This window comes from Cololabis saira, chromosome 1 (assembly GCF_033807715.1).
Source record: "Cololabis saira isolate AMF1-May2022 chromosome 1, fColSai1.1, whole genome shotgun sequence".
NCBI classification, from domain to species: Eukaryota; Metazoa; Chordata; class Actinopteri; order Beloniformes; family Belonidae; genus Cololabis; species Cololabis saira.
The window spans coordinates 19,372,503-19,510,016 of NC_084587.1; the positions used below are offsets into that span (position 1 = coordinate 19,372,503).

General features: G+C 40.1%; 2 protein-coding genes across 4 annotated transcripts; one reads left to right on the top strand and one right to left on the bottom strand.

The window, feature by feature from the left end:
• The first annotated feature begins 17,312 nt into the window (after nucleotides 1-17,312).
• smox (spermine oxidase) lies at nucleotides 17,313-40,760 on the top strand. Of its 2 annotated transcripts, none has more exons than XM_061717137.1 (7): nucleotides 17,313-17,446; nucleotides 26,534-26,768; nucleotides 29,113-29,339; nucleotides 31,697-31,870; nucleotides 33,840-34,584; nucleotides 37,716-37,876; nucleotides 39,936-40,760. In XM_061717137.1, exons 2-7 carry the CDS (start codon nucleotides 26,561-26,563, stop codon nucleotides 40,086-40,088), a joined length of 1,668 nt encoding a protein of 555 aa, XP_061573121.1. In that variant the 5' UTR covers nucleotides 17,313-17,446; nucleotides 26,534-26,560; the 3' UTR covers nucleotides 40,089-40,760. The 2 variants fall into 2 exon arrangements, with proteins under 2 accessions (XP_061573121.1, XP_061573130.1); XM_061717146.1 differs by having other exon boundaries at nucleotides 39,945-40,760.
• A 7,267-nt stretch (nucleotides 40,761-48,027) lies between these two features.
• fbxo41 (F-box protein 41) lies at nucleotides 48,028-120,804 on the bottom strand. Of its 2 annotated transcripts, XM_061717158.1 has the most exons (15): nucleotides 120,729-120,804; nucleotides 107,284-107,423; nucleotides 98,037-98,812; nucleotides 94,924-95,153; nucleotides 78,067-78,274; nucleotides 70,368-70,441; nucleotides 62,540-62,919; nucleotides 59,565-59,803; nucleotides 59,357-59,472; nucleotides 57,105-57,257; nucleotides 55,097-55,192; nucleotides 54,695-54,813; nucleotides 54,261-54,419; nucleotides 53,891-54,006; nucleotides 48,028-51,801 (listed from the first exon to the last, which is right to left on the bottom strand). In XM_061717158.1, the coding sequence occupies exons 3-15, from the start codon at nucleotides 98,583-98,585 to the stop codon at nucleotides 51,739-51,741; spliced, it is 2,502 nt and encodes an 833-aa protein (XP_061573142.1). In that variant the 5' UTR covers nucleotides 98,586-98,812; nucleotides 107,284-107,423; nucleotides 120,729-120,804; the 3' UTR covers nucleotides 48,028-51,738. The 2 variants fall into 2 exon arrangements, with proteins under 2 accessions (XP_061573142.1, XP_061573151.1); XM_061717167.1 differs by lacking the exon at nucleotides 107,284-107,423 and having other exon boundaries at nucleotides 120,729-120,781.
• Nucleotides 120,805-137,514: the final 16,710 nt, after the last annotated feature.

A 137,514-nucleotide genomic window follows, 5' to 3' on the forward strand; every position in this document is an offset into this window, starting at 1 on the left:
AGTTGAAGCTTTTTGTTTTGTTTTGAATCCCGCTCAGCAGCGCCTTTCGTTTAAATAAATCATGTTTTTGGAAATCCTGCTGCCTGCGTCTCCTGCATCTGGGTTCTTCACACCCAAACCGTGACAGTAATAGGACATAGTATTAATAAAGGCATTCATATTGGTGAGAAAATTAATGAATGCAACCTGTTGAGCCAATGAAATAATTTTATAGGTTCATTCATTCCCGAGAAAGATAACCAACTATGATATCTAATTTATCCCACTGAGAGTGGCACATCGATAAGAGGGTGGACAAATGATAAAAAGGAATAGATACCTGCCTTTCTTATTATTTTACTTGTCTTTTTTCTTTAATGGTCATCTACCTAATTTCCTAGAGGAGGCTGATGTTATCAAGTGTTTTTCATGAATACTTCCCACTGTTATTCTTCAGGTGGTGTCCTCCATGTACATATTGACCTCGGTGGCGTAATACGTTTTTGGATTTCCTACTTGAAAGGTTCAAGCACATTAAGAAATTAGCATTAAGTGCCATCCATCCCTCTTCCACAGCTTATCAGGGGTCCGGTTGCAGAGGCAGCAGCCTAAGCAGGGAAGCCCAGACTTCCCTTTCCCTGGCCACTTCGTCCAGCTCATCTGGGGGGATCCCAAGGTGTTCCCAAGCCAGTTTAGAAACATGGTCCCTCCAGCATGTCTGGGGTGTCCTCCCAGTGGGACATGCTCCTTTCCGGACTGTTTTAGGTGTTCCTGCATCATAAAAAACTGGCCAACTTGTCTGGAATTTGGATTTTTTTCCCAATCTATTTGGAAAATGTGCCTTATAATTCATGCCTTTGCTTGTTTCTAACCCACATGTCATATTGACCTGTTGACAGTGAATGAAGGTAATGAAATACAAATACAGATCGTACCGGCACATTACCTCTAGGTAGGTACACAGCTTTTTACTTTACACTTGCATGTTTTACCACTTTCACTACCCTGCAATAAGCAGCTTTGTTCTCTTGAGCCTTTGAGAAGGCAGTTAATGGGTTAAATCTTTCTTGTAGAGGGACTCGGGTGTGGAAGGAGTTAAAGAAAGGGAAAGCAGGACTGGTTTCACCGAGGGAGGATGGATTTAGCCAAAACACTTTGTGACAGGGCTCCTTGTTACACTACAACAACAAGAGAAAACTCAGACTTCAGGCCAGGACTTGTTGCGCAACTGATGGTGTGATAGTGTACACAAAAGGGAGTGAAATAGAGTAAAGGGTAACAAAGACGAAAGGATAAGGAGGGAAAGTGTAACCTGGAACAGAGCATGACATCTCTTTAGCTTTGGTAAATAGACTTTATTTATACAGAGCTTGTTTAGTATTGAACATTTAAAGCACACTTATATTACAAACTACATACACACATACACATACAAATGCAGTACTTTGTACAATTTTTCTTATTTCATCAAAGCAGTATTTACTTTTCTCCTTCATGCACATACGGACAAATTTAGGGGAGGAACGTTGGGTTGAGTTTCATGCAAAATTGCAACTTTGTGACTGAGACGACTACTTTACTTCTTAAGCTGCAATCACACCAACAGTGCACATTGTAGCTGACTTTGCAGTGTGCTCTACTTGCTCTTATTAATATTTAAATCTATAGATTTCTTTGAAAACATTGCTTTAAAGAAATGCCTTTCCGCCTCTGCTCAGACGAGTCATCTGGCAACGTCGGCGTGGCAATGAAAAATGTATGAGTCTTATTTACATGCAGAATTTCAAAGGCTTTGACAGCTTTGTGATTAACTGGGAGATGTGCTCAAGTTAGAGGGATTTCTATGAGGCAGACTTCAATCTGTCAGACAATCCAGATACATTGAAGACTTGAAGATTTCTTATAATTTGAAATGACCTAATTACCTGTTAATGGCTGCAGAGCAAAGATTACAACTCATGATGCAGAGGTAATGTCTTTATACCTCTATTTACAAAAAAAGAGTTTTTTTTATAAAATATTTGACAGTTGCTTCATAGTTCACTCACTTCTGTGGATATTGATATCCGCTGTGGGGCTCAGAGTGCTTTCACTGGGGTTTAGATCAATGGGAGTGAAGAAACATTATGGCAATTACACTGCGCTGGTGATTTGCCTGCACACAAACTTTGGGGGAATTTCATTGATCTTCCCATCTCCCAGAGACAGAAACTAATAAATACAACATTAGATATTAGGATATACCTTTTTAAGTATCTAGTCCAAATTCATTCTCATGTATATATTTACTGGGGTATTTTGAGCTCAACCGCTGAGTATTTATGGGATTAAATAACATAAGCACAATTCAATATAATAGCTGAACAAAAGTGACTAAGAAAGGGATGATAGAGGGGTTTCTGAGCTTTGAATGAAGGGAGGGGCACAGTCTCAGACTCTGAAAGAGTTTTTTTTTAAATGGCACAAGATGATATGTTGAGTTCCACAAAACAAAATAAAATAACGTGAGCGAAACTCACATAGACCAGATTCAAGCACCTTTATAACAGAAATCTGCATGATCACAGTTCAGAATAAAATTAGCCTTCAGATTTACTGTCAACTTGCAAAATTATGAATTATAATCAGGGGCTTTGAATCACAGGTGAGTACCTGGACTGCTTTCCAATGAAGTATTGAATTTGTAGGTGACAGTCTCAAATCAAATATGCCAGATCCCAAGCACAATATCAAAACATCACCACAATATGAAGTGAATAGTGAACAAACTTCCATGATCTCTTTGACAAGAGCAATCATTTTAACTGAAATGAGTGGAGACAGTGCCTTCAATCAAAACCATTGACCTGTCAGTAGCTTATTTAAAGGGATAAATCAAATCAAAACAAAAGCAGATAAACTGGACAAACCTTGTTAGAAAACAAAAAATCTGGTTTGGACTTGGAAACTTTACACTTCTGCAATTTGTAAGCCAGTCTAATTTGTGAAATATTACTGCATTTATTTTCCCTGCTGTGATTAAATAAATCTGTCCTCTCTCAAATAATGAGTTCATGTCAAGTTGTTGATTTATGTGATTCCGTAGAGATTTTCCAGGAGTGGATGTATTCTCATGCAGCTTAAACCGTTACCACTGTGATTCAATAGTGAAATGGTCATTGCAAATTGGTAATTGCAAAGTGGGAATGAAGGGTAAGGTTTTGGTATTGTCTTTTTAGGCACTCATGGAAAATTGTATCTTTGCCTCAGTTTGAGCCTGAGAAACGTGGTCAAATATTTACTTCACCAAATCAAAGATAAATACAACACACAGTGGTGTGCTGAGACCCATAGAGACGGATGTAGTTGAATATCTCAGATGTAAGTCGCTTTGGATAAAAGCATCCACTAAATGACAGCAGTAGTAGTAGTAGAATCCATTAGCTATATGTTTCATTCATTTATTTTGAGCTGTATTTTGTGATGAAATGTTCTACATATAGAATAACTCTCTTGATTCAATCATTTATGCTTAACTGTGGTTTATGTATCATACTATAATATGAATCATGCAAAGGTTATTCCAAGTACATATTCTCCTTATCCATAGGGAATTATTTTGGAATAAAGTCTTGATAAAGCAAGTTAAACTATAATAAAAAAACTTCCTCCTCTTCCATGCTGCTTCATGTTGGCTCTGGAAGTAATCAGCTATTCTATGGCATTCGTGCTGGTTGCTTGTTGCTGGGAAATGGTTCAAGATCATGAAAGAAGTTGTAGCCAGCTGACTTACTCTCCTTTTCACTGAGTTCCTATGCATGCTCCAACAGACCCGTCAATGAAAAGCCACTTTCTTCCCCTTCTGTGATGCGGGGCCCTGCAGGAGAACTACGGGGAGGCGTGGAGAACGATGGACAATACAGTAACCCAGTGCTGGCCAGACACACAATGTGAGCTTTCTGTGCCCTGGTGGACTAACTAACAGAGGGGCCTTTCTCATGATACGACCCCTTCACCAATCCTACGCCAGCATCTCTGCAAACACATGTATATTCACGTGCTAACCGCATCACCTCATGTGGAACACCCTGTTAAGTAATTAAGATAGTAGAGGAATCTAAATGGTCTGGTATATAGCCTCAAAAGTAAATTAACTGTGTGATTACATAATCCCCTCCACAGGAGACTGTCTGTATAAACTTTGGTGATTCACCATCACGGCACGACTCCATCTCCCGTCAAAGCAATTACACCATAAAGACATGTATTCTATTTTTAGAGTGTGGATTTCCTTGTGCATTGTATAACTTTATGGATTCTGTTTGATAAGTTCAGGTTTGGAGCACTGTCTTGATGTACTCAACATAAGCTGTGGCATTGGACTTTGAAGTAAAAAGAGTTCCCCAAAGTCACTTCAGCACATGTATGTCAGCTTTTTTTGTTGAATGTCTATTTGATGTTCGCTACAACACAGCCAAATAAGCCCTCAGAACAATGATGAAAACCATTTCTAAATGCTCAGCATGTGAAATAAAATACCTCAGTAGCTTTGTTTAGTAGGACAAATTTGAAAGAGATCCATAGCTTCGTGCTGTGCATGCCTTTATTATGCTAAATAAAAAAGTGATTAGAATTAAGAAAGAAGGTTTTGCTTTCGTTATCTGTTGTAAGGTGGTTCGTCACACTCTTGATCTTTAATCACATGGACGTGTCAGTTTTACTGCAGGCAATGGATCAGCAGGTTATACTTTACCCTCAAAGGTTAATTATTTTGGCTGGTTAAGCTTCTGCGACAATATGATTATAGGTTTAGATTCCTAAAATACAGTTAAATATTTCTGCTTCACAAATTTCTTTGACCGGATTGGAAGGGAGGGATATGCGTATGATTGCAGGAGATGGATCAACCTTGCAGGCTAGGCCTCTTTGCTAATTGTACTGCACAGTGCACAGATTGTATTATGACAAGTCAAACCAGACAGAAATGCTTGATAAACGTCCAAAGAGCTTTAGAAAACCCCTTCCCACACACTTCTTTGCCGTTGGATTAAAGAGTCCACATCTAAACAATTATGTAAGGTGCTGAGATTGATGCAACATTTACTTCATCGTATCACATTGTTACTGGTCTGCTATGCACACATGGTAAGATAAGGTCCATTTGTGTCGCTTTCCATGTGCACAGCAAGAGCACTATGATGAATGTGTTTGTTCTGCACCAACAGACAACGTTGGAATCTGACTGAGCAGGGCAATACAGGTGAATGAAAAAATATTGTTTTATATTTTAAACCGTATGTATGTTCTCCAGCAAGCTGAGTCTCACAACCCGCTCATCACATTCTGATGCTTTGCCAAGAACATGCAGTGTTATGAAAAGCTGTGTTATGACTCATTAAGACCTGACTCGGTCTAAAGATAGCTAAAAGCATATTCACACGTTGCATCAGGTCTTATTGGCGAAGCCAGACCGTAATGTCTTCATATCTTAACTGTTTATTCTACTTAGACTTCAAGGAGAAGACACACAGATCAACTACTGCTAATGGTTCATGTTGCAACAGCTGCAGCCTGATAAGAGAAACCTAAACCTTTCTCCTCAGCAACCTCCTCCAGCTCTTCTAAACCAAGGTGAGACCTAATCTCTTAAGTGTGTCCTGGGTCTGCCTCCGGGCTTTTCCCTTGGTTGGACATGCCCGAACAAGTTTTCTTAGATGGCTATCATCATAAAGGTATACTGTTGGCCAAAGTAAAATCCTCCATTGTGGTTTGTCAGAACTTATTCATGACAACCCAATTTAAATTATAACACAATTATAAGTTCATTTTAAAGGTTGAGTATTATGCCTTTGTGAAATCCATTCAGGCAAAGCAGTGCAATTAACCAGTTTGACGTAGACAGCTACTCACGCAGTTTCCTTTCTGTATTCTTTCTTTGCCTCTTTGAAGGCCTGAAAATGAGAACAAAAGAAAATTGCTCTCATCATCCCAAAAGAGAGAGCACATGTCTCTCACTTTCTTCAGCAGGTGGGCTGTCGCTGACCAGGATATGATTTCACAGGAGCGAGACAGAACACACCGGCTCCAGATACAGGGTTTTGTTCTGTATTGAAGCCCTGAAGTTCTTGATGATGAAGCTTTTAAAAAAACTTTTAAAAGCAGCATGTTTTGTAATGCATTTATTAATTCATTTATCAGTTGTGAAGCACTTCAGATGCCACACAACATCAAAAATGCATATATGACACTATAAATAATTTTTCAAATATTTCAAGTTAAAAAAATCATGATATTGGGCCTTTGATAATTTAAAATGAATAGCTAAGTAAATGTGTCTTTGTGAAGTCATTCAAGATTGGCCTACTTTAGTAAATCCATGATGCTGTGCTTGGCCTTTAGCCTCCTTGTTGTGTAATCGCTCATGGCAAGGGCAATGATGCTATTAGCGGCTTCACTGAAGATATATAAACTGACAGCATATGACTACATCTCTTTTTTCCCTACTGTCTCTGCTTTTTACACAGTCTTGCTGAGAGAGCTGCTACAAAGTCTGTCTGCTACCTGTTCCCATTTGCAGGGCATCATATACAGCTGTCTTGCTCCGACCTGGGAGACCTCAATGTTTGCAAAAGGAGCCCTGTACTGATAATAGTTTAACACAGTGTTACATCCAGAGAGTGAATGCTCTAAATATTCTAATTTGAATATTTAGATGTGAATAAACATCGTCTCAAGACCTTAAAGGGGACCTATTATGAAAAACTAGTTTTTTCTTGCTTTAACATATATAAAGTGGTCTCTCCTCAGCCTGCCAACTCAGAGAAGGAGGAAAGCAACCAAATTCTGCAGTGTCTGTACAGCCGCCCGGATGAGCCATCCAGTGTCACGTGGCTTCTACGAGCCGTTCAGATTCTGCTCCTGTCGTGACGTCACGACAGGAGCAATGCTTAAAACCACGCCCACAACTAACTCCGCCGGCCGGAGCTTCTGCCATCTTTTCGTAGCGGTGTATCGCATCATTCGCGTCATCGCGTCAGGCAGCCAATCAGCTCAGTGCCTCATTATCATAGCCGCCCGCCCACTCAGAATCCCACATAGAGAAGGAGGTTAGAAATGGGGAAGATAAAGACATGGCTCAGAGGCTGAATTTCTAATTTATTTAGCAAAAGCAATCAAAAGCTTGTTTTTAAGACATTCAAGGCCTATTTAAAATAGGTATTAGTGCCATAATAGGTCCCCTTTAAATAATGACATCCAGTCACTTTCAGTCATGAATTTGATAAAAGTATGTGATTTACGTTACTACCCAGGCTCGCCCACGACTGCATGTCACATCATAAAAGAAGGAAAATGCCCAAATGTAAAACTTGAGGTGAGGTGTTTTATTTACAAAAAAGGTTAATAATAACATACCGGTAACCAAGTTCATGGTAAAAAGGGGGAATTGCAGCTGCCCCTGGCTGACGGCGTCTGAATCTTTTTTAAAGGATGAAGCTGATAGGAATCTTAAGCGTAGGTGCTGAAGGAACAGGACAGCATCCAGTCACTTGGCAGAAGGCAACAGCAGAGGTGGATGGAGCAAATTCTGAATCAGTGCTGAAACACCCACTTTACACGGACACCAGCAGCGAAACAAAGCATCCAATCCTTAGAGTCCCGGAGGGCAACCGCTTGGCATAAAGGAGGAGCAAATGGACATAGCTGCGGCCCAAGGTCGTAACGATTTCTTTTTTTTTTATTTCTATTTTTTCCCCCCACATTTATATTTGTGTTTCTTTTTTACTCATTACCTACTTTTGCTTTCAATTTGGTTAGAAAACCAAAACTACTTAGTTCGAGACACTATCTTGCTATCATTTTAGCCCTTCTTTTTATCACTACAACCCAATAAACAGCATCTATTCCAATAGTAGCGTATAATAATCTTCACTCTAATTCTACAGTTCCATTTTCAGCAATTTGCCTTCTCTCAACAGTTATATCATGAAGACTGGATGAAGAAAAGCCAACATATGTGGCGAGGGACAGAGTGAGATAATGTTGGATGGAAAACCCATGCTAGAACTTCTGAAAGTCATTAAAAAACGAAATAATTACTAGGCTATTATACCCATAGTCATGGATGCCAGAATCCAAAAAATAAGGATGTGATATTTGAGGATTTTAAATTTTAGACATTCAACTCTTTCTTAAAACATCCCCACATCTTGGCACAGTGACTTTACATGGTTATTAGGTAACTGTGTTTATGTTACTGCTGTGGAGTTGTTGGGCGAGGATGCAGAGAAAGCTACCAGCAGCAGCGCTGGTGGTCAAACCGGCACGTTTTCAACACAGTGATTGCTTGGTCTCCAGTGGACAAAGCACTGTGAAATACTTAAGCATCTTTATGAACTTGAGAAACACCATGAAAAGCTGGAGCTTGTTGTCTGAAGTTGATTTCATCCAGAGCATGAGTACTCCCCTCCACCCTCCACCCATCCAATCAGGAGCGGTCATACATGGTTTCTGGCCCGTATTTCTCTAGAGATAAAACCCTAATTAACATGAGTGAGTGAAAGTCTTTGGTCTTAGTGAAAACATATGAGAAACCACTTTTTCCACTAATCGCCCACCCACAACTACTAACCCCTCCACCTTTCCACATGTACACACACTGGCGGAAGCGAAGCAGCCAGCCTTCATGAAACACTGATAAAGACTTTGGAAACAGTTTTTAGACAAAATAATATGAAAACCCGTCATATGTGGCCCAGCTGTCGCCTTTATTTCCACAGGGTCCTCAGATGATAAGGTACACTGTTATGAAGTTTAAATTAATGTGTAGAATATAGAGTATAAAGCGTGACTGATTTATTTTGCAATCTTTTGTCCCTCTTTTTACCATTACTGTTTGTTTAAATGTTCCAAAGGTTTCCTTTTGATAGTTTTTTTTTACATTTGCAATTCTAGGACAAACCTCTTTTTTTAAAACAAGTGCAAAGACAAAAGACAAAATAGGAAGGGAGGCAACCTGCGAGAGGAACTTCAAGGATTATTAGCCCAATCACTTATTACACCTAAGAGGTGAAATACATGAATGAATCATCTAGACAGCATCCTCTTGATTTATGGGTGGCTGACTCAGAGAACCGACCCTCTAAGAGAAATGACTTCCTGCACAAGAACTTGACATGAACCCACCCCAGGAACCATGTGTTTAGTTATTAAGAGGATTGCTCGGCTGCTATACGTGTTGATAGATATGTTGTTGTTTTTTTGGGAGGTTTGTTAGATGGATTAGAGGTTAATATGAACTGTATGCTTTTGTTTTCTCATCGATTCCGTTGCAAATTTTAAATTAAATGTTTTTAAAAATGTGAATGTTGTGGAATCACCGTTTTTAAATCTTATCTATGGCACTGACCTGGTAGAAAATATAATAATAATTAAATCACAGGAAATTAAAACTCAAATTGCCAGGTTAACAGGTAGCAGGATGTGGCATTAATTGGAAGCAAGAAGCAGCTCTTAACATTGGCCACAGATGAGTAAGAACCAGACAGAGACTTCAACAATGCTGATTAGGTCTAATGATAACCAGTCAGGCAAATGGTGTTCTATGCCTGCACAACCACTGATTTTATGAGCTCTTGTTACGTGAGTGGTATTAACTCCTTTTTAGGTAGTACTCTCATACGTTATCGTGCATCTGTAGGAGGGCCTCTCAAGAGCAGTCAGTGTGCTGTGAGAGGAGGAACAGTGCAGGCAGGGAAGGCGATCATTGCTCCTTAGCAAAAAGCTTCCTTTCCAATATGAAGGTTGTTTGGGTTGAACCAGTGAGAGGTGAAGAGAAGCCTCAATGACTTCTGTTTGGATTTTTTAACTTCACTCAGTTAACATTCAACATACATTTTTTAAACCCTTGTTCCTTAAGTGTTTTACCCCATCCAGCTTCCCTCAGTGATACCATTCAGTCATTGCCTTAAGGGACAGGATGTTAGATTCTGATGTGTTATACAGTAGAACAATAGAAATAGGAGCTTTGTGGCCATCTACAAAGCTTTTCTGTCCAAAATCATCATCAACAAAGTCATCATTTGGTGAGGCCTTTGTGAAGGAACCTAGAGCTTGTACCAGCAAGTGCCTCCAGAGTTGATTTTGTGGCTAACTGGATTCTGGTTTGAGTACCTCAAATAATGTTCGTAGTATTATTCTGTTAAAGGTCATCTAGTACCATGATGGCCTCTTGAAGTCAAGAGGAAGTTCATAAAAGGTCTGGGGTTCAACCTAATTCCACCACGTGGATTCAAGTAAGATTCAATATTGGAAAAATTAAACAATTTCCTCTGGCGATTGGATATGGGGCAGAATAGAGTATGACAGAATCCTTGAGGACTTTTAGATGTGACATGGTTCTCAGGGAATAAGATAGATACAGACACTGCTTTCAAGGTGGACCATGGAGGGTCGCTCTCTGCAGCCATAGACAGCTGCATCGTAGTTTATATGTAAAGGTCCAATGGTAAAATAATAAACTGAGCGGCTCAAGTCCTCCTTTGTTCTGCCTAGATAGTTAAGACCTTTCACTGGCCACACAATGGAGCCTGTTTGGAGAAGACATTTGGGCCAATATGTGGTAAATGAAAGAGGCACAGATTAATCAAATTAATTAATAATGCTTAGAATCAAAGGAAAAGAGTGCCATGGGTCAGAAAAGGATAAAATAATGTTCTTCACAATTGTCCACCACAGACGGCTCGAGTCCAATTGCAAAAAAATCAGAGACAAAGCAAGTCACCTTGTCTAATGGCTCTTCCAAGTTCACAAGAGGGGGAGATGATACCATTGGTAAGAAATGTTTAATGGGAGACAACAGCTGTCGCAGAGGGATTAATCTGACAATGTTGATCCTTTTTCTAATGTCGTCTGCTGAAGAATAAGGGCGAAAGAACCTGACCTGGTCAAGGTGGATCAAAGATGCCAGAACACTGCCCAGTTGATTTGAAATGGATTTTATATAGCCTCATTCACTCAGTCAGTTTGTTCCACCTCTGTAGTTCCTTGTTCCCACCTGGTTGTGCTGTGGGAAATACATTTTTTTCTGCTTCTGTTCTACCTTGGGGGGTAGTAAAAGAAGCTTAATGTGGCAAAAATGAGTGTGAAGGGCTCTGACAGCATGGCTACAATATGGCAGAAGAGACAAGAAAACGAAATACTATGTAGAAAAATACCAGCAGGTTTGCTATATGTCTGGACTAGTCTGGCCTTATGAACTTTAGGTACTCAGCACACCCTGCTGCGATCCTTAATAACCTACAGTAGCCTCCATCTGAAGCCAAGAGAGTGTATGCCTACCACTGAAGCAGGGGGAAACTGAGGCTCCCATGAAGCAATCTATGAAGCCATCCATTCCAGGTGCTTTAGCGGACAGGAGATATTTCATAACGTCACTCATCTCCTCGATAGCAACAAGTGAAACAAAGCCTTTACTTTAAAATTATGTTTTTAAATTCTTCTTAAATTCTTAAAGTAACCATATTATTAGGTATTTTAAGGTGTTTGGGGTTAGGGAAAACATTACAAGTTGTTTTAAAATCTCTCTGCAGATGAGTCCTGCAACCTTTTCACATTTGTTTCCTGTCTGCCCTTTTCAAAACAGCGACTTCCTAGTTCTTTAGAGCAAAATCCTCTGATGAGTTCAGTTTGTTTTCATTTGACATCAATTGGACTGAAATTAGCCTATGTGCTCTGCACATGCTTCATAGTTCCCACCCATAGTTTTGAGGTGTAAGGAGTAGAAGAAGCTAAAAAAGGAAGAGAGAAAATAAAGCCTACATGATGAATATACAGGGTTGAAACATATCCACTTAGACCAAGGATGTATCTGTTACGGGTCCCAAGGGTGAGGACCGTGGTAACAAATATGTGTACCTGCAAAAAGCAGGTGGAGTGCGGAGTGATTAAAGCACGATGCGTCTCTGTTCTCCGCCAGGTCATTTCTTTATTATATACAATAATAAAACACAATAAAACACACAAAATAACTGTCACCATTACGCATGGGCTTAATTTTACAACATTGCATTGTCACATTCCCTTTTACTCTTCAGTTATTTGTAACTTAAATTCCTCAGTACATTACTGGTCAAAATCCACTATACATAGTGTTAACAGCACTTCGCGGGTCTAAATACCCCTTTAAATAACTTGTACACACAGGATTAACCAACGCATTCGTGTCAATAATATATACAATATTCAAATAAAATACAACAGAAGTCCCCTTAATTGGTACCTTAAAGGGGACATATTATGGCATTTAATGTATATTTTAAACAGGCCTTGAATGTCTTAAAAACAATATAAAGCTTGTTTTTTCTACCTAAATCAGAAATTCAGCCTCTGGGCCATGTCTATAGTTTTACAGATAATAAAGCCTTTTTCTGTGCTTCATTTTCAGGGCGGGGGGGGGTATGATAATGAGGCTCTGCGCTGATTGGCTGCTTGAATGACGTGTAGCAGGGGAGGAGACAAAGCGTCGCTCCGGGCAGAAGAGCAGCGGCTGCGTAGCAAAGCGTGTCCCCGGTTCTGCGTTAAATCGACGCGTACCCTACGCCGTAGGCTCTGCGTTGGTGTAACGCGGAACCATAAATCAGCCTTTAGTCATCTCGTCTTCAAACAGGAAGATTGAATTTAATTCTAAACAGTTACACCACAGTTATTTACTCAGATTCCTCATCATTTCACTTCTTATGTTACAAGACAAATGAATCATGTAACTGTAAAGAAATCACAACACTGAATTTTCACAAATGGCAACTTTATTGTTAAAATATATAAATAAAATGTATGCACTATTGCTGGCTCAAGGAAGGACCGTGCGTCTTCTGAATGTGAACAGCTCCAGGTGCTTTAAAGATTTGAAACCACAGAAGAAAAATGTATTACGGTACTGAGCCGCCGGCTCCGGGGGAACCGGCTCTCCCGGCTCCGGCCCCCCGGAGCTCCCGGGTTCGGAGGTCTGAACCCGGGGCTCCTCGACGGTCCGGTCCGTGAGCAGCTCCGGCAGCAGCTCCGGTGCTCCGGAGCTAAGCTAAATACTTAGCCCATGCAAAGATCATACTTGTAGACAAATATAAATGACATAAAAAAAAGGAACTTACCGCTGACTCGTGTGCAGTTACCGGGTCCGTGCTGTGGGATCTGATCCAGTTATGAGGGTAAATGTCGATGCAAAACCTCATTTCTACTCTCCCTCGCTGTGGAAACAGCCACCGCTGCTGAACAATGGCTGGAGCTCGAGCGGGCGGACAGAGCTGGTTGTGGGCGTGGTTTCAGCAGCGGAGGAGACCAAGGGCGTGGTTTGCATTTTGGTGACGTAAAGAAAATGCACAAATCCAAACGGCTCACAGAAACCACATGACACTGGGGACTGTAAGGTGGGGGGAGCAGACCTTGCAGATTTTCATGGGGTATCATCTTTTCTGTGTTGGCAGGGTGATGGGAGACCACTTTATATATGTTAAAACAAGAAAAAACATGTTTTTTATAATAGGTCCCCTTTAATGAGCATTCGACTTGACCATGCACTATACGTGCTCGTCGTGTAATGGCGGCTGCCCGCGTGTAATGGCGGCCGTTTGGGAACTTTCCCGTTTCTTACACCATTTCGTACAAAAAACAATTAAACAGTTTAACCTTTCTTCCTTAGATCTCATAACAACAAAACAACAATATAAAACCCACATTCTCCGGTCTTAAACCATATACTGACCTGTAAAAAGCAGGTGGAGTGTGGAGTGAGTGATTAAAGCACGATGCGTCTCTGTTCTCCGCCAGGTCATTTCTGAAGTGGCCGAGGCAGGTGCACCCCTTTTACCGAACCCCGGAACCCCTGGAGCGACCACAACGTTCCGCCCCACTGCTTCCCAGTATAAAACATTCCCCTTCACAACGGTTATTAGACATCAAATAAAATACATGAAAATAAAACACACTTCTTAATGAAGGTGTCCCATTTGTACACATAAAATAAAAATCACATTATTGTGACCACTCCCTCACAGGGGTGTCACATATCTGTTGTTTTGTTGTGTTGAGTAATAAGTCAACTGGGAAAGTTCAAAGCTCACAAGCAAAGAACCTCCGTCTTGTAAAAGTGTATTAAATGTATTTCTACTATAGGGTTTACACTTTTGATTAACATTTGGCTCAGACAGTGGCTGGACATAATCACCTCTTATTGGTTTTTTCATGCTATGAAGCTTAAGCGAACTAATTGTCAGTTTATACTAACCCAGCGTCGCCTGAATGCAGTCCGAACAACATCTGAAATGTGATATTCCATTGTAAACATTCACCGGCACCTCTGCAGCTCCTCCAGTGTGGATAGGCTGAAGAAGCTGGAACTCAAAGCTTTGATTGCAGGAGACTTTGATTGGCGTAAGGTGGATGTCTTCCAGTTGGCTTCTTGAGCAACATGGTGCCACGCAGTACAAGGAAAAAGAGGCCAAACCTCTCTTCAGGAAACCCATGGATGAAATGGTGGATGGGCTCTCCAGACATTTTTACAGTATATGGTTCCAACTTGGGCAGCACGGTGGCTTGGTGGTTAGCACTGTTGCCTCACAGTGAGATGGTCCCCGGTTTGACTCCCAGGCCCGGCAGGGGCCTTTCTGTGTGGAGTTTGCATGTTCTCCCCGTCCTTGCGTGGGTTTCCTCTGGGTACTCCGGCTTCCTCCCACAGTCCAAAAACATGCGTAGTAGGTTATTTGATGATTCTAAATTGCCCGTAGGTGTGAGTGTATCTGGTTGTTTGTGTATATGTGGTCCTGCGATTGACTGGCGACCTGTCCAGGGTGTAACCCCTGCCTCTCGCCTGAATACGAGCTGGGATAGGCTCCAGCAGACCCCTGTGACCCTGCAAAGGATAAAAAGTGGGTATAGATAATGGATGGATGGTTCCAACTTGCTCATTAATTTCCAACATGGCACTGTGCAATACAAGGAAAAAATACACCTCGAATCCACTCCTCATATAACCTGTGGATGACTTCCATTCTTCAGATACAGTCTATGATATCCTATGGTTTCTTTTTTTCAGACAAAGTTCCGACTTCTTACCTACCGTCTGACAGTTTCTGCGGTTCTCCCGTCTTCGTCAGAGCGTCACGTGATGGGAAGTGACAACGTCCTTATCAGCTGTTTTTACTATGAGGGCGTGACCGAAGGTAAGAAGTCGTAACTTCTTCTGAAAAAAAGAAACCACAGGATATCAATCTGAAGACATAATGAACACAATAAAACTACAGTCTATGATATCACACACACACATAACTTCACAGACATTTACACACACACACACACACACACACACACACACACACACACACACACACACACACACACACACACACACACACACACACACATAGCCACACTCCACCTGCTATATACATCGGCCCATTCACCTGCATGCTCGCTCTGTAGTTTTGGGGGTTAGTTAATCGCGGTAGCTTAGTCTAGCTGTGATTGGGTCTCAGGACCTGGGACGGTTGCTGCTCGTGTTTCTGCCGGTTCCGTGTCTGTTTCTTGCAGATTTCCAGTGCTCGATGTGTGCCTCCATATGTGTTCTCGCGTTAGCAGCGGATGTCAACCCCCCCCCCCCCCCCCCAAAAAAAAGGGTTTGTATGTGTATGTATATGTATATATATGTATGTTTATGTGTATATATTGGCAAAAACAACTGTACAATACCACTAATACCAGGGGAACAGTATCAGTTCTGTATGTACAAATACTGCAGGCATCTTATAAACGTCAAATCAAACATATTGGCAAAGTGAATTTAATTCTATTACTTCTGAAATAACATGGAAAGTAGTGTGGAATGATATCATTCAAGCTTCAAAAAATCCTAACCATCAAACTATACACCTAAATATTGTTCATAGAGCTTACTTTACTCCCAGACTTAGACATTCAATGAAGCTGGAATCATCTCCCCTCTGCCAATTATGTTCACAAGGTTGCTTAGGTACTTTTATACATATGTTTTGGGAATGCCCTCCTGGAGTACAGTTGTTTTGGTTACAAGTCACCAAATCTTTATCCAAAATCTTAAATAAGGAGGTTCCATGCTGTCCCGTACTTTGTTTGCTGAATGATAATTCTCGATTTGTAATGTCAATACATGAAAAAAGAATTTGGCTTTCCGGCTTAACTGCTGCTAAAAAAATATTGGTCGTACGGTGGAAACCACCACATAATCTATCACTGGATCACTGGTGGCATCTTCTGATGGATATTTTAACCCTTGAGCTCTCTGTTGCACGGTCTCATGGAGCAAAAGAAAAGACCATAAAATCCTGGTCAGAAGCCATCAGCCATCTTATTATTTATTTTTCTTTATTATTTATTTTTCTTCTCCTTCTTCTCCTTCTTCTTCTTCTTCTTCTTCTTCTTCTTCTTCTTCTTCTTCTTCTTCTTCTTCTTCTTCTTCTTCTTCTTCTTCTTCTTCTTCTTCTTCTTCTTCTTCTTCTTCTTCTTCTTCTTCTTCTTCTTCTTCTTCTTCTTCTTCTTCTTCTTCTTCTTCTTCTTCTTCTTCTTCTTCTTCTTCTTATTATTATTATTGTATATACCAGTTTACTGTTTATAGTGTGTTATTATTACTGTGTGATAACTATTTCTATTTATGCCTCTTGTTTTTTGCACTATCCCCTTTGCTGCTGTAATCTGCAAATTTCCCCTCTGTGGGACTATTAAAGGATTTCTTATCTTATGTTATCAGAGCTGTGAAGTCTTGAATGTGAAATGAAATGATGAAATGTTTTTGTTTTGTTCTAACTGTTGTGACTCATTTTTCCCCTTGTTTTGCGTTTGTTCTTTTCAGATGTACAGTGGACATGTTGCTACAGCAAGTGTGTAGAGCTGTGCTTGTGACTGTCTGCCCCTTTTTTCTTTTTAAAATTTGGCATAAAACTAATAAAAAATTGTTAACAAAAAAAATATATATATATAGGACCTATATCATATGTATTTTATATAAAAAAATGCAGATATATATGCCTTAGGTAGGTTCTTACCAGCATGGTATTAACCATTAATATGTGTGCAGACAAAAAAAAAAAAAGATACAGTCTATGATATCTCTCCTTTAAAATAGTCTAAATAAACATTCAAATGTGCTATTGTGGCACCAACATAGAAATAATCATATTTTTGTTTTTTCGTGTATCTGGAATGATGTGTTGTTGTGGGAAGCAGGTGTGCACGTGTTCGCGTGCCCCGGCAGTGCTGTGTGACAGCCCACTCAGCGGTGGGCGGGGCTCTGACGTCACGGGGGCTCATGAATAATTAATGAGGGGGCGGGGTCCGCGGAGAAACTGGCTGCTTCTGGTTTCCAGACATAAATACAAAAGCAGGAGCCGGTCTGTGAGAGCAGCAGCACAAAGACGAGCGGAGCGGAGCACTCTGAGGTTTTAACCCTGAAGACCAAGAGAGTCAGGTAAAAAGCAGCCCTCTCTCTCCACAGATCTGACACGGATCGTTGTCCGCCCGCGGGACGGTGATGATGGCGAGTGCGGTGAATTAAATGTCACCCAAAACAACAATCCGCGGTGGTCCACACCGGTGGAAATACTATAATAACAGCGGCTTGTTTACTGACAGTGACGCGACAGTAAACGACACAGTCAACCAAATGTCAGTCAGGTGTTTGTGTTTGTAAAAGAAGAAAGAAAAAAAAAATGAGTGCCACACAATGTGAATCTAAAGCAGATCAGTTGAACTGTTGTAACGGTGTTACAACTACTCTCTGCTTCACTAGATAACGGGCTTTTTTTTGCTTTATTTACACGTTTAGGTTGTTTTACGTTACCATCACAGGATATCTTTTGTATTTATGTCCGACTACAGCAGAGTTAGTTCTTCAAAGGCGTTTGCTTTGTTTCAAAGTGCTGCCACTTTGGCATCACAGCTTATACGTGGCAGGCTTTGACCACACAGCTGTTCCACGAGCATAAAGAAGAGATGAAATAGTTTCATTTCTAGTGACTGATCTTAGATGCTTTGTGGTTGAACTTAAAGTTCATGCTTTTTCTTTTAAATGTGGTATTTTTAAACTATTTTCCACATTTATTTTCATCATACCTTTCATTATGGCGGATATGGTTGAACTTCAAACTTTAAAAATAACGTTCAAAGCAAAAAATTGATCGTTACCAGAACAGCTACAAAATTTGTTCAGATTGGAGGATGAAGACAACAGACTTAAACATAAACATATGTCTTAAACATAAAACAAAGGTGTATTTCTGTTACAGGTGTAAAATTATGGCATGGACAAAGCAAGGAACTGAGATGTTGCACAAGTTTGTACCAGCTTAAGAAAATGTTTAAAAAAGAGAAGATAAGTGCCTACAAAAAAGAAGAAGGAGAGAGAGAAAAAAATAGATAGAAGAGTGGTATTTTTGTTTGTTTTCTTGTTTATATATGTATAGATACATTGGTGTTTAGCAAGTCAATGTAATTGTATTTACAGAGAGGGGCTGGTGTCATAAGTTTTCTTCTTCCTGCTCCTTTTCTTTCATGGTGATAATGTGTACTTCTTGGAATTTTGTACAACATTGTTAAGAAGATATACCATGAATGGAATAAATGAAATGAAATGAAATGAATACTGAATGGATTCCCATCAGAATCAGAATCATGTTTATTTGGCAAAGTCAGGTCAAACAAAACTGGGAATTTGACTCGGTTATTTTCGCTCACTGTACAGTAAATAGGCAAATGACAGCTCTTATTAACATATATACAAAGTTTTTTTAAAGTGAAAGGTGCAGCAGTATGAGGTAGACATGTTATTGAAAGTTGCATTGTTACAGCATATAATTGTGGTTATTATTATTATTATTATTGCACAGTGGTTGATTACTCTGAGACTCTATGAGTGATGAGAGTTCATCAGAGCAACAGCTTGGGGTAATATCCTATTACTGAAGGAGAAAAAATGTGTTCACTTGGCTTATAGACTGTTACACTTGCCTGTCTGGGCACTGATTGTCTCTTTTTCTTTATTTGCACCAGGGGAACATCCAGTCGGGTGCACCGCGTTGTGCAGCTGTGAGATGCTTGTGTGTGTGGTACTTCCACTCTGTCATCTCAGTTTGGGGAAAATCTAGAGCTGAGAGAGAAGTGTGGAATGTCTGGTGCTTGGCACAATTCCCCAAGACTATAGTTTGCAACTTTTTCATGTAGAGATCTTGTGCAAAGTCTGTTTTTATGCTACTGCTCACATGAGACTGATAGGGGAAAGGCAGATGTGAGAGTGTGGACAGCTGAAAAGAGCTCTGTCCCCTGTTAAAGCACAGACTAAAGAGAGGAAGATGTGAGACGGAAGTTCAGACGAAGCTCCTTTTGGTTGCAAGGCCGGTTTGGAGTCATTGCCATTTTATATGGTTCGACTAAGTGCTGGAGCCAGGCCTATAAAACTGGTCCTTTGGTAGCATCACCTCTTAGTTATTCAAGAAAAAGTAACAAGGAAGGTTGTGATAGCCAGTCAGGTCAACTAAAGTTTGTCCCAACTATATTAAGAAAGAAAAAAAGAAACAGTTCCTGTAAAACAGATAGCAAAATAAAGCTAATCTTCAGCATAGATGCAAAGTAGATGCAACAGTGTATGAACATAATCTTATTGTCCTTCGTATTTTTCTGTTGTTTAATACTTGAATTTCACCAGTCAGAAATTGATGGGGACTCAGGGTAGTTTTTTTCCTGCCATTGTTTATGCACTAATTGCTCAGAGGTCATGCTCTGGGTCACTTGAAAGCGCCTAGAGACAGTTTGTATTGTAATAGACGCTATATAAATTAAACGTAATTGAATTGATGTTTATATATCCGTAGCTGTCATTTATCAAACCCACCGTAAATCCATGTCTATAAAGCCTGTTTGCAGTAGCCGTCATAGCTACCAGTCAGCATTTGGAAATTCCAGTCAGGACTCAAAGAGCACTCAAAAATCCAGAATGATGTTTACAGCTGCTTTTATAAACTGGGCTGGTATATAAGTCATTGGTTCACGTGGAAAATGAGACAAACACTGTGATATTTGTAGATAATCTGTCCCAGTTCTGGGTCAGTGGTGACCTCCGTCCCCTCTCCTCACTCCACCTCATCCTTAGCCCCCCCATCCATAGTTTTTCGAAGGTCACACTAATCTGCTAGGTTGTGTAAAATCACGGTGCAATGAGTAAACAAATTACAAGTCAGGGAATTACAAGCAACCATGAAGGAAAGGACACAGTCCAGTGTGTGCTGTTTGTGAAGAAGATGTATCATATATTTAAACAAATAATTTATAATGTCAGGTAAAATTTTGCAGTAAAACGTATCCCTTTAAAGGCATGCTATGTAATGATACCACTCCACACCAACTGGGGGCAGCAGAGTGCAGGAAAAGGCCTTTGTCAGCCTTTGTTGTGAGACAAAATTAAGTACACGATATTAGGCCAATAGTATGTATGCTAATATTTATAGTAGCTACTGTTCTCATGAAAATATTAGCATACATCAGCACCTATAGTTCAGACAATTTACCAATCTAGAAGAAATGTTTTCCTTCATTTGCTAGATTTATTTCAATCAGGGAAAGTAGTGCCAGTGTTGACCCTTTATATTACTTTTTTTTTTTTTTTTTTTAATCTAATCGCTCCTACTCTTTCATTTGAAACAGTTTTTCGATTGGATGAGGTGCAATTAGGGCTGTTCGATTAATCGATTTTAAATCGTAATCGCGATTATGTAATTAGAACGATGTTAAAACATGAAAATCGTAAAATCGATTTTTCACTTCTTTTTTTTTTATTTATTTTTTTTTACCTTGTCTGCACACATATTAATGGTTGATACCATATTAATGATTGATGGAAATACCTCTCAATACCTGCAACAGTGCCCCATTACACACCTCTACCTCCTTCATGGGTTGCATTATTATTTAGCATGCAAAGACCCAGTTTAGTTTAATTAGAAAATATCTTGTTTTATTTAATTGGAAATCTAACTTACTGCATGTTTGCAAGTGCTGATTTGCTGATTTTTTTTTTCAGAGATAAAACTTTATATTTTATTATATTTTTTAAAACTTTTTTTCAACTTATTTTACAGAGTTTTGCACTTTATTCATTCATTTTTGGTTTAATAAGAGCAAAGTTTGCACTTAAAGCCCAATGGGGCAAATGTTCAATAAAAAAACAGCATATTTGAAATCATTTCTTTGCCTTTTGTCAATTCACAAAATAATCGTAATCGTAATCGAAAATCGGATTTAGAGAGAAAAGAATCGAGATTTTATTTTTGGGCAAAATCGAACAGCCCTAGGTGCAATACGTTTGCCCCCATTGCTTATTGCGAATCCATACTATACCATGCTGCTGTACATCTAACTGACCCTCAAACCACCTTTGTCCACAAAATGCAGCGAAATGAGCCGTAACCACGGGCAAACATGAGTTGATTTTGTGAAAAATGACCATGGTCCAAGCTGTTTGTTCTTCAGAATACAAATTAAGAAGAAACAAACGGCATGCAGGCAGTAGATTGCCAGTAAAAAAATCATTAGTAATTCATCAAATTGTGGTATGGGACATTGTATTTACAGCTGTCCTCACAGTGACATCAGCCCCATTCCTTGCTCTCTCATTGGTTGTTGTAACTTGAATGAGGATTGTCCTGAGCTTTTGGATTGTCTGATCTTTTGGCTACGGGTATTTGACATGCTGTGATATTGTTGGCAGCGTCTAGAGTTGATGAGCACCTTTGAGTTGTGAAGTCATAACAGTCGCGTGCTGAAGGGCATTAGTTTGCTGCCAGGGCCAGTGTGTGAGCTCTGCCTAAATGGTTCATCCAGGCGGATCTCAACATGATTCAGTTGCTATAATAATACTCCCTCAACTAGCCTAATTTACACTTCTTAATTTAAATGTGTGAATGTTTGGGTGAATTCTATCATAATCTATATCACCTCTAATAGGGCAAAGTGATATTACAAGATTGTGATCACTTGTCTGTACAATATTTTCAGTGGTTCTTTTATCAAAACGGTGGATTTATGGGTTTAATGTAGTATCTTTGATATCCTTTTTTTTCCATTTGATATATTTATATTTATCTATTACCCTGAATGAAATTGCACTATATAAAGCAGTGATCCCAAATACAGTGTAGATGATTCAGAAGGGAAATCCGTAGCAATTCCCACAAATAACTGGTTTCCTGTGTTACAACATAGTGACCCAATCACTTGGCTTTCTTTCAATCTAGTGAGTAGTAAGAGTTTAAATCTGCTTGACCAGGCTTTTTGGGAGTGTGTCATTTTTTTGTTTATTTTTTTTGGACACATTTTGCAACACGTCTTTGATAAAGGTGTGTACTGCCGTGTGAAGAGTTCAAAACCTTTAACAAGACTTGAGGAAACACAAATGTACAAGCACGTTACATATTTTCCCAATGACACAGTTTCTCTTAGTCAACTGTATCTGATAAGCCTCACAATTGCGTCACATTTCATACACTCATGTAGGAATACAAAAACACGTGTTGTAGAAGTATTTGGAAATCAATCTTACTCTACAATCTGGCCCTAGTGTTTACTGAAGTTGTGGCCAAACAAAGGAGCCATTTACTGTAGCAAAAGTTGAAATACAAGACTTTACAGGATTTTATAGCCTGTAAAGATGATGTCGATGATTCACGAAACGAAAGATGAATTGGTTTATGAAACCACCTGTAGACCCTTCACGATCATTACATTATAACCTAATCAGATGCTTCTTTGATGAATGTGTGTGCTGACATCTGAAGAGTTCAACAAAATCCCTTTTTTTTTTTAGAGTTATCAAACTCTGACTATGTTGCAATCTCTTCACCTGTGTCACCTCGCTTTGTCACTACCTCACCATCTCCTCTTCTGCTGTGGTTTAACGACACGCTAACTGGAGAATGAGCAGCACCATTTGTCTTTTTTTTTTCTGGACCTTAACTTACAAAATTACATTGATCCATTATTCATATGCACTTCATCTTATTCAGGGTCATGGGGGTTTTTTGGAGCCCCTCCCAGCTCTGTCAGGCCAAACCCAGGGTACACCCTGGACACGTCACCGGCAAACTCTTAACCCCTTCATGCCTGAGGTTGCATATCTGATATATACCTTTCTGAGGAATCAAAACAATAGGGAGAAAGAAAAAATATACATCCATCTATCCATATACAATTAAAGAAAAAAAATATATAATCAATAAAAAATGAAAAAATAAAATTAGGCATGCATAGAGGTGCAAAGAAATAATAATTAGAAAACTTTTAAAAACAGAACTGGGGATGTTTCCAATTTCCATAAATATTAACACTTAATAACTAATTTCATGTGTATTATTTCATATATATCAGGCATCAAGGGGCTAATAGTTGACAAGCAATAACTATTCATAAGTATTTTATTTGTTGGATGGGCTGCAAAGAAATGGCTGAAAAGGGTGTCCATAATTTAAATCTACAACAGAAAGAAACCACTGAATCCACCCCTGGGCCTGTCAACGTGATTGCACTCTAACAAGATAAGATATTGGAGATTATTGTATGAATTGGAATAATATAAATACATTGTTGTTCTATACAGTTTATGACATGTGCATAAAAGGATATGCACAGTCGACCTCAAAGTACAAACTCATACATGAAGACGCACAAAAAAATGACAGCACAGGCTTGATTTGATTTATTCATGTATTCATGTATGTATTTATGTTTTTTTCTTTCTTTTTACCACAAATCAGAACCACTGGCAATCTCACCATTAGCAGATGCAGAATAGAAGAGTAGCCATAGCACTGAAATCAGCCAGCGACAGCATGTGAAATCACACTGTTTACACAACTAAGCCGATGCGGTACCAGATTATTTTATTGATATTATCAATATAATAAAATTATGCCCAAAAGACTTACAGTGCACCATCAGTCCTTCCCATTTGCTGCTGCATGTAACATAGGAATGATTCTGTTATCGATGTTGTACCAGCATGTTTTTTTAAGAGTCTAAGAATCCTAGTCATCTTTTTCTGTGTAAATCGAAATTTCTAAACTGGTTTCATAGAAATTGACAAAACCTGAACTGAAACTGGGCTTGGCAGTATAAATAGTTTAGGAACTTTATTTCACAATATGATGATTTCTATCCAGCCTGTTGATCTTTTGAGGCTTACCTCATGTCTTCAGGTCATCACAAACCGTGATGATACACTTTTTATGAGGCAAATAATAACATAAAAGGGATGTTTTTTTTTAGTCTGATTCAGTTAAATAGATAGACAGCTTCCAAAGGGAAAAATTTGAACACATTTCTCAAACAAACATTTCTTCTGCTTCAGGTAAGCGTCAGCTGAGTACATCTAATACTCATTTGTGACAGTTTCCCCACTTTTGACAGCGCGTCCTGGGAATCTGTGACATGACCCACATTCAGGATGAGGTTTGTCACATCAGGTGGGATGGTGACGCTAACAAGATCATCAGGTTTAACCCACCTCAGTTTCAGCGGTCAGCGGTCAGTCGAGGGTGTCGGGTTCAGACGACAATGCACACAGATTTACAGTATATTCTCCATACGTCATCGTGCTCAGTTCCTCCGTTCAAGCGTTCGTCACACACACACATTCTCTAGAAGTGCTGGTTTGTGGTTTCCTTTCTGGGAGCCTGTCAGCTCTTTGCTGATCAGGTGGCTCCTCTTTACCGACTTGTCAGCATTGACAACTTGCTTGTGGTTTAGTTTTTTGGATGCCGGAACTGAGTTAAAGTTGAAAACCATGAGGAAACGGCCAGTCTGCGTCTGTGTTGATTGTAATCATATGTGCCTCTTCTTTAACGGAAAGTGTCGGCGTGAATTACCTCTTACACTTTTACACAATCACTGTGGTTCATGTTTAACGCAAACATTTATCATCTATTGAAGCCTTTCCATTAGATGACCTCAGGGCGAAAGAAAATCAATCTTATGTAGCATTGTATGCATTGCCCTCTCTCCACCGTTGCTGTGGTAACACAGCAGGGAGTCGGAGTATCTGTAAATGTGGACCAAAGCAGGGTCGCCTCAGGAAAGGTGACCCATTCCCCGTTTTAAAAAAGCTCACAAAACACAGGTGACAATTTTCTAGTGTTGATATATTCTATAGAAACACTTCTTGAATTTTGTGATCTATACATTTTTCTGCATTGGATTAGCAGTGGCGTCCTCTGCAGAGACTCCCACTGGGTTATTTTCACGCACAGCTGACCGTACATTCACAGCAAGCAGCCTTGTGTTGCAGTAACAAGGTCTCCTGTGTGCTCTTTCTTCCTGGTGTCCCTGAGGTTCAGTGTAATTCAGCAGACTGTAAGAACAAATCTTTCTTTTTTTTTTGTATTTTCCTGTTCTGACAGAAATAACAGGGTGCCAACAGGACCGTCTAATTTGGCTTCAAACTCAATAAACAGAGATAAAGACCGGGTACAAAGTACAATGTAAACATGTAATGAAAAAAAAGAAAAGAAAAAAAAAAGAGACCCAATTATGTTAATTACAGTTATAAACACAGCTGTAAATGTGGGTCATAGTAAGCATAATGCCAATAAGCAGCGCGTCTCGTCTCTAAAATAGGCCCCTGTAAACGGCACTTAATTAGCAGCGCGGCTACAAAGAGTCTGAATTGTGCCTGTTGAAAGGGCAGGTGCTTGGCCGGGAAAGCTGCGTGTTTTAAAGGATTAGTTCGGCCACTTTGAAAACCAACAAGAGGAAAAACCAAAGGAAAACAATCCTCTTTGTTTTAATCTGATCGGGTTTTGCAACATTTTTCCAACTTTGCTGGAAGTGGAATTTGTGTTTGTAGAAGTTTCTGTGAAATTCAGCTGCAATGTCTTATTAGAAAGTAGATAAAGTAAAGGTTTTTTTTCTCTGGATGATCCTCAAGATCTCACTCCCAACAGTTTTCATGCTGTGTGGAGTGAAAACTGTCCAAAGTTTACATTTTGATACTTTTATTTTTATTTTTTAATCCTGTATGCATCAAATCTCTAAATTGTACATGCAAGACAATATACTGTGTGTACAAATGCTGCTGAATGACATTCTGGTTAATATTCTTCACTATAACCCAGACTGGGTCAACACACAGAGGAAGGAGGGAAGAAAGGGTCAGACACTGAAAACTGGAAATGCAACCTTAAATTTAGTTTGAACTGATTCATAGCTGAGCTGCTTTTTTAAGCTGTGTTAGTTCAGCGATGTGCGATGTTAGATTCGTTGATGATTCAATGCTCTCACTCAAACGTCAGCCTCAGCATGATTGTGACAGGAGTAGAGCAGGTTTAGTGAAACGGATAGATGGATGCTGAGCATCCTTTATAGAAAAAATAAAAAGGTTGAAATTCCTGATTTTCTTTTTTCTTTTTCTTTTTTTTTAACTCAAAGTAGAAGTGTTATGATCGCTTATGGCCTTCTGTATGAATCTTGTTTCTTTCTTTTTTAAACTTAATTCATGTCTTGAATTTGTCCTCAGACTCCAACGAAGAGGAGCTTGGACGGCATGCAAAGTTGTGAAATTTCGTCAGACAGCACTGATGATCCTCTTAGTAGCGGCTTTCGCACTCATCGACAGCCTCGAATAGTAGTGATCGGTGCCGGCTTGGCTGGCCTCGCTGCAACTAAGGTCCTCCTGACTAACGGCTTCACGGATGTCACTGTCCTAGAGGCATCGGACCACATCGGCGGGAGAGTTCAGAGCCTTGAGCACGGTAAGAAGGATGTGTCCCTCTTCAACTGATCTTACCCTGAACCTCGTTTTGAAAATATGGTTGAATGAGGTATAAACTAATAACCACGGTGGCGTAAAATGACAAAAATCACGTCTTTGAGACCTACTCAGGTGAAATATACATTTCTTTTTTGTCTCATTTTTTTCTAATGCAACAATTACGTTTTGAAGTGAAAGCTCTCAAAGTTCCTATATTTATGAGTTCAGTAGCCTGTTGACTCACAATAACCCTCGTTTTAGATTTACAGCAATTCATGTCATATGATGAAATTAAGAGTTTGGGAACAAGGATCTTATTCTTCTTATTATTAACCCTTTTCAAATGAACATGTTTTCAGCATTAATTCTGCAAAATAATATCTGATCTTCAATTAAAGTCACTGCAGGAGGCACATTACATTTAAACTGATATAATTTCTTGTCAGTATTGAGCACATTCAATAAACATTCTCTGTGTTGGTGGAAAAAGTAAGTAAACACTAACTTATGGAGTTAAAAGTTTCTCAAACATCATTTTGAAGCAGTGACTTAGAGCAAGTGCTTTTGGTCCCTCTGGATCAGCTCTGCAGGTATTTTTGACCTGTCCTCTTTGAAGAACTGCTTCAGCTTAGCTACGTTCGTTGGATATGTGGTGTGAACGTCTGTCTTGAGGTGGTTTCGTGATGATTCTGGGAGGAATTGCAAAGTAGTCCCTGTCCTATATGGTAGGCTACTGAACAGAGAGGGTTTTTTCCACGTCCCTCAAGCCTTAAGCTGATTCTCTTGGCTTCATCTTTACTGCAATGAGGAGTTAACTTGACTGGGTGTTCTTAGAAGTCTGTTTTTTGTTAGGCAAGGTTTACATTGGTAGATCCTTCTTGTGACAGCAGATATTTAAAATGTGTGTATTTTTATCAATTGAAGTAGCTCTAAACCACACCGCTAAGCTCATTTCATGAATTAGACTAGGTGTTTAAACTATGACTCCATTTAGAATTCTTTGATGTAAATAAACTATGGGTTTACTCACTTTTCCCTCCAGCTTTGTACATTTTTTTAGTTAATTTGTCTATAATTGTGAATTTGATGAAGATCATTTTTTTGTGGCAAATTAATAGAAAAAACAGTTAATTTTAACTGGGTTGACATACTTTTTCTTGCATTGGCGCATAAGATCATAGGTTGTACCATATTAATCTGGAGCATTATGGAAGAACATTGAACCCTGGGAAAACAGGGATGTGGAAACAATGACCCTCATTCATGACACCAATATTTTACTATACCAAAGTTAATCCATTCATCCTCAACATGCAGTAAATGTTTTAAAAACCAAGAAAGATGTGCAAAAATAGCAATATAAATAGAACAGCTCAACGTTTCTGGAAAGCGTTAAACGTTTTAAGTATATCTTCTGGTTGAATGTGATTCCAGGGAGTACAGGGGAAGTACGGGGGGAAAACCGGTAGCAAGTCACAGAAAATCACTGCAAAGAAACACTGACTTCATATCTTCCTGATTTTCTATTTGTCATTTAACAAGTTCCAGCATGTCAGATAGCTTTTCCTGTGCCGGGAACGCTCTGTTAACTCCTTGCCAGATAAACACACAAGGGATGTTACTTGTCTTCCAGTAGATTTGATTGAAACATTGAACCGTTTCACAAAGTTTGTCCCGTACTACTGTGAAAATAATCACTGAAACTTAAAAATATACCTTTTCCAGGGAAGAAAATCTGATTTTGAGAAGACACATCTATGCAAATGATTATAAAAATTGCAATTCAATGAACCTACTTCGATGAAAGATAAGCATGACTTTTTCTTGTCAAGTGTTGTTTCCTATTAACTTTCCTGCCACTGGTTTCCATCATAATAACTTCTTTCAAGTGGCGGGAGCAATCAAGTACAGACAGGAATCTGTGTGCAGCCTTGTGCTCATAAAATCGGTCATGTGTCCAACAATTTTCATGGTTCACTGGGAAATAAAAAGTCACAGTACATGTCAGATGCATGGTTTACTGTCACTGTAACTGAATGCTTATATTCTCAAATGTTATGTTATCATACAATTAATATATCGATCCATTTCTGTCGTTTCAGTAGATGAAAGCAAAATCTGAGTGGATTGGTATTATAAATTTGAAGTAATTAATTCAAAGTGATAAATTAGGCATCAGTTGTTCCAAAACAGTCCAGATGTTGAACTACTTGAACACACCGATTTTTTTTTTTTATATGGTACTTTTTCATTTAAAAGTGATACGCTAAAAGGGATTTTAAAAGGAAATCTGTTTTTTCCCCCCAGATCAGACTGGTCTTTGCTTTTATTTTTCTATTTCGTAGGAAAAGCAACTTTGGAGCTTGGAGCTACCTGGATCCATGGCGCCAATGGCAACCCTGTGTACCACCTGGCAGAGGAGAACGGGCTGCTCGAGCACACCACAGACGGGGAGAGGAGTGTGGGGCGCATCAGCCTGTACACCAAGAACGGTGTGGCTCACTACCAGACCAACATTGGCAAGCGGATCCCCAAGGACCTGGTGGAGGAGTTCAGTGACCTGTACAATGAGGTGAGGGGATGTGTGCACACACGTATGCAAATTTGCATTTTCCAGGCGCAACTTATGCAAGACCACAGAGCTACTCGTGTATAGCATGCATGAGTGCAGAACATTTAAATTCAGTCATGTTGCACAAGGCTGTTCAGAGAAAACATTGTTTAAACCTGAAGTATTTATAAAATTCTACTGGGGGATTGGAAAGTTTCCAGACATTTCATTGTATGAGTTTGATTAAATGAACATTCAATGACGCACAAGACATATAGAGAATTAAAGTAATTATTAACAGGCGTATCCATGAAAACTCTATGGACATCATGCCGTCCCATTGTGAGAAATGAGTTAGATCTTCCACTCATGAACATTTTACCAGTGGTTGCTCTGAACTTCTGAAGGAGGACTTTTGAGATGACATCTGTTAAGGAAGTTGCAGTGGAAGGCTAATGCAGATGCGGAAGGAATTTTGATTTTGTTAACAGTCGTGTGTCTTTGTTTCCTACATCCAAGCTATAGTGGTGGAAGGAAAGGAAAAAAAAAAACTTTCCTTTTTCACAAACCTGAAAGTGGAAAGTATTTCTGCTACTGCAGTTTTCCTGCTCCTGGGAATGTTCTAAGATAACTTTGAATTATTTCAGGAAAGTTCACTCACTACCTGGAAAAACTTCAAAATGCATTTCCCTAGGTGTGTTTTCCCATGTGTTGTAAATTAGTAAGACCTTGAAATGAGAAAGTGGTGAGTATTTTTCACCCTTTCTGAGCCGTATGATCTCGTTCAGGTCTAACTGATAAACTGACAAACTTCTATGATCTTGTGTCATATGAAGATGAATCATTGCCTGGCGGCTTCAGCGTACACGTTAACAAGCCTAAGACGCCACAGTGTCATCATCTAATTTCTCTGTAGGACACTTAGCTATTCAGCAAAAAGAGGGTAAATTATATTTTGGTCAGGTTTTGCTATGATTAAGATAAACTGTATATCAAACATAAACACACATCTACACACAATCGGATCCAAGATGATTTGAGATTTAGTTATGAAAGGTTAAATGCATCCTAGCTATCTGTGGAGAGAATCATTTCATTCATTAAGAAGGCTTTAATCATGTTGTATTTATCCAAGCCTGAACCAGTGAAGTGAGGGCAGCGGTGCAAGAAAAACCCACCACATGCATTCAATCGCACAGAGCGGTCCCAGGCTTAACAGTTACATTGTTGTAGACAAGAGTGGAGGGTTACAGCTACAAGCGAAAGAAAGAAAATGCTTTCATTACACACATAACTCACTTATCTTTGTTTTCAGTGTCTTATAATTAACCATGTGGTTCCAACAGCCCTGACAGTAGTCAATAGGTCAGAAAACAGTGATAAATACAGGTCAGAGTATCCCAAGATCTGAATTTAGATCCCCTTATTTTGTCCGACAATAAAGACGCAAAAACAGATATATATGTAGAATCCACAGAATTTACGGAATTTATTTTCTTTTTATGAACAAATGACGTGGTGAGCGTTAATGAAATAATTAGCCAAATTCAGTTTTCCACCAACAGCATTCTGTATTACTGTCAGCTAGTTCATTATCTAGATAATAACAAGACTTATACATTTTTCTTTTTTTTCATACATTTTTTTATCCCCGATTTTTTTCCCCATTATATCACCCCTGCTCCTACCTAAGTGACAGTCCTGGGCATTGCTCCCTCTACCAACCCCGGGAGGGCCCTGCACTGAGCTCAGGTCTCCTCCTTAACCTGAGGAGTGAGCAGGCCGCATCTTTTCACCAGGCAGGGTGGGGCCTCTCTGGCCGGACGTAGCGCGTGGAAGGATCACGTTATTACGGCCAGATCCTCCCCTGTTGAAGGTTATAAAAAAGACCTTAACTTGAGTTAATGCTCCACATAACCAGCCCTTGAAGCTCTTACTTGTGATGGATGCCGTAGATCAAGGATTCAAGGACTTCTTTGAGTTGAGGTCCACCTCCATTACTTGGCTCCGCACCATGAGCTGCGTTCACTTGAAACATGCCGATGCATAACTGAAGATGTCGTGTGGATTTAGTTTCTAGGAAAAGGTGAGAAAGAACTTTAGGTGGAAATAATCCGATGGTCACGTAGCATTCTGTTGTGAAATGTTTTTCCATTCTTCCTTTTTTTGTTTTGTTTTTTTTTCTCTCTACTGAGAAGCTTCTCTGGTAACCGTTGGTGACCTTCAGTTTAATTGCGTTGGTGTTCGTTTCAGCCTGTCTGAACTTATCTGCACTGAACCGAACTGAACCCTTGGCACGAGTTCACCAGCGTCTTTCTTCATACACTTCCTCCTCCCTCTTCCTCCTTTTCACCCTTTTGCTTTGTGCTCCTCTTTAGGTGTATGAGCTGACACAGGAGTTCTTCCAGAACGGGAAGCCAGTTTGTGCTGAGAGCCAGAACAGCGTTGGCGTGTTTACGCGTGATGTAGTGCGCAAGAAGATTATGATGGACCCTGATGATTTTGAAAGCACCAAGAAGCTCAAACTGTCAATGCTTCAACAATACCTCAAGGTGTGTGTGTGTTAGTTCATGGTTGAGCAGCTTTATTTCCATCTCAAGACGGAGCATTTATGAACCAGGAAGAGGTTTTACAGACAAGATGATTTTCAATTCAATTCAATTCAATTTTAATTATATAGTGTATGTTACAACACAATTTGTCTCTAGGCGCTTTCCAGAGACCTGGGACATGACCCCAGAGCAATTATTACATAAACAATGGCAGGTAAAAACTCCCCTAGTGGGAGAAAAACATTAAGCCAAACAGTGGCAAGGAAAACTCCCCTTTAGGAGGGAAGAAACCTTGAGCAGGACCTGGATCATGAGGGGGGACCCTCCTGCCGGAGGCCAGCGGGGCAGAGCAGGAAAAGAGAAAACAGACAGAGAGAATAAAGAACAGAGAAAGGAGAGACAGACACTATGGTAAGTTAGTGTAGTACAGGGGTGACTATATAAACAGACGTAGACAGCAGACACTGAGGTGATCAGAGGGCGGGACTGCAGGTCAACATGCAGCTCTGAAGATCCGGCCTGCAAACATGCACTGAAGAGAAAAAGAGGGGGAAGACCAGCACCACAAACTGCAAGAACAATGGAGAATGATTATGTTGATGAGATACTTCTAATCAATAACTGAGGATTTAGCTAAAGAAAGGAAAGAGAGGAGAGGAAAGAAGAGGGGTGATGGGATCATGTTGGTGTCCCCCTGCAGCGTAGCCCTATAGCAGCATGAATGTTTAAGGAGAGCTGCTGTAGTCTGGTCCTGTAGCTGCAGCTATGACTACCGGCCCTAACACACTAGAGTTTACACTAACTATAGAATAGAATAGATAGAATAGAATAGAATAGAATAGAATAGAATACTTTATTGTCACCATTCATGGGTACAGTGAGATTAAAAGTAGCATCACCTTTCCAGTGCAAGACAGTGCAAACAGATAAGAAATATAAATAATATAAAAAAGTTAAGGTGCATTTTTGAATAGTCAAATCAAGACCTGAGATCCTATCTACAGCCTATTCTATAGGCTTTACTAAACACTAACTATAGTTTTACTAAACAGAAATGTTTTAAGTTTGGTTTGAAAGGTAAAGGTGGTGTCAGCCTCCTTAACCCAGATTGGAAGTTGGTTCCATAGTAATGTTTCCTGATAGCAGAAGGCCCGTCCTCCAAATCTACATTTGGATACTCTAGGAACTACGAGTAAACCTGCACTCTGAGAACGGAGAGCTCTGTTAGGAACATAAGGTACTATCAGGTCTTAAGAATATCATGGACTTGGGTGGTTTTGGGCTTTATATGCAAGTAAAAATTTGAATTGGATTCAAAATTTAAGGAGCCAATGGAGGAACGCTAACACTGGAGAGACAGGGTTTCTGTTGTTGATTCCTGTCAGCACTCGCACTGCTGCATTTTGGATCAGCTGGAAGTTATTCCGATAATTACTTGGACATCCTGCTAATAATACATTTGATTTAGTTATTTATACTGATGCATTTTCAATGCAGTTGAAGCATCAACTGCACTGAAAATGCTTCGGTAACGACCCAAACTTTCTTAAGGCATTTCACACGTCAGACAACAGATACTGAACACCCGTTGAGCAGACACTCAAACTATTATTGAAAACATGAATTTGTTAAATGTGCGACTGAGCATAGCCATATTTCCTTTTGTTTGAGTAGTATCTGTTAACAAATATTCATAATTAAGAGGAGAGTAGTAACAATAACCAAGTGACATTTGCTGAACTTACTGGAAATGTATATGAGTAGCAGTGTTATATATTCCTGGTATTTGAACTCTCCTCCATATGCTTCCACCCACATGGAGACAGGAAACAAAGCTTGTTGTAAAGCCGGGGTGGGGTGTGTGTGGAGGGGGGGGGAACACACACATTAGTAATAATGGCTCACCAGTTACAGAGCAAGAGAAAGTACCTCAACTGACTCATTGTGTTGATATGGCCTCATGTTTCAGGTGGAGAGTTGTGAGAGCAGCTCCCCCAGCATGGATGAGGTGTCTCTCAGCGAGTTTGGTGAGTGGACGGAGATTCCTGGTGCACACTATGTCATTCCTGAAGGTTTTATGAAGATTGTGCAGCTCCTGGCCCGGGACATCCCGTCCGACACCATCTGCCTCAGCAAACCGGTCCGCCGCATCCACTGGAACTACTCGGCCCAACATGGAGAGACCTTTTCCAAGCGTGGTGACAATGACCACGACAACAACCACAACAACAAAAACCACTGTGGCCAGCCTCACGAGAACTCTTTGACCCTGGGCCGCCCCATCTGCGTGGAGTGCGAGGATGAGGAGTGGATCGCAGCCGACCACGTGATTGTGACAACGTCTCTAGGTGTGCTGAAGCAGAACCACGAGGCCATGTTTTCCCCGCCCCTCCCCGAGGACAAGGTGCTGGCCATCGAGAAGCTGGGCATCAGCACCACCGACAAGATATTCCTGGAGTTCGAGGAGCCCTTCTGGAGCCCCGAGTGCAACAGCATCCAGTTCGTGTGGGAGGACGAGGCTCAACTCGAACAGCTGGCCTACCCCGAAGAACTGTGGTACAAGAAAATCTGCAGCTTCGACGTCCTCTACCCGCCCGAGCGCTACGGCCACATGCTGAGCGGCTGGATCTGCGGGCAGGAGGCGCTGTACATGGAGCGGTGCGATGACGAAACCGTGGCTGAAACCTGCACTGAGCTGCTGAGGCGCTTCACAGGTCAGAGCACACCGGCAAACACAGCTGGAGCTTCATCTCCAATATCACCTCACTTGAATATTTGATGTCTTTAAAAGAAAATACATGTGAAAGTAGGGATGGGCGGTATGGACTAAAAAATGTATCACGATCATTTCTGGCATTTATCCCGATAACGATAAAAATGACGATAAAAAAAATACCAATTAAACTCCACCTTTGTAACTATAAATCTATCTCACTCTCAGATCCGCCATGTTTGTTACACAAAAACGTCAACAGTGGGAATTTATTCTTCTTTCTTTCTTTCTTTCTTTCTTTCTTTCTTTCTTTCTTTCTTTCTTTCTTTCTTTCTTTCTTTCTTTCTTTCTTTCTTTCTTTCTTTCTTTCTTTCTTTCTTTCTTTCTTTCTTTCTATCTTTCTTCTTTCTTTTTTTCTTTCTTTTTTTTCTGGCTCATTTCTTTCTTTCTTTCTTTCTTTCTTTCTTTCTTTCTTTCTTTCTTTCTATCTTTCTTTCTTTCTTCTTTCTTTTTTTCTTTCTTTTTTTTCTGGCTCATTTCTTTCTTTCTTTCTTTCTTTCTTTCTTTCTTTCTTTCTGGCTCATTTCTTTCTTTCTTTCTTTCTTTCTTTCTTTCTTTCTTTCTTTCTTTCTTTCTTTCTTTCTTTCTTTCTTTCTTTCTTTCTTTCTTTCTTTCTTTCTTTCTTTCTTTCTTTCTTTCTTTCTTTCTTTCTTTCTTTTCTTTCAGGCTCATTTCCTTCCTTCCTTCCTTCCTTCCTTCCTTCCTTCCTTCCTTCCTTCCTTCCTTCCTTCCTTCCTTCCTTCCTTCCTTCCTTCCTTCCTTCCTTCCTTCCTTCCTTCCTTCCTCCTGCGTCGATTTAACGCAGAACCATAAATCTAGCTTTACAGAAAAACGGGAATTTATCATTTTTACCGTGAGATGACAAATTCTTACCGTGGGGAATTTTTTTGACGGTTTATCGTGAACGGTAAAATATCGCCCATTCCTATGTGAAAGACACATTCTGTAGATATTGTAACAGAAAGCAACTCCTACGCTTCCTCTTACTGTACAACCGCTGATGACTGAGCGCTGGTGTCAGCGCAGTGACTCATGAGGCGTGACTAGGTCACTGCTTTCACAGAAGGGCAATGACTTCAACCGCGGCTGTGACATCAGCAGGATTTTCAGGGAGAAGAAAAAAAGGCAATTAATATGCAACAGCTTAATGACTCAGGTGTGGGGGGAGGGTTGTATCCGGCGAGCTAACGCTGACTGTTCTGGTGCCACAAAAACAACGCTGAGTGAAAGTACTGATTATGCGTTTGATAAGGGTATGAGACTTTTACTGTAACTGATATTGATCAGATCTCCTTGTTCTTGTTCAAATGAAATGAGCGCGACACTAATTGGGTTGTTATATAAACCCAACAGAACAGGGGGAACAAAAAACAGGAAATAAACTGACTTTTACTGTTTGAAGGTGAATCCAACAACGTGAAATGAAATGTATTTTATTGGTATTTTCCACTCAGTGCTTTTGATGACAGTCACTGTTCTTAAAAATAAAAACAGTAAACATTACACCTAAAAATCTGCCAACAAAAACACAAGAAATAAATGGCTATAAACATCAACAGAGGTATCAGTGTTAAACTGCAGTAATTCCTTTGATACTCGCACAACCGATAATAATAACACTTGGAAAGACGCCGTTCAGGAGTCTGAAACCACGTCTTTCACGGAGCCTGACGGCCTTTCAGAGCGCAGCAGTGTGAGGTGGGATTGTCCTGGGTGGGAAGAGTCCTTGATGATATCCGTAGCGAGACATTGTTCGCTGTTTGGCAGCAGATTAGGAAGGAAGTGCATAGAAGTAAAGTCCGGCGGCGGCCTCAGAAGTAGGTCACAGAGAGCACAGACACGGTGACTGTCATTTCATGAGGTCAGTGGACTTCCCATGTATTGAGAATTTGAATTACACAGAGAAACACCCACACACACACACACACATGGTCTTCATTTAGGTCAGAGGAGTTTAATCCTGTCAGCTGTTACTGAATTACATATAGTCTCGCCAGTGAGGGTCACAGAAGAACTGGTTTGACTCTTTAATGTTCTAGCATTAAAGCTTTACTAATGTTGCAGTTATGAAAATATCAACATTTTCATCCAGATTAAAATACAAGGGCTAAAAATCCTCCCCAGATGATGATAAAACCTAACAATTTCAATTGCCCCCAATTGGAAAAGGGCCTCGCGTTCCAGTTTCATGTTCCGCTGTTATGTCAGGACATCTTGACATCAGGAGTTAAACTGGGCTACTAATGAATTTGCCTGGTCAACATTGTGAAACATTACATTTTAAACTAAACTGCGATCTTCACAAATCCTAACTGAGTAGTTCTGGTGCTTAAATCTAGCAGTAGGTGAAACTGAAGATGAACAGTGAGAGAAGAAGAACCCAAGGAAATGTCTGAAATAAAAATGTCCCATACTGACTTCCAACTTCCTGATCTGTTGTTGTTCTTTATCCTTGTCTGTCCTCTCAAGGATACTGGTCTTCCTGAGTCTGAGTCTGCCGGAGGTTTCCTCCTGTTGAAGGGGAGTTGTATTTTTTTCCCCCCTTTCCACAGTCGCCTTGTGCTTACTCAGAATGCGGGATTGTATGAAACAAAAGTCTTGGTGGAATCTGTTAAACTAGGCACTTATGTTTTTTAATTGGCTTTGTATTCATTGGACAAATTTGGAATGAGTTGATTTGTATTCTGGAAGTGCCTTGAGATGATGTTTGGCGGGATTTGGCGCGATATAGATAAAGATTGTGACCTCATCATTTACGTCACTCCTCCGAGTTCCTTATATACCTTATTGTTAATACTCCAGAATGACTCTTCCTGCTTCAAACCTCGTTACGAGGAGGACGCCTTTTAACACACGTGTTCCCAGTGTTATGTTGGTGAAGCTCTAGGAATCATGTCCACATATAGAAGTTAGCGTTTTGTCCGAGGGTACACAGTGACTAAAAGAGCTAATAGTGTGGCTATAGACAGTTGTCTTGGTCAGACACGTCTCCATCCGTGACTGTTTGAAGAGTTTGAACACACCTGCTCCAGCCTCTGTATTGACTTCATCTCTCCTCACGTCTGTCCTCAGGGAATCCTGACATTCCAAAGCCCCGCCGCATCCTGCGCTCGTCATGGGGCAGCAACCCATACATCCGAGGCTCCTACTCCTTCACCAGGGTCGGGTCTAGTGGTGCAGACTGTGAGAGGCTGGCCATGCCGCTGCCTTATGCCAACAGCACCAAGGCTCCAGTAAGACAACCACAACATGACATGACATGAAAGCTGCCAATATGTCATCCATATTTCAAATACTAACATTTCTATGACGCCGTCCACCACACTTGCTCATGTAAAACAATATTGTGAGTAGGCCTGTGTTGAAAAAAATCGATTTTCCGATTCTAAATCGATTCTCATATTAATTCCTAAAAATCGATTCTTATGTCTAAAGATCGATTTATTTATTTTTTTTTCCTCATCATTTTCACCAGGTGAACTTTAATCCCAGTAGTCGGACACACAGTTTGTCATGACACTTGGCAATATGTGTGCGTGTTGACAGAATAAATTAGATAAGCTAAAATGATTTGTTTACTGCATGAACTGTGCCATTTCTTTTTTGGTTTTGCACTTTAAAGGTATTGTGACATCATTTTTAACATGCTTTTAACACTATTAAAAGTCTTGGCCAACATCCCTCAAATGTGTCTAAAAGAGTGTAACAAGAAAAACTTCACTCTAGTACTCTTTTCCTGGCTTTTTATTACAGTGTTTTTTTGCGCCGTGAAAAATGCTTCCTTTCCCCCCTTTCCTGTCAATCATTGCTCCGCTCCTCCTCCAAACCTCCTCCTCCTCCAGCCATACGCTCACAGCGGCGTCGGAGAAGCCGGAGCGACAGGCGAAGCATGCACGGAAAAGCAGGAGGGCGAACCACAGCAAACAATCATAAAAATAAAGGCATGCAAGCAGCACTGTCCCCTTATCTTAAGTCCAGTCAGTGGCCGCGGGTCTTCTTAGCAGTTTTCCTCCGGTGATTAGAACAAAAGAGGCTCTTAAACAGCTCCAAGCCTCATTTATGGTTCCGCGTTAAATTGACGCAGAGCCTACGCCGTAGGGTTTAGCGTATGGTGCGCGTCGCTGCGTAACCCTACGCCGTAGGCTCTGCGTCGGTGTAACGCGGAACCATAAATCAGCCTTTATGGTGCGCTGGAGAGGAGCGGAGACAGGGAGCTGGGTGGAGGGGGCGGTGATTTAGCGGATTGTTACGTAACGATCCGCCACCAAACCACATGCGCCGTTTTTGCATAGTTATGCGGAAAATCCCAGAAAGCACATAATGCACTGAATGTTAAAAGTTCGTTGTTTTTTGGGTGTAATTGATGTCAAGACACCCAACAAAACACAAAAAATCAAGAAAAATGTGTTTTTCATGTCACAATCCCTTTAAATGGATATTGAAAGGCCTGTTTGAGTTATTTATTTCTTAGTTATTTCACAATAATTATTGTGAAATTATTATTTCACTAGTTATTTTACAGTCATATAATTCAGGCAACAGCTCAAAAAACATTTTAAATAACACTAAGCCAAATCAATATCGAATCGGATCGAATCGAATCATGATAATCGATTCTGAATATTAAAAATCGGAATCGAATCGATTCTTGACATTTGAATCGATACCCAGCCCTAATTGTGAGCTGTAGTACACATTTCTGCTTTTTTTTTTAGGTATCCCAGTCTCTGTTATCCTGATGAAAGACATCAGTTAATTAAATCAATGTGCATTACTATTTTATACGGATTCCTGAGTATTGTTACAACTGTATTAGCTATAGTTGAGCTTTTCCCCTTTCCCTGTTTGCAGTCAGTCAGGGCAGAAGTGCCATCTCTACCAAGACACATCACACTGCAGGATATGCAGAGCAAATACAGCTGGTGTCAGGGGGGCGTGCTGAGTGCTGATTGTAGGTCAGGGAACTAAACCGTGAAACCTGATGCATTCTAGGTGACGGAGCTGGAAGTTTTTCATGCATGCTTGAAACTGCTGAAGGAACAGCGTGACCCCTCTCCTCAAAGTCCTTCAGCCCCGTCAGACTGAAGAAGTCTCATTTGTGCACTCAGGACAGTTCCTGCAGCCTCTTTCATGTGGAGTGCTAACATGGGGAGCAGAAATAGAAAACAATGCTGCAGGAGAGGCCAAAAACATTTCAAGAGGATATTGACAGACCTCGTTTTTGACTCAGGTTTCTTCTCTTACATCTTTTCCCCCCCGTCTCCCCCTCCTCCTCCCTCATTCTTTGCTTAGCCTCTGCAGGTCCTGTTTGCTGGAGAGGCCACCCACAGAAAATACTATTCCACTACACATGGTGCTTTGTTGTCGGGGCAGAGAGAGGCCACTCACCTGATGGAGATGTACCAGGACTTGCACAAAGCGGAAACCGCAAAGCCTAACGTATAACACGAAACAAACCTCTTACTAGTGAATAAAACGACAACAAAAAACACAAAATGTTGAGTTCAGGCTTTCTTTCCTAATGATTAAATTATACTTAAAGCATAGCACGGGCTTTATTACATTTCTAACAATTACATATTGTTTTTATTGTACTGTAGATTTGAATCATGCTAAATTTTATTTGATATGTACTGTTAAGATGTTGCCAATGGTGCTGTCATTTCTTTTATTTGCCATTCTGTCAGTATGTTTTTTTTAAATCAACAGTTTATTGTTTATAACAAAGCACTTTTAATTTACTTTGTTTTTGTAAGTGCCTTCTGTATGTTATTCAATGTCACTTCAAGAATAATGGAAATAATGAACAAAAACGACGAAAATTTTAACAAAATAAAAGTTCTATGATTAACTAATAATTGTACAGGTTTTTAACTCACAATGCTGGTAGATTAGAATCAGCAGCTCATCTTTCTGCACCTGGGAAATCACTTGCAAAAGATTCCTTTTTTTTGTGCATACATCTGCGAAAGAAAACAAAAAATGCAAGGACAAAGGCCAACACTCTAATGTTGCGTAGTACAATGCTGTGCCAAACTCACATGTAGCTACAACAGACCTAAATTTCAGTCCTGCTGTGGATATTACTGTCAAATTAACAATAAAGACTCAATTATAGTGTCGTCATCTGTTTTCCCATGATGCAATCCAGCATTCAAAAAAGAAAAAAGGGGGGAAAAACTCATGGGGCACATCTGGAGATGTACATAATGGTCTTAATGATTCTAATAATAACCATCTACTCGGTCTTGACAAGATTGTTTTTCTTTTTTGATTCACGCTAACTGCTGCAGTGGTGTGATTGATTTTGCAGGTCAAATCTCGGCAGAGCTGCAACTCCAGATAACACAAACAAAGCTCACTTTAGAAGTAGTCGATATGCGGAAGACTTTTTCCTTCAGCAGGAAAGGCAGAGATTGAATTTAAAAGCATTAACAATGGCCATGTTTCTTTGCTCCTGCTACCGTGAAACTATTTGCAGGAAACGTTTTAATTCCTTTCACTTCTTCTGAACATCACCATGTAAGACATTTATTTACCTAATGCTTGGAGTTAGTTTAGCAGGCTTCAAACAAGAAGCTGCTGTCTGCTCCAACATTGTTAAATCAATGAGATATGCAGTCAGAGCAGACCGAGTCGTTTTAAAAAGGGGTTATTAAAGGAACAGAAGCTAGAACCAATGGACTATAACCGGCTTGTAAATCGGTTTTAAACAGTGACGTTCCCCAACTTGCAGTTCCTTCAATGACCAGTAGGGGCCGATATCCACCGACCTCCAAGTAAACACATTCAACTTTACAGATGAAATAAACAACCTATTTACCATTTGATAGCTAAAATAGTCTGATTTGATATCCATGACAAGTGTTACATCATTTAAAGCCACATTAATTCATGACAAGGGGCATGAATTAATGCCAACAGCACCAAGGCTCCAGTAAGCTAAACACATCTACCTGACAGCTACATTAGAGCCTATGGTGTCCAACCATGTCAATTTGGCTATTTAGTTACCTTTGGTGAACTTGACTTCTGAGTTTTTAATAAATATTTAATGGTTATTATTCTTGTTTTGAAGATAGGATGGCTTGTTGTGCTGTTAACTGTACCAACAGACTGCTGCGGTTGCTCTGCATTGGTTCTGGAAGGGTCCGGAACAAAGCTTAGCTCTGAAACCGGCCTCAACCACCTTCACCCACAGCCGAAGGCTGCTGGCGGAGGACAGCGGGGTACAGCGGACTCCACAACCTCTAATTTGTCGCCAGGCCGGCCTAGACCCTTCCAAAATGAGTAAACGGATGGTCATCTAGCAAAGGCAGCTGGCTTTGAACTCCTGACCTCCACAGGGGTCCCAGCTTAGGGTCCCAGTGGAGGTTCTGGACCCAGGTATCATCAATACAGGGGAAAATAATAACATTGCCAGTATATGCCATTGTAATATGGCTTTCCTAGCTAAACACATCTACCTGACACTAACTTTGCAATATCCCAAATTTGAAAAAAGAAAAAAAGGAAAGAAAAAAGGAATCCATTTATTTTGGGAAATAGTTTAACAACCTACAGACTCCTAGTTATAAGCAAAAAAAAAAAAAAAAGATAAATAAAATAAATCAATGACTGACTCTTGAACCCTCATTAAAAAAATCTGTCTGCATTTTAAAACCTATATTTGTGTCTCTGAATGAGTTGTGGACAGAGCGGGGTCCAGAGGATTGTTGTACGTGTGAGCGTGTAAGCTGAAACCTTGTTTTCTGTTGGCAGCGTTCTGACTAACCCTCCTCCATTCAGACGGAGAGGGAAACACTGGGACAAAATCCTGGCAGGCGCCCCGCTCCAGCAGGGGAACACGTGACGCTGCAGAGAACTTAACCATTCAGATACAGCTTTCAGTGTCACAAAGTTTTCTACTTGATCAAACTGAGAGACACTTCAAAGCACTGGGTTCAAAACGATAAAACTCTGCAGATCTGTATGGTTGTGTATGTATGCAGCAAATACGTAACTGATGAATTGATCACCTTCAGTGATGAAATTAAATAGGACTTTTTGTGAACTTCCCCCCTCATGTTCAATCTCTTGCTGTTCCGGTCTGATGATTTTGCACATCATAATTCATTGTCTAGATGGTTATTTAAAAAATATATGTTGCACGTTACACTTATTTTTAATATACTATTTCTTAGGTTAAAATGACTTTTTATAGAAAAAAATGACAGTCAAATTCATTAAAGAAAAATAATCAATGGTTCTGTTTCAACTGATGCCAGCAACACAAATGTTTTACGTGGATTTAGACGTAAAACTCAGTGATAAGTATCCTGGGAACTGACCTGGTGAAACTATATTTGGAGGTACATCAATTAGGAGTAATTATGTCCTTCAACACTCGGTCCGTGTGCAGGTGGTGAACAAACGAGGGTAACAAAGGTCACAAGTTCAAATGTTCTTTGTGTCGCGTGTGACGTTCAAATAGAACTTCAGTTCTCCGTTTCCTGTGCAAGATGCAGTCGAGCATCCTGAGCGCGGTTGCCAAGCAAACCACCAGGGAACATGTCAACACACTGCGTCACCTTCCTGCTCATCTGCCATTATTGTACTTTCCCGTCGGGTGAGACAGAACATTCTGGTAACACAGAATCTTTGCAAACACAAACAAAAACATGGGATTGTAATAAAATACGCTGGACCGAGAAGTAAGGAGAGAAGTGGAAGATGTGCGTGTCTTTGGCCTTCCTGCATCTGTCAAAGACAGGTGTTGTTCAAAGCTTTATTCTGGAAAAATCCACTCCCCTCACATATGTACAGTACAGACCAAAAGTTTGGAGTGTGTCCAAACCTTTGGTCTGTACTGTATATTTAAATGAGTTTGACCCTCTAATCACTAATACAGTGAAAATTATATACTTAAAAAAAAGAGATGAAATTACAATTTAAAGCAGTTTTATTGATGACAACAAATGAGTGAAAATGACTCCTAAAACATTTCCATCTATTGCAGTCATCGCAGAAGGCTGATTATTGTTTTTTTAGGGAGTGGGGGGGGGGGGGGGGGTCTTTTTCCAACAACAGAATTTTTGTTACAAGAGCAAAATGAGTAGAGTTCATGAACCAACCGGCACAGCAGATGATGGCAGTCGAAAAAGGAAAGAAAATGACACACTTAATTGCCCTGTTAAGCATTGAGGTAATGTGTAAAACACTGTTGAGATGAATGGGCAGAGTACAATCGTTCATACGAAAAAATATGTACAGAAAAGTACATGAGCACCCACATGGTTTCTCTATTGCAAAGTGTGATGAACTCATGTAACTGCAACAGAGGACATTTGATTAAAAAGACAACTATAAAATAATAATTGTGTTAATGCTTATAGTTTAAATTTAGATGCTTTGGACTTGAAAAGAATCAGGCAGACGTGAAGACGGACGCCGAAAAGTCATTCCAGTGTAGTTGGTATCTCGGATCCGCAGGTTGAGAGCCTACAGGCCTTCGCAGCAGTTCAGTCACAACAAAACAGGTATGAGCATGAAATGTACAGTGTGATGCGCATACATAAACACGAGGATGGGCATAAGGTCATATTGGCAACCTAAAAAAGCACTTTAATGTAGCTGAATCAGACAGCATTCTTAACTTCCCAACTAATGAGATAGTGTATTTGAGATGGTGTGAGAGAAGTAAGACAAAATGCCTGTTCTCTGTTAAAGAAGCTAAGTTATTCTAAGCATGTTGGAAGTAATTATATGTTGCAATACTATATGTGACCATATGGGGGCATAATACTGTGTTAATGAGTGGCGACAGTCCAGTAACACTACTTTAACCCGCTAGAGGCGCACTTCGTTACACCAGGTGCTGACGCGTGAACTTTCTTGTAATATGCTGCCCCCGTGTGGTCAGAAGGGGTATTACTACATAGTGATTTTATGTTCTTTCTGTGGAATCCAGTGTGTGATCTTGACATCAGCAGACGTGGCGAGGCGTCCTGTGGACAGAACCTTCCAACCAAACCGATGACCGATGGCCCGAGAAAAGTGTTCAAGAAAAAAAGTGCTTAATCTTTTCGCTTTTTTTGTTGTTGATTTTTCTTTAAATACTGAGAAACATTAAAAAGCAACACTCTTATAATAAACATCTGAAATATCTTTTTTCCTCTATAGTGCAACAACAGACAGGATTTTTTTTTTAAAAAAGGAGAACATTATTATTAACCTGCAGGCAATCAAAGCTCTTTAAACATCTAATAATTTTCTTGCCACAGTAGCAAAACAGTTAAGAAGGCAACTTAATGATTGATGCATGAACACAAACATGCCAACATTATACACAGCGCTCTTTTTATAGAAATAAATAGCTGAATTAACATCTTTATCCTCTTCTTAAATAATTTCCATCTCTATATGACTCTGATGCACATTTAATATAAAGTATCTAATACACAACTGCAATTTCAACACTACTGTTATACATAATATAGTTCTCTATGTTTATCTTTCATTCAGCTTTGGAGAAAAAAAAAATCTTACAGAATGAAGACCTGTAAACTTTAACTTTTTCACTCAGAAGTATGACCATAATATATTATGCAACATCACATGTTGGTCAATTTTTTTCCAAGTTTTTTCTTTTTTTTTCCTCTACAAACATTGCGTAAAGAGTAGTTGATAATGAAGGCAGGATTGTCTGAAACTTAAACCCAACAAGTGCTTTGCGTTTCCTCTATTGTGTCGGCAGAGTTGCGCTCTTTCCCAGTAAATTCGCTTTCTTCAGTTAAACTGAGCCAACAATCAATCGCAGTAGTGGATAATAAATACTGTATGTATGCAGAACTGGAAGAACATAAAGGAGCAGATACCCACAGCTGTTCTCACAGCATTTCTACAACACATCTCTTCTTAGCCGTAGTTAATTATTTCCGATTAGTTTTTCTTTTTAATCCTAAGAGACATTCTGATTGATCTGGCTTGGGGAGACAGTGTCACAAATGAGGTCTGCACGGTGAATAACCTGCAGTAAAGGAGAGGGAAGAACTCCGTTGTTCTTCCTGTAGTACGATTCATTTTTAACCTTTTACAAAACACATGTGCACAAATTCAGTCAACCAAAGTGGTTTCGATGTGCTCAAGAGATATTGCACGTCCATACAAATGGATTTTTTTGGTCCATAGTGTGGGTCAACTGGATCCTGCACCTCCACATTGTGGTTTTTTGTAAAAACCTACATGCCTTGTAAACACACACATGCTGAACACCCACCGTTTATAGCCACAAATATGATCGAAACTGAGACACCCACCAGATTAAGATCATCTCAGAGAGAGAAAAAAGCTCCAACCAGAGCAGGGGAAAGAGGTCACGGCTCTCTTTTGTCACAAATATGGGTATTGCTAATCATAGTTTGTTAAAGTTGTCTGAGCTTCACTGTAACCAAATCAAATTGATAGTTTGAGGACTATATCTGAACACCTAATTTCCTGGTTTTGAGTTCTGCACACTCAAGGGAAACATGATCCATCCTGCAAAGGGTACATGTGCTGCATCACAGCAGCTGGGTGACAGCTGTGGTACTGCATGAAAACACCAGCAGATGGAGGCAGAGGATGACAGCTGATGAATAGTAACGCAGGGCTTTGACCGCCAACAGCCCTGTGGATAGAAATGGCACTGTTCAGTATGAAAATTGAAAACGATGCACAAAGACAACAGCACCTGTACACCTGCAGACCGTCTTCTATATGAAACACGAGACCTTATGATCAACCGGAGCTTCTTCTGCTCAAATCAAACTCAGAGGCTCGTATTGACACGTCAAACATCCGTCCAGCATGGTCCCTCTTCCCGTCGTTGATGGCACATGGGAGAAAACGCTGACCGGAATAAGGACAGACACGGTTACAAATGGCACCGGTAACATCAGATACTGCATTCTGTACCTCCGACACAAAACGGCACCCGGAAAAATTACGACGATGAGCAAAAATGCTGAATCCAGATTAGTGGCGTGGTTTTTGTTCTCGCGTGAGGAAGCAGGGGGGATGGATTCAGTGTCTCCGCCGTTCTCCGGAAAACGGCTGCAGCACATGAGAGTCCTGGGTGGAAGCAGTAAGTGTTTGCAAAGTTGTCCACTTTCAGCGAACAGCAGTGCAGGACCAAATGGATACAAACGTAAAGCTCCTGGTAACCCTTGAAGACAAGTTAAGACTCCTCAAAAATAAACCAAAAAAACCTGCTGTTTTATGTACATCTGTAGTGAAGTGCATGTAAATGCAAATCTACCTGTTGGTGTTAAAGGTACTCTTCAGTCTTTACGTAGATCCAGGCAGTAAAAATGCAGCTCAGAGTGTCTCAAGAAAAGGATTTGGCTCTTGTGCAAAGACACAATCCACTTTTATGGTGAAAGCTAATGACAAGCGCGAGAGGATCAGAGAGCTGTTTGGTCTGTGAGGTTTAAACCGACTCTTCATATATAGAAGTATAATTCATTGTCTAGATGGTTATTTTAAAAAATATATGTTGCACGTTACACTTATTTTTAATATACTATTTCTTAGGTTAAAATGACTTTTTATAGAAAAAAATGACAGTCAAATTCATTAAAGAAAAATAATCAATGGTTCTGTTTCAACTGATGCCAGCAACACAAATGTTTTACCTGGATTTAGACGTAAAACTCAGTGATAAGTATCCTGGGAACTGACCTGGTGAAACTATATTTGGAGGTACATCAATTAGGAGTAATTCTGTCCTTCAACACTCGGTCCGTGTGCAGGTGGTGAACGGACGAGGGTAACAAAGGTCACAAGTTCAAATGTACTTTGTGTCGCGTGTGACGTTCAAATAGAACTTCAGTTCTCCGTTTCCTGTGCAAGATGCAGTCGAGCATCCTGAGCGCGGTTGCCAAGCAAACCACCAGGGAACATGTCAACACACTGCGTCACCTTCCTGCTCATCTGCCATTATTGTACTTTCCCGTCGGGTGAGACAGAACATTCTGGTAACACCGAATCTTTGCAAACACAAACAAAAACATGGGATTGTAATAAAATACGCTGGACCGAGAAGTAAGGAGAGAAGTGGAAGATGTGCGTGTCTTTGGCCTTCCTGCATCTGTCAAAGACAGGTGTTGTTCAAAGCTTTATTCTGGAAGAATCCACTCCCCTCACATATGTACAGTACAGACCAAAAGTTTGGAGTGTGTCCAAACCTTTGGTCTGTACTGTATATTTAAATGAGTTTGACCCTCTAATCACTAATACAGTGAAAATTATATACTTAAAAAAAGAGATGAAATTACAATTTAAAGCAGTTTTATTGATGACAACAAATGAGTGAAAATGACTCCTAAAACATTTCCATCTATTGCAGTCATCGCAGAAGGCTGATTATTGTTTTTTTAGGGAGTGGAGGGGGAGGGGGGTCTTTTTCCAACAACAGAATTTTTGTTACAAGAGCAAAATGAGTAGAGTTCATGAACCAACCGGCACAGCAGATGATGGCAGTCGAAAAAGGAAAGAAAATGACACACTTAATTGCCCTGTTAAGCATTGAGGTAATGTGTAAAACACTGTTGAGATGAATGGGCAGAGTACAATCGTTCATACGAAAAAATATGTACAGAAAAGTACATGAGCACCCACATGGTTTCTCTATTGCAAAGTGTGACGAACTCATGTAACTGCAACAGAGGACATTTGATTAAAAACACAACTATAAAATAATAATTGTGTTAATGCTAATAGTTTAAATTTAGATGCTTTGGACTTGAAAAGAATCAGGCAGACGTGAAGACGGACGCCGAAAAGTCATTCCAGTGTAGTTGGTATCTCGGATCCGCAGGTTGAGAGCCTACAGGCCTTCGCAGCAGTTCAGTCACAACAAAACAGGTATGAGCATGAAATGTACAGTGTGATGCGCATACATAAACACGAGGATGGGCATAAGGTCATATTGGCAACCTAAAAAGCACTTTAATGTAGCTGAATCAGACAGCATTCTTAACCTCCCAACTAATGAGATAGTGTATTTGAGATGGTGTGAGAGAAGTAAGACAAAATGCCTGTTCTCTGTTAAAGAAGCTAAGTTATTCTAAGCATGTTGGAAGTAATTTTATGTTGCAATACTATATGTGACCACATGGGGGCATAATACTGTGTTAATGAGTGGCGACAGTCCAGTAACACTACTTTAACCCGCTAGAGGCGCACTTCGTTACACCAGATGCTGACAAGTGAACTTTTTTGTAATATGCTGCCCCCATGTGGTCAGAAGGGGTATTACCACATAGTGATTTTATGTTCTTTCTGTGGAATCCAGTGTGTGATCTTCACATCAGCAGATGTGGCGAGGCGTCCTGTGGACAGAACCTTCCAACCAAACCGATGACCAATGGCCCGAGAAAAGTGTTCAAGAAAAAAAGTGCTTAATCTTTTCGCTTTTTTTGTTGTTGATTTTTCTTTAAATACTGAGAAACATTAAAAAGCAACACTCTTATAATAAACATCTGAAATATCTTTTTTCCTCTATAGTGCAACAACAGACAGGATTTTTTTTTTAAAAAAGGAGAACATTATTATTAACCTGCAGGCAATCAAAGCTCTTTAAACATCTAATAATTTTCTTGCCACAGTAGCAAAACAGTTAAGAAGGCAACTTAATGATTGATGCATGAACACAAACATGCCAACATTATACACAGCACTCTTTTTATAGAAATAAATAGCTGAATTAACATCTTTATCCTCTTCTTAAATAATTTCCATCTCTATATGACTCTGATGCACATTTAATATAAAGTATCTAATACACAACTGCAATTTCAACACTACTGTTATACATAATATAGTTCTCTATGTTTATCTTTCATTCAGCTTTGGAGAAAAAAAAAATCTTACAGAATGAAGACCTGTAAACTTTAACTTTTTCACTCAGAAGTATGACCATAATATATTATGCAACATCACATGTTGGTCAATTTTTTTCCAAGTTTTTTCTTTTTTTTTCCTCTACAAACATTGCGTAAAGAGTAGTTGATAATGAAGGCAGGATTGTCTGAAACTTAAACCCAACAAGTGCTTTGCGTTTCCTCTATTGTGTCGGCAGAGTTGCGCTCTTTTCCAGTAAATTCGCTTCCTTCAGTTAAACTGAGCCAACAATCAATCGCAGTAGTGGATAATAAATACTGTATGTATGCAGAACTGGAAGAACATAAAGGAGCAGATACCCACAGCTGTTCTCACAGCATTTCTACAACACATCTCTTCTTAGCTGTAGTTAATTATTTCCGATTAGTTTTTCTTTTTAATCCTAAGAGACATTCTGATTGATCTGGCTTGTGGAGACAGTGTCACAAATGAGGTCTGCACGGTGAATAACCTGCAGTAAAGGAGAGGGAAGAACTCCGTTGTTCTTCCTGTAGTACGATTCATTTTTAACCTTTTACAAAACACATGTGCACAAATTCAGTCAACCAAAGTGGTTTCGATGTGCTCAAGAGATATTGCACGTCCATACAAATGGATTTTTTTGGTCCATAGTGTGGGTCAACTGGATCCTGCACCTCCACATTGTGGTTTTTTGTAAAAACCTACATGCCTTGTAAACACACACATGCTGAACACCCACCGTTTATAGCCACAAATATGATCGAAACTGAGACACCCACCAGATTAAGATCATCTCAGAGAGAAAAAAAAGCTCCAACCAGAGCAGGGGAAAGAGGTCACGGCTCTCTTTTGTCACAAATATGGGTATTGCTAATCATAGTTTGTTAAAGTTGTCTAAGCTTCACTGTAACCAAATCAAATTGATAGTTTGAGGACTATATCTGAACACCTAATTTCCTGGTTTTGAGTTCTGCACACTCAAGGGAAACATGATCCATCCTGCAAAGGGTACATGTGCTGCATCACAGCAGCTGGGTGACAGCTGTGGTACTGCATGAAAACACCAGCAGATGGAGGCAGAGGATGACAGCTGATGAATAGTAACGCAGGGCTTTGACCGCCAACAGCCCTGTGGATAGAAATGGCACTGTTCAGTATGAAAATCGAAAACGATGCACAAAGACAACAGCACCTGTACACCTGCAGACCGTCTTCTATATGAAACACGAGACCTTATGATCAAACTGGAGCTTCTTCCGCTCAAATCAAACTCAGAGGCTCGTATTGACACGTCAAACATCCGTCCAGCATGGTCCCTCTTCCCCGTCGTTGATGGCACATGGGAGAAAACGCTGACCGGAATAAGGACAGACACGGTTACAAATGGCACCGGTAACATCAGATACTGCATTCTGTACCTCCGACACAAAACGGCACCCGGAAAATTACGACGATGAGCAAAAAATGCTGAATCCAGATTAGTGGCGTGGTTTTTGTTCTCGCGTGAGGAAGCAGGGGGGATGGATTCAGTGTCTCCGCCGTTCCCCCGGAAACGGCTGCAGCACATGAGAGTCCTGGGTGGAAGCAGTAAGTGTTTGCAAAGTTGTCCACTTTCAGCGAACAGCAGTGCAGGACCAAATGGATACAAACGTAAAGCTCCTGGTAACCCTTGAAGACAAGTTAAGACTCCTCAAAAATAAACAAAAAAAACCTGCTGTTTTATGTACATCTGTAGTGAAGTGCATGTAAATGCAATCTACCTGTTGGTGTTAAAGGTACTCTTCAGTCTTTACGTAGATCCAGGCAGTAAAAATGCAGCTCAGAGTGTCTCAAGAAAAGGATTTGGCTCTGTGCAAAGACACAATCCACTTTTATGGTGAAAGCTAATGACAAGCGCGGGAGGATCAGAGAGCTGTTTGGTCTGTGAGGTTTAAACCGACTCTTCATCTGATACACAGTGCCGCTGAAATGGTCTCGCCGACGTTAAAGGAGATATTCATCAAATTTTCTATTTCAGATTTGTACCTTTACGGATTTTGCAGGTTCAAGCCTCGGACCATGTTCATCAAGCTGATGTCGTCTTTGTTTGTGTCGGTGCTCAACATGCATTCAGCTCCAGGAAATGGGCTCTAACCGGCCGGGTCCGTCTGAGTAACTGGAGCCGAGATTGTGCCACGTAGAGACCAGAAGAAAGACCCGTGCACTAAAGACGTTAGCAGAGGCTGTCTGCTTTCACGTGGAGGATTTTGGAGAAGCCAGGTCTCTTCTTCAGAGCCTGAAAGAAGAAAATGGGAAGGATTTAAAATAAACATGTTACCAGACCAGTTTTATTTATTTCATTTTCTTCTTCTCTACCATCAGCAAAATGTGTGTACAACAGATGACAGGCTGAGATGACTGCATGACTGTGCTGCTCCCAAACCTTCACCTCTAGATAACGAGAAGCAGTGGTGTTGAACAATAACCACTTTTTAACAAGCAGCAGGGAGAAAAGTGAATCACGCTTGTTTGCAGCATTTGGAGAGGCCACCGCTGCGATACAACTTTTCATCTCTATCACATCTTACTTTAACCTGACTCATCAAAAACCCACAGTAACAAAAAAAAGCAAAAAACATATCTTATATTCCCCAGTGTGTTACATGTCTTATTGTGCGTGGTCAGCCACAAAAACAACTCTCAAAGTAAGTCTCATTGTGTGGGATAGCAGCGGTACGTCCACAACCAATCACCACGGAGACTTCAAGGGCTGAGTCATTGTTTAATGATGGTAAAGATAGACTCATCGGATCCACTTCACAACTGTTTGCTTAACTGAATAAATATCTAAGGGCCTGATTTACTAAAGGTTTGCGTGTGTAAAAACGTGTGCAAACTTGACAGCACCCGCAAACCAATGTGCCAGCTGATCTACTAACAGCGTGCAAAGAGGACTGCGCCTCTCAAATGAGCAAAATAGCACACGCTATTCATTTAGTACTTTTGCCCTGATGAATAATCAATATGGGGCGTACCCGCCAGAAATCGCTAAATACTGGGAGGGGAAAATGCAAATATCTCCATTTACCACCCGCAATGAGATTTACCAAGCCTGAAAGTTTTTGCGGGGATTGTGATTGCGTCTGTATTTAATACGTTCGAAAGGAAGGTGCTAATCTCCACATGCAAAAGGAGAAATATTTTATTTGAATGTTAAATCGAGTATTATTCAGCAAAAGGTTGCCACAGGAGGCACATTCATTTTTTTATTTGTGATAATAAATAAATCACGTGTTTTCATGGAGAAAAAAGTGTTTCTTATTGTGCGCCTGTTCTGCAGTTGTCATACCCCGGTGTTGTGCCGTATTCAGCACCCCTGCCGTGAAAAGCACCCCCTCGTCTGACAAAAATGATATTCTCATTCCGTGTCACGTTCTGTTTAGCGTCCAGTTTTGTGTTAATGATTCATGTTTAAATGCGCTCATGGATTCCACAATAGTCATACTTTCCCACAATCACAGTCACAGATAACAAAAATCGGGTAAATGGTTATTGATGTCATTAATTAATAGCCTGCTTACTGTGTTGTCTTCCATAATATTTGTAAATATATATAATATAAACTCCTAAGTATGTGTTTGTGTGAGTGTGTATATATAAATATATTGAAGTGTCAGTGTGTTGTTTTTTTTCTAGGTCTACTTATCATTGAATATACGAGGGGGTGCTTTTCACGGCAGGGGTGCTGAATACGGCACAACAATTTGCCTCTTCCACTAATATCTCTCCAACTCGTCAAATTTCATTTTGCGCTTGCAACTATCCTGCTTTCCATCCAGACTCTCCATGGCGCAAAGTTTGCGCCGCAAACCGTAAGACGCGCACCACCTCATTTAAATACTGCTGTTTGCACCTGTTATCAATTGCGCACGCAATCTTAGTTGATCACCCGCAAAACACACAACAACAGCACGCACAAACTTTTTCAGTGCACACGCAATTTAGTACTCTTTATTTAGGATCTTAGTAAATCGGGCCCTAAGATGGCTAAAAGCAGAAAATAAACTTCCAAGAGGGAGCTCGACAGAGCTGTATCGAGACACTCAACTTTCCTGTTTGCCGTTACATTCAAACAGTCAGCAATGAAATGGAGAAATGGAAATATAGTTGGTGACACAGCAACGACAAGTGGGGCCTGATAAATCGTGTTTGAAGTAAAACTCACACAGAGAACCACAGGCGTCACTTTCCTTCAGTCAGGATCTTAAATGTGCAAATTTACATATTTGTTAACGTGTTTACAACACATCAGGAGGATTTATAAAAGAGGAATCACAGGTAATGTGGCATGAGATGTATGCTGTGAGACACTCCGCTGCCGTTACCTGCAGCTTGTTAACCATCTCGTCGAACAGTTTTCTAGCTTCTGGGCTATTGGGGTCCTCAAAGTAGTCTTCTATGCCGATCTGAACCACAATGGACTTCAGGTTGCGGCAAACGCCTACAATTTTGGAAGGAGAAACAAAGAAGCATCAACACAGGGTTCTTATGGGGGTTTTTTTATAGACAGATTTAATCATGCATTCATGAAATGTAAAGGCACAACATTTACAAAGTATTCTTTAGGAATTTGAGGCAGGAAGCAGAGTGGGTGCTCTGGTTTATGGTTTCATGCTCAATACCTTCCCCCACTAATACTGGTTTCCACATTGCCACTTTACCCATATACTCGTATGAAGGGAGTTTTAAACTCACTGTTGAAGTGGAGGAGCGCTTTGGGAGTGACTGGAGTGGACGTGAGCACCAGCATCTCTAGACCCTTCAAGCCCTCTCTGCAAACCTCTGCTGCCACCTCCTGGTTGATTTCACTCACGTGGTCCAACTCCAGCACCTGCAGGCGCATGCAGTTCCGTGCTGCACAGGACATAAAAGGATAAAAGAGGAGTCAAAAATATGCAAAGCAAAGGCTTGCATTTTAGGAATGGTAATGAGAAGATATGTAATGAATCAGAGCACCAACTGCACATGATGTCAGTGAGTTTATCGGCTGCTGTGTAGACACTCAAAGCTTTGTGTGTCGCTTCACTGTTCTATTATAAGCAGTTGTCATCATTTAAGGCTGTCGCAGTGTTGGGACTACTATACACGGAAGACTGTAGCATAGAGAGGACCCTCTTTGCAAAGTTTACCCAGTGACGCCAGTCCCTGAATCCCACATCCAGCGCCACCAACTCCAAGAGCACGGAGATGCGGCCAGCATCTCCCAATAGTCTGCAGGCATCGATTACTGAAGCGAGCGGGTTGTTGGCTGCAGGATACAAAACATTTCACTAAAGGTTAGGGCCAGGTATTCAGTGTGAAATGAGAAATAGGATAGTGTTTGTGACCACTGTGTCTGAAACAGGGCTCTAAACAAATGAATACATGTTGTAAAATTGGTTGTGTGTGTTTTTGCTGGTTAGGACAATTCAGAAAGTTAGAGAATAAGCTGTTTCTGAATAGTCATTTTGCTTATTATTCACATTAAAGTTGTCTATTTGTTGGTATAGTAGGGTTTTAAGTTACAAGCAGTTTTGAAAAGATGTTGTTACCATGGGTGTAGGGGCGCCACCTGTAGAGAAATAATGTCCCTGCAACCTGCTCCAAGAGCCCAGATCACCTCCTGGCCAACTGGGTCTGTGGCACTCCTGGAAGATAAATAAAAAAGACACAACTGAACATTATCTAGATCAGGGGTCGGCAACCCAAAATGTTGAAAGAGCCGTATTGGACCAAAAACACAAAAAACAAATATGTCTGGAGCTGCAAAAAATGAAAAGTCTTGTATCAGCCTTAGAATGAAGGCAACACATGCTGCATGTTTCTATATTAGTTATGACTGGGGGAAGATTTTTTTTTCATTATGCACTTCGAGAAAAAAGTGGAAATGTCGAGAAAAAAGTCAAAATTTTGAGAAAAAGTCGAAATGTCAAGATTAATATTGAAGTACCTTCTTGAGAAAAAAGTGGAAATGTAGAGAAAAAAGTGGAAATGTAGAGAAAAAAGTCGAAATGTAAGATTAAAAGGGAAAGAAAAAGAAAAAAAGAGGAAAAAAAGGAAAAAAAGAAGAAAAAAGAAAAAAAGGAAAAAGAAGATAAAAAGAAAAAAGAAAAAAAAGAAAAAGAAAAAAAGAGAAAAAAAGAGAAAAAAAAGGAAAAAAGAAAAAGAGAAGAAAAAAAGAAAAGAAGAAAAATAGGAAAAAAAGAAAAAAAAAAAAAAAAGGTGAAACATTTTTGAAAAATCTCCAGGGAGCCACTAGGGCGGCGGTAAAGAGGCTCTAGAGCCAAAGAGGCTCTAGAGCCAAAGAGGCTCTAGAGCCAAAGAGGCTCTAGAGCCGCAGGTTGCCGACCCTTGATCTAGATTATCTAGACGTACAAGCTCGAATCAGAAAAAGCAAGAACAGTATATGAGATGTAGACAAAAAAAAATGTTGTAATTCATACATTTACTTAAATTTCATTGCAAACAGAATGAACCCAGGATATTCCATGGTTTCTCATCTTTACCTGTATGAACTTTGTTTTTTTCTTAATTTTTCAGTATATATTTGTTCTTGCATTACATTCCTGTAACATGTGAAAAAAATTAGATTAATGACATTTAGGGTTAGTAATGAGCCAGTGCAAAAAAAAAAAACAAAAACAAAAATTTTAAAAACTGCCTGAAATCATAATTTACTGTAAAGTTATATCTGCAAAAGTGGTGCAAGGATGTGCAGAGGATCATCCGTTTGTCAACAAATACATGAGAAAATTATGGAAATATAAGAGAACAACCCCACTCCCCCAAAAGAAACAATTCTCAATAATTGTAGTCAGTAACTCAAGGAATAAAAGAATATTGACCGCAAGCAAAACCTGGAAATGTGATTTCTAATCTTTTGGACAAAACTGCCCCAAAAAGCATTATTACATAATAGATTAAATAACCACTAGAACAGAAAAAAATCACAAATATCACTTGAAACTTTTCTTCTGCACAAAAGAAGCCTTTGTGGTTTTGTTGTATCCGTGTCCTTGACAAATTAAAAATCCTACAATGGAAGCGAAATTGCAGAAGATTACACTATAGAGCAATAAATGCTGCCTTTAAAGTGGGACATTTTCCTTTTTTTTCCCGTTTTTTTTTTCAAAATCAACAGGAATATTATGAAACCATATTTTTTGAACATTAGCAACGCATCACTCAAGCAGGGGAGGAAAGTACATTTACTGAATAAATCCAATCTAGTTCATTCAAATACACCTCAGATTCAAAATTCAGTATTCAATGCAGCAAATTATAAAAGCAGGTTTGCTAAGGAACCAAACAGACTGTTCTGAATCTTCACTTCAATGAACTTCAGTCCTGGTCCTGAGCAAGAACAAGGCGATAGGGGACAGATCTTGGGTTCATACCGTTTGGAAAAACACAAACAGACAAACCAAAATAGCCAAAGTAAATGTAAGAATCTGCATTTTCCATTTTGTCCCAACTTTTTCTAAATTGGAGTCGCACATCAGTTGTTCTGGTCTGGTTGGAGCTTAAAGTTTCAAGAGGTTTCTGGGTATGGTGGTGTACCTGTAGGTTACGGCCTGCAGGCCTCGGCAGAAGCAGCTGGCGAGCCAAAGCGAGCGATCAGTCAGCAGGTTGGGGCAGTGGGAAATCTTCAGGATCAATAATTTACTTCCTGTGGCCTTTAACAACGCCTCCAAACCCTCCTCAAGACAGCCACTTACAAAGAGATAAAACACAGAGAATTTGTTTTTAATATGCAGCACTTCACAAAAATGTTGTTTACTGCAGCAATAAATACAAGACAAGGAACGTTTATTTAAGCAGCCCCTGAACTGAAAGGCACTGTATGCAGTATTATTTACGCCCTTCACACAGAGAACCATACTATACCAGCCCACCTTTATTTATAAAGCACTTTAAGCTGCTACAGTGGACCAAAGTGATGCACAGCAAAGTAAATGAAAAGATACAAAATTAATAAAAACAGCTTGAAGTCAACATCTTAATTAGTGCCAAAGGCCAAGGAGAGAAGGTGGGTTTTGAGACAGCTCTTAAAAACAGAAGGGGGGGGGGGGGGGGCTGTCTAACCAGCAAGGGCACATCATTCCACATTTTTGGTGCTACAGCTGCAAAAGCACGGTTTCCTCTGAGCCCACTCTTTGTTTCTGGCACACTTAGGAGCATCTGATCAGCTGCCCCGAGAGAGCGAGAGGGATGTAAGGATGTAGCAGAGAGATAGGGGGGGGGGGGCTAGACTGCTTAGGGACTTAAAAGCAAATAAAATAATTCAAAAATGGATCCTAAAATGCAGAGGCAGCCAGTGCAATGACGCTAAAATGAGTGAAATGTGACCTTGCTCATGTGGGCCAGTTAACAGGCGTGCAACTGCCTTCTGAACCATCTACAGATGAGCAACAGAAGATCCGCTAACCCCAACATGGAGTGCATTACAGTAATCCCGCTGACTGGTGACAAATGGATGGATTACTGTTAAAAAGGGCTGCCTTGTAAAAATGGCTTTTAACTTGGCCAATAGCCTCAGCTGGGAGACTTGCGATGGTTGGTTTCATGTATTGAGACGGGTAACCCAGATCTAGAGGGCGGTTTCCAGTGGTGCCACCGAAAAATATCACTTCAGTTTTTGCCTGATTAAAATACATTATTATTCTTCTTCAGTGGCACATACATTTGGCTGTCACCTGAATAGCAGTTGAGAGAAAAATCATGTATACGAGGGTTGGAGCCAAGTGGGTGAAGAGAGAACAGAAGAGGGACCAGTATTGAGCCTTGTGGAACCCCACATGAATTGGGTTTAGGGAAGGATACAGAGTCACGGATGCCAACACAAAAACCTCAGATGGGACCTGAACCATTCAAGTGCTCTGCCCCTGATGCCCACCCACTTATCTAAATGAGAAATTAAAATGATGTGGTCCACTGTGTCAAAAGCAGCAGTTAAATCTAAAAGTACAAGAAAAAGTTCCAGAGTGGGTAGCTAAAAGTATGTCATTAAAAACATTTAAAAGGACAGATTCAGTTCTTATGCAACAGTTTAAAACCAGACTATAACGCTCTAAGATACTGTGCTCTTCCAGAAATGCTGTTAATTGACAGTAAACAGTTTTTCTTCAAGGATCTTTGATAAAAATGGTCATTTAGAAATAGGCCTGAAATTTGCAAGGACTGTGGGATCCAGACCTTGTTTTTTTTAACCAGAGGTTGAACTACTGCATGTTTAAAACCAATAGAGACACCATCTGAAAACAGACTCCTGTTTATGGCTGCAAGCACTGATGGTCCTAGAGTGGAAAAAACCTCTTTGGAGGGGCTAAAAAATCTTTAGGAGAATCAGAGGGCTTAAGATGTGCAACAACCTCTTGTAAAAAGGATGGGATCACAGGCTCAAACTGGTTAAAAACAGCAGAACCAGGGATGCAGACTGAGGGGCCATGGGCACCAGGTGTGATTAAAACTCTGGAGTAAGAGATTTTTTAAAGAAAAGATTTAGCAAAGTTTTCACAGATCATAGAGGAAGGTTCAATACAAACAGTCTGTGGGGCATTAAGAACTAAATCAATGATCCTAATTGATTTCCATCAGTTTCCATTTTCTTCCAGAAAGTAAAAACTGAGGATTCATATGCTGAATATAATCGGCTTTAACCCATCAGTAATCATCAGTCACGCTCCTCCTGCTGGCTTCCTCTCATCAATCACTGTTTCATTTGGTTCACCAGTTTTCAAAGCAGCACCTCAAAGTCACTGGGCAATCATCTGACAAAGGCGCTGCAGCAGCAGCAGCAGTCTGCACCTCACCGTGTGCTTTTAAGGTACTCCTCCTTGCTTTCCTTTTTGCCTCGCTGCCTTGGTTTGAGGTTCTGCAGGATGAGGGAGTGTGTCTGAGTGCACCACAGGGACAATGTGGTCAGTAACTAGGAGAACATAAGAAAACAACAGAAAAATTACTCTCAAGGCTCCAATGCCTCTGCAAAACGTTGCAAATCAACTCCATCCTGCCCCCCACCTTGGAAGAAACGCGGGCGTTCTCCAGGAGCACCCTGGTCCATACTGCTGGGTGACGGGCCACAAACCTCCAGTTGCGACAGACCTCGGCGGCTCTCAGCAGGGTTTTGGTATCCAGGTAGGTGAAGATGCAGAATAGGGCGGCACGGATCTTCAGGACCTCTGGACTGATGACCTCATTGGATTTGGAAGGGCTCCTGTCATGGCGGCATGGCTTGCTGTAGATGCCCTCAGACCGTCCTGCAGGACGGAACGAGTCAGTAAACCCTTCAACACATCTTCTAAGCCAGGGGTCGGCAACCCGCGGCTCTAGAGCCGCGGCTAATGCTGCCCTGGTGGCTCCTGGAGCTTTTTCAGAAATGTTTGACCTTTTTTTTTCCTTTTTTTCTTCTTTTTTAATTTTTTTTCCCTTTTTTTTCCCTTTTTTCTCTTTTTTTCTTCTTTTTTTCCTTTTTTCTTTATCTTCTTTTCTTTCTTTCTCGAAATTTTGACTTTTTTCTCGACATTTCGACTTTTTTCTCGTCATTTCGACTTTTTTCTCAACATTTTGGCTTTTTTCTCGAAATTTTGACTTTTTTCTCGTCATTTCGACTTTTTTCTCGAGATTGTACTTCAACATTAATCTCGACATTTCAACTTTTTTCTCGAAATTTCGACTATTTCCTTGATATTTCGACTTTTTTCTCGAAATTTCGACTTTTTTCTCGAAATTTCGACTTTTTTCTCGAAATTTCGACTTTTTTCTCAACATTTCGACTTTTTTCTCGACATTTCACCTTTCGCCATTTGCCTTCATTCTAAGGCTTATACAAGACTTTTCATTTTCATTCATTTGCGGCTCCAGACATTTGTTTTTTGTGTTTTTGGTCCAATATGGCTCTTTCAACATTTTGGGTTGCCGATCCCTGTTCTAAGCTGTCCAAATTATCCACAATTTTCATGTGTGTAGAAAGATGTGGTTCAATAATACTTGATTAATCCCGAAATGGATATCATATAGTCATAAAGGCTTTATAAACAGTATATTTAATCTATCTGCCTTTAGTTCAGTCTAAGAAAGAAGTTTGATCAGGTTGAATTAGGCTGAATGACTTGGTCACTGTAGAAGACTTCTCGCATTTCTCTTTATCCTTTTTTATCCTGTTCTTTGCCATCTGCTGGGAGATCCCATGTGTTTACCCCGAGCTTACTTATCCCTCCATGACTCGCTTCATCTTTCACGTCTCCTGAAAACAACTAGAGCTATGGACCAATGCTTACTTTCTCACACCATTTCGTCTTTTTATCTTTCTTCCTGTGCGTTGGATAAATACATCACCTAAGCCTCAAGACTGTCAAAAGAAACAACAAAAGCCAAGCTGTGCGTTACCCAAGACAGAAACTGAGTACGTGCAGACACACACCATCTATCAAACCCTTGCAGAGACTCTCTCATAAAAGGAGAAATACGTCCGACTGGGTATTTTACGTGATGAAAAACCTCATCGTCTAGGGAGGTCAGAGTAGTTGATGTGAATTTGTCACAAAGTTCTGGCTCAGTTTCAGTGTGTACCTGACTGCCAAGGTCCACCAGATATTTAGAAACCCAAGAGCAGGGTGAAGGGAGTTTGGGGATCTTGGGAGGGCAGGACATGAAACGTGAAACACACGACCTTTGTTGCAGCTGAGATGTGAAGTAAAAGGCCGGTGATCCAACTTGCATCAACAAAAAGCTGACAGACTGTTGTAGCACAGGGACGAACAGAAGAAGAACAGAAGGCTGGTGGTGGTACATAAATATAATTGAATATTCAGCATAGAACCAGATCCCTGGTTGTTTTATTCAGTGTTCGATGTCTAACTGCAACTGTAACCACGCGATAACAGCAGGTCCATTCTCTTACTATAGCCTTTATTTCTATTTTAAAATTTGATTCAGTTTTAGTTTATTTTCTGGATTTCCTTTTAATATTATGGTCTTAAAAATATGGTTTTAAAGAAACGTCTCTGCCAGTGAGAGGTCTGGACACACCCGCTCAGTCATTTCAAATAACTTTTAATATTAAAGGAGCTTGAGGCTCCTTTTAAGAAATGAGACTCTCTAGCGCCACCATTCGCCACGACGACCGTTGGGGGTACTGCAGCCAACAGCGAAGCCGGCACGGGAGAATGGGGAGAACGCACATGCAGCGTCATGTGACGTCACATCCGCCGCCCAGCGCGGGAAATTCGGGACCGAATTGCAGCACATTTTGCAGCACACAGCCTGTTCAAGGCAACGGACAGATATACTAGAGGGCTCATTCTTTTGGGTTTGGAACGCTTCATCTGACATTATTACTAGAAAACTTAAAACGTATACGAATTTTTTTCATAAATCCTGCCTCAATCCGGCTTCAAGCTCCTTTAAACACTTTAAAATTCCCACATTTGACGCTGGAGCATCTCCTCCCTCATCACACTCAAGTTGTGCGACTCCAAATCAGAAACTGCGGACATTATGAAAAAATGTAAACTAATAAAAAAAAAACAAAAAAAAAACAGTGATGATTTAAAGTGATTACATTTACTTTAAAGTAAATGTAATCACTTTAAATTATCACTGTATAAAATATACCTAATTTTCTTTTCTTATTCTTCATTTGATTAATTCTTTTACATATATTTTAGTGGAAGTATGACTACTTTGCTCCTTTTTCACTGCATGTCATTCAACAAAATTTGGGAATTTCAGAATTAAAAAGGGTAGGAGATGTCAGCAAAGACACAAAGGTCAAAGTAAATGTAAAAATCATAGCATTTCTTCTTTATGTGCATTTTTTTTTTTTTTTTACTTTTTCTGATCTGGGGTTGCTGAAGCAGCGTCTGTTGATGACACAATGGCAGCTCAACCTGACCTAGATCTAAATGCACAACTGTCCGGCTCTATATGTGACATGGCGAGTTTTAGGAATAAGCGTTTCTGCCGCTCCTCACAGCCTCCCTGTCAGCCGTTACCTGTGTTAGGGCGGTACGCCGCCCTGCTGTGGTGAGAATACGGCGCAGCAGACTGCTGCACCTCAGCCACAGCTCTCCTCTCCTGTTCCCACATCTCCACCTCTGACTCTGTAGTTCGAGATCCCACGTCGGATACGTCGCCTTCCTCGCCCTCGGTGCTGTTCCTGTAAGGTCTCCGCTGCCAGTTCTGGATAGCCTGTTTACGTAGACCCCAGTTTCTCGATCCGCATACGGGGGATCGCTCGTAATTCCCCTCTCCCAGCCGGCACTGCATGTGATAGTATTGCGCCTCGGGACAGTCCTCCATGGGATGCATCTCCACGCTGTCGCTGTCATAACCTCCAGAGCCCTGAGAGACTGATTTGATCCTCCCGGATGCTCTGCAGAAGAATGGAGGGTATTTGATTCTTCATTATGATAGTCAAATGCATCTGACAATCCCACACTTGGAATGGCAATCATTAAACGTAAATGGAATCAGAACCGTTTGGGAAAAGTGAATGTTGTGAAACATAAATGAATAAAAAGGTGCAGCGATGTGCAGCATGACTACCCAAGAGCAGGCGGATGCATTCAAATGGAAAGGATCCTGAATAAAAGCAGTTTGCAGAAACTAATGGATGGTTACAAACATCCCTCTATTCATACTCTTCTTCCTTATCAGTGCTCCCCTAACATTTTCATCTAATGTAAAAGGATAAAACATGATAGAGAACCAAAGGTGATTATACAGATAACCACTGACATCATTTGAAAGCATGTTGTGTGTCTGTATATGTGGATGGATGGATGGATGGATGGATGGATGGATGGATGGATGGATGGATGGATGGATGGATGGATGGATGGATGGATGGATGGATGGATGGATGGAAAGTAAGGATTCACAGACAATGGCATCTTGACACATATTGCGTCTGGTACATTCTGAAACAACTAAATCTGGGGAAGACATTCTGTTTTTCCTCCAGTCTAATAATAATTATTAATTATTATTATTATCATTATTAATTTCATCATTATTATCATAACACTCAAACTCACTGTACAGTAGAATGAGCAATAAAAACAGCAAAATACAAACACTCTACAGGACTGTCTCAGAAAATGTGAATATTGTGATAAAGTTCTTCATTTTCTGTAATGGAATTAAAAAAAACAAAAATGTCATACATTCTGGATTCATTACAAATCAACTGAAATATTGCAAGCCTTTTATTATTTTAATATTGCTGATTATGGTTTACAGTTTAAAATTAAGATTCCCAGAATATTCTAATTTTTTGAGATAGGATATTTGAGTTTTCTTAAGCTGTAAGCCATGATCAGCAATATTAAAATAATAAAAGGCTTGCAATATTTCAGTTGATTTGTAATGAATCCAGAATGTATGACATTTTTGCATTACAGAAAATAAAGGAGTTTATCACAATATTAAAATTTTCTGAGACAGTCCTGTATATATAAAAAAAAAAAAAAGCAATCATAGAAAACAAAAAGATAATGATCATAACATATTTCTGAATGTCCTTCTTATTCAGAAAGGGTGACATTGACTTCCGGTGTAGCGACTAATGGACTAGGACGTGTTTTTTTGAGCTCCTGCAACAACCTTTAAAAATATCTATTTTTGGTACAGCTTTTTCATCTTCCTTCGGTTTATTTTTCCCGACCTTCATTATTTTACTTTGGCCCCGTATTTTTGCCGACCAAAATGCCTCCAAAACTCAAAACATCCGCACCACCGCCGCGGCCCTCTCCGCACGCAGCATCCCCGCCTCGTGGTGACCCCCCGTCCAGCCTGGCCGAGGCCGCCGGGGCCGCTCCTTCACACGACTTTAAGGCCGAGCTGCTCGCATCACTCCGCGTTGAGATGGCGGCTGTTTTTAAAGCGGAGCTTCAGGCTGCTTTAACTGAAAACCTGTCGAGCATCAAGACTGAGCTGCAAGCGGTGAAGTCGGAATTATCAAAAAGCATTACAAACATCCAGTCTGATGTGCGCGCTCTGAAGAACACCGTGGTTGAAATGGAAACATCTCTTTCATCCTGCACCGATGACATCACAACCTTACAGGCTAAAGTGGAGCATCTGTCAGCTGAACTGATGAGGCTGGATGGTAAATGCGAGGATCTGGAGGCGAGATCCCGGCGCAATAACATACGGATCGTGGGAATTCCTGAAGATTTTTCCACCTCTTCTGCTGTTACGGATATTCCCTCTCTGCTCAAGGAGGCTTTCAGCCTGGAGAAGGAGCCTCTCCTGGACCGGGCGCACCGCACCCTCCAGCCGAAGCCGAAGCCCGGAGAGCGCCCTCGTCCCATCATCGCCCGTCTGCACTATCATACAGACTGTGTGGATATATTGCGCCGAGCTAGGGCTCAGCAACGGATTACGTGTGGAGAGTTGACTTTTTCTGTCTTTCCCGACCACACCCAGAAGACGGCCCGTGCCCGCGCCGCCTTTAATGACGTCCGCCGCCGGCTCCGCGAGATCCCGGGGATCCGTTACGGTCTGCTGTACCCCGCCCGCCTCCGCATCACTCACAACGGCGCAGAAAGGGAGTTCAGGTCGGCAGAGGAGGCCAGCGCTTTCATCACGTCGCTCAAAGTCTAGTTGAACTTTTTTCAGTTCATCAGTGTCGGTTTTTTTTTTTTTTTTTTTTTTTTTTTTTTCTCTCTCCCATATATACACGGTATGTGGTTTTCAGTTTAACTTGGTCGTGATTGGTTGTACCTCTCTGTTAATGTTGCTGGGCTTGCAGGAGCTCAAGACGAAGCTTGTTAGTTATTATCTTGTTAGTTATGCTTAAAGCCGTAAGTGTTCTTTTCAGGGAACTGACTCCTTCTGGAGTTTGCACTGGGTTCTCCATCGTTTGGGGATGGGGTCGTTGTAAGTGCAATTGGGGGGTGGGGGGTGGGGGGTTCAGTAGGTTAAGTTTGTTGTTGTTTTCAATTTCCCCCCCCCTTTTTTTTTTTATTTTTTTTTTTTATTTTTTATTTATTTATTTATTTTTTTATTTATTTATTTTTCTCCCCTTTTTTTTTTTTTTTTTTTTTTCTTCTTCTTCTTTCCTCTTTCTTTCTCTTTCTTTCTTTCTTTCCTCCCTCCATCCCTTTCTTTCCTTTCCTTCCTTGGGGATCCGCATTCGGTACATCTCTATCTTTAGGAATTTAACATATGGCCACTAATACTGGTACTTCTGTGAGGTTGTTGAGCTGGAATATTAAAGGCATGGGGAGTCCAATTAAGAGATCGAGAATATTTGCTCACCTGAGACGTCTTAAAGCTGACTTAGTGTTCCTTCAGGAAACCCACATGCGCACCAAAGACCAGGTCAGACTTAAATGTCCCTGGGTTTCTGAGGTGTTTCACTCTGATTTCAACTCTAAGGCCAGGGGGGTTGCTATATTAATTGGTAAGTCAATGCAGTTTTCAGCATCTAAGGTGATTTCAGACAAAAACGGCAGATACTTAATTGTGGCGGGTACGCTATTTCATATTCCCATATTATTAGTTAATATATATGCCCCCAATTTTGACAACCCACACTTTATGAACAAGCTTTTTGAATGTCTCCCCTCATTGAACGACAGTCTTCTTATAATTGGCGGGGATATGAACTGCGTAATTGACCCCAAACTAGACCGCTCCAGCCCACGAAATCTGACTCCTTCTTCAATGTCGAGGTCTCTTTCAGATTTTGTGTCCAAGAACGGTTGCACCGATCCTTGGAGATTTTATAACCCTTGTACCAAAAAATATTCCTTCTTTTCTCAGATGCATCAATCTTTCTCTCGGATTGATTATTATTTTATTGATGCTAAACTAATTCCCAAAGTACTGTCTGTTGATTATCATCCTATTGTGATCTCCGACCACGCTCCTCTTTCTTTGGATATTCAGTTCTCTTCACAGCCACGCTACTCAACATCTTGGAGGTTCAATACATTACTTCTCTCAGATGATAAGTTCACCAATTTTATTACAACTAAAATTGATGATTACATCTCTATAAATCAAAATGATATGGAACCAATTTCATCTTCACTGCTGTGGGAATCATTAAAAGCATATTTGCGGGGACAAATTATCTCCTTCTCTGCTCACTTGAATAAGTCCCGGAAAGCCAAATTACAAGAACTCTCTATTAAGATCACAAAATTGGACCAACAAATTGCTACTTGCCCCTCTCCCAGTTTTCTTAAGCAACGTGTCGATTTACAGACTGAATTTGATCTCCTTACCACTAATGACGCAGAGCGACTTCTCTTACGATCACGCTCCGTATATTATGAACATGGAGACAAGGCAAGTCGGCTCATGGCTCATCAGTTACGTCGCCAGGCAGCCTCACGTATGATCCTTCAGATAAAAGATTCATCAGGCTCATTGCATCAGGATCCCACCGCCATTAATTCTGTCTTTCACTCATTTTATTCCTCTTTATATACGTCTGAATCTCCATCTGGCTCCACTGAATTGAATTCATTCTTAGATAGCCTCAACTTTCCTGTTATAGGCTCCGATGCTGCTAAAAATCTTGACTCGCCATTAACGGTAGAAGAAATTAATCTCGCTGTGAGAAGTATGCAAAATAACAAAGCTCCTGGCCCTGATGGATTTCCAGTGGAATTTTTTAAGAAATTTCAGGATAAATTGTCCCCTTTATTGCATGCTGTCTATAAGGAATCACTGGAACATGGCACTCTCCCTCCCACTTTAAGGCAAGCCTCCATAAGTCTCCTCTTAAAAAAAGATAAGGATCCAACTCTCTGCGGCTCATACAGACCTCTTTCGTTAATAAATGTAGATGCTAAGATCCTTGCTAAAGCCTTGGCTTATCGCTTGGAGAACATTGTGCCAACTATTGTCTCAAATGAACAGACAGGATTTGTTAAGGGGCGACAGTTATTCTTTAATGTGCGGACACTTTTAAATATTATTCACTCTAAAACTGTCACCACAACACCTGAAGTCGTAATCTCAGTCGATGCTGAAAAGGCATTTGATAGGATTGAATGGGACTATTTATTTACTGTACTGAAGAAGTTTGGGCTGGGGAATGGGTTCATTTCTTTGATTCGTCTCCTTTACACGTCTCCACAAGCAAGCGTTTCCACTAATGGCATTCAGTCCAATTTTTTTACTCTAGCCCGTGGCACCAGACAGGGGTGTCCCCTCTCTCCCCTATTATTCGCACTAGCTATAGAGCCCCTGTCAATCTTTCTGAGGTCCTCCCCCACTTTTACTGGGATCTCCCGATTGGGAACAGAATATAAGCTGTCACTTTACGCTGATGACTTACTGTTATATGTCTCGGATCCTGTCCTCTCCATTCCTTCAATTTTATCTGCTTTCCAGAGATTCGGGTCTTTCTCAGGCTATAAAGTGAACGTATCTAAAAGTGAATGCTATCCCATTAATGACTCAGCAACACAGCTCGTACAGTCAGATATCCCTTTTAAGATTAGTCCTTCCGGCTTTAGGTATCTTGGGATCAACGTAACCAGAACGTTAAGCTCTCTTTTTTCTGCTAATCTCTCACCTTTAATGTCTACAATTAAATCTGACCTCCATAGATGGAAAAGCTTACCTCTTTCATTAATTGGAAGAATTAACGCAGTTAAAATGAATATTTTGCCCAAATTTCTATTTCTGTTCCATTGTCTTCCACTTTTCTTACCAAAACACTTTTTTAAAATAATTGATCAAACTATTTCTGACTTCTTATGGTGTGGGAAGGCTCCTAGAATCCGCAAATCCACACTTCAGAGATGTAAATTCAATGGCGGACTGGCACTTCCCAATTTTCAACTGTATTATTGGGCAGCACATATTCAAAAAATTTCATTTTGGTTCAAATCGGTGAATATGCCATGGTGTAAATTGGAGGCACAGTCATGCATTTCATCTTCTTTACCTGCTCTACTTACCTCATCTATTCCATCCAACCTCTCTGTCTTTACAAATAATCAAGTGGTTCACTCCACACTTAAAATTTGGTATCAATTTAGGAAACACTTCAAATTTAAGTCAGCATCTACTTTAGCTCCATTACTGAACAATCATTTATTTCGACCTCCGCTTACAGATTCAACCTTTCTCATATGGCATAATAAGGGCCTGAAAAGTTTTGGAGATCTTTACAAGGATGGTATCTTTCGCAGCTTTGCAGATCTCTCAGGTGAATTTAATCTCCCGCCTTCTCATCTCTTTCGATACTTTCAGATTAGACACTGCGCTAAAGCTTTGTTTCCAGTTTTTCCATCCTCTCCGCCGACTCTACAGTGGGAGGTGCTTTTAAGCCATGATCCACTTCAAAAATCACTGATCTCTAAGGTTTACGATGACCTTCTGTCTTTCGATCTCTCTCCAGTTATTAAAGTTAGGGCTGTCTGGGAAGATGAACTGGATCTAAATTTGGAGGATGACTGGTGGGACGCTGCTCTTAAAAAAATTTACACAAGTTCATCCTGCGCTCGTCTTACACTTATACAGTTTAAAGTACTGTTTAGAGTCCACTTTTCTAAAGCTCGACTCTCACAGATCTATCCCAGTGTCACTGACGAATGCGACAAATGTCATGCCTCGTCCTGCAATTTAACCCATATGTTTTACTCTTGCCCACTACTTTCTCGCTTTTGGTCGAATTATTTTGACACCATGTCAAAAATACTCTCGGTGAATATAAAAGTCTCCCCCCATGTTGCCATATTCGGGCTCCCAGAGGACCATGGCCGGTTTACTTCAAACCAAATAGACATTTTGGCTTTTACTTCCTTACTGGCAAGACGCCACCTTCTTCTCCACTGGAAGTCGACTAAGGCTCCTTCTAGTACCCAGTGGCTCAACGACACCATGTTTTTTCTGAAGCTGGAAAAGATTAAATATTCACTGAAGGGTAGTTGCAACAAATTTTATAATAAGTGGCTTCCCTTTCTTACATTCTTCCACTCTCTCCAGTCCCTGCCTCCTGATTGACGGATCCCCCCCCTCCCTCTCTTCTCTCATTCCTCTCTTTCTTCCTCCTTTTTATTTATCTTTTTATTTACTTTTCTTTTGTTTTTGGGTTTTTTTTTTTTTTTTTTTTTTTTCCCCCTTTTTACTCATCTATTTTTTTAATTCATACTGTTTAGCTTAAATACTTAAATATTACTTATATATAAGAATATAATAATTTTCGTGTATTTGTCATTGTTTTGTGTGGATTTTTTGTTCTGTTCTTAATCCCAAAAAAAAAAAAAAAAAAAGGAGGTAGACTGTATATCTTTTTTGTTTATTCCTGTTCAACTGTGCCTTATCCCCTAATAAAAATATCAAAACAAAAAAGAAAGGGTGACATTGATGACTCAATGGGGAAGGCCTGACAAGTTTGGGGTGACGTCGTAGCAGGAAACACGTTCACATTCCAGCTGGGTTTGACAGTTGTGTTAGTCAGAGCGCTACTGAACAGCCATCTGTCTGAAATTACCATCAGAGACCCAGAAATGCTTCAGTCACACTTCATGGAGTGAGACATTCATCCCAAATCTCAGCAAAGCTACTGGAGAAGAGTCTTTGACTGAAACTGGAATCTCAAATCAACGTCCACTCCTGAACCACAGACACTCGCAGGCCACTTTATAAGCAGTGAATGTGCATTTATGCATTCACCTGACAATATAATCACAGTACAATAATCTCAATGTAAACGGAAAGACCTGCAGGAGGTATAGACACACAAAGCCCTCGATTGTCATAGTGGTGTTCTGGATAAACAACATGTCAGACCCGAGCACGGAAAAGTAGGTCTGGCTGTGCAAATGAGGACTGAGAGCAGCAACCTACCCGGTACTGGGGGATGAACGTCTCTCTGAGACTTGGTACATTCCTCTTGTGCTCCCAGAGATGCTGGAGTTTCTCTGCAGGGAGAGAAGCCAAAATAACACATCACACATAATTTAATTCAGCTATTTTCTGTATAACTGGATGAAGCAACTGAGCAGTGACAGCTGGGGAAGCAGACACTTCACTTCACTACATCTTGACAGTGACACCAAAGAATACAAGAAAATAGGAAGAGGATTAATCCTCTAATAAAGAACGGGATAAATAAAATTGTATGACCAATATATAATAAAAAGAATCTGATCATAGTGGATCTTAGTATCAGGTCAATGCAACCTCAAGTAAACAGCTATAGCATTTTTCATGTTTCCATCATTTATTTAACATAAATGAAGACGAAAAAGATCACATGAAAAAAAACAAATCACATGAGCGATACTGAGAGCTATACAGATGAGTCTAAAAAAATAAATGAAAGTAAAAGGATCAAGGTTTTGGTTTTCTTCTTTGGTTTTGTTTAAATTTTTCATTTTTGTTAAATAAACAATAGCAAAGTGAAAAAAGTTAGATCTTGTTTGTCTGAGGCTGTATTTATTTTAGTAGTCAAAATAGTAGTTTTTTACCACATTTTTACACAAAAAGACAGGATTAACTTTTGTGCATGACTGCATGTGGAAATCAGTCTTGAAATCAAGGCTTTGCTTCAAGGGGAAGTAAAAAAAGGTATGTTGATGTGGTTTTGTCTGATGTTGCCTCCTCAGCCGGTGTCCATAAGCAACATGACAACTGTTCAACAACTATACAGGTTTGTATGTCACATTCTTTATCATGACAATGTGACCATCTGTTATCAGGACATCTTGCGCAGGACAGAGCAGTCATCAATATTTCCAGCCATAAACTGCAGCACTTGCTTGAAGCCTTCCAGTCTAAAACATCTGAGGCTCAGAGCGCAGATGAGAACTCTTACATTTATATAGACATACAGTAGGTGTACAATCCGACTCTCACTTGATGCAGCCGAGAACAAATTCCTTTTGTCACCATTCCACACGTCACACAAGGCTGCCTGTGCACCGAAGCGTGAAGTGTTTGCACAAGCGTGTACATGCCTGTGTGTGTGTGTGTGTGTGTGTGTGTGTGTGTGTGTGTGTGTGTGTGTGTGTGTGTGTGTGTGTGTGTGTGTGTGTGTGTGTGTGAAGCAGTGCCAGGTGGAGGGCCACAGAAAGAAAACCCTCCATTTGTGTCGTACTCTCTCTCCGTCTGCTTTACTCACTCAGCTTGTTTCTGGCTCACCGTCAGGGAAAGTGAACCATGGAGGAAACAAGCAAATGGCATCCGAGGCTATAAGAACAGGAACCCATCTCAGAGAATAAAAACGCATTTTCCTGAACAGTTTTGGTGAAAACTCGACCGCATCTCAGCATCTACCAACTAGGGCTGGGGATCGATTGAAATGTCAAGAATCGATTCGATTCCGATTCTAAAGATTCAGAATCGATTATCAAGATTTGATTCGATCCGATTCGATTCGATTCCGATATTGATTAAAACTGTTTTTTGAGCTGTTGCATGAATTATATGACTGTAGTTATGCAAAATATTACTACTAGTATTATATTGAGATTAAACAGCAAGTATTGGCAGCTAATGATGCTGTAAGGACCAATCAGCTCCCAGAATGCTGATAGAACTGCTTTCAGAAACATCGCGGGTCAGAATTACCAAACAGATCCAGGGCAGCAAACAGAGACGGATGAAATCGGTTTTATTTTTTCCCACATTCCGTTTTTATTTGTTCCATTTTCGGTCTATTTTGGTTTTTAATTTTTGAGCATTTGGTTTTTAGCATTTTTTGCAAATGTAACCCCAAGACAGTATATAAAGTAATGAAATATAGACAACTTATGCAATTATAACCACTTATGTATGTTTTCATACCTTTAAACATATTTAAAGGCAAAAACATGGCACCAGTTATTCTCATGTCAAACAAAACATTCCATTTTTGGGGATAAACAAAAAAATAACCAAAAGTTGTAATGTAATGATGAAAAAATAAAAAATAAAAGAAAAAAAAAACCCAACCCCCCCCCCCCCCCCCCCAAAAAAAAAAAAAAATTGATCTTTAGACAAATGAATCGATTTTTAGGAATTAATATGAGAATCGATTTAGAATTGGGAAATCGATTTTTTCAACACAGGCCTACTACCAACTGCGATCTTGCTCCGTTACGAAGCTGAAAAATATGTAAACACCAGCGCTGAACTGAAGCTGTGCTCCCCGTTGTTTCCTGTGAAGAAAGACTTCACGTTCAGTTCAGGAAACAGGTCGTCCATGCACGCCCCCCTGACTCCCCACTGCCAGTCCTAAAATACCCCTGAGGCTCTGAAAGCTGTCTCTGAGGAGAGGAGGGTGACCTCACTGATGCCTGAGGAACAAGGAGTCAGACGGTGAAGATGCGTGGTCGGGTGGGTGACATCTCTGGGTTTCCCTTGACAGCATTGCAAAGTGTCAATCAGAGTGAGAGTCACCCCACACTTGTATTTCTCGTGTTGATCATTCACTCCCACAACAGTTGCCAGAATGTGCAGCCATGAAGCTGCTTAAGTGATGCTTAGATCCAGAGGGGGGGTGTCTATATTTAGGCACCCATTCAGGCCAACAAAAGTTCAGAGAATGTAGTATAGGAAGAAAAATAGGAGCATTCATGGAAAGCTTGAGCTTTACCTTTATACATACACATATATATATATATATACATATATATATATATATATATATATATATATATATATATATATATATATATATATATATATATATATATATATATATATATATATATATATATATATATATGTATAAAAATCTAAATATGTATACTATAGCAAGACAGGAATCAATGTCAGCAACCGTTTTAGGTGATCGGTGATTTGAAGAACAGACTTTGAAGGAAATACATTTGTCTGAAGCAGCTCTATACTGCATCATAACTTATTAAAAATCATGTCAAAACCTTGAGAGAGAGAGCAGGAGTCGGTTGCCATGGCAGCACAGTTTGTACTTTCACAGTGTGAAAGAGGTCATGTCTTTTTCCGCAGGTGTCAGATAATTTGTGGCATTTTAAGAACAGCCTCTGTCTGCTTTAAAATATTATATATTTTTTTTTATTATTATTTTAATAATCATGCGATAAAGCAGAGCAAAAGGTTAAAGCAACATAGTTCAAGTACTGAGCCTGAAGACAAAGAGATGAATTTGAGTTTTCTAGACAAGAGGCTGCTTTTAATGCAAATATACTTTGTGTAGAGGATGCAGCGATGCATATCTCTGCTGCTGCCACAGATCTGTTTATGAAAGCTAAACAGGAAAAATCAAGTCTCCTGTTTCACTTTGTCAACATGTCCAGCTTCTATAATGCCCTGCTGGGAAAATATTACATGATTACAAATCTCCAAAATAATGATCACAGATATTTCCGTCTTCTCAGTTCAAGAGTTCCTGCAGGCCCTAAAGGTCAAATGTGCTTGTAATTATTATCCTCCAGTACCATTGTTATTGCAGTTGAATTAATGTGTGTTCACTGAAATCGCCTGTTGACTGAAATATCTGAACCTCAGTACGAATGACACCATTCAGCAAAGAACAATGCTATTTTACATTTACGACAAGTCAAAAGCTGGTGTTTGAATAGTAGATATGCAAACGGCTTTTTGCACAGAAACACAGCTGGCCTTGTTGATCTAGTGCAAAAAAGATTTCCAACAGGAAAGCAGCCAGCAAGTTTGCCAATGTTCTCACGTAACTGAGTCATAGTTTTAGAAGAAGTTAGAATATGCCACATGTGACAATGTTGCTCAAATCACAGTTTTAGCTGTGAACACTGTTTCTTTGCAACAGTTTTTCACACATATGTTTGTTCGTGTCAGGGTTTGACAGTTCCCCCCAGTTTTTGAGTTTCAGGCCACGTTTACACGTAGCCGGGTATTTACAAAAACGGATATTTTCCCCTCTCCGTTTTCAAAAATATCCTTGTTTACAGGGACTCACATGAAAACGCTGTTAACGTCATGCCAGCCAATCAGAATCCTGGAAAAAACATCAACAAATGACACGTGTAACTTCCAGTTAAGGCTGATTTATGGTCCCGCGTTAAATCGACGCAGAGCCTACGGCGTGGGGTACGCCGTAGGCTCTGTGTCGATTTAACGCGGGACCATAATTCAGGCTTTACTTCCAAGACGGAACGAGAGTCTGAGAGAATTTAAAACAGGTAAAATAAAAGAAAATATTGACGGTGGCCAAACAAATTGTAAACACAGGTCGCACTCATGACGCTGCTGGTGACGTTTCTGTCGCATAATGTGACGTAAATCTCAGTTTTCCTCCGTTTTCTCTGTTTAGACGCAAACGTGAAAACTGAGTTTTTGAAAATCTCCACTTTGGCCGGAGTTTTCAGAAATGATCGTTTTTGGGGGCTTTGACCTCCGTTTTCGTGTTTTTGATCCTGCCAAGCAGCCCTTTGTTTTTTGGTTTTTGAAAAATAAACCCTTTTTTGTTGAACTCCTGCCTCTCTCGCTCTCCTGCATTTGGGTCCTCAACAAACACCAACCGTGACAGTTCGTAATAATCCATCAGCGTAACTTTTTTAACTCATTTCATCTCCCATCGCATAACTTCCTACATGCTCTAGGTGGGTTTCCTTATTTATTTTTACTTAATGACTTGTGTTTCTGGGTGATTGACACGTCACCTGGTAGAGCATGTTTCTCCTGTATGGAGTCTATAGAACTCACTAGGCCGGCCCAGGTTTGAGTCCTGGCCTGAGACCCTTCAAAGCTCGTCTTCCACCCCCTCTCCAACCCATTTCCTTTCTAGGTAACATCCACAAAGACCACTAGAGCCTCAACATCTTCAAATATATTTGTGTTTCAAATACACATAAGCACATTATTTAATACATCTAAAGTGAAAGTTAATCCTCAAAAAGAGCGGCCCCAAATTTTTTTGATATTTGATGAATAGTCTTCATCCTAGCGTTTTACGCTCTGATGCATTATAGTCCAACACCAGTGACTGATGTTGATAATACTTTTCAGTTTTAATAGAAGTGAAGGAAGCTCAAAATCTTTATGATGGAAACCCGTCTCAGAGGAATGCAATCAGTCATAGTAGAATATTCATGCCCACAGCTTTGCAATGAGAGGTTTGATATTATGAATGTGTGTGATGACTGGGTGAACATATTCTTTCAGTCATGCAAAGTCATCAGACAGGGTGCACATATAGTACATGAATAAAAAACAACCTTACTGTTAAACATCTGAAAAAGATGGTCATTATAGATCCCTGGAGCAGGAGGCATGACAAATGAGTCAAGTTTTCTTTTGCATCCAAAATCATCCATCATTTTACTTTAAATGAATAACTGATATGAGTAATATAACGCTGCTGCCCTTAAGCTCTTAAAAGCACACCAGATCTGTTGTCTAAAGCATCTTAGAGGGGTGATGATCATCAGGGACAGTTTAGCACCCAATGTAATCCTCCCTTTCAGGATTAATAAGTCATTAATCTGTTCACTATAATTAAATTATCTTGAACTCATTAGCTATTAAAGCAACAGTACTCAATAAAATCACTGTTTATGAACTATTAAGCAGCAAAGTGCAGCTCTGTTTAGGACTGTCAAAAAGCCGGAGGTTCATTTTCATGCAGTTTTTAAACCACGCTGCAGTGGAGGTGTCTGTAACATCTTGAATGTTGCAAATTAATCGCCGTTTTTAGGTAATCGTACTGATAATGTGACGTAAATTGTGAGCACGTAGGATGCAAAATATAGCAATAAAATGATAAAGTTGTGTGGGTTCAGGATCCATTTAAAGTATTTAAATAATCTGTATGGTAACAGGTGTTATGTTGTACATTTTGCAGTGCTGACAGAAACAGACAATAAGCCTCATCCACGAAACATGAGCAGAAGGAATTTGTACGCAAACAGTGAGCAGAGCGATATTAACACGCTTTTTGGTATTCGTGAAAAAAAGTAGTAGTTCCGAACTTTTCATAGGTACAAACAAAATCTACTGCTGCCTCCGACCACTTGTAGACTTTTAAGGATGATCTTTAAAGTTTTCATGCATAAATGGTCTGTTATTTTCACAATATTCATATACCTCTAAAACACGCGTTTTAAACATGAAAATAAATAAGAAAAATATGAGAAGTTATATCTGAATTGATGGAGATTTTGCACAAATGGAGGCATGTCTCTGTTTCAATCAGGTATGATTGTTGATAAAGAGGTTTCTCCAGTTATAAAAGTAATGCAGTCGTTGCAGCAGGGAGTTTTGTTAATAGAGAGAAATGTGGTGTTTTTTTTCACCCAACTTTCATATGTCGAACCATTTACGCTTCACTTCTTGAATACTTTATTGAACAGAAGACACATAACTTACTGCAAACTAAATTTTCTTTCATTCTTGTGCTTTGCCAGTAGTGATGCACCGAATGTTCGGTAACCGAAATTGTTTGGCCGATAATAGCAAAAAAACACTTTCGGTGTTCGGTGGAATAAGTGGGGAAAAAACCGAACAATTAAAAACGGCGTGTGATGACGCAATCAAACAGCGAACAGCGTGGAGTGAGGGGCGTGTGGTGTTAAATGCAGCAAACATGTCAGCATGTCAGCTCATTACCTGGATGTGGGGAAAAAGCAGAGGACACGAGAAATGATCCAGGCTGAGTTGGATTTGGGAAAGTCGCTTGGTGATGGAGACGGTCACGGGACGCACCGCGCAGAGAAAAGGGCCCGTACTACAGATGCGGTGCGCAAACCCTCACTGTCTGATAGCCTATGTTTGACATGATCCTCCAAGAAAATAACCCAGATTTTTACAATTATTATACAAGGCTTCAAATTGCGGAGATCAGCCCTGCCACGACCCGATTAACTGGATTTGAACGGGAGAAAATTAAAGGATTATGAGAAAAAATACAATAAGACAGTACAGTAAGTACAGTAAGACAAATTGTGACTGGCGGGTATTTCACTGCACATTTATTTGATTTATGCAATGGTGAAAAAATTGGCAAAATAAATGAAAAACTGCGAAGCACCATTGTTCGGTATTATTCGGTATTCGGCCAAGTGTTTATTAATATTTTCAGTTTCGGTCACAAATTTTCTTTCGGTGCATCACTACTTGTCAGTCCTGTCACACTACTAAAGTCTACTAAAGAAGCAAAATGAAATATTTTCTTCTTTGCCCCACTGCAGTTAAATTCACTTATATAACAACATCATTAAAAATGTCTTCCTTTCCTCTCTCTATTTTTTAAACATGTACCATGCATAAGTAAGGCTATATCTCCTTACATGCTTTTCCCTGGGCAGGAACGTTTTCCTAATCAATGAGCATCAGGACCGCACAGCCAGTCTGTGAGTGATTCACATTCATGAGCATACATGTTTTTGCATCAAATCTAAGTTTTACAAGGTATATATGAATCTAAGGTAAGTTTTTAGTAACGAGCTGATGAATGTGCAAATCCGCTCAGATTGACAAAGACTTCATGGATGAGGCCTGCTAGTACACCATCAAAAGAAAAAGAAGCCATGAAAGAAAAATAAGTAGCTTTTTAAAATAAGTTACCATATTACAATGTACAATGTATGACTGTAAGAAGCCAAACCTGGCGTCCTGTGCCCTTGGAGGCCTGCAGGCTGCAGCGCCCCAGACTGCCATTCGGGGTGGTGCCACAGCTGCTGATGATCTGCAGCTGTTTTTCTGCACGGTCGGCTCGGTCCAAAAGCTCCTCAATAAACTGCTGCAATCGCACCTTAGCGTTGGCTTCACGTGCTGCTGTCTCCTGGAGAAACTGGTCAATCTGGGCAACCTCCCTGCAGACACAAGAGTGAAGGAAGCTTTGTTAATGGTAGTTAAGGTTATACCTGAATTTACAAATGCATTAAAAAAAAAAAAAAAAAAAAACACCACCAGGGGAAATCTGCAGTATGTTCAAGGAACATGTGAAGGTTGATGACAGAGATGAATATACAGTAAGTGAGAGCAGCAGAGAGGAACACGGGCTGAGAGTAAGATATCTGCCACAAACACAACACTGTTGAGATATAAGTTACCCAGATTGTAAAGCCAAGTAGAATGAGCATTTCTCTGCAGAATAGTCCGAAAATATAAAAATATTCTTGCTTCTCCTGCAGGGATTCTGTATCGCACATTCTGTTATAGTGTACGATTGGATTATGTATTACATAAGACGACCCCCACAGCCTGAAACTAAGTAAACTGTGCATTTATGGTAACTGGCTAAGACAAGTTGAAAGTCCAAATCAGCTTCAAAATGCAACAGAGAAACAAAACTGTAGGTCGACAATTAAACTGATCACAGTAGTGAAGAAACAAATAAATGTCAAGATATACAAATAAATTCCACCTGACTAATTTTTGCTGAAATGATTTCCCGTGGACATGAGCAAAAAGGCAATAGAAACCCTTTATTGCATCTGCAGGTCATGTTATGGGTCTGCTAATGAAACAATCCCATTTTTGATTAAATATATTGCTATTTTATGGCAGCTGTTCGCTGTCCGGTGCTGAAGTGTATTTCACCATTCCTCTGACTGCAACCATGCCTGGCACAAACCTGGAGCAATAATTGCCTTGATAAGTCATCATAAGTTCTGCGACCCAAACAGTGGCGAGAAAAACTCCCCTTTAAGTGGGAAGAAATCTTTGAACAGGACCTGGATGAAAAGGGGGGACCCTCCAACCGAGGGCCAGGTGGGAGTAGAGCAGGAAAATGGAGATCAGAAAGAGATAATGAATAAAAGAGAGAGGAGGGGCACAGATATATTGTCAAAGGTACAAAAGACAAGATATATTAGTATTAATTATTGTTTAGTTAGAGAACTAAGAGAGAAATAGATATTAAACTCTCAAACTTCAAAAATGTTGTGGATAACTTTTGCTATTATTCTTGGAAGGACTATTTGTGACAAGTTTCAATTTCTGTCATTTCACAGCTGAGTTGTAACATTAGTGAGAAATATTGCATAAGGTTTTCAGTAAAAAGCATTGGAAATGCAGCTACAGTGGCTACGTGTGTGTACATTATTCTATGCTCAATCAATGTGAGTATGCTGTATTATTTCCACATTTTCATCAATATTCATAACTTTAACTTACTTTTCTTATCACTATCTTTATTTTGTTGTTCATTTGAAAATAATTTTTTTAATTTATGTTTAACACTGCCATAAAAGTGCTTGTTTATTAATTTCAGTATTATAGTATTTATACTAATATTTCATAAATAGTTAATATACTAATGCTTACATTATAACTATTGTTTTAAACAAACTTCTTGATTTTTTTAATTGCCTGAATCTCATCTGAGTTTCCATCGAGTTTACACTGTGACATATTTAATATGACATATTTATAGGTAATAAGTTCAATCCAGCAAACATTTGACAAATGTATTCTTAAATACTGTGTTTTTACAAGACCCATTAAATTCAACTGTTTGCATCGTTAAATTCTTCATCGTTTTTCCATTGGCGTCCAGGTCGTTAAATATAAAATCTCAAGTTTTTACAGTGTAAACAAGCAGTCAGGCGCAAACAACAAGGCTATGCAGCCATCTGAAAGAGACAAGGAGCCATTAAAAGATTCAAATCATCACTGGAAACACAGAATTGGGACAGAAAATCTGTGTCCCTTCGGTTTAGGCCTGTGCTCATTTATAAGGCCAGGTCACTGCTCAGTTTAGAAACTTCACATCCAACTACTGCCAAGCAAACAATGCAACTAACCATCATACAAATCAGTCAAACCCCCTCAAGAACAGAAACAATCACAATGGAATCCTATGAAATGGGGACATCCTGAGATAAAAATAGTTGGGTGGCTGGCACAGTTAACTTTTCTTGTCTTCAGGCAAAGATTACAAAAATAGGATACTAACATTAGCCAAGGTGGCAAAGGGAGACTGGGAGGTGATATCACATCATCTGAGTAAGTAATCAATGAATAGGCAATATATATCAATATTTAATTACTTATTTTCTTCAGCTTGATCATTTGTGTTTAGAGTCTCACTGTAATTGCTCAGAATGTAAGAAAACACTAGTTTTGTTCATAATGGACAAAATGAGTCTGTTAAAACTGATTCACTGCTTCCACTACTGAAAACCGTCATCACACTATAAATGTTAAAAAGAAAACTTCAATATCCTACCAATGTATCTGGACATTGTTCAATCATCGATCTTCCAATGACAAGAAGGAGCAGAGTCCGGTTGTAACTTCATGAAATCCTCTGAGGACATATTTGGCTACCCATAAATGCAGATTAAACTGTAGAGTTATTATTTTTTTTTTTACAATGAAGCAGCCTTATTTACCGATGTATCTTTTTATTTGGCCTTAAAGCAGTTTAACCTTTTGGGACCATAAGGAAAGAAGTTTCAAAGTTTCTCTCTATTTTGAACACCCAAAAATGAAAGCGGATCCTCCTCCTTTCTCACAGTGGAGGTTATCATTATCTCATCTACCTGGTGATCAACATTAATACATTATTTTAAATTAGGAAATCGTTTCAAGTCATCCTTGGCCCAATGTAAATGCTTTTTGACCTGCTTCGGTCTATTTTTCTTGTTTTGAGAATGTAATAGCGACGTCTGTCTGGAAACTCGGCGATGCAAAGCTGCTACCTGCAGCCGTCTCCAGATGCAGAAAAACCCAGCAGTTAAGTTGAGCTGTCAGTCCAGCAACAGTTTAGCATCTGTCACAAACACCATAAACAAAGACAGATTTATCCACGTGAGGGGGGTCTGAGTGTGCACACAGAGGTGACACCTTAGTAACTGCTGTCTTGGCAGTTCTTTTCTTCCAGCTTTAACCTTCAGGGGTCACTGCAGCCAATCATCCATTTCCATATTTCTCTGTCTGCATCTTCCTGCCGCACCAACCTCCCACGTATCCTCTTTCAATCCCACAAATCTTCTCTTTGGTCTCATTATTCTGTAGTTTTATTGTACTATCTTCCAAGCTTTACCTGACTATAACTAACACTTGCCCTATTGGTTTTCTGGGAAAGTTCCTAAGTGAAGAAGGTCTCAAACCTTCTTTCTTTAAAAAGGACATGTTAAAAATGTGACACAGATGTCAGACTTTTAAAATGTCAGATTGTCTTGAAGAAGCTTTTGCAAACAGGAAAACATAATGGCAGTGCTGACTGTCCCATTTAGAGAAAGAAAAAGAAAAATGACAAACTTTTAGATCTAAGGAGCATTCTGATGTTTGGAGTCCCAGATATAGGTGTCACGTTGTATATACATTTTGTATTTACCCTTTACTTGGCATTATTTAGTAACAATAAAACTGTCAAACACAAAACTGCTGGAAAACTTGAAAACTTTTAGGATTTAATGTAATGTGCAGAAAGTGTGCTTACAATTTAAGCAATCTTTTATTTTATGGTAACTGATTTTAAGAACACTGTTTAGTGTTCCTCCACACATTATCTTGAGGTGGTGATTAATTCGCTTAAATTTGCTTCAGCATCATCGATTGCATTTGCTGCTTTTCCAAATTATTTTCTGTCTGAGCTGCACAAATAAAATCGCCTTGCATGGAGAAGGCAAAGGATGACTAATCAGAGAACTGTGTGTTTTTATTTTCTCCTCTGTGGAAAGGATCCAATTTTGTTTAGCCCTTTTAAAGAAAAAATACTATAGAAGAGGGATGATTTAACCACTTAGATAAAAAAAAGAAAGTGCAGGAAGACAGATGAACTGCCAAAACCTTAACTACAGATTATAAAACTGCATCATCCTGGAGTAAATAATGTGTCTCATTATAACAGATGACTCCAGGTATCAATTATTTTTTATTTAATATCAAATGCTGAGGCTAATGCGTTGTAATTAAACAGTATGAGGCAGATGTTTCTGTGTCATTATTCACGCTAATAACCGGAGAGAGAAATGACAGCACGCTGTTTTATTTCAGCCTGCAGCCGGAGAGCAAACAGCTGTATCAGGACTTCCAGAAACACTGATATGCGCGTATGCGCTACCTGAATTAGGCCATTTGTATCTTGAGCATATGCATATGCATGCATTTTGTCCTGCTAAATTATTCAACTGCAGTGTAGACTTTTGTTTCACTGGAAACAGAAACACCAATCACATGAGGGGGAAGAGGATACATCACAGGAAAGACTTCTCCCCCACTTCCAGTGTGCCAGAAGAAATGCCTGGCAGCCCACCTAACCCCTGACGCAGAGGGAAGCGTGGTGAAAGACCACGTAAGAGATGGCCAGCAAGCAAGAAAACGAGGCCTGTGTGCATACCCAGAATATGTATACAAGATATAACCTCATTTAAGTAGAAAGGTATCACTCAAAAGCAGCAGCAGAAGCTAAAACTATATAAATCTGTGGTCATGTGGATGCAGAAGGTGCGTGTGGTTTGACGGAGCAGAGGAGGGGAAATGGGAAGTCCCTCTTTCTCTCATCGGTCATTATTTCCAGAGGCACACACACAGCTGTACACAGACACCTCGCTCTCACAGTGCAACCCTTTCACACCTCTGGAGTAACGCCTTGAGGTGAGAAACATGTCCATGTGTTTACTCCCCATGATGAAAAGAAAGACTACCGTTTCTGGATGATGCATCAGGGTAAACAGTTTGGGGCATGTTTCTGCCGTGGCCCATCCGCCTCAAGGTTCAACGTGCTGTGCGTTCAGAGATGCTCTTCTGCATACTTCGGTTGTAACGAGTAGTTATTTGAGTTACTGTTGCCTTTCTATGAGCATCAAACAAAGCATTTGCGCACACAGAACTGCCACTCACTAGATATTTTCTCTTTTTCAGACCATTCTCTGTAAACCCTAGAGATGGTTGTGAGTGAAAATCCCAGTAGATCAGCAGTTTCTGAAATACCCGCCCGGCACCAACAACCATGCCACATTCAAAGTCACCAAAATCCCCTTTTTTCCCCATTTAGATGCTCGGTTTGAACTGCAGCAGATCGTCTTGACCATGTCTACATGCCTACATGCATTGAGTGAGCCTAAATGCTACCCTCCTGTCCTCATATTTATTTACATGTCCTTTGTTAATACAAGTATATAAAAATAACAGCATAACGGCTCGTATCATGGCAGCATACTTTGCAACCTTCCTGAGTCAAATAAAAAGCATTCATTCAATAACACCTTGACAAAAACGGCTGGGATCTGTTCAAAAACACTGTAGAAAAGATGGATTAAAATTAATTTAAAATATTTACAATTAATAAACTTAAAGAAAAAAGTTATTTTTCAAAACATGATTTCATTTGGCACTCATTCAGGTAAAAAAAAAAACAGAGAGAGAAAAAAAAGGCCACACCTTACTCCAGAAGATTCTCCCGATATCTTACAACACTACAATGCATCCGTCTTCTCACTAATTCAACTTCTACCTTTCTTGACAGCCCTAAGAAAAAAGAGAGCTAGAAAGATGTGTTCCTTGAATAAATTGCCTGCAACATTATTCCCGCTTCCTTGCCCCCCCCCCTCTCTTCACATCACTCCACCCAACATCAAGGACACTCATGTCAGCTTCTTCCATCTGCTGATTGACACAAATGTCCCTCTGTCTGTTAATCCTGATCTAAACGAAAACCAATATCAACCGAACCCTCTTTACACATGAGTCTTGCTTATCTATTACTCTATCACTCCCGTTAGAAGTCCTTTCACTGCAGGAAAGCTGAATGCAGTATGAACATGCACTAATTTGGTATTCATAAAGCACCGTCATCTCAAAGTTGGCAGTACTGCGGCTCTTATCTCCAGCCTAGATATGTTTAGTAGGAGACATACAGTGCAATCAGATGAGCTAAAAATCGTACGTACCAGTGAATGAGGACTTTCTGAATACTGTAACACACAAGCGAACATCATTCTACGATAATGTTCTTGTTAATAAACATCTCCCTGAAAGAAACTGCATGCATTTTTATTATATTTGTCAGCAGCACTCCAGATATTTCTGTCAAAGAAACAATTTGCTGACATGACATCTGTTCCTCTGGGGTTTTGGTAAATATTTCTTCACTTGGAGTTTGCATAATTCAGCAGGAGCAGGACTGTATTGTACTACCCCAACAGTCCACAATCACAGTGCAGATCACGTTCTGAATCCGATTTCTTTTCATCCGCCTCTGGAGGTCTTGCTGTGTGCTCCTCTCCCTCTCTCCTTCGCTGGTAATGAGATAAGATTTCTTTCTGCCCTGATGGATTTACTTTGCAGTTAAGGTTGCTGTTCACCGGAATAAAGGCCTGTTTTCTGACCGATGCATGGGGACAACAAAAATCTCCACGATCTGTGGTGCCTTTCGACCCTTTAGATACTTTACCACAGCTGGTTGCTACTTTGAGCCTCGGGGTGGAAGCCTGCAGCAGCCAGCAGCAGCAGCAGCAGCAGCAGCAGCTCTCTTCGTATTCTGAATATAACATGAAAACCTGATGCTACTCTGCTCTGGTGGATGCAGTAAAACGGAAGCCTGCACTTCTCATATCTGTACATTACCATACGTGCTAATTACCTTAATAAGCAATAAAATCACACCACTCTAGTTGATTTTATATAATCTTCTTGCAAGAGTGCACAAAAACAAACCAATGTAAACATAAAACAGGCATAACAATCTTCCAACAGATAATAAATATTCCCTTTAAAGGAGCATGAGGCTCCTTTTAATAAATGAGACTCATTAGCGCCACCCTTCGCCACGACGGCCGTCGGGGGTACTGCAGCCAACAGCAAAGCCGGCATGGGAGAACGGGGAGAACGGGGAGAACGCGCATGCAGCGTCATGTGACGTCACATCCGCAGGACAGCGCGGGAAATTCCGGGCACAATTGTACATTTTGCAGCACACAGCATGTTCAAGGCAACGGAGAGATACACTAGAGGGCTCATTCTTTTAGGTTTGGAACTCTTCATCTGACATTATTACTAGAAAACTTAAAACGTATACAATTTTTTTTCATAAATCCTGCCTCAATCCTGCCTCATGCTCCTTTAACTGTTTAATTTCACTCCCAGTGAGGTGTCTGACCAATACTACACAGACGCACAGCTTGTAGAGTTAAATTTACATCTTAACTAAACATTTGACTTGTAGTTTTGCAGATTTTTCCAACAACGCCCTCTTCATTTCATACAAGCTGCTCCAAGAGGATGACATGCTCCTGCAGGAGCGTCACTGCTGCCAGGTCAACTCTTTGGTTTCGTGTGAAAAAGATCTCACATCGCATTAATGTCATGTCGTGTTTTCGATGACTGTTAGGATGTGACATGTGCATGTTTTTGTGAGATAATTGTGCAACAAACTAATATGCATGCTGGGACAGTAATGGTGTCTGAGCTGAAATGAACAGCTGCAACTGGAGCTCTGTGCATGCTCTCCATAATTACTTGCAGAGATTTTTAAGCGCAGGACAAATTATCAGGTCATTGTCATATTTTTATTCATGGTGCTGTCAGCAGCTAAAGGCAGCTCGTAGGAGTTATTTCTAGTTGCATAGCAACGCACAGTTAGGTGACTTGCATTTTTAGTGGCTGAAATCTCCTTGCCGGCGCTTAGCAGAATCTTCGCCGTTCATGGTATGTTTGTGAAGTGAAAAAAACTTTGGTTTGAGTGTCAGAGATTGTTAGGTCAACGTCTTTGCTTAGTCATGAACCCTGCGGAACCGACTGTGATGCTTTTTTTTCCACCTCAGACTGAATGAGTTCCCTGTTCGACTGCCAGCTTCTTCTGAGGGACGGAGACACAAGGAGTGTGTTCGTGTGTGTGTGTGTATGTGCATCCGTGTGTGTGTGTGCGTGTGAGGGAGAGCGAGAGAGAGAGCAAGAGAGAGAGAGAGAGAGGCAGAGGATTTAAAGCGGCAGCATCACCTTCCTGCTGTGACGCTGCCAGGGTACACGACTGCAGACGCTGCAACTTTAAGAGAAAATAGAGAGAAAATAAAAAAATAGAAAAAGATTCTGCTTGATAAACTATAGTTTTAACATGTCTAGAAATGTCTACGGCTTCACAGAGCCTTTTAAGTGCCTGGCATTTTTGTGCATACGCTTTTTTTTTTAGCCAACAGGATATTCTTCTTCAGTATTTCCATGAGATTATTATTCCCTTCTCCACAGATGTGGACAATTCTGTTCCTCATTGGAACAATCTGTCATTCCCTTTTAACAATAATTAAATGAAAAGCAGTTGTCTTATGAATACCTGAGTGACCCAATTAGAGTAAGAAAAGAAAGGCTTTGTTGTTCATAATAAAAAATACGCGAACATACTCGGGACCACCGTAACTGGTCATAAACCCTTACTTGAAAGACATTCTTTAAACTAATTTTCAACGTTAATTAGTAACAATCGTCTTCAGTATTTTTAATCACCTTTTCAGGAGAAATCCTGCTACTGTGTGGTTTGGTATTATTACTGTTGTTATCATTATAAGCACCACTGCAAAAAAAAAAAACAGAACAAGCAAAGGAGGCCGATATCTGAGGTCAAAAAGCAGGAAATTAGAGATAAGCAACTTAAAGGTCAAGGCTCTATGAACATCCCCAATATCATGACAAACCAAACAGGTATCACGTTGGGGGGGCTATACAACTGTGAAAGGCACTTTTCCCAACTGACCTTTTTACAGATAAAACAAGTATGTGAAAAACCGGTGAGCAGCTAGTACCGTATTCGCTCCTTGACCCAGATAATGATGTCCCACTATTAAATGTCAATAAGCAGTCGGCTGATATGCTTTCATTTAATTCGGTTTGCTATCTACGCGCCACTCACTGATGCTGCGAACAGTGCAGTGATGTGAGCAGCTGAGTGTTTGTGATACGAGTGCAGGCCTTTCATAAAGCCTGATAAGTAGACAGAGGAAGAGTGATAAAATATTGGCTGTCCTGATGTATGTATGAGAGCAGGACATAAACTCTTAGTAATAGATGTTTGCTTTAAAGGGGATTTGTGATGGTGGAAGGAAAAAAGGCTTTTCTGTGCTTGAGGGCACAAATATGTGCGTTTAAAATATATACCAAATCAAAAACTCAGTCATAGCATCACCCCGACGCTTAGTTCTGGCCGGCCTGAGTCTGAGAATGTCATTCATGGAGCTGTTGACGTTTGCAAGATACTGTGACATCGCAGACCCATATCAGAGTAGAACTTCACCATCTTCATCTCCAACGAGTTTAACATCAGGATGCATTTTCTGCGTCATCAAAGTGGGCAGTTGCAAATTTGTAGGACAGATTGTAAGTATTCACATGTATATGTATTGAAAACAAAAACAAACTGACAGAAATGGGTGGATTGGCATCATAGCAGCTGTTGTGACCAGAGGGTAGAAACATATGGAAAAATTTGATTTTGTCATTTGTTTCTGGAATATTTTGAACAAAATACATTACAGACATTTCAAAAAACCTAAAGAAACTGCTCAAAAAGGGCATATGTCTCCATTACCAAAAGAAAAAAAAACTGCTTTTATCAGGCAGAGGGTTTAACTTTAAGCTTCTGGGTTCAAATATTTCTCGTTTAACTTCTTTTTTTAACTTGCTTGAAAATGTTATCTTTACACCTTTTTACATCTTTACTACTATTGCGCCTCCTAATTACATGTTTAAAAATGTTGTCAATAATAGTGAACGAAAAGCTCTGATATTTAATTTCATGAATCTATTTTTTTTTTTTTTTAAGAGATTGGCAAGGCAGGAAACTAGTTCACAATTGCATTTTAACCCAGTTTTTGCGTCCAGTATCTCAAACTAGAAATAACATGAGTGTTCGGAACTCAAAGTAAATCACGCTGGGCTTCATTTCAATAAAAGCTCTGAATGCCTTGGCTTACAATAAGTCACTGTTGTTCGAGCTCCAAATCATCTTCAGCTTCCCTCATAACGCTGTGATTTATATCCAAGTTTATTTACAGCAGCCGGACTCGCTCACGAAGCAGCGTGGCAGCTTTATGCACAGATTGGCAGGAGGAAGCGAGAAAAAACAAGCTTCTGCCAACCCAGCTGCTGACGCACAACCTTTCACTTAGCATTTAGCCCGAGCAGCGGACCAGCCCCGGAGGAAGGAATGAGAACAAGACAGCTGAAGACCATATCTGCTGACCGAAAGTTACACCATCCGCATGAGGCTCGAGTCGGCCTGCATGCAGTCAGATGTTTAAATGGCCTCAGGAAACAGTCTACTACCTTCTCCATCACCAGAATTGACTTAGACCAATTATGCAGATCTTAACCAATCGTGTAGATGTCTTAAACTGGCAATCTGGTTGTGCAGCCACTAAGCCCTCTGTTTTTCATTCTTCACACGACTATTTTTATTCCTTTCCTTGCAAACATCAAACTCCAATGCTGTGAACGTCTTCTAAGGGAGGCCGTCTGAAAAATATACACAAACCTGTCAGGTTTTTCAGTGATTCATGTGTTTAGAAAAGCTTGGAACACCTTTGATATCCACTTTACCCAGACAGCACGATGATATCCTTGTTTAATATAAAATCCCCTAACCTGCTTTTTTTCTTTACCTCAACACTTGAGAATCTAGTATTTGATACATATTGCTTTCTTTACTAGCATGTTATTTCACCGATGAGCAGTGCATTAACATTAGAACCTGGATGTTCAACTAGAAAGCCAACTTTTACACAACAGAGCTACAGTTCATTATATTTTCAGTTAGAAGGAAAATATCACATTTGTTATGGAGCTAGAACAGTCTCAATAGTCACAAATGCACAGGCTGATTCACACATGCGTAGGGCAAGATACACAAACGTATTATTGATGCACGCACGAATATAACTGATTTACAAACGGTTTGTGGTCTGTGAACTTCGCTGCATTTGTGTTTTTTAAACACGGAATTATCTGCAACCAATCAGATATCTTCCTCGTTTCAGCCAATCATAAGAACGCACCCCACGTGGGCGACAATTTACTCATAAGCCAATCACATTAAGCCATTCAAACCGCACTATATGCATGCGCATTTCGGTCAGGTCAACATGGCTTCCAGCAAGGACAGCGGAGCGATAAGTGAAACATCTCATTTAATATGTTTGGCTATTTAATCCCCTTGTTTGCTATGAGAAGTGTTTAGTTATTCATTTCAATTGCTTTAATTGTGCAACTACCAATACAAGCCACATATTATTGTAGTGGCAGCTGTCCATGCTGAAGCACTGTCAGGTGGGATGGTGCATGGACTCATGGGATGCCATATTCCTTTGGAAGTTTCCTTCATTGTTAATCAAATCTGACTTGCAGAATTTAAATAAAGTTTAAAATTGACAGGTGGAGCTCAAAGCAGTCAGTTGACTCGGTAAATTCTGCAAGTCAGGTTTTATTAACAATTCTAGCTACAACAACACATAGAGATATCATTAGCTGCTACACTCATCTCCCTCATGGTAAAACAGCAACCAGAGCATCACCTGTGAAAACTATTGCATCTGGGAGACCAAACAATAAAAAAAAGAAGCAAAACCACACATATAAAAACACCCAAAACCACAGTTAGTGAAGGAAACCTCCAAAGGAATATGGCATCCGTTGAGTCAGAGCACAGTATTTTCAGAAAACACCTCTCAGACATTCAAGTTCATTTGACTATGGACGCTGATACTTTTAAACATATCTAATAGAACTTCTATACGGTGAACATATTCTCAAAACGACATAGAAGAAGTTAAACTTAACTTTAATTAACTAATTAACTTCAAACAAGAAAAATATATATACCAATAAGTTTTCCTCTCAAGTTATTACAGAGTCATTATTTGCTTCACCTCAGTGTGGTGGGGGCCGACAGAAACATGTTCAAATATTTTTATTTATTTATATTATATATATATTATATATTTATATTTTTATGTCTAATAAGCTTTTAACCATCACCTCCTACTCCAGATATGGTTATTCTCAGTCAGCTCTAAAAGACGGCGATGGCCCAATGCCAAACTGGAAGCTTTACGACCTCAGTTAATAAACCACTGGATGATGTCAGTGGCTACGCTGCAAAAACAACAGAAATGAGCCTAATATTCCTTAAATCTAGTTGAAAATGTCTTATTTTGAGCAAATATTTCTTTGCCAATGAGGTTCAAAAGTGTTCTTGGACTGGACATCTTAAAGCGAGTAAAATTGTCTCAAAATTTCTTGAGACAAGGCTTGTTTAAAAACCTTTCTTAGGAATAGGCTTTTGCCGTGTAAAAAGCTCTTTTTAGTTTACGGATGCAAACTGTTCACTAAAAACTTCCATACAGCAGGCATTCAAGGTGTTGTTGTTCAATTTTAATTAAAAATTAAAGCTGCAAGCAGCGATGAACGGGCCCTCGCACTCATGGCCACCGCCCCCCATAAGCATATCAGAAATGACACCACCAACGACTTCCTATGTCAAACCATTCAAAAGTTATAGCAGAAAATCGGGACAACCAATCAGAAGAAGGGGTGGGGCTAATTAAGGCCAAAGAAGCTCAAGGACTCATTACAGAGTCCCATGACACCACCCACGACTCTCTATGTCAAAACATTGAAATGTTATAGCAGGAAATAGGGACAACCAATCAGAAGAAGGGGCGTGGCTAATTTTCACCAATTATGGTCAAGGACTCAATACCGAGTCCCATGACACCACCCACGAGTCTGTATGTCAAACCTTTCAAAAGTTATGGCAGAGAAAAGTATTCTAGGGGGCGCTGTTGAGCCATTAGGTCAAGCCCATTAATGCAAACCATGAAATATCAAATTTATCGCCAGTCCTGGCTTGCATGCCAAATTTGGTGCCTTTTGGGGAACTATCAAATATGGACCAATCAGATGAAGGGGGGGCGCGCTTTTTGGCGTCTAGCGTCGACACAGTAACACTTTTGAAAGAGAAAAGTAATGCGTGTAGTCGCAGGATGGAGACGCACATTTTGATGTATAGCACACCTGAGTGCACATTAGGGTTCGGGCCGTATTAATTGCCGAAGGAATGGCATAAATTGCGCCAAAATTACACAATTAATTCAAAATGGCCGACTTCCTGTTCGGTTTCGGCCATGGCGCCAAGAGACTTTTCTTTAAGTTGCGACATGATACAGGTGTGTACCGATTTCCGTGCATGTACGTTAAACCGTATTGTGGGGCTTGAGGCACAAAGTTTTCTAGGGGGCGCTGTTGAGCCATTTTGCCACGCCCATTAATACAAACCATGAAATATCAAATTTATCGCCAGGCCTGGCTTGCATGCAAAATTTGGTGACTTTTGGGGAACTATCAAATATGGACCAATCAGATGAAGGGGGGCACGCCTTATGGCGTCTAGCGTCGCCAGGGTAACACTTTTGAAAGAGAAAAGTAATGTGCGTAGTCGCAGGATGGAGACGCACATTTTGATGTATAACACATCTGGGTTCACGATACGGTTCGGGCCGTATTAATTCTCGAAGGAATGGCATATATTGCTCCAAAATTACGGGATTAATTCAGAATGTTCAAAATGGCCGACTTCCTGTTCGGTTTCGGCCATGGCGCCAAGAGACTTTTCTTTAAGTTGTGACATGATACAGACGTGTACCGATTTTCGTTCATGTACGTCAAACCGTATTATGGGGCTTGAGGCGCAAGGTTTTTTCTGTCTGAACCAATCAGATGAAGGCTGGGCGCGCATTTTGGCGTCTAGCGTCGCCAAGGTAACGCTTTTGAAAGAGAAAAGTAATGCGTGGTGTCGGAGGATGGAGACGCACATTTTGATGTATAACACACTTGGAGGCACGTTACGGTTGGGGCCGTATTAACTGCCGAAGGAATGGCATAAATTGCGCCAAAATTACACAATTAATTCAAAATGGCCGACTTCCTGTTCGGTTTCGGGCATGGCGCCAAGAGACTTTTATTAAGGTTGCGCCATGATACAGGGGTGTACCGATTTTCGTGCATGTACGTCAAACCGTATCGTGGGGCTTGAGGCACAAAGTTTTCAAGGGGGCGCTGTTGAGCCATTTTGCCACGCCCATGAATGCAAACCATTAAATATCAAATTTTTCGCCAGGTCTGGCTTGCGTGCAAAATTTGGTGACTTTTTGGGCACGTTTAGGGGGGCAAAAAGGCCCTCCTTTCGTCAGAAAAATAATACAAAGAATTCCTACAGATACAATAGGGCCTTCGCACTGAAGGTGCTCGGGCCCTAAAAAGAATTACACACTAAATCAAGGCATGTTATAAACAGTACTTGAATATACATCGATCAGGATTTGTCGTTAAAACAGCATATTAATCAGGTTTGTAAGACAGCGTTTTTCCATCCCCGTAATAGCCCAAAGATTAGAAACATCTTCTCCCGCAGTGATGCTGAAAAACTAATTTATGCCCTTGTATCTTCTAGACTAGATTACTGTAATGTATTATTAGGAGGAAGGCGAAGTAATTCACTGAATAACTTCCAGCTGATCCAAAATGCAGCAGTGCGAGTGCTGACAGAATTCAACAAGAGAAACCACGTCTCTCCAGTGTTAGCCTTCCTCCATTGGCTCCCCGTAAAAATAAACAATAAAGTGAACATTTTAAATTTTACTTGCATATAAAGCCCAAAACCGCCTAGCTGCATGATATTCTTAAAACTTGATAGTACCTAATGTTCCTAATAGAGCTCTCCGTTCTCAGAGGGCAGGTTTACTCGTAGTTCCTAGAGTATCCAAATGTAGATCTGGAGGACGGGCCTTCTGCTATTAGGAAACATTACTATGGAACCAACTTCCAATCTGGGTTAAGGAGGCTGACACCACCTCCACCTTTAAAACTAAACTTAAATCTTTCTGTTTAGTAAAACTATAGTTAGTGTAAACTCTAGTGTGTTAGGGGCAGTAGTTATAGCTGCAGCTAAAGGACAACACTAGAGCAGCTTTTTTAAAAGATAACTTCTTTGTAGATATATTGCTGTAGACCTACGCTACAGGGGGACACCAATATGATCCACACCCCTTCTTCTCTCCTCTTCCGCTCTTTCCGTTCTCCAGCTCAATCCACAGTTATCGATTAGAAGTATCTCATAAGAATAATTGTTGTAGTTTCTTGTACTGGTCTGCCTCCTCCTTTTCTCGTCTGTATGTTTGCAGGCCAGAGCTTCCAGAGCTGCATGTTGACCTGCAGTCCCGCCCTCTGTCCACCTCAGTGTCTCCTGTCTACACCTGTTTATATAGTCGTCTCTGTAGAACACCAACTAACCATGTATCAGTAATATGTAGATATAACTCTTAGTTCTGCAGCTAATGAATCATTAATACTAATGTATCTTGTCTTTTGTACCTTTGGCAATATATGTGTCTCTCCTTTCTCTGTTCTTCATTCTCGCTTTCTGATCTCTTTCTGAAACCTTGAGTGCAGGTCCTGCTCAAGGTTTCTTCCCTCTTAAGGGGAATTTTTCTTGGCAAAAAGCAGCCGTGTAGTAGTTTTTCGGCCTAGAGGGGCTACCTGGTGGGTGGTCTTTGCTGATTGGGTATTCTAAAAGCAGGACGTGAACTTAAATCATGTGACCACAAATCATTTTGACCAGAGACATTTTGCTACAAGCACATTTGATGCAGTAGAGTACATGAATAAAACGATGGATGGACCGACGACTCTGTTTAGACCTTGTTGCTATATTACACCAATATACTGTAGAGGTTCGGCGGGGGTTTCTTTTAATATCAATCGGTAAGATTGTTGCATCCGTTATTTATGTGTGTTCCTTTTCTTTGTGCTGCTTATTTCAGAAATTCAGTGGAGATTAAAAAAATTGAGATATTGATTAATTCTCTTTAATCTGAAATATTTGAATGACATACGTAAATGTTCAGCAATCCTCCATCAAAATATTTTTGAAGAGTTTTTATATCGGATATGCATGTATACCCTCTCAATCAAACATTCCTTTCTTTTTTTCCCCTCATTATGTATCCTCTTTAAAGCTACTGACTAAGGCTGTGACCATGGAAACATTTGAAATACAGTGGCTGATTAACGGCATCTGCGTACAAAATCTGCGGCTGGATTCAGAGTTTGTGTGCGTATCTACAGTTTTCAGGAAACAAAGCAAACATATACTGAGGCGATTGCCTTTCTTGTACCTGAAGATGAACTGGTTACTTAATTGGTGCAAAGGTTTTCTTTAGTCCTAAATTAAGCTAAACTGCACTAGATGTGATTGATATTCATGGTAAAATATTAGGTGTGTGTTCAAGATATTCAAAAACGGAGGTATCACAGAACCTGACATTTGACCAACCAATTCACTTGCTGTTCTTGTGGTTATCATACACATCACACCTAAATTTGTGTTTAACCAACTCTGCAACCGAGGCAATTTAGATTTCTCTAAGTAAAATTACAGCCTCATGAAAACAGCGTAATAAAAACCAGTTCATTTTCACTATACGAGAGGGAACAGCCACAGCCTGTCAGACGAGTACATGTGACTTACTGCTGTTTGTGGTTCAGTTCCGTCTCCTTGTTCACCAGGTCTTGCTTGAGGTTAGCGAGCATTTCCACAGAGACGTCCACCTGCCGGGAAAGCTCCGAGGCCTTGTCCTCCAGTTCTTGTTTCTCCTGGCTCAGCCGCTCACTCTCCTGCTTGGCCCGCTCCAGTTCAGAGCTCTTCCTCTCCAGCTCCGCCTGAAGACGGCCTACACGCGCCGCTATTTTCTGCTCCACCTACAAGACGAGAAGAACTTAAGGTGCCTGACGTTCTGAGACAACCATCATGCAGCAAGAAACATTTCTTTATATGCTAATGTGTTTGTTAACAAGAAACAGCCCAACGGCAATTTAAAGGAAGACTGGTTGATATTATTCCTGAGAAAATAAACATAATCCTCTTTTCTATGACCCCATGCACCCAAACAAGGTTCCAAGTGCCTGATGCTGCAAAACCCTCACATAGCATTATACTCCCACCACCATGTTTCACTGTGGGAAATGTGTTTCTTGGTTTAAAGGCCTTTCCCATCCTTCACCAAACAAAAATAACTTCCATGTGCACAAACAGCTCAAATTTGATATCAATAGACGCAAAGACAGATTCTCCAAACGTATCCTCATTTATCAGAAATGTACAGTTCAACAGTTTACACTCTAAATACTTAAAATTTACATATTTGGAATTATTCTACAAAATATGAGAATCAGTTCTTCCTTTTTGCAAAAGTCATATATTAAGGACTATATTTGCAATACAAGGAGAAAGAGAGGTATCACCAAACCTCCACAGAGAGGAGTCAGTTAAAACCCACTCTGTGACCAAATTGGAGACGCATATCACAAGAAAATGACATGTGTTATCACCTGGCATAAGAAATAAAGTGAACTTCATGTGGTTTTACAAGAAATGCTGGACAAGTGGCGTTTTTGTCAACACAGCAGAACTAAAAGCCACCGTGTGGTCAGAAGTGGTATTGCTGCATAGAGTGGCTTTAAAATATGCTCTGAAGCCAGTTGTTAATAACTGCTAGATATATACAGATCTACTTTAAAATTGAATATTTTCTATAAAACTGCAAAAACTGTAGAAACAATAAACATGTATATTATTCAGCCTTTTATGTAAAGTCAAAAACTAGTCTATCTGAGCAGAATAAACCAAGTGTGTCTTTTATAACGTTTTATTTGAACTTGAATTAACATTCCAATATCAAATCAGTGCTTTCCGTCAGAATCGACCCTTGACACCGATACTGGATGGGATCAGTCTCAACCTTATTAACTTCTAACAGCCAAGTCATGTTTGAATGAGAGTTCGCACAAACCAAAGCTGACTGATTATTTCTATCGCTTCATTTCAACTGCTAGGAGGCCGTGTCTGTGACGAGATGGATCACTTAATGTGTTGGACCCAGGTCTGTTTATCTGTGTGCTCCATTAATGCCCTACACATCTGCTTTTGTGAAGCAATACTGACTGAAGCTGCAGAAGGAGCCGGAGTTAGTAAGAGGGTTAATAATAGGGGTGTAATGATACACTAATCTCACGATACGGTACGATACACGATATTGAGGTCACGATAACGATACAATACGATATTATAGCAGTATTTTTTTAACAACCTTGAATGAGGAACATATGACTGGAAAAAATTGTCTTTTATTTGAAAGACACAAAATACAAAACAATACTGTGTGTTTGCCCTATTGTTCCAGTTTGTAATGCTTTATAACTGTTTAAGTTTTAAAGAGAAAGCCAGGCCAACCATTTTCCACAAACTGAACTAAAAGTAAATGTCAGGTTTGCATTATGATCTTCAGTTTCATACAAGTACAAATATTTTGCCACAAACTGAATAGTTTCTCTCATGTATGATTTTACTTTTTTCTTTTTACAGAAATGTAACAACTAAAATTAAGTAAATAATTAAAAGTAAAATAAATACATACAATTTTACATCATAAAAAAGATTTATTCTTGCTCACCTTATAAGTGTAAGAGGAGATTTATTTTTGTTAAGAAGGTTATTTTGGTAATCCAGCGTTCATTATTTTATAAATGTATTCTTGATATTCTGATGTAAATCAGGGACTATAATTTCACTAGTCAGTTTATCTGTAGCGCTTAGTCTGTTTTAGATTGGGCGGAGTGATACGCCACAGTACGGCACTAGGTGCTGTGTTGATGTTCTAAAATCCTACGCTGTTGAGGGACATTAAAGTACACTGGAACTCAGCAGAAGTTTTCCCCGTGTTTATCCTACTCACGACCCAAAAAAGGTCTAATTTAATAAGGTAAGGCTTAACTCTACACCAGACTTACATAAGTAAAAGTTCAGAGCTCAAAACCCCCAAGAGTCCCGTGATCGGAACCGCAAAACAGGACTAGTTTCTTCTGAGCGGAGTAAGATTTTGGTCCGCGGGTCGAGGCGCGGTCGGCACGCGTGGTCGGATGCGCGTTACTAGTCAACACAATAGATTAATATTAATAACCCAATATCGTGATACAGTTTGTCACCTCCACGACACGTTTCGTGACGTTTTTGTGTCGCGAAATTTCGTGGTACGATATATTGTTACACCCCTAGTTAATAATCATGATTATTCAAAAAATATTTGCCTATGACTTTTGAAGAATGTTGCATTTATCAAACCCATGAAGAACAAAAAACTTTACTTTTCTATCGAAATAAAATAATTATACTGTCATACAGATTTTTTTCTGCTAATTTTTGTGCTATACTGATTTTGGCCAAGAAACAAAATGATAATCAGAACTACAGAGATGCCAAGCTTCTGTTTTAGACTTCTTACATGTAGAACTGGACCGAGTGTAATTGATGCTTTTTTAGTTCTAATGAGTTCATTAATTTTCAATCTGCTGCTGAACTTGGCTGAACTTGGCGTTCTCAAAGCAGACGAAGAGTGTCAAGAAGAGTGCTGTTGATAGTTGAATGTCCATCCTAAAGACAAAGGGGGGTAAGTGTTTCCCTTGATTGCCCCTGGACAGCATAATTACCCCCCCCCTGTGTGCAAGTGTAATAAAAGATCTTGACAACCAGAGTCATGCCATTAATCACCTCTCATTGGTAAAGTTACCAGAAGGGATCCTACTCACCTCCTCTGACAGCTTCTCCAGCCTCTCATCCAGCTCCAGCCGCTCAAACGCCCGCGCCTTCAGCCTGGCCAAGCCCTCCTCGTAGGCCGCTTCCACGGCGCTCGCTGCCACGTTAGCTGCCACCGCGACAGCCGTGCTGGGGTTTCCGTGCGGACCTGGGTCTGCGGATGTCATCGCTTTCTTGGCAAAAATCTCCCCCAAGGGGAACTCCACATTAGGGATGTACCTGGCTGCAGAGTTGGAGTTCGCCGGGGTCAAACTCAAGTCGTCCGCGCAAGGAAGCTCGCGGCAAGGAAAGTGCCGCTCCTTCAAAGCCGAGGGCCGAAGGGGCTCGAAAGGGTCGTTGTTGTTGGCGGGTGCGAGGAGGGCTCCCTCGGCGACGAGGGGCAGCAGGGCGGCGGCGTCACACACGCTGTTGGATTTGGAGAGGACGTAGAGAGTCTCGTACGTGTGGTTGTACTCCAGGTGGGCTCGTAAGGACGACAGGCTTCGGAAGCGCTTGTGCTCCCCGCAGCGAGGACAGCGGTATGGCAGGTCCAGAGAGGCCATTCCGTGCAGTGACTGCGGGAGAAGAAGCGGCGCTCACGCAGCACAACGTCGGCGCCGGTATGAGGCCATGGGGGTCGAGCGGCTGGCAGATCCTGTCATGGTGAGAACAGGGCGACTGGCAGAGGTCAGCAGGAGGAAGAGAGCCAGGTCAGTTACATGACTGCGCAGAGCTGCACCAGCCGACGGGTCTCTCTACTTCATCCGCCATGGTTCCTCAGCCTGAAGACCTGAACAGAGGAGGGAAAACAAAAAACCAGTCAGAGCTGATGGTTCCCTACTGGATTCATTTTGATGCAAGCTACAGGAAATCGTAGTACTGGGCCATAATATCCAATATATCATTGGTCCAGTTTTCAGTCTTGCGATCTGGATATTCAACGTCTTTTGGTTCATTTGTTTGTTTTTTTCTCTTGCAAAAAGCAAACTACATTTTCAGCATATTATTGTTGTCAATGCAACCAACAGGACTTAAAGGCCTTTCAGAGAAGGCTGTACCGGTGAAAATCGTGACCACGACACCAGGAGAAAAGCTGTCCAGGAAGTGATCCATTGATAATAAGTAGTTTTTTAAGGTGCCGAAGCATGCGGTATCTTTCTGTTTTATCAATGAAAATAGATGTGGATTCAGATGTTTTGATCAGGAGCAGGAGGTGAGCTGCGGCAAAGAAGACGAGTGTCTGTAGGTTGATATCCTCAAACATTAACTGAAGTTGAGAGTTCAGGCTCATCCAGGCGCTGGAGATGTTCACTGATCATATCAGGAATACGTAGCTGCTGGAGAGAGAAGCTCAAGATAACAGCTGAACATTTCCAAGGAACATTGTACTGTAAAAAAAAAAAGGACAAAATGTCTCTACCAGTTGTTAAATACACCTTTTAAGCCCAACTGTTCATATCACAGCATGTCTTTATACTTGCATCGTGCAGCCCAGCCAGGAAAGTTTTACATCACCAAAACTAGCCTGTGTGTGTTTGTGCTGTCAGATTATCTGTCCTTGTCCCACAACACACAGACATCAGTGGATTTCAGAGTACAGCGAAGCACCCACTGCTTCCTTTCCCAAAGTCCCACAAGGCTCAGACTATCCGTAGTAATCCACCAAAACTCTGGAGTCCAGAAAATGATGTTCAGATCAGCTGGTAGTAAGCTCAGCTGGCAATCAGATTTCACTACATAGCCCTGTAAAATGTCTAAAAGTAACTTTTTAATCAATTAAAAAAATGCTGGAGCATCAAATTCCGATTATAGTCATACATCAGTTTTCTTTACATCACTTTAGGAGCCCATCCTGCTGTATTTACTACCTCAGATCTGGTAGAGACCACAGTCTCTTCTATCATTTAGCAATAATGGTTCACGAAACTTGAGACCTTCCAAAAGGGTTAAAAAGCAAATGTCCGCCCTTGAAGTCCGACATACTCATAGGAAGAGTCTGAGAGACTCTGGAAATGGAAGTGGATCCATTAGTGAGAGTGCTTGTTAGTGCCTGCGTCATTTTCCAGTCTTAAGCCTACGAGGTCAGACTAGATAACATTAAGTCTTTTACAAAAAGATCCGATCACCCACACAGCCTCTTCAAGCGGCTCTCGTTTTTGAAGTTCTTTGTAAATCTTAAATGCTGTCTTATGTTTCAAACAATACCACTGTACCGAAGAATAGGAAGAAATCAACATGCGTTCTTTTCCAATAAACTAATCAAAAACACACAACTGCAATCAACCAACAGACCTGAATGGTATTCTTAACATTTGTTATTTCTGTCTGCTACTCAGATTGTCAGGAATGTGTGACCTGCCTGAACACTGCATTTCTTTTTGTTTGTTTTATCCAATTACCCAGAACTTCAACATCCTGGTGAAATGAGGATTCGGCAGGCCTCTATTGATTCTCCTACATCCGATTCTCCAGTTTTAATGCTTTTTTTTTTTCTAAATGCCATCAGTCTCACCATCGCACAGGCAAATAAAGTGAGCTCTTCGCTCTGACGAGATGAGTCTTTTAATATAAAGAGCTACGAAGACAAAATCTGTAACACGGTAGAAGATCATCAGGGCATTTTTGAGGTTAAGTTTCCCAACTACTTACAGTAACTATACAACACTGAATATCTGAAGTATGTTGATAAGGTAGCAGCAAGGGCGGGTAGAAAATCATACTTGATGAAAAAGACATACATTAAATTGAGGTGTACATGCACAAAACACCAGTTGATTATCTGGGAATGGTCAAAGAGAGGAAACGGTACGAGCTGTTTGATATGATTTATTCAGGAGACAAACGACAAAAGAAAAGAAAATGAGCATGTCTGAAGAAATGGATTTGTACACATGGATAGCAGAGATTGTCTACGAAACAGACAGAGCTGAACGTACCGGTAAGTAAACAATCTTTTGAAACCTGAGCTGTCTGCTGTGTTGTGGAATGATGCATTGTGTCTCCCGCTTGTATAGCGGATTTTCTCCCTCAGTTACCTCACCCGATTTTTTAACTCTCTCATTGGCTGCAGCTCAAATAGGGATTCCCCTGACAGTTTGATGCCAAGTATTTGACGAGTCTTTGAGTCATTCACACATAATGATCGAGTGTCTAATTGAAACTGCCTACCAATTTGCCACTGAACTACCGGTGAGCTCTGCAACTAGCAAATCCAGCCTGGACGTGACCTAAGTTGTTTCATTGCCAATATAGCACTTGTTGCCATGGGATTTTCATTCTTTAAAAAACATTGCATGCTGTTGTACACAAATTATACTTCAAACCAAATATTACATTCTGCAGTATTTGTTTATATATCTCAAGTAATGCTGTCATTGCAATTTTCAATAGTGATCTTACACGTTTTCCTGAGATTGTGCAGTTTTCCTTGATGTCTAATTTTTTGAAGCTTTGCATATGATGCATGCACTTAAAATGTAATATTAAAATAAAACAAACAACCTATCAATCTGGTCTGTATTCTGATTACCAGCTGAACAATTGGTGGATCTCTAAAAAAAACCTTCCTTAGCTTTTTCCCACGGCGGACCGCTGCCTTCCACGTATGGATATGGCATATAGGTTTCTGCACCAGACCAACCAGCTGAAGGGCAGTCAGCTTCACCCAGAACCATGGCCACCATTGCAGAATCTCTAAAATAAAACCATAATAAAAAACTAAAACCCAAGCTTTGAATTTTTCTTCTTTTTTTTTTGTCTGCAAAATTCTTAACCCAAGTTGGCCCCTCTTCCCTGACATGAATAACGTTTTTGTTTGATTGTAATCTAACAAGTTCTCCCATGATTCCCATCATGCCTGATGATGTTCAACACCTGCTCAGCTCACGCTGTAGCCTACAATACTGCAGCAGCTATAATCATCATACAAAGCAAATATTAAATATCTCCTCCAGCAGGCAGCTTGGCTAATAAAAGGAAAATAAAAAAAGCACCATTTCCCAGAACTTGGACTGTTTAATATGCTGTTTCTGCCAAATATTGAAGCCCACATGGCCTGCATCTCAACTGCTGCCCATGTAGTGACAGCGTGTGCAGTCTGCATTTAAAAAATGGGCCATTTATCCTCTAACAACGGAAAGGCAATTCAACAGTGGAGCTTGGACCATAACAGACTCAGTTTCTCTCTTTGAGAACATTCTATAGTGGCTATTAATGAAGGAAACAGCAAGCGCTGGGGGTGTAATGATAAATTACAGATTCAGACCATACTTCACAGAGGGCTCACAAAGTGGAAATCCCCAGAAGTCACAGAGGCTATTATTAAAGGTCTGGCGAGGCGGCATCAAAGAGTTAACTGGCAAGTCGTGCCCACTCATTAAACAAGGAAGATTTTACAGACCCAGTCACTAGACTGCAGAGAGCAAGCATTCCCTTAAAAGTACTCGGTGAGGTTTTTAAACAGGCAGGAAATGGAAGAAGGAAAAGCTGTTCGGTAGCCGTGCTGCGTGTGGAGCTCAGCTGAGACATTCCTAAGGAGAGCACGATGCAAAAATAGCAGGAGCAGCTACGAACAGACAGGAAGACGGATAGAGACAGAGAGATGGATGTGATAATAAATTGTCATCTGCAAAGCAGCCACTCCACAGTTCCGTTGCTTATCAGCCCTCTGTGACTGAAATCACGCAGCTGCTCTTATGTGTATTCCCTCACTGCTTCAGCTCTTCTTCTCTCACAGAAGTAAAATTCTGATTGTTCTTTCCAACAAGTCTAAGCCACACTGTCTGGGTTCCAGCGACCAATCAAAAGAGCGGGCAAATCCCCATCTCAGACAATTACAGTCTCAATCCCATATCCTTAAAACCGCCAATCAATATGAGAAAATCAATGTGGCAAAAAATAGAAAACCAAATGCACCAAGGAGGCGTCAGATCAGACAACTTATCAAAGTCTACAACACAAATAAACAGTGATTTTAAACCAGTCTACTTCTTTATTCGTTTTGATTTTATTAAAATAAGGCAGAACCAAAAGAATCCCTGGACAATAAGCGTTTATTGTCATTCCTGCTCTGATCAGATGCTCATTTGTAACGACGTCAACAACACATTTGGGCTGAAGCACTATTTTGGGATGCAAACAAACACAAAATGGCTCTGTATAACAACCCTACAAAGCAGCCACCTGGTGCTGAGGCACGACATCACACTGAGTGTAAAGCATTAGTGTCATGGAACAAAGTGTTTTTACTAGTTTTCATCATCTTTCTCTAATGTTCATCCAGGGAATTAGAAAAAAGATCCAAATACTATTACTGGCATGTGCAAAATTTACAACTTTTAAGCGACAGCTTCAGAAATCCAACTAAGGCCACGTTTACACGTAGCCGGGTATTTACAAAAACGGATATTTTCCCCTCTACGTTTTCAAAAAAATCCTCGTTTACACGGACCCGCATGAAAACGCTCTTAACGTCATGCAAGCCAATCAGAATCCTGGAAAAACATCAACAAATGACACGTGTGTAACTTCCAGTTAAGGCTGATTTATGGTTCCGCGTTACATTAACGCAGAGCCTACGGCGTAGGGTACGCGGCGACGCGCACGTACCTTGCGCGTCGCCGCGTACCCTACGCCGTCGATTTAACGCGGAACCATAATTCAGGCTTCATGCTGCTGGCTGACGCGCTCACAGGCTTGAATGAGCAGGAGGCTGGACGGGGGGGGGGGGGGGGGGGGGGGGGGGGGGGGGGAGTTACTTTTAAGTGTGACTTTAGAATATTAAACAGGTAAAATACAAGAAAATATTGACGGTGGCCAAACTAATTGTAAACCCAGGTCGCACACATGACGCTGGTGAGTTTCTGGTGCATAATGTGACGTTCTGAAGCTTAAATCTCCGTTTTCCTCCGTTTTCCTCCGTTTAGACGCAAACGGGGAAAACAGAGTTTTTGAAAATCTCCACTTTGGCCGGAGTTTTCAGAAATGATCGTTTTTGGTGACTTTGACCGCCGTTTCCGTGTAAACGAACGGCCAAAACGCATGAAAACGCCTCCGTTTTTGTAAATACCCGGCTACGTGTAAACGGGGCCTAAAACTGCCGGATTTATTGATTCAGTTATCCCGCTCTTTAACGCAAAGTTGATGCTGGAATACATTTTCCCATTTTTTTTCAATCGATCAAACCAGTACCAGCTTGGAAATGGTCAAACTAGCATTAAAATCTGTCATGTGGAGACACGTAAAGGCCAACAGGAAGCATTTGTTCTTGCAGCAAGGTTACGGGTGACAGTAACGGTATCAGCGCGACCAGGAATGACTCTTTATCTGTTACTGCTTACATGAGAGCAGTTACCTTTGAGTCAGGCGGTGTCCATAAGTGGGAGCAATCCCACTTTCCTTTATCAAATGAAGGTTTCTGAAACCACAAGCCAAAGATGAATACGTTCATACATACGGCGTAAAAGGAGAAAAAACTAATTGTGACGGACAATCTTACGCTACGACCTGATGTCTTCTTACTTTATCTTTTTTGTTTCTTTTCATCACAAATCAATAAAACATGGAAAGTCCAGACAGTGGTTAGGCTACTTCCATTTGGATTGTTTAACTGTATTGAATTACATATACCTGTTTGGTTGCCAATGTTTCAGCACTGTAAATAAAATTCCTACATATTTAGGGTTTTCATGGTGAGCATCTTCTGCCAATTATTATAACTACAAATGCTGCTAAATAATTTACACAAAACTGTTGTTGACTGTAATTAAAAAGAAATAATTTCTGCCAATATTCCAGATAAGATGTGCAGTATTTAAAGTGCTGTCACTGATTTAACAACACAGCTGCATCGCCAACGGATGGAATAATAAAAGGATTAATATTACACAGTCATACATTTCCATTGTGCTAATTACTTTATTCTAATATTCTTTCTACTTAATTAATCCCTGAAGGGGATCAATCATCATCATTAATAATTCATTATCATGTTTAGGACCCTGGTGAGGAGAGAAGCTGAGCTTGCACTCATAACAGGGGCGGTGCTATTTTGGTGACCCCAAACAAGATTTTGTTTGTGGCCTCAAAAAACACTCCAAGGGCACACACCAAATCACACACACAGATTGAATAAACAGACACTTACAATAGAGACAGACAAATGAATCCAAAACTATGGGGGTATAATTGTTCCAATATTATTTGTGTGTGTGTATCTCAATCTGTGTGTGTGTAATAAGATTTGTCTGTATTCACATTTGTGTGTGCGTAAAAATATTTGTGTGTCTGTATTCACATTTGTGTGTGCGTAAAAATATTTGTGTGTCTGTATTCATATTTATGTGTGCGCAAAAAATCAGCCGGGAGCTCTCGATTGGCTGTCTTTGTACACGTGGATTTTGACACACTTCTGCCGTGGCAAATCTGTAAATGCGATCCGTGTGTAAAACGATTTGTCCGTAATGTTTCCTTTGCCCTGAGCTCGGACTCACAGGCTCACGCCAGGCTACAGTAGCAATACAGCCTTCACACCACTAGTCAGCGCGTAGCACTCAGTCAGTACGTTTACATGCAGCAGTTCAATCGGGTTTCTGTTCGTATAAGACATCGTTCGGACTTTTAAACTGCATGCAAACACCTGAACCCCATCTACTTCGGACCTACGTCGGACATTTAGTAATCGGGTTGCATATGGAGTAAGATGTGACAAATGTGAATACAGACAAATGTGAATACACTCATCTCATTACAGACACACAGATTGAGATACGCACACACAAATAATATTGGAACAATAATACCCCCATACAAAACACAATATGAGGATTTACTGGTAATATCTTCACCTCCAAACTTCAACAGTTTCCACCGCATCATTACACGCCGCCATCATGCAGGCAACAGACCAGAGCTCTCACCCCCAGCTTGTCTGTGCACACAAACTGTCCAGTTTTCTGGTAAACTGGACGGTTTGTAACTAAAAGGTCTGAAGTGATAACAAATGTACATTTCACTTCCCACATTGTCCATTTCTAGAATGGCCTACACTGAAGTCAGAAAGAAAAAATATGTGGGCCTGACTCACTGAAGTGCTCAAGACAAAAGCCCTGATTACCTCTGTAAGCTCAAAAGAGCCTGCGAAGCCTGAAAATCACATAATGTGCTTCTGAGAAAAAGCAGCAGTTTGACGCTTCAAGTTCACCCACTTCTGTAGGAAACGAAGACTCTCGTATTGACCGGCCAACGTGGAGCTTCAAACAGTCCTGATACAGGCTGGAGAGAAGTCTCAAACAGACAAATAAGGAACTGGAGACGAGCGGAAATGCTTTGAGACAAGAAGTTGAAGACGGGAACTGAGAGCTCCAGTGGGAGAAGGAAGAAGGAGTAAAAGGGAAAAAAAGATATGAAACGACTGGAAGAGTGATGGAAACAACTTGAGCTCAAGAAAAAAGTAAGTGAGCTGTTCATCATGAAAATAAAAGAAACCAATTGAGAACTTCCGGTCGAAAAGAAAAAGCTTCAGGAATGGCTTAACGATTTAGAGAAGTCAGAGAAAAATCAGGAGGAAAGTTGGAAAAATAAAGTGGTCAAGAAAACAGAATTTATGCTGTTAATTCTGAAAACTAGTAAAAACCAACAAAACAACTATAGACTGAATAGAAAAGGCTACAGGAGGAGTATGTACATTTAGAAAAAAGCTAAGATCAGGATGAGGGACGGGATTAAATGGAGTTCCAGAAAACAGAAGCCGAGCTGTTTATGGCAGAAGTGCAGACAACCGATAAACTACAGACTGAAAAGAACTTGCAGAATAGGTTCAAAAACTTAGATTACAAGATAAAAAGTGAGTGCAGGAACAAACATCTTATTAAACTGGTGAATAAACTGAAAAAAGGAGTGATTTTAAGGTGTAAGAGACTTAAAAAAACAAAAAATCAGCAACAAAGAACTGCAGGATAAAAAAAACTGAAGTGGATGAAGATGGAAATACCAGCGATAAGCCTTCCTGTGACTTCCTCAACCTGGCCTCTTCTCCATGCCTCACCACTCCATCCTCTTCCTTCTTTCACATTATTCAAGCCCTTCATTTACTGTTCTGCCTATTTATTCATGTATTCGTTTAACTGTAATATCCTTGTTACAATTATATTGAAAAGAAAAACACCAAAGCTTTGAGATAAATTATTATTGGACAGTTTGTGTTGTTAAAATTCGTTTCTGGTAAAGACATTTACAAACTGGAATAGATAAAAATAAACTAACCTAATGTGATTCCTTTAACCGCAGGGACACATTCAAGCATCTGGAAGACCCTGATGTGGTCGTTCATGTCAAATGCAGCTCTGATGACGCTGTTTGTGCCTCATTCAGACGGTGAAGGTGGTGATGAAGGTGATGGGAACCTAAACAGTCAAAGACAGCAATTAACAAAAGTGCTACAGACACAGACGGCAGATCAGGAAAAACCTGGCTACCAAGTACACTCTATTGTTTAATTAGTAAACTGACTGAATAATTCATTATTAATAATTTGATCAAAGAATTAGTGGCTTGATTCTCTTTAACAAAAAAAAAAGACTTGAAAAATTATAAAAGCAGCAGATGTAAAGCTGCAACTAGCCTTCATTATAAGTTGTACAACTTGAAGATTAGTAGAGTCTTTACTTCTGGGTTTTAAATGTTTAATGTAGTTCTTGTTTGATAGCTTGTTTTGTTTTTTTATTTAATTCAATGCATTTATTCTGGCCTGTCTGTTGTGGAAATGGCTGTCGGCTTGTCATAAAGTGATTCACTAAAACTGACTAGCATTTCTCTTTATATAAAGTTTTTAGTGACTCGTTTATAGGTTCATTTACAACAAATATTTGTCCGACTGGTTTTGAATCAGCAGTATTGTACTGATATCTGTGAAATAAAAGAATAACCTTTCATAGCTTTAACAGATTTGACCAATCAACTGGAAACTAACCGCCAAATCTAGCAATTCCGATGCCAACATACATGATCTTATCGATCAAATTCAGTGTGCAGGTTTTTTTTTTCAACATTTACAAATTTTTTAATGAATACCTGAGTAGAAACAATACTTATCATGATATCTGCAAAGTCTACTTACTGCCAAGGGACAATCCGAGCTGCAGAACAGAAATACATTAACACCTTGCACAGGTTTTAGTTTATTCCCATGGCAAATTTCTTGCTTTCCTAATATCTAGCAGCCCTAGTTATCTTCCATTCTGATCCATTCTGTTATTCTGAATGCATCAGAGCAGGCCTAAGTGATGGATATTAAATACCCACTTGAATTTCAAGAAATCACCTTAAAATCCCGGACTGAAAAATTTATGGAAAACTGTGCAACAGTCTCCATGCAAATCTCTGAACTTTAAACCATGGAGCCGTTTCCCCATCTGCATTTTTCACGAGGAAAATGTGGCCCTCGTGCTCCCATATTATAATTTTTATAGTCACTGTCATAGCAAAACTATGGGTCCAAATTAAAAAAAAGAGAGAGAGAGAGAGATGATGATAAAACCCAATATACTGTAACACACAGCTCAGCTTAAGTTTCTTCCTTGTTGTGCTGATGGTGTAAATGTTAAATGATTGTGCTCTTTCAATTAGCAGCTGCCATGGATGAGAAGCCTCAGAGTTTTGACCCGCTTCCCTGATACGCTCCCCTTACAGCTCATAAACTCCTCTGGAAATGAACTAAAGGTTTAGTGAAAGCTCTTAATGTCCTCTGGGCTACGGGACCATGTCGAAGTGTGTTAGTGCTGACTAAACCATGGGACCCTCGCAACAAGTCAATCTCACTTTCCCTCACCTGACAGTAAAGGGCAAACCTAACCACGTTTGTTTAAAAAAATAAAAAAGGGGGTGGTGGAGGGGGACGCTTTTATTATTATATAACAGGCCACTCTTCTGAAGACAAGAGCTAAACATTTTGTGGCATCTGACACAATTCATCAGAAAATTGATATTTGATTAAAAAACAGAAATATATGCTAAAAGCTCCACAAAATGAGTCTACATTGGCCATTTTACCATCTAAGAAAAACAGTGAATGGGCTTTTACAAAGTTTTAACTAGATTAACATCTATGATGAAAGCCTGGTGGTGTTCAAACTTACTTATCAAAAAGTTACAGTCTGTTATAGTAACTGATTTCAAGCTCACTGAACATCATACTTTAAAAAGCTATTTGACTGAGAAATCTGCCACCTCTATTCAGTACAGTTGAAATAAACACCAATAAGAGCATGCTTACCACTGTGTTGCATCACGTCTGTGTCATACTTTAATGTAAGCGCGTAAAACCATCACTTTTTTTTTGATACTGTGCATAATATTTTGAAATGAAGACAGGTGACTTGTTCCATCTTAGAAAGTCTTGGGCCCAGAAAACGACACTCTTTCCCAAGTCTGGTTTATATGCTGTTAACATGCATTTGTGCAGGTATAGCGTTGACTGACAATGGGCTTTTAAAGTATTTCTTCATGAATCTCAGTCAGAGATTCAATAAAGAAATGCCCAGAAATCTATCAATTTCAATGTATTAACATTAATATAATTCTAAAAGTGTTGAACACAGAGCTCACCAGTGATGAATCCCTCTCAATCTTAACTTTTGAAAAAAATGCAGTTCAATGTAAGATGTTCAGCCACAGGGGTGGTCTTCTATCCTTCTTTCTTTCTTCCTTCCGTTGTTTTTAGTGTTTGAATTATATAATATGTATTTTATAATATAATATAATATTTTGGAATATCTTATCAGCACTTGGGGTTAAAATGGCCTCATGATATTAATGAGAACTAACAAGAAAATATCTGTTTCAGCATCTAATATGTCTATTATTTGTAATATATCTCATATAATAATATAATATAATATATCTCATATATTATATATATATATATATATATATATATATATATATATATATATATATATATATATATATATATATATAAAAAACTTGCAAGTTATAAAAAATGTTATGTACATTTTTTTACATTTGGCAAAGACTCCCAGTTTTTTTGGAAATCTGACTTCACTAATAAGAGTAGGTCAAAAGAAATACCTTATAAGACTATAAAGAATCCCAATTAAATTTCAGCGGCCACACTGATCAATACACGGCTTAAAATGTTGCTACCATCTTCTGTAATGTCTGGTTTCAATCAAGTTGCTATAGGTTTGTTTAGGAGTGTGGACAGACTAAGAGCCTTGCCTTCTGGCTCACCTCTCTCCATCTCAACACACCAGTACATTACTGCGGATGCTGTACCAGGTCACCTGTCAATCTTCTGCTCCATTTCCCCCCCCCCCCTCTCGTGAACAAGACTCCAATATACTTTAAACCCTCCATGTGAGGTAGCACCTCAGTCTCTACACACCCTCCTTTTCCAACTGAGATCCATGCCCTCAGGCTTGGAGGGGCTGAATTTTGCTCATGTCTCTTAACACTCCGCTACAAACTGCTCCAGGGGGAGCTGGAGATTGTAGCTCAGTGATGCCAACACAACCACATCATCTGCAAAAGGCAGAAAAGGAATTACAAGGGCACCAGACCGGATCCTCTCAGCTCTTTGGCTGCACTGACAAACTTTGTCCATAAAAGTTATGAATGGAATATGTGACAAAGAGCGCCGATGGAGTCCAACTCCCATCAGGAACTAACAGGATACACTGTTGCCAACACAGACCCAAGTCTGGCTTCATTTGTAGAGAAACTGGAAGGCCTGCAATACACCATGCTCCCAAAGGACCCCCCACAGAATACCACAAAGGACACGATTGAATGCCTTCTCCAGTTCCACACAGCAATCTGGACAAGTTTTGCCCCTTTCTTCTTCTTCAGCCACTGTAAGTGGGAGTCGTCTGTACTGTAACTGGAACATTCATAAGAAAAGGATCCACCACTGGCTCGGATGTCTTACATTACAGATGTTACTGAGGTGTGTCAAGCAAAATGGTGCTAAAACGTCATCTTAGGGAGCTCAGTGTGGATCTCATCCATCTTGAAGCCCTCACAGTCACAGGGGAGTTTTTATACTTTGGTGATTTTAGCTACGGGAATGCGGGAGGCTTAGAGGCAAATCACTTGAATGGCCTAAATTATTTTTAATAATTTGGCTTCTAATTTCAGACAAAATTGGAATTTCCCCTGTATGTGATCATCTCAATAACACTGTATTTGACATGTAGCTAAGCTGAATGCTGATTCTTTGGCATATGGTCAAACAGACGAGAACCTTAAGGTCATTTTTGATCAGGATTTGTTCTTAAATTCACACTCAACAACGGGTTTCTAAAAAATGCCACTGTCACAGCGTGATGCAGGAAGGCTAGTTGATGTTTGATTCAAGTGTTATTTGATTAAATATGAATTTCATGGATCAATCTACACATTCTTTTTGCTGCTGTCCAAATACAGTATTGATCCAGATGGCTGTTTACAGTAGGGTGTACATAGATCAATAACACATGTCAGGAGGATGTTGTTAAGCACACCAAGAGGTCCTCACTAGGGCTGGGGATCGATTTAAATATCAAGAATCCATTCGATTCCGATTCTTAAGATTCAGAATCGATTATCACGCTTTGATTCGATCCAATTCGATTCGATCCGATCCGATATTGATTTGGGTTACTGTTAATAAAACTGTTTTTTCAGCTGTTGCATGAATTATATGACTGTCTAGTTATGCAACATATTAATACTAGTATTACTAATGATGCTGTAAGGACCAATCAGCTCCCAGAATGCTGATATAACTGCTTTCAGAAACATTGTGGGGCAGAATTACCAAACAGATCCAGGGCAGCAAACAGAGGACGAAAGAAATCGCTTTTATTTTTTCCCCATTTATGAGAATTTGGTTTTTAACATTTATGCAAATGTAACCCCAAGACAGTATATAAAGCAAAGAAATATAGACAATGTATGCAGTTATAACTGAAAACTTTAATGTTTTCATACCTTTAAACATATTTAAAGGCAAAAACATGGCACCAGTTATTCTCGTGTCCAACAAAATATTCCTTTTTTGGGCATAAACAAAAAAATACCAAAAGTTTTAATGTAATGATGAAATGTTTTTTTTTTTTTTTTTTAAATCGATCTTTAGACATATGAATCGATTTTGAGGAATTCATAGGAGAATCGATTTAAAATTGGAGAATCGATCTTTTCAACACAGGCCTAGTCCTCACTGTGGCCACATGTGTGTGAGGGAACATGTATGTTGTGCAAAAGGTGTTTATTCAGCTATTTCATTATAAAACAGCAAAGAATATAGAAGGGAACTGGATGAAAAGAGACTTGTTAGTGAGAAAACTGCTTGATCTGTCATTGTCCTCATCGATAGCTGCTCTAACAGACATCGAACCGAAGGTCCCCAACCTTTTCTCCTTTAAATACCGCTGTCCTACTTGTATTTACAAAAGTATCGGGCCCTCTTTCCCAATGCCAAGCTCACATGGATGCTCTTACACACATGCACAGTGAATGATCTTCAATTTTTCTTATTTGCATGTGTTTCTCAAACAATCAGTCCCTGTTTCAACATAAAGGCTAATGGCTATATTGAGCCTACATACATCAGGCCACAAATGAGATGTCAAGTCTCGTGTTTGAGACAATCATTTACTTGCTTCTGCTCTTATTGATACTTCAGTGCTTAATATCGTCTCTGACTAGGCCTGGGAAATAAGTTATTTACCGTTAAATTCACTGCGATGACCGACGTCAATTTTCCCATGTCGGTAAACTCTGTGTTTTGATTTACTGTGTGCTGATGGGCTGTTTTCATTCCCCTTTAAGACAGTGTACAGCGTGTGTGTAATCACGTGGCTCCATCCATCCAGTCCGAACGAGAAAAGGAACCTAAGAAAATGTTTGATGGTTCACACGAAGAAGCGGCTGATATAACATCAGACGAAATAACAGGGCTCTAAAGTCTCATGTATTGAGCGTGAAACTCACGCATTTCAACAAATTCACACGCTCTCACGCCACACAGTAATTCCAACAGCACATCTTACAAACGAGTCACGGTAAGCTACTGCACGCTGAGCACTCAGCTCTGAGAAGCTGTCTGTTACTACTACTACTGTCATTTAGCAGACACTTTTATCCAAAGCAACTTACATCTGAGACACACACACCATGGAGCAATTAGGGCTATGGCCTTGCTCAAGGGCCCAAGGTGGTTCGCCTTGGTTGCTATTCCAGGGCTTGAACCTGGGTCCTCCAAACCCAAGCCCACCTCTGTAGCCACTGTAGCTGTTGAAAGAGCCATATAGGACCAAAAACGCAAAAAAATAAATATGTCTGGAGCCGCAAAAAATGAAAAGTCTTTTATAGAATGAAGGCAACACATGTGCATGTATCTAGTTATAACTGGGGGAAGATTTTTTTTTTTTCATTATGCACTTCGAGATGTTGAGAAAAAAGTCAAAATGTCGAGATTAATGTTGAAGTACAATCTCGAGAAAAAAATCGAAATGTTGAGAAAAAAGTCGAAATGACGAGAAAAAAGTCGAAATGTCGAGAAAAAAGTCGAAATATCGAGATTAATGTTGAAGTACAATCTTGAGAAAAAAGTTGAAATGTTGAGAAAAAAGTCGAAATGTCGAGAAAAAAGTCGAAATGTCGAGAAAAAAGTTGAAATGTTGAGAAAAAAGTTAAAATGATGAGGAAATAGTCAAAATTTCGTGAAAAAAGTCGAAATGTTGAGAAAAAAGTCGAAATGTCGAGAAAAAAGTTGAAATGTTGAGAAAAAAGTCAAAATTTCGTGAAAAAAGTAAAAATGTTGAGAAAAAAATCGACATGTCGAGATTAAAAAGGAAGAAAAAAAAAGGAAAAAAAGAAGAAGAAAAAAGGAAAAAAAGGGAAAAAAAGGTCAAACATTTTTGAAAAAGCTCCAGGGAGCCACTAGGGCGGCGCTAAAGAGCCCCATGTGGCTCTAGAGCTGCGGGTTGCCGACCCCTGCACTAGACCTTACCAACCTAACAGACAATCAGAAAATTAAAAAAAATCTTTTGTTGCCAGGTAAGGTCTGAGTCTCGGCTTACGTTACAACACACAACACATGCATTTATCGTTATCAAGGTAAAACTGCCCAATTTATCGTGATATTGATTTGAGGTCATATTGCCCAGCCCTGTCTCTGACAAGTATGTAGCGCAGAACAGGAGAAACTGCATGTTTGGCCACAATCTGTAACTTCAAGTTGGCTTCAAGAGTTCCCCATCTGTGGGAGATAAATTCATAGGTCCGACAAACACTTCCTGTATTAACTAATCAACATGGGAATCAATTTCCGCTCAAACCACAACCATGTCCATTAAAAGTGGCATGCAAATTAGGCTTCAAAGATGCAGGTGTAGTGCCACCAGACTGTTTCAGTTAAAGAGCATATTGCAGGTTGGAGACCCCTGTGCACCGAACGCTGCGTGCGCCGCGTACCCTACGCCGTAGGCTACGCCGTCGATTTTACGCGGAACCATAAATCTGCCTTTATTCACTACAGCACCCGCCCGTGCTCCTGAAAGAAACTCCGAAAATAACTCCTTAAAAATGGGTGAGTACTTGTAATCTGTCTATGTTTGTACTTTCTAAACAGAAAACAGGCTTATTATCTTCTCTTTTTTCTGATTAAAAGCATCCGAAATAGCCGGGTATTTTTAAAACCGAATACTTCCCCCCCTTCGTTTATCCACATTACATGTTGTTAAAAAAAAAAAAAACCTTCCACACATAACCGAAGATCTGCGTTTTCGACCACTTTCATAAGCATTCCAAACCCGTAGATCATCTGGTCTTCCAGCCTCCGGGCCGCCTCTGCGGCGCAGCTTCCCCGGGATCCGCGCCTCCTCCTCGGGTAACGAGCTGGAGTTTCCCCGTGTCCGCCGCGGAGCTGCCGCGTTATCGACGCAGCCCTGCTGCAGCCCTGCTGCAGCCCTGCTGCAGCCCTGCTGCAGCCCTGCTGCGCGTCGCCGCGTACCCTACGGCGTAGGCTCCGCGTCGGTGTAACGGTGTCAAGAGCAGAGACCATTTATTTAATAAATAGCTTGGAGTACAGATGGTGGATCATCTTTAGTTCTGGGTCGCACGTTAGACGTCAGACTCAGAGCAGATTTGTTGTTGTTTTGGAGCATAATGTGACGTTCGAAAAAGCAAAACTCCGGTTGTCTCTGTTTACACCAGGTCTACACGCATCTACATAAACGGAGTTTTCAAAAATCTTCCCTTTGCCTGGAGTTTTTTTAAACATTCGTTTATTTGCGTTTTCATGTGGATGACAGGTCCAAACGTAGGAAAATATCTTCGGTTTAGCAGATACCCGGCTACGTGTGTACGGGTCTGGGCAGTCAGATGGGGCAGAGCTGTGGAGACGGCTCCCTGGTGCTACGTCATATGACGCGGTGTTCGAAAAAAAAAGCGTTTGTAGGAGCTTGGCTAAAATCAGCCACTTTTTCCTCTGAATAAGTGCCCTTATGTCTTGTAAAACATATTAAATCCTACATTAACTTCTCACATAGTCATTTTCACATAAGGTCAGGTATCATTTTTGAAAAAATTCTAACCTGCAATATGCTCTTTAAGTGAGAATGTGTTCAACTTTGTCCCTTCGTTTGTGTATAAAGATCTTCTTTGCACTGCATACCGTTTGATTCTGAACCTTGCTTCAGTCTCATGGCAGAGCGGACACTTTGTGCTGTATAATTTTACTATCAGACCACCGGGACTGGCTTTGGACCAATCCACATGCTGTGGCTCAATGGATAAAGACTCGCTTTTGGAGCCAGCCCCCAGTGGTCAGTTGAAGAACTGCAATTTTTCTTACCACCGGATTGGCTTCAACCCAGAATTTGGAATGTTTAGCTCTTGAATGAAATCATCGGAGACATCCTGTGGTCTTGAGTCACCCTGTGGTCTTTGAGACACCCTGTGGTCTTTGAGACACCCTGTGGTCTTGAATCACCCTGTGGTCTTCGACACAGCTGCTCTCTTAGAGGGGGAAGGGCAGGGACTCCAGGTTGGGAAGCACCACTGCATATTCTACCATACACTACCCTGTCTAACGTGGATAAGATACTGTACTTTCTAAGTTTATCATATCCTCTTTAAAGAACCAAGGCAGAAGAAAAATGCACTGACGTAACGACTAAATTAAAACTTCTACAATGTAATAACGCAAAAAAGAAAAACCTGAAAACAATCAAGCCTGGATAAAGGTAGCAGGGTTGCAACAGGGTTGTAGGAGGTGAGACGGTGATCTGACAAACAGGATACACACAAAAGGTGTAATAATACATGCAAGTGAGACTAATCAGCAAACTATGACCTGGTCTGAATCTAGATAAGGATGGAAAACTAAACATAATGCAGAAAGAAAGTGGGTTGGACAATATAAAACAGAGGATAATGCAAACCGAGGTGTTTAGAAAAATGATAAAATAAAAAGGGGAGGAAAAATAAACAAAAAAAGAAGAAAACAAACAGCATAAAAAAAACAAGATTAAACCAATAAAAGATATCATCAGAACCCACACACTGTAAACATAAACAAGATTACAGAGGAAGCTACTGTGGAGGACATCTGCAGGAAATGGTGCAGAAAATGGCCTCGGTGACTTGTGGCCACATTTGGCCTGCCTCTGAGGTCCTCTTGCACTTATCAATCCTGATCTTGTGTTTCTATGATATTCATGTGACAACTATAGGTGTGAGGAAACGAGAAACGAATGAAAAGCATCTGTTTCAACAGGACTGACTGGCATTGTCTAACGCCAAATAATAGAGCTTTCACAAATATATTTTCACAAATGTCAGAAAGGTTAAGATGCATCAGGCTTGAATAAAGGACATGATCCCCTCAAGGGTTGGATGAAGATCAGGAAGATGCAGTGATAACAAAACAGCCAGGTCAGCGGTGACATTAGAACAATCTTTTTCAAATTATTATACTTGAAGAGAATGTTGAGATTGGGTCTTAATTAATAATACACCACTATAAATTTACCTGCCTAGCATTGAAATAATGTACACATTGTGCAAAGGTACAGAAACTGATGGCTCCAGGACCTGAGTGGAAATACTTAGTGTTTTACTCTTGTCAACAACTTGCCTGCCTGTGGCCTTACAGTAAATGTTAATCTGGTTTTAATGACTAATATTGTTGCACCAGATATTGGGACCATGTGACCACTTGTGGGACAGCAGGGAGGGCAGTGGAAGGGTTGGGATCATGAGTGTAAACAGAGTTTATATAAAAGTATTCACCTCTGTTGGCATTTTATCTACTTTGCAGCAATACAACCTGGAATTTAAACAGATTAGCGGATTTAAATGGGACAGAAATGGTGATGCTAAATGAAGGAAAGTAGGCTAATTAAAAAAAAAGAAGAAAAAAGTCCATCTGTTTCCAGAGTCCAATAAAGTCCATCTGTTTGCAGGCTAAATTTTGGATAAATAAAATCCAACTAAAAAAACAACAACTTTGGGACAAATCCCCAGAGAGGAGCATGAAATCCATTATAGAAAGAATATGCCAACATAGCAACCCTGTCAAGAATGGGTCGCCCACCAAAAGTCACTGACCGGGCAAAGAATGTATTAATCAGATATGCAACAATGAGACCAAAGACACCCAGCAGGTGAGCTCCACAGCACGGACTGAAGTACCTGTGGGATTGGTAGAAGCCACACAATCCATCAGGCTGGACTTCAGGGGTGGAGCCATTGCTCACAGCAAAATAAATGAAGTGATTAAAAATAAGACAACACAAATTAGCATTGTTAAGCTCACATCCCCACAAGTAAGTACGGTGGTGGCAGCATCATAGTATGGGGATGTTTTCATCAGCAGAGACTGGGGAAATTGGTGAGAAGTGAGGGAACGATGGATCCTGCTAACAAAATTCTTGATGAAAACTTGCTTTGGTTTACCAAAGATTTGAGACAGACGGGGATTCATCTGCTGGCCTCGCTTCAGGGTCAAGTAATTTGAATCAAACCATTAAAATGCAATAGTATGGTCCAGTCAAAACCAGGATGTCAAATCCATTTGAGAAACTGTCATCTCACTCAAAGACTGCTGTCCACCAGGACCTGGAGTAGTGTACCTTGAAGAAATATAGCTATAATGACATGCTGGTGTGCATGCTGCAAAATGTGGCTCTGCAAAGTACTGTCCTCGCTTTGTTTTTTTCTTCTTGTTGTTGTTTTTCTGTGTTTTTCATGATGAGGGTGGAAGTGGTGAATGGTTATGCGTTCACATGGTTTCATCCCTGCCTTCTTTGCTTCACAATTTAACCAAAAAAAAGATGTTCAAAGTTGTAGGCTGCTTCATGTACAATCACTGAGAAACCATCTATTTGTGGTGACATTTGCTAAAAACTGCAGGTATACTGTCATGTAATCTTTCCTGGACCAGTGGCTGAAACTACCTGACAGGGGGGTCTGCACACAGGCATGTTTGTTGTAAACAGCTGCAGGGCACACAGAACACTGTCATGGATGAGAGAGCAGTTGAGAAGATAACAGCTCAGCTTCCTTTTAACAGCTGAATTTGATTTCTGACCATAAGCAGACATTTTGTGTCATCCCTTCCCTTTTGCAGCATGACTGCTCCAACTTATGAGAAGACCGGTTTCCACATATGGATCACCATAACGCTAATAGTCCATGGGCCAGAGCCCAGGATTTCACTTGTCAGTACCACTCAAGGTGACTAAACTTACTTATGATTTTTGAAAAGATGCATGTCTATAGATGATATTTTGGTATGATAACCCTTCCTGAGTGGCAGCTGTATCATAGTTATCAGCTCATGAAGTCACCCACCCCCCTTTCAGAAAATTACATTTTAGATGCTGGTGCATGTCCTGGTTTAGACTCATGTACAGGATATCCGTCAATGTTTCACAATATTGTCTTTGGTATCATTTTAAAGGGGGCCTTTTAAGCATTCATTCAAGCTAAGATACAAAAACTGGAAGACTCACAGGACCATAAGGAATCAGGGAATGTATAATATACGCACACATCTTAGCTTGAATGAATGGTATCATTTTAAAGGGGACCTTTTAAGCAAAGACAATATTGTGAAACATTGACAGATATCCTGTACATGAGTCTAAACCAGGATATGCAGCAGCATCCTAAATGTAATTTTCTGAAGGGGGTGGCTAACTATGATACAGCCAGTACTCGAGTTGTAAAAAAAAAATCAGGGGGGATGGTGGATTTTATCATATGGGGACAGATCATTTGTGCTGATTAAAGTAAAAAAGTAAAAAAAGAGTAAAAAAATCTTATTACACTTAAAACAAGACTCGTCACTGGAAAAAACAACAATTTTCACCTGTTTCAAGTAGATTTTCACTTGAAATAAGTAGAATGGAACAAGCCAATGCCAATGGAACAAGATTTTTTTGCTTGTAATGAGAAGATAAATCTTGTCCCACTGGCAGATTTTTCTACTTATTTAAAGTGAAAATTTACTTGAAACAAGTGAAAATTGTCAAAAAGGTTATTTTTCTGGTGATGACTCTAAATGTTGAAATAGCAGTAAAACCCCATTCATTGATGAAATGACATAATGAATGGAAAGGGGAGGTGGCAGTTTTACAGGGGGGATGATTTTGACCGTTTTTATTTCTTGGGGGATGCCATCCCCCCTCATCCCCCCTCAACTCGAGTACTGGATACAGCTGCCACTCAGGAAGGGTTATCATACCAAAATATCATCTACAGACAGACATTTTCAAAAATGATAAGCAAGTTTTGTCACCTTGAGTGGTACTGATACCTGGCCTGGCCCATGGACTATACGGGTCAGTGATTCTGGATGGAAGCACTGCAGCCATGTGGCAGTTTCTCCAACTCCAGCAGCCTTGCTGCTTGTCACTTCAGCATTGTGCTTCCTCAAGAGTACAGTCTGGGACAGTGTGAATATTACAATGAATTTTTTGGTGGTGCTGTGTGTGCTCCCTCCTCCTCCTTCTATTACTGCTCAAAAGGGACAAACGTCTACTCTGCATGGAAACCTTACTTCTGCAAGAACATCAGCGTGCATTCACGCACTACACCGACCAAGTTCAAGCTGCGTGCGCATTCTGTCACCAACAGATCCAACTTCAACGCAATACACATCTTCATAATACAGTAAGAAGTCATGCAGGCCAAGCCGGCCGATCACAGTTTGAAAACCCGACGACTGACAGCCGCCCATCCATCCACCCGTGCGGCAGTGTAAACACCGGCCCTGAAAATAATCGATCCTAATATCTGCACTGCACATGGATGAGCCGCAAGCCGCGTCTCATGTGGGTGTGGACGAGCCGCATCCGTGAGGACAAACCGCACAAACAGGCCGGGACTGGGACCGATCCACGCGGATAACCCGTGGCAGCAGCCGTGCCCTTCCCGTGGGGGAAGAAGGGGTTGACAAATCTGGCGTGTACCCGATTTTTCTCCGGTTTTCCCAGCCGGCTCCGGCTCCTCATCGCTAGGACTAGGACTCCCGACGTCTCCGCGCAGAAACCCATTGAACGGCAGCAGCAGCAGCAGCAAAGGCGTCATTGAAGCGACAGTTGTTAAAACATGCACGGCTAATACACGCACGAATGAGGTCGGAGGAAGGGATTTTTTTTTTTTTGCAAAAGGGAAGAAATGTGCGTGCCACTCACCTCGCAATCTTCTTCCCATTTTTTTCCCACTCCAATCAAGGACCTGCTCCAGCCTTCCGTGACGTCACGCAGCCCGTTTCTGCAGCAGAGAGCGGCGGCCTGCAGAGGAGGAGGAGAGGAGATGACAGGGGCAAAGCACATTCTTTACAAAAAAGAAGAAAAAAAAGGAGTTAAGGAATTCAAAAAAGGCTGTTGAACAGGGATATAATGTACACCACAGAACAAGACACAAAAAAAATATAATTAGATACAAAGAAGATGCAAAACACAGAATCATGCAAGACTTTCAAAATAACCACAACACGGCACAGAAATGCGACAAACAAACAAAATATGTTAGACACTGCATATCATAGTGCACTGAGATTTGTTACAAAGTGTAAACCTATAACCCATCATTGCATTCTGTACTCCAAGGCTGGCTTACCTTCACTGACATGGCAGAGCCTTAGTCATTGGTACTTGTTTATACAAAGCTATATTAGGTAAACTTCCATTTTACATTTGTTCACTGATCAATTTGAAAGCCATCAGTAGTTATAGCCTGAGATCAAATGATGCTATCCTGCTGTCCATATCAAGTGCAAGGACCAATCTAGGGAAGAAAGCCTTCAGCTGTTCTGCCCCACTTGCTTGGAATAGTCTCCAAAAAGACCTGAAGCTAAACACATTAGTGTCATTGTCTGATTTTAAAGCTCTTACAAATGCATTTTTAAATGACTCTATTGGTACTTGTCACTGTCCTTTAGTATTGTAACTTATTTACTGGCACTGTTTTGTGATTTATTTTGCATTGTCCTTCTATTTCTGTTGTTGTTGATTTGTTGTTTTGTCTGTAACTTTTAAAGCTGCCATTTTTGGCCAGGTCTCCCTTGAAAAATAGATCCTCGATCTCAACCTGGTAAAAAAAAAAAAAAGCCCAAAATTAATTTATATTTTTTCCAAAACATACCAGAGATGCATATTCAAATGCAAAAATACTTTATCAGATACACATAATATACACAGATAGATATATAAATAGGGGGATTACAATGTAAAAGTACATTGTACAGAGTGAAATGGGGAGTTCACACCCTGAAGATGCATCACTGTAAACGGGCTAGATTTGCAAATAAAAAATCAATTTGAAGATTGTGATTGTGATCCAGCAACATGAACCTCGCTGGCAAACTTATAACTTTATGGTGGTTTATTTACACCCTGAAGTCAGAATTTCCAAGTTCCAAGTCAAAGGTTCAGTTGGAATTCCAATTGGAGAAATCTTCCCTGGCCTGACTGAAAAATCAAAAATTGCTCTACTGACATGAGCAAAGTTAAAAACTGCTAACCTTTCTCTTTATAACTGCTCAGTTTTATTTTATTCTCAATACGTCAGACATACTTGTAGTACTGATGGCATTTTGATCAGTGAACATGGTTTGAAGGTACAAATTGCCTTATATAGTCGTCATGATTTACAATTGTTAACAATGCAGTGGCAACAGCTAGTTCAACATTTGAAATGCCACATTTTTCCAAATCCTAGACTGTATGGGGAGAAATGAAGAAAGCCCCATGTGACATCACCCAGTCTGTCTGAAAAGTCATTTTGATGTGTCTTTTTCCCCATACTGCACCGTGTGATTTTGTAAATGTATACAACGAACAGGCCTGGGGAGTAGTCTACATTCATTGTGATCTGATCTGTTCAAACATCCTTATTTCAAGTGTTGAAATGACATCCAAAACAAGTGCTGCCAGAGCTGAAACGGACACTGGCGGAGCTTCACTGCGTCCTGCAGTTGCTCAGTCTGACACTCCTGAGGACCAAGGGCCAACCCTCTAACTTCTGGGTTGAGGCTCATGCGGAACTAAGAGTTGTTGCAGTTCCTCAACCCACCGCTAGAGGCGGGCTCCAAAAACGAGTCAATTTGCACTGACTCCCATGTTAAAATATCCAACTTTAGAGCAGAAATACACATATTTACAGCCTGGTTAAAAAAAAAGTTTATGTTTTAATCGTTTGATTTCACAACCATGACAGCTCTGGGGGGGTTGAATGTTTTTGTACCACGCCAGGAGAGTTTATATAAAGCAATACATTTATTTTCTAATATGTCGCCTCAGCCAATGGCGAGCTGTTGTCACTTCCTCATCCGCAACCAGCCATTAGTATTATCCCAATTACAGCTAAATGCAAAGGCCATTTTAGATTTCGCCATTGAATCAACATGTTAAATGGTATATCGTGCTGTAAATGTCTGACAGCACCTATGCAGATATTTCAGCAGGGTTCTGCTAAAGGAGCTGGGAGCAAAGCTAACTTTAATTGACAGGCGGTGGGCCAATGGGTCATGTGACCTATGATGCGCCCATTGTTTCATGCATCATGGGCTGATTCATTGTGAGTCCCTGCAGACATCACTTGGAATCATCCTGAAATGATCCACTGTGGCTTCTGCCTCCTTTAACCGATCTACATCAGAGGAGCTGCATAACTCCCTGCAAATATTTGCAACAAAACTTATCATTTCAAATGCCGTTTAAGTAGCGTTTAGCAGACACAGTTAATACAAGCTGCCTGCTGATTCGCTAAACTTCTTTGTCCTCAGACCTTTCTAGGCCAACCCACCACTGGTCACACCAGTCTGTTAGCACACTGAACTGAACAACAAAACATATTCTCTTTAAAATATATATTACTATGCTCCTTCATGTCTTTATTCACAGACTGGAAGCTATGGTCAGAGTCAAAACAGTGTTAAGCGCTAAGTGGGAAAAGTGATGACAGCTACCCATTGGCTTTAGCTGGCCATCAATCATAGGGCCACACATCTCCACCCCACCCTATTTTACACATACATTGTTTTATGTCATTTTATTTGATGTGGTAAAATAAGAATAATAAAAGATGTTTGTTTTGTTTTTTAAATCAAACTGTAAATATGTTTATTTCTGCTGTATAGCTGGACATTTTAACATGAGAGTCAATGAAAACGTGGTGCTGTCCCCTAGTGGTCAGTCAAAGAATTGCAGTTTTTCTTTCTTCCACATTGGCTTCAACCCCGAACATGAAATAATGATGTTTGGTCAACTCGGGTGTAACATCAACCAGAGGTCTCATTTCTGAGGGAAATTAAATGCACCCTGCCACCCTGAACATCCTGTGCAGTTTAATGTATTTCTTTATTTATTGTACCAGTAAGATTAGTACATGAAAAGCATGTATGTTTTATTTCAGTTGGACCATGGATATTCTCCTCCTGATGTGTCATGCAGCTGTCATGTTACCCATTAAACAGTTCATATCGTTCCCTACTCAACAGCCAAATGGTGATTTTGAATCGATTATGCCACAAACACAAGCCACAAATCGTTGCACCTACATTTGTAAGCATATACAGTACATTCTTCACAGTCAATCACTTAAAATGTGTTTACTTAGAGGTATTAAGAGTGAAGGCTTTATCAAACACACTTAGCCAACTATGAATGACAGGCAATTTTAATTCTTACCAAAGGGTTCACATGAAGGTCAACAAAATGAACATTGTGAGGCAGGACATGAGCAAACTGAAACACTGAGATTATGCAAATTGTGAACAGAGTTTTAAATGGTAATTAGACACAATACGGAACACAAAAACTTTGAAGAGATGCAAAATTATTATCAAAATGAGATGCAAGCTGTGACTTAAATGAGACATGTCTTCTTTTTTTTTTAAACATGCTGACACAATTTACAAAATTGTTAAGGAGTATCTGTGATATGCTTTGGTCAAAATTCTGCAAAGAAACAGCACATCAGTTCTTTTTTTTAAATCTTGTCTGTACCACTCAGAACATAGCAGCTGGACTGCTCCACCAGATGTGAAGTAGGGTAGAGATAAAGATGGGTGGAGGGGGCAGGGGGTGTCTTCATGATTCTGCTCTGATCAGTGATGTCACAGTAGTTTTCAGACCAAGGCAGCTCCAAATCAACGGACAAGGCAGTATGGTTGTTTTTGAGTAACAGCTTCTCATGCACACAATTTATTTATCATTTTCTTAATAGATGACCATAAAGATTTAAAATGATCAAAATCAGACACAGGTTATCAATAAAGTTGTATAACTTTTGCAGGACATGTGCAGAACTTAGATTTGACTTCCAGGACCCAGTTCATCATGTTTCTGCACAGTTTCTGTCTGCAGATACCGCTCTACTGCACTTGTGAGAGAAACAACTCCAAGCTGACACAATACCACAACATGAGAATCAAGAGGTGTCCGAAGCCAAGTCCAAACTGACTCCTCAGGGGGATAAGTGGGCAGCATTCACTTCTGTGTCCGGGGGGCTCTTTGTTTCATAATCTGGCCATGAACTTGTCACTCATGCAACAAACATGGCTCTGAGCCAAAGGGCTTTCAGCAAAAAAGGAGGCAAAAAAGACTCCTCTCATTCAGCCACGTGCTGCCTTCTGTGAGGCAGTTATAAAGACAAAAGAAACAAAAAACATCCAACAGCAGCACAAAATGAAGGCACCAATTACTAAATAAATAGATAAAGTATACTTTTGATGATGATTTTTCAAATCTGTCTTTCATCCAATAAAAGGTATATATTACACCTTAAAAGCCTAAAAATAACTTTTCTTCAATACATTTTCAATTTTTTCAATTCAATTTTATTTATATAGCGTCTAATACAACAGAGTTGTCTCTAGACGCTTTACAGAGACCCATACCCAGAACATGACCCCCGAGCAGTTATTACATAAACAATGGCAGGTAAAAACTCCCCTAGTGGGAGAAAAACCTTAAGCCAAACAGTGGCAAGGAAAAACTCCCCTTTAGGAGGGAAGAAACCTTGAGCAGGACCAGGCTCATCAGGCTCATTTTCAGCAGTTTTATCATCATTAAATCACAGATTTCTTTCTTTTTTTTAAAAAGGGTTAATATTTTAAATGTTTTTGTGATATTTTTAAAGCAAAATGCAAAAGAAATATGCTTTAGCAATCAAATTAATGAAAAAGATCAAAATCTGTGGACTAATGACACATTTATTTTATTTCACTGAATGTGTGTATCAATGTCTTCACCTTTGCAAGGGTAGAAAACGTTTTTATAATTTTCATTCTCTTTCTCTGTAATCTCTCATATGTGGGAGATATATTGTCAACAGCATCATGTCATGTATCTGTTTGTGGCTGCTTGATAATATTATGTTAGACACTCATAACTCATTATGGTAATATAGAGTATAGAGTAGATCGTTTGCTGTTGACAAAAAGCAGAATGGGGGGGGGGGGGGTATCTTGTAAATCCTTATTTGCTGGTGGTTGTTTTGGTCACGTGCATCTTGGCTCAGAGCTGTTTTATGTATCAAAGGCTTAAAAATGCACATACAGAGAAAGAGTTTGTCTCTGTCATCATATCAACTGTTTCAGATTTATTACCTGCACCAACCATCGTGTACTTTGACACAAACTTCCAATACGACTTTTAGCAGAAGCTCTCCTGCAGGCACTCTGTTACCATAACAACATTAAGGATCAGGCATGTGAGTTTCCTGCCTGTGAAAAATAAATCACTATTGTATTTGTATAAAAGATGCCAAAAAGATTTTTATAGTGTATAATTCTCACCTTGAGCATGATCTGGACCAGAGAAAGAAGCCATTAGTACAGAGATCATAGGTATGAATAAATATTGGGATGCACAGTGAATAGTGGTTTCGTTATCCCTTTAGAATCAGTTCTGATGTAACAGGTACACAAATGAGGACAAAAGCCTCATCCTGATGAGGCCAAATGTGATTTCCCTGATGCCAGTGATGGTTAGAGGTTAAATTTAGAATGATAAGCTACAATGAATGGCAGTCTTGGGTACAATGCCTTGGTAAAGCTGCACAAACGTGAGAGAAAGTGAGAGACAGGAAGGTGTGCACAGGCCAAAGCCACATCTAGGAGCTTAAGCACCACCTCCTGGTCAAAGACAGGAAGTACAACAAGAACGTGCTGTAATATTGACAAAAACGTAACATAATATTAAATGTTTTCCCATGTGGACTTGAATCCTTTTACCTTTGAAGAGTATTTTTAGAAAGCGGGTATAGCGAATGGATGGATGGAGTATTTTTAGATGTTATAAATGCCATTTAAATACACAAATGTTAGATTAAAATCCATAGCTCTGTTTTTTTAGATGCTTTTTTAAAGTGAAAGGGTTGTTTCTGAGACTGAAATTTAACTATCATGTTAAAAAAGCAGAAAAAGTCAATCAGGACCATTTATGCTTAGAAGCTGTCAAATTCATCAACAAGGTTAAACAAGCAAAACTTACATTATTTCAAGATGCCACAGTGACTCCTTACGTTACACAAAGCAACTGTGTTTTGGATTTAACCTTTGGATTTTACATCTTACGTTTAAAAACTGTAAACATATTGCATTAAATAATAAAGAAGGGTTCTCAGTATTTAGTTCTTTTCATTGATTTAATTTAGTCCCTTTTCAACTTTTGATCATTCTTAAAGTATGCAAAAACATTAACGTGTCAGATGGGGCATAACTCAGCAGCCCCTGCAGCTGTCAAATTATTCATGCCAAATGTCTCTTACTCCCTCTCACTAATCTTCTATACAAACTATTAGGAGATCAGAGATTTGGTGTGTTTTTTTGTGGTTTATGATGATGCATCTGAGCATATTGCAGTGATAAATATACAGTAACTGATGCAAACGTGTGCTAACATTAGATTATAATTAAATCCATATAATTAAGCAACACCCACATATTGATCAAACATCTACCTATTTGATATATAACACAGCTGCATAGGAATTACATTTTGATATTTGAGATTTTTAGGAATCTAAACAGTTCAAACACTTTTAACACAACATACAGAACATTTCGCTTGAAAAAAAAAGACCAAAAAAAGAGCTTAGATTTCAATTTAGGGAGTCAAGTTTTGAAACAACCTACATCTACAGACCTGTGGAAATGTCTGCACAATTACAGAAACAACCCACCTTCCAAACAGATCTTTAACTCTAAATCAGCTCTTTTTGTATAAGGCTAAGTTATGATAAACCATGAAGCCAGCCTATTTTTTTAAATGTTTTTTTATTCATGAATGTTTTTATATATGCTTCATCCTTTACAGAGTCATGGGGAGCTGGTCTACCCCATCTGTCACTGAGCAAGAAAGGTGAGGGGTCTTAAACATCTTATTGATTCAGTTTTTATCATCTGCACTGACCCTGTCCCTCAGCAAACATCCAATAAAATACCTCATACTTCTTCCAGCTTTTTCATTTACTGTCCAGACAGGTTCTCACATGTCTTAAACACTCTCCATCTGCTAACTCTTAGTTCTCTTCTTTCTTCCAGCAAAAAATTAACTCTCAACTCCTTGATCTTCGGAGCTCAATCGCAAAAAAGTTGAGACACTGTGTTTAAGTGTAAATACAAGCAGAATGTTATGATCTGCAGATCTCACAAACTCCTATTTTATCCAAAGAAAAACATTTGACCATTTCATAAATAGGTCATGCATTGCTGCCATCTAATTCAAAACTGCACAGTTGTTCAGGTTAAGCACCTGATGTGTTACCATGAAATATGAGTTGGAGAAGTTCAGCATTTCCATAGAAGCAAAGTCATTGCACCCTCTAAAGCTGTGCAGCACAAACCTTTTGGGATTTGACCAGACACCAGTGTTGAATAAAACAAACACAAGCTTGCCCTGTCTTGGGGCTTCAGCTCTACTTGAAATAATGTTTGACAAATTTTTCCCATGATTGACAAAATGTGTAGCCAGGATTCTGCTGGCCTCTGCAGTTTAAAACTCTGTTTTCTTAGCAAATACATGGGGTTGAGATACAGTATGACATGTTAAAGTAAATAATGTGGATAAGAAAAAGATTTTTTAACTAAAACAGAGATTTATCATCAATTGTAGGGCAATTTTGAAGTTGAAAATTGCAGAATACAGTATGCAGCAGTGTTAATGGTCTGTAATGTGGATCACCTGAAGACAATAAAATAGAAAGGTCTCAAATGTGTTTCGATCCAGCTGCCAGCTGGTTTCCTGCATTTCACATCAACTAACACCTTCAACCTTTATAATCCTTTTCATAATTATATATATATATATTAAAAAATCCTAAACCTGTTACATTAATCCTGTAGTCCTCTACGCCTTCTGCATGCCATACTCATACAGTCATGACAAGAAAAGACTGACACACAAAAGCTTAAAAATGCTCTCTTTCTGGAGATTTTGATAGGATAAATATGATGCAGGGCCGTTTTCCAGTTCTCACGTCAAAAACCCTGGCAAATTTAAACCGAGCACCTTTATCCATCCTGCCTTATTCATATTTATGAGTAGTGAGTGACAAACTCATTGTTGGGTAATTACAGTGTGGTGAACCTTCATTGTCTTTAGATTGGTAGAGACTGAGGCGTGCTGTGCTTTGGCTTGCCGTGCTAATGCAAACCTCTTCCATGTGGATATTATTAGTCACTGTTTGCTTAGCAACCACAGCACATGCCTGACATTTTTGCACAATGAAAACGTTTTGCCTGGAGTTTCGTTTATTTTGGCTCAGAGAATGTGAAAAAAGGTAAGATGGAGGACATCTGAGGGAACATTGTTATCATTATTTATTACGATGTAGGATCCTTATGATTAGATATCTTTAACTTGTTATATAAGACAAGTGATGGGGTTTTGTTTTGTCTTTGTTTTTGTTTTCCAAAAGCTGTAATAAGGAAGATGATGGTTGTGGTATTTGTTGGAGGTTATTATCTCAGCTATTTGTCCTTTTGTTTACCTCTCTTTTACTTTTTTTTCTATTTCTCTCTGCATTGCTTTTCTCCGTCCAGCAGAGGACCCCAGACTTGGTTTCCGCATCCTCAGCGTTGCCATTTTCCTCACCTGCTCCTAATCCGCACACCTGCATCCATTTACCTGATTACCCATCAACTGCATTTAAAATCCCTCCTATCTCGCTCCTCCCTGATGATAAAGTCCTATGATCAAATATTCCATTTTGTTACAGATTTTTCTTCTGTTTCAGTTCCTTTACCCCATTGGATATACTATATTTGGGCTTTTATCTTGTTACCCCCCTGCTGCTTTTCAAATTCATATGTGACTTTGGTTAACATTGTCCTAAACTGCATTGCTCCCATGTATTTTTCACTCTAATCACTCAAAGAGACGACATTTATGAAGCAATGTGCTGATTAAATCATCACAGCACAGGATACTGTCATTTCTTCCTTCCATCCATCATCCATACCTGTTTATTCTTATCTAGGATCACTGCGCTCTGCTTGAGCCGATCTTAGCTCTCGTTGTGTGAAAGGGAAGGGTATACCCATAATAGATCGCATTTTTCAAAATGTCAATAATCTACCATTATCTCAACTCAAAAGGGAGATAATTCGGTCTGAGTTGTGAACAGCAGGGGGCGCTAGTAATGTGTCAGGACGAACTGATTTTGTAACAGAGCCACAAGAAAAATTACTTTTAGGTGTCTGAACAAAATGCTGCACCACAAACGTTTGAAATAGCATTTAAAGAGTGCACGATAATGTTAAAAACATTGGGAATATTTTAACATGCATGCATGAGGCGACTCTCATCAATCAGCTGTGAATGTTGAGCAGATATTTTTTCCAAATCAGGGCCCTCGCTGCTGTATGAGACCACACGCTGTGCAAAATGACAGGCTGTCTGGCTTCCTCAAAGCACGAGAAATTCTTGCTTCATCGTTAGGTCAAATGGGCTTATGTCGTCTGTTAACACTCAGAATAACACAACTGAATAACATGTAAGCCTGTGGGAGATCAGCCAATATCAATATATCACCTCAAGTGTCAATTGTATTCATTATATGGGTAAAATGTGATGAAACTGCAGGATAACAGCTTGAAAGTCATTATCGCATTCACTAAAGGCCAGTGCAAGTCCACTCAGAGTGTGGCGTTTATTATCCAGCTATCCAGCTGTCAAAATGAACGATCTGAAAGCAGGTGGGCAAATAGTTAGAAATCACTTCTATTCAGATAATTTCTTACAGGCTCCTAAACATTCTACCGGAGCTCAGAACTGTTAATGGTTTGAGTTATTAAGAACTGTAATCTCATCTCCCCATGAGCCCAGGTATATATTTTGAATTTTCTGAGTCAGTATTGAAGTACCATCTTTAATTGCCACTAAAATAACAAGAACGGTCCGATTAGTCTATCAAAATGAAAGTGATTCCTGACTTTTGTCAAATAGAGCTGGAATATGCTTTAGTAGAATGGATGAAGGAGGTAGAGATAATGGGTGGATGCTTGGATAGATGGATGGATGGAAATAGCATGAACTAGTTGAAAAGTCTTTGAGGAATGTAGAAGAATACAGAAGTGAATCACATCTTTTCTGCAGAATTCTTGACAACTGTTGCAGGAAAAAGTGCAAAATAGAATATTTTTAGGGGTAAAACTTTAGTGCAAATTACCACTGCATTGTCAGTTTGATTCACATCTCAACAGGAGGGACAACACAGGTATCAGAGGTATTGGTCTCCAGAATGCAGACACAGTGGCTTTCATAATGCCTATAAAGCCATCGTTATTGAGAATTTCTGAATGGAAAGTCCACTAAAAGAACAATGATGTCCGAATACAGAAATCCACTGGCCGTGCTGCAAGAAAAAAAAAAAAAATCAATGTATCACAGTGACAACAGATATCCAGATCCCTGCATTCTTAGCTTGAGCCACGGATGTTGCCATAGTAACACGAGTATGTCTTATCAAGTACAGCCCTTGTGATATTTTTTTTCTTTTTTCCACTGCAACTTATTTAGGCTGTACACTGTAGGTATGACAACAGGCTATTAGGAGTTGTTACATTAATTTCCATGTTAATAGAGTTAACAGCCATTGTGTGCTGGCTTAACCTTTGATCTTGCCTCGTCAAACTGCTGTCACCTTATATTGAATTAGGCTTATAATGGGAGCTTTTCATGGAAATGATGTAAAATGCTTTAAAACTATAAATAGGTGTAATTCAGCTGAAAGCAGACGCGATGGTTTCTGTGATATCAAAACATTGTTGCTGCACTTTAATGGTCAGCTTGTGAAAAGCCATTTACGATGCATGATATTCAGAAATGCCTCGCTTGAATATGCATCCTATTCATTGTTCTCACAGTATAGCTCAGCGTGCACAAAGTAGGTTTTGTCCCTTAAACAGCTAAAATGTCCTATTTAATCATTAAAGGTCTTGACTTCATTGAATTTTCTCTGAATCCTGTGTAAATATGAGTGAAACTGATGACTGTAGACGCAGTATCGCTAGCCAGGAGACGCGCAACACTTTAATCTCTGCAGCATTTTGCTTGCATAGTATAACCACAAAGTGCAGATTTTATTTGAACTTGGAAGTCACTTTGTAGCTCCAACGAGTCACACACTCGAGTTTCCTCCCTCGTTGAAAATAATGAAGCTGTTTGATGTAAGACCACTATGGCCAGTAATGAGAGGAGTAGACTGTTCAGGAGACATGAAAGCTCTTCAGTCCATTTGGACCATAAGCGGCCATAATGGCATGGGACCCAGACGTCACGGAGGTGAGCTGCTTTCGTGAGGGAGTGCGGGATTTAATGATCGAGGCGACGGTTAAATCTATCACCCTTTCAACATCTTATGGAAGGAGGGGCAAAACATTTTTTGGAGGTGTTAAACACAGAGAGACCTACAAAAGTCAAGGGTGCAAAGAATGGGTGACGTGAGAACTGCCACATTAAAAAAAATAGTGCTACACAGTGCTTCTGTTAGAGATAAAAAATATTAGAGAAGCTGCTACATAAATTAAAGCCCTTGATTGTGGTACCTCTATGACTGTTTAAGTGATTGCTCAACTTCAGTCATACTTGTGCATTTGTTCATAATGATCATTTCTATAAGAGCTTAGTCTTTGTTTGAAAAAAAAAGAGAAACGCTGTTTTCATGACCTGCAAAGTGATGAGTCCATAAATTACCCTTCTCTCATCCAGAGGCAGGAAGCAGCACATCTACCTCTCATCATATCAATCTCTTCCTTTTTTTTACAAGACGCCCCTGTCAGTAGTGGCAGAAGAGACAAACTCAGAGAGTGACTGAGTGGGAGGAAGAAGAAGCTGATGGTGATGGAAGGATTAGCATCTCTTCATTTATCTAGAGGAAGCTCCCCAGCTGGGAAGGGGTTAATATTTCTCTAGCTCATGTTCTGGGGGATTTTGCGATTTGTTGTCCTCAGTAGTAAACCCCAGTGTCGAGAATGTGGTTAATGGTTAGACACCTCGGCTCGCCACTTGCTGACAAAGGAAGGCCCCGGATCAGCCTGGGAGAACTGTGGAGGACCGGGGATCCTGTCACCGGCTGTCTCTACAAAGATGGCAGTTCCTGACTGGTTAATGGCTAACAGACATTTGGATGCATCAATCTTGAAGAGTGACACGGAGTACAAACTCACAAATGCTCAGACGGCGGGAGCCCAGTGCTGACGCTGTAAACACATCTTGTTAACAGGAAGCGGACCTTGTGCCACAAAAGCACTGAGTGACAGGATCACAGATGACAAGCAGCAGCAGCTTTCACTCCTTCTACTGTCTCCAAATGAGCGTTTGCTCTGGTAATTCTTCCTCATTGTCCCTATTAATACCTTGCAAGAAAGCTGAATTAACAGCATTCGTTATTGGAGATAGTATTTCAACCAAAGTAAGCAAATTAAGGTATACATATCCCTCTGTAATATGTGAATTATAGTTTACAGTAAATTATAAATCATTTGAAGAGTCTTATCCTGCAATATCAAACAACCAATCCAGCTCCAAAAACTACTAAATCACATAGTTAATTCACATGGTGATTACAACACTTACAACACAAGACAAGGGGCTTTGGGGAGCCACAGGGAGAAAAAAGGAGTGTTTTGATTTTAAAATGCATACTGCTGATCTGACTCATACATATGAAAGCCAGCATTTAAAGCACTGGGAATCACAGGAGAGGGAGAAAACGTGTCTCTCTAGGTTTCCAAAACCCTACGGGGTTGAGATCAGAGACAGCTGCTGTCTGAAATACAACCGTCTCTTCAACGCATTGGAAACTGTTATTGTATAAGCCGCTGTGTGTGACCCCAGCAAGGCTCCAATACGCTCAGACAGGGAGCCACTCGCTCACTCAGAACCCTGGCGAAAGTGACGATCAATCAACGGTTAAAGCCACCTTGCCGGGGAGACGGTGAGCTGGCCATTATGAGCTGCTGGTGGAAAAGTGGTGAGAATGAGGTTCAGATGTGAGTTTCACATTGATTCACATTGGACTTTCAAACCATCTGACATAACGTGATTATCTTGTAAAATTTGAACATAATTTTTTTTTGTGGATGGGGCATTTCTGCCATTTAAACAAAAGGGTTTTAGAAAAAAAAATCAAAACAATACAGCTGCTGAAATACATGACAGTTTGCACAAGTGATGGAAACTTGCTTTGTCTCCGAACATTCTTGCTGGAGGTTTGAAACTTTTCATGGACAATACAATAGAGCAAAAAAAAAAAAAAATAATACCTACAGATGAAGAGAACAAAATGAAGTTAACTCTCTTGATAAAAAAATACAGTTATCTAACTGTACAGAGGATAATGAGTATCTCAGATCTCTGTTATTTTTTTTGTTACTAATGGCTCCAATTCACAGCTGTCAGAATTCGCCTGGTATTAAAACAACGGTCGTAGCAGAGGAAGCAAACAAGCTGCTGCTGAAGTAGCTACATTTTGCATACATTTCATGGAGCTCCAAAGAGCAAAGCTTGATTTTCCTGGTTAATTTAGATGCAGAATACACGCTGTAGCTGGTGCTGCAGCCGAGTATGCACATGCAAATCGTCGCCCTGCTTGACTTGACAGGAGGGTGCACTGTATGAGCATGTTCCGCCCACTCATCTTAATACTACTGGTCTTTATGTACCAACCTTGCCTCCTCTGATTCCATCTTGGCAATAACAGACATGCATGCAAATACACACACACACACACACACACACACACACACACACACACACACACACAAACACACACACACACAGACACACACACACACACACACACACACACACACACACGAACACAAACACACTTACTTACCAATCCACTTCACAAAGGCTCTCCCTCCGTCTTCCTCATTCACTCCCTTCTAAAACACACAGTTTTCTCAGACTTCGACACGTTTCCTGCACTTCTCTATGGGTGAGCTGAGCATTCATTATCTAGAAAGTGTACCGGTGTTTGGCCACAGTGTGCCTTCTTCCCGGCGCTGAACTGAGAAGCTGAGACACGGGCTGCTGGTGGTGACACGGCTGTCAGAGACATGCCTCATTACAGCTGTTGCAAATGTCAAAGCACTAAAGTAATCACTCACTGCTCTACATGATGCATGGTCACATACAGTAGTAATTTATTCTATGGTAAGAGGGGTTAACAGTTGCAAGCATATAAAATTGTTATAATACAGATAAGTGGACCCTTTTTTTTTACTTGAAATAGTTTGCCATGGAGCCGAATGCTAATGTGACAGCAAATTTGAGATATTTGCAACAATAGCGTGGTAGACAGTTTCATGCATGCACAAACTTCAGTTATTACTGTCAGTGTGAAATGCTTTCAACTATGTGTGTGAGCAGTACTTTGCAAAAAGTCTTGGACAACCCTAGTCGTGTTGTTTTATCAAAGTTTTAATGATATCCATTTTTATTTTATAGTCTCCTCGACATACAAAAACAAAATCCAGGAACTTTGCTCTCATAGAACGGAACCCTGGTTAATATTATCATAAACATCTGCACGGCACCGTGCCGTGAATGATAACCTTAAAAAGTCACAGTCCATCTCCATATTTAAACGGCAGTTAAAGAATCAATTGTTAAACTCATATATATAAACGTACACTCCGGGATCACAAAATGTTTCATGTTAAGTGTTTGTGATGTGATATGTTGCATGTAAGTGGTAGTCTAGTATAATGTGCATGTTGTTTTGTTGTGTTATGTGTGTATTAAGTGCAAGTGTATGTATGTATTCCTGCCTACTGTATGTATGTTCATTGGCTCCTACCATAAGCTTTTGATAGCTTCTCCAGGAGACCAATTCACATGTGTGAGTGTGAATAAAATTCAAATTCAAATTCAAAATTCAAATTTCATTACAAAGGGTTACATCTGCACTCAGTTCTGGGGGGAGGTCACACTGGATGCTGATTTTTGTTTGTTGTGTCATTTGGTTTTGAAACTCAGATCTTCCACCAGCGGCCTGGGAGCTTGAGGGCTCCATGCCGGTCCTAGGACTACTCTCTTCTGGACAGAGGTTTCTGATGTTGCTCCCAGGATCTGGCGGGGACACGATCCCGGCTTGGAAGTCACAGCTCCGAGTGCTCTTATTACCGCCGGTTGCCATAGTCACCTCTGTTGCTGTCACCTTCCACATCCTTTCAGTTTCTCCCCTTAATCCTTGCTGTTTCCTCATCCTCTCCTACAGCTATTTTAAAGAAAAACCGCTTCATGTTTCATAATGCTCAAAACTATTTTCACAAAGTGAGTTCAGTTGCTGCCTGTTTGTTCGCTTTTCTACCTTCAGTTTTGTTTACAGCAACGGAAAAAATATGCTCTGTTGGGTTGCCATCAGAAGATCGACTTGGGTATTGACGAAGAGGGATATGTGGAGGAAACAGCACTAGATGAGTCTAAAACAACTGCATCCAACTGTCTTGTGAGAGACCTATGCAGAAGGGTGCTGGTACCGGGGAGAGAGCAGAGGCTGCTGCAGTAGCGACAACATTGATTGGTCCTGTAGAAACAGCAGTAAACACACCTTGCTCTACTCGTTGTGCTTGTGTAACTGCTGGAGAGGGAGCTTAAGTAGCAGGACAGTGCTACAAAGCTCATTACCCATGTGCACTGTGAAAGTCCTATCAGTATCCGTAGCATTTGGCTGAATGTGTGCGGAAAGTTGACCCTTTTACACCTCAGAATTTGTCTTTATACTTCTACCAGCGGTCACATCATCAATAACCATAACACTGCCTCTAACATGTTCCACACATGATGTGATATGCTTTGAGATCATGAGGTGTTTCTTTGACTTTCTCTGCAGTTTTCTCTTCCCATCAAGTCAAATCTGGCTTTCTTGTTTTCCGGTATTATCAGAAGTTTGAACCTTTTTGCAAACCGTCTGTATTTACTTTCAGGAAGATGCCTCTAGATCAGGGGTCGGCAACCCAAAATGTTGAGAGAGCCATATTGGACCAAAAACACAAAAAACAAATATGTCTGGAGCCGCAAAAAATGAAAAGTCTTGTATAAGCCTTAGAATGAAGACACATGCTGCATGTTTCTATATTAGTGGGGGAAGATTTTTTTTTTTTATTATGCACTTCGCGAAAAAAGTCTAAATGTCGAGAAAAAAGTCTAAATGTTGAGAAAAAAATCGAAATGTTGAGAAAAAGTAGAAATGTCAAGATTAATGTTGAAGTACAATCTTGAGAAACAAGTCGAAATGTTGAGAAAAAAGTCAAAAATTTCGAGAAAAAAGTCGAAATATTGAGAAAAAAAGTCGAAATGTCAAGGAAATAGTCAAAATTTCATGAAAAATTCTAAATGTTGAAAAAAACATCGAAATGTTGAGAAAAAAGTCGAAATGTCAAGATTAAAAAGGAAAGGAAAAAGGAAGAAAAAGAGGAAAAAAGAAAAAAAAGAAAAAAAGAAGAAAATAAAGAAAAAA

Bases quoted from the DNA above. Each gene is read 5' to 3' on its own strand.
- smox (XM_061717137.1), top strand. From the start codon at position 26,561: ATGCAAAGTTGTGAAATTTCGTCAGACAGCACTGATGATCCTCTTAGT. The intron at 26,769-29,112 runs GTAAGAAGGATG...TCTATTTCGTAG, and splicing joins AGTTCAGAGCCTTGAGCACG to GAAAAGCAACTTTGGAGCTT. The intron at 31,871-33,839 runs GTGTGTGTGTGT...CTCATGTTTCAG, and splicing joins TGCTTCAACAATACCTCAAG to GTGGAGAGTTGTGAGAGCAG.
- fbxo41 (XM_061717158.1), bottom strand. From the start codon at position 98,585: ATGGCCTCTCTGGACCTGCCATACCGCTGTCCTCGCTGCGGGGAGCAC. The intron at 70,442-78,066 runs GTTTGGCTTCTT...CTCTCCCTGCAG, and splicing joins CCAAGGGCACAGGACGCCAG to AGAAACTCCAGCATCTCTGG. The intron at 51,802-53,890 runs GTAACGGCAGCG...TTCTTCTTTCAG, and splicing joins AGATGGTTAACAAGCTGCAG to GCTCTGAAGAAGAGACCTGG.